Source organism: Dicentrarchus labrax, unplaced genomic scaffold (assembly GCF_905237075.1).
Source record: "Dicentrarchus labrax unplaced genomic scaffold, dlabrax2021, whole genome shotgun sequence".
In the NCBI taxonomy this organism is placed as follows: Eukaryota; Metazoa; Chordata; class Actinopteri; family Moronidae; genus Dicentrarchus; species Dicentrarchus labrax.
In genome coordinates, this window is record NW_026136720.1 from 22,465,578 (window position 1) to 22,609,756 (window position 144,179).

Consider the following 144,179-nt stretch of genomic DNA (forward strand, 5'->3'; position numbering starts at 1 on the left):
TTTACCCTGCTTATAGCCCCAGCCTGTGCACCTGGCTCATGTGGGTCTGTGCTGCAAACGCTCCACGAAACACACAGCACAGAATGTCCTAATCAAAAGCTATTGACAAACACTTTGATGTTGCACTGGTGTGAGCTTGAAAACATATTATGCCTGTGCCTTGAGAGAAGAAGTGGCCAAATAAACAGGCCGTGGTCATTGTTCTTTTGATTCGCTGCACATATTGCCGCTGCTTCTTAATAGACGGATAGTGAATGTGAGGCAGAATTAAAATACCACCAGAGGCAGATTCCCAGAGGCACAAGAGCAGGACAGATCAAAAGGGAAATGAGGAGATCCACACAAGCCATATCAGCCTGGTATCATCTGGGGTTTGCCCTCCTGTGTAGGTACGTGCACCATGGCAACCACAGCAATTGATTGGCCCATGTCTCCCGCTGCGCACAGTGCAGGTCTTGTTATGTGGGATATTGGTTTTTTACTGGGCCCTTCATAGCGTGCATTAGCTGTGGTTTCTCAGGTGCCCAGCCGTCATGTACGCTTACCTTCTATTCAGTTCGGCATGACTTTGAAGGACAGCAGATGTAAAGAAGCGAGGATGACTGTGACAAAATGCTCAAGGTCTCTGAAATGGTACTGGTACCCTGAAAGCCTGAAGGTGTCAAATTGAGTAGTTAAAAGTAGCCTCTATCGAACCTGTCAAAAAACCTCCATTAACTATGATTCTGTTTATAGATCCTGGTCTATTTTTCTCCAAAACGTTTAGAGTAGCTACATATTCATTTAATTTGGTTTGGCTTTATTTTGTATTTCTGTATATTATTAGCATAGTTGTCAGTTAAAATACACCACATGCTCCATATTAAACCCCCAGGTAGCCGTGGAAATCAGCACAATCAGTTCAATTACCGGAAGATATGCTCCTCTATGGGTTAAGAGATTTCTCTAAATCTCCTGGCTTCATGAAACCCTTACAGAAAAAACAAGATGCCTTACAGCTAAGAATTAAACTGTTCCTTTTAGTTTTGCGAACATTTTCCCAGTCAATAACAAACTAGAATACAATTAGAGTGATTCTTGTTAGTGTGTTTCAATGTAATTCTATTTCTTTTGTAAAAGCTAGTAAAAATTACATTAAACCCTAGGCAGTTTTTGTTAGGTTAACAACTCACAAAATCATACATTGTCATACATTGTTACCACATGTTGTTGGGCACCTTTTATTAAAATTCATGCAATTTCGAGTTGTTTTTGCCTGTATATTGAAAGGTTTCCAACACAGGACAAACATGTGTCTGGATAGATGAATGTCAGGATTTTAGCAATTTCAGACGATGACTTGATGTAACATTATACACCCTAGAACTTAAAACGATAAAGGCAACTACATTCAGCTTTATTGTGTTGTTGCCTGAATTTGCCTACATTTGAAAGTCTGAAATAGAAAGTGTGCCTCCTTTGCAGTTCAACCAACGATGTACAGAAAACAATCAACTCGATTTGAAAAATTTGATGAGGCATGATCTGAAGTTATAATGAGTGATTCTTTTTCACACTTGTTTATCCTCTGTGGACACGGAGATGCTATCACCGTAAAGAGTGAGTTGCCCCGAATTCGGCATCTGTGTGATTGACATCTGTGCTTTTGCTAATTTATGACACTTGAAGAAGTAGTGTAATTCTTTGATGCAAAATGGAGGTTAAACAGGTATTTACCATAGTGAGCGTCATGCATCCTTTTACATAGCTACTGGAAAATATACAGTGGCTTGAATTACAGCTGATTTATACTGCACTCCTCCAGAATGATTTTGTCTGTTGTCCTTGTCAGCCATGTTTCCAGATGTCTGAAAATGTATGACCCCTCTTGACAATGTATGACCCCTCTTGACAAATACCAGCTTTTAACAGTACAGTATTCCCTAGAACCATCCCCACGCCTTCATTAGGTATGCAGTTAAAAAAAAAAAAAAGCAGAAAGCATATGAATATTGAAATGAATAATGTATAGTTTTTGCTTTTGGCTATAGCAAGATCTGAGACAAACCGGCTTGCTCTCGCTGCAAATTTCAAGGAGCTGCAAATGTCAGTTACATTCTCCTTAAATTTAAAATGTACACCATAACTGTATATACTTTTATTTAGAAACATTTTAACAGTGAAACAAAACATGTTCAGGCAAAGACAACAGGGACAACATTTTTGATTCAGGGTCATGTAAATAGTGATGTTTTCCTCAGGGCATTGAAACCAATATTCAAGCCCTGACACCGCAGACACATATTCAATAGTTTGTGCTCTCTTGAGCTCTCTCGCACACAGCTCCGTCTCAGCAGTCAATGCACCACAAAGTTGGCATTCATTCGTTTAATCTAATTTCATTTTAAATACAATATATACAATACAACATTTGAAATGATACGTGTAAAAAAATATATGTCATCTTACAATACAGTACCATTTAGAGAACGATGGAAAGTAATACAGACACAGAAACAACATCTTAACACACTCGCTCCACTTAACAATACACAGCACATGTGGACTCCGAACCTGTTGTAAGGTAGTATCGGTAGGCTTAGTACAAACCCAGTACAATTTTATTAGCAGAAGCTGAACAATAATTCATAGATCCTGATGTACAAAAGGAGTTGTTTTATCCACTGAAAATGCTTTTGTTCATGCACTTTGTACATGCTCCACTGGAAGACCGCTCACATTTCAAATAGCTCAGGATCCACACATCATATTCACATTCATCACTTGCTTGAAGCTTTTGGGATCGGATCCTCACAGCCAATATAACTGAACAAACTCAGACAGTTACCTGCCTGCAAGTGATTCACAAACCTCTGCCCTTTTGCTCACAGAGATCTACTGATGCAGTTAGTGTTTAATTCTTGACAAATGGACAGTGAAAATGGCCATTTATTAGCTGTAAGTACTAAACAGGAGGAAATAACAGTTTTTCCTTAAGTATTAAGTGAAATGTACAGTATAACGGATCCTGTGCACACTGTTCACTCAAGGCCCTAGTAAGTATTGTGGTTTTCTAAACCTGCTGCCAATAGCAAATAATGCTGTGTGCAGCAGTTTGCTGACATCCAGTTGAGGAATTTATGCAGCTTTTGTTGTTATCCCCAAGATGTAAATCTGTCCATAAATCTGCAGCGTGCAGCTAGTTTTGGATGGCATCTTATTTCGGATAAAGACCAGACAGCAATTTCTCCTCCAGAAATATCAGCCTCACAACACGGTTGCTCTACTTGGGCATGAGGCGTATCAAAGCCATCCATTACACTTGTAAAACAGCTAACTGCCCTGCGGTGACATCATGTGTTTATAGCTCATAAGCAGGTAATACTAGGTTGAATTGGCACCATGGTGTGCGTCATAAAGAATACCACACGCGTAGCACAATGTAGATTGTGTTTCCAAGCATCATCCATTCAAACAAGATCCCCTCCAAGGGGCTGATCCATGCAGGTCATGGAATCATTCACCAAAATGAATGACTGTATTTCAAGGGAAATGCTGAAGAAAAACAATAAGCCATATTGTGAGGTGTTGGGTATTCTAATTTCATTTCAGATAGCACATGGGGGATTTGCTGAGGAAGGATTTTGAGGTGGCGGTACAAGCCAATCTGCAAAAGGTCTCGATCTGTGACACTGAACAAGACCTTGAGGGAAAACACAGAACAGGTGGCTATTGCAACAGCGGAACAAAGCTTTACAAAACTGTCACAGCATGCTTAATGACGATCTGCTTCCACCTCATGTTCCTAAAGAACATCAGTGTTATGTAAACATTTACCTCTTTATTGCATTGTTGAGTGATTTCTTGCCACCATTTCAATGTAGAAACAAATCTGTCACTGCACATTGCTCACCAACAGATCACAATTACATGAACATGGAAAATGACAAGGTTATTTCCAAAGCACGGCTCTGAATTGCTGTAAGCATCGGATGATGAGTTGACATGTGCAGCGTTAATTCTTGAAAATGTTCGCTGCTGAACAACATAAAGCAAGGTGGGGAATTCTAAAAAGGATCTTCAAAAGAAAGCCAAGCAAGTTTCCCCAAAGCAGCAGCAGCAGACTGTATGAACCGAGAGCAAAGATCACAGAGAGGCAACCATGTAGGAGCAGAAACATTGGAGTTGTGAGAGCGCAACATTGGGGAAAGAACGAATTGAGATCCTATAGCTTCAGGGGAGATGTTGTTTTGCTGGTGTAGAGAGTGAAGCAAACACAGACCAATTTACTGGGGGAAAATTGTGCTGTGGTGGGAAAAAAAGAGACCTAAGAGCAGACCTGGCCCATTCTTCACTGTGCAATCTAATCTCAGCTCCTGGAGAAGATGGGTGAAAACAAACATTGTTCTCCTGTCAGCAGCCCTGACGGAACATGCAGTAAAAGAGCTCAGCCCACTCACACACCCGCCTCGAACACAGTGAAGAAGAGGATTATACTGGGAAAGAATATTTAAAACTGAAAGAAAATAAAAGTGATATGATGAATATTCAAGGCAACAATGATCTCTGATACTTTCCTGGTGGGTTTTCAAGGAGGAAAACAATTAAGGACTAAATGGGGACATTCGCAGAGGGTCCCAGGGCTACACTTTTGCAGGCTCAATATCAGTCATGAAAGACTGCTGAAGACAAAGGAGCTTTAATTTGATGGTATTTAAAAGAAGAATCTGTTTTGAAAATGTTTTTTTGTTACACCCCCCCCATTATAAATAATTAGTGGTTCATAATATTTAGAAAAGCAACTGTGAACTGTAATAAAATTAACAAAACTAGTAATTCAATAGTTTGCTGTTCCCTAAGTTAGATTTGATAACGTTTCTGAAAGAACCTTAAAATATGTCGCCTTGGTCAGGCTGGGTGATATTATTAAAATGAATATTAAAACATTGATATATTGATGCTGATACAAAATGGCAGATGTACACAAGATCACTTTTTAAATGATAAAATCAATGTTCAGTGCAATGAAATGTATTCTGTCATTATGCTTTACACCAGACATAACTCTTTTAATGTGTAAAACAAAACCGAAAAGTCATTTTCTTAATCCTTCATTAGATTAGCTTGGAACAATTAAAGAATATGGCTGGTGTAATTCTGTGTATTTTGTTATTGTCAACAAGTCCCATGAAAAGGCCGTAACCAAAAATGTGTTAGTCCGTCTCTTAGTACTTTCTGACTTCCCCACTACCTGTTTGTAGCTGTCAGGTCCAAACCCATTCATTCCTACTGAAAATGTAAATCTTTAAAAACAGGTCACAAATATCTAGTTCGATTTTCTAGTCTTGTGTATTTCCTAAAGCAGTAGGCCAGCGTAGCTTTGAGATGTATGAGGGATTGACTCGAAAATGAACTACAGTTTATCGTAATTAAATAACCTGCCACCCAGTGGAATGGTATGGCTCGCTGATTTTAATAGGTTTTGGACAACAGTGGAGCTTTATGGCACTGAGGAATAAGATATATCAGACTTTGGCAAACATGGAAACACTTATTAGTAGGATCAATTCATTGTTGATCTTGGTCTTTTCATAGGACTTGTTATAGTAATATTATATAATAAAAAAAGTATATAATGTTATAAGCCTTATCCTGTTGTAAAACAATATCACAGAAAGTTGGTAAAACATAATACTGAATTATCACCCAACCCTATGTTAAGGATAACAACCAAAGGCTGAAATAAATAAAAGCTTATGGAACATTTCAGAAAACATGATTACTCTGAGGTCAGTTGAACAGTCCTTAAGAATGACTGGGAGGATGCTCTACTAAGGTCACAACTTGCAGGTATAAAAAACTATAGACTGATTTGGCAATCAAAATGAGTATCAATAAATACATACAAAATGAATAAATAAACCTGGAAATACACACATTAGTAAATAATGATAATAAAAACATTTGCCTCTATGACATACTAAGAGTCTTTATGTATAGTCCTCATTGACTTGGGGGTTGTGTAGTCCATAAACTTATACTTCTAATAATGAGCCATTCTTTTTGACTGGCTGTCACCACAATGCGCACACACTCAATGTTGAAGGCAATTTTGTGGTCTACATCTTGAACCTCAATGTTGCCATTTTTAAACTCTCCTAATGTGATATAAGAGGAACAGAGTTTCCCTTTTTTAGTCCCAACTAGTTTCTCTCCCACTTCCAGAGCTCCGTGGTGAAGAATGTCATTCTGACGGTCATCAGAACCAGTAGCAATCTTAATTTTACTAATTTTGGTAGATTTATTAAAGACGATGACAAAGAAGTCTCCTGTGGAAGGAGGCTTCCCCCAAAAGTATTCGTCCACGGTGCTGTAAGCCTTGGCGGCATCATAGTTCTCAAAGACATTGATGTTTGTGTAAAGGCTGGCAGGAGGGTTGTCAGGAATGTCTATGGAGTCTTCCTCAAAGTCGTCGTCCTTCAGTTTGTTCTCTGCTCCTTTGTAGGAAGAGTAGTAGCCCATGTGCTGGAACAGAGAGGGCTTGAAGCGGATCACGTCCTTCTGGGCGAGCAGACCTCTGAAGTGGATGAGGAGCCAGTCGCAGGGCATTTCCTGGTAGAACATGAGGAGGAAATGAGCCAGACGTGGCAGGTCTTTGGAGTGGTAAAGCTTCCCGATGTAGCCCAGCTTGGAAAACTCCAGCATCACCCAGTAGGAACCATCTCTGGAGGTGATCACCTTCTTCAGCGCCGTCAGAAAGTTCCTGGAGCAGCGCACGTCGTCCTCTAACATCATGTAGAAATGAGAGAGGTTTGTGCAGAAGTTGAGGAGGAAAGCGTAGTCCACGTTCTGCTTAGAGCGGAAACGGACCCGGTCCTCTGGGTCGTTGTAGTTCCTTTTTAAGCCGTCCAAAGATGGATAGTACTCCTCTGGGGCCTGGATCACCAGGAGGCGTCCCGCTATGATGTGGTGAGCAAACTTCCTGGTGATTTCCTGCACCAGGTTCTCACACCAGACCAGGTCAAAGTCTGCCAGGTGGACCACAACCACAATCTCTTTCAGTTCCTCGTAACTGGACTGATCAAAGATGGATTTGATCGTCTCCAGAAGGTAGTTTCCTCTTTTTCTTTTGACTGATGACAGTCCAATGGTGAGATACTCTGTGGACAAAAATAATTATTTCATATTATAATAATGTAAACAGAAATTCTTGAAAATGACCAACTTTAAGTATAGACATGTATTAATGGATTCAAGAAATTTCAAACTCAAAACTGATAATCTTGGGCACTTTCAAATGCATCCCTTAATCTTAATCAGTTTATCTTTCGAACATACACAACCCCTACCATGCTTTGGTCACATGATAACTGAGTGAAGTACACCCACTAATGATGACTGTTAGATGCAGTTGAAATTTCTAGAAAAAGCTTGTAAGTGGATCTTGATTTAGGATTACTTTGTCAAAACTGTATTATTTTACAAATCAGAGAACCACAAAATGTATTGGTAATATATTTTTTCCATCATTAATATTTATGATGAAACATTTATCACACTTTTATTACCAGTGATGAAGTTATATTTTTGTGCTCATTGTAGGTAAAAGCCAAAAACTTAATCTTGACAGCCTTTATGTGATAAGAGTCATGTGTAGTGTTTAATATTGAGGTCTCTGTGGAGCAGTTTCATTTTATTGTTGTGCTCTAAATCCCCATGTCAGACATTTAAAGTTTTACTTTTTATTCATGTTCACAACTATTACTTACTGTAACTACCCCATGCCCATGAATCTAGTCAATGAAATATCGTCTTTAAACAAACACTCAACTTACTTTTGCGGTTCAGCGGGGTTCCAGCGAGATAACGATACGTGACATTAATGGTTCCAGAGAAATTACTGAGGTCTCTGAAGGTGTGAACGTATCGTTCTGAGCTCGGAGCGTGGACTGATGTTACTCTAAGCTGTCTTTTATCCCCTTCCTGGAATGCAACATGAAAAACATAAAATTACTTCACATTATGAAGAACAGAGAAACAACGACATGTACAAGCTGTCACCACTACTGCAGGAAAGGACAGGAAAGCCATCAGAAAATTTTTAATTTCTACTGTGAATAATTCAAATTAGGGGGAAACCAGACTTTTGTTTTCTTAAACTCGTCTTTAACATCCTGTACAAACTTGAGACAATATATGTTTTGATGTGGCTGAGCTAGCCCTCGACGTTTGGAGACAAAAGGAATCTTAAAACCTCTCCAGGCAGTTTGCATAGCTGAGCAAATGGACTTGAGAAAGCACTAGAGAGCTGAAAATGTGAACTACTTCTTAATAATTCAAAAAACAAACACAGATAATGTACTGTGATCACCAACTTTTGAAGGCATCATGAATAAGAAATAAATCATCTGGATGATTTCAACTTGGGTCCATGTTATGAAAATTTAAACATGGTTCCTTTAAAAACAAGCAATTATAAAAGGGACAACATGGGTGGAGCGGATAAATACAAGAGTACATCTGGTTTCAAAAGCATATTTGGTCAAATTTGTTGTTCAGACATTAAGAAGGAATACAAATACTAAGCCAGTACTTAATCTAAATTTTCAAATGCTTGCTAAAAAACAATACAAATTTACTAACCACCACGTAGCCATCTTCAATGTAGAGATTCAGGAAGAGGAGGAAGGTGATGAGGAAGCCGAGGAAGGGAATAGTGGAGCGTTTCCTCAGACACCTCATCTTGTCCAGGGATTTCCACACCAGCCTCATGCTGTATGCACTCTCACTGGTATCTGCATGAGAGCAACATGAGAAATGACATTAGACCGGCTTGCTTTGAATGTCGTCAGCTCTAGGTGCTGCATGTGAATAATATGCCTTTTTATCATCAACAGATTGTGGGGGAAAGTAATTTTAGGATCATACGGCCATGTATGACGCGATTATCTGCCACTAGCATCATAATTATTCTTCAACACACTTCCAACGATGTGTGATGTGTGGATTAAAAAAAAAAAATCCTTTTCAGTGAAAGATTCTGGACCAAATCATATGACAGAAAAGCACTGCAGGACATAAAGGATATTTGAATCAAGTATGTTTCTTCACCAATAAAAATGAAAACACACACTAAAAAAGCATCCACATCCCCCACACCCTGGTATTTTTAGCTGTGCATGGATGGGTGGTGGTGCTATGGTTGATGGCCAGCATTTCAATATATTCTCATGCTGCGAGGGTCAAAAAAAGATTCTTCTGTTTGCTCTTATCAGCTAGCGTACTCCTCTTTGTTGTGAAAATGTGACTTTTTCTATTTGTAGATTATAGGCCACCATCACTAAAGGGAAAAGTCAATTCAATTTTCAATTCAGTTCACTTTATTTCAGATTTGCGGTCCATAGAAGAAAAAGATTAAAGAGATAAAAAGCAAAAGATGAGAAGAAAAAGAGACACAATGGGGCATGGCAGGAAATCCTCACATTTGAGAAGCTGGAGCCAGGTATGGAATTTTGCTTGATAAAGAACTTAAATTATCAGTCAAATAGCACGATTAATGCCAGTAAATGCTCTGTCAATCATTTTACCAATTCAGTGAAAAAAGGTAAACAAAGACTGGTGCAGCAGAAAAACGGTTCTAGCAATACTTTCCTTCCGGTTGCAGACAGAGGCTGATAAAGGGTAGGAAAATGATTTAGGAATCAAACTGGTGACCTGCCCTTCTGCTCACAAACCAGTTTTTAGATCCTTTAAAAGCTGTGATTATATTTTCAACAATACAAGAAGACTTTAGCTGTATTAGCGCTGCAAAGGATAGAGAGATGGCGGACATGAAGGCCAGATTAGATCTCACAAGATGTTTTGTTGCAGCTTTCTTGTTTACAACCATTCAATGCCTTAATCAATTAAAAGCTACTATAAATAACAAGAGAACAGGAGCAGTGTGGTGGTTGTGAGGGGTAGGTTGTGTAGAAATGGGAGCACTGGATGAACACAAAGTATCTGTCTATTGTACACCTGTACAATCTAATGCAATCTATTTCAATATCTCAAAGAAATGTAACCTTCAAGAAGCTTATAATATGACATTTTTGAAAGTCAGACAAGCTGATATAATGTTGTAAGAATGTATTGGTACAATATGCATTACAGTACCTTGCTGTAGGTGGTGTAATGTATATGAGGGGATAAAACAACAGACTGCAGTCTAGAACACAAAGACACTGAGTCGAAACACAAACTCACAAAGATGATGCGGTTCCTGTATGTTGTGTTACATTACAATGTTAAAGTGTTAATAATGTGTTGCTTCCTACTGGCTGTCAGAAGCTGAGCTCAGTCTCAAAAAGATTGGCAACTTCTCATAGCCACTGTACAACTGAGACTGACTGAGGAAGAAAAAGCCCAAACAGCAGCAGCAGCAGAAGTAACAGCCTACAGATGTATGGTGTTGGTCTTTTCTTTGCCAGCAATTAGGCATCAGCATGCGCTTTTGTTCCACTCCTGCAAAACCCCAGAGATGCCTAATAGAATACAAACTACCTCTAAGCTCAGTTCAATGGCCATACACACATCGATCACTCGCACCAGGAGTCAGCCTCACCTGGGATTTAGCTAGTCAATACCTCTTTGTGCACACTTGAAAACTGAATTTAACACATCCATCCACTGCGGCCTGTTCTGTGCAATTTTCAACACAGTGTAGTTTAATGTGGCAGGCAATTATCAGTAATTACAATATTTCGAGCTGTTTCTTTTTTGCCTACACAGTATAACAAGCCAAATAAGCATAACTAGCTACAGTAAAAAAAAAAAAAATCTGCCTTAGTTGTGAACTGGTTAATGGCTGCAATTTTATACTGACTATGCAAATTATGAATTCAAAGAACTGGTATTTAAGGAATTAACCGAACCTGTTAAGACTAACCTGTGAGTATATTCCCCACATAAAACATCCGATCTGAATCTGATGATACCAGCTAAATCAACATTTGCTGTAGTGTCTGCAACTTATCTTTCATACACTATTTATAAGCTATTGTGTTACCACATCAGGGATGCCCTGCATACCATGTACATGCATGACATACAAATCCACTTCCTCTAAGTCTGTAGCACTACTTTTAAAGCAGAATATGTTGCTTCCATTATGTGTGTGGCGTGTCTCAAGTAAATTGCAGAGTTCTGCTGTAGAAAGCTGGGCGCAGCATAATGATGAGAAGAATCAAGAAGGCCACTTTGGAGAAATCTCAGCTAATGGCATGAAAGTAGATGGGTCTTTCTGACACCACGGCTCGGGTAACTCTTGTTTCTCAGTGCCTGCCTCGTCTTCCTTTGTGGGAATTCAGCAGCGGCTCATTCTTCTTGCAGAAACATGAGCTGTCTTGAGACGTGTGACCTAAAATAAAACTAAATGGTATTCTTTGCGTGATCCAGAGAGAGATTTACAATTAAACAACTTTTTCTGCTTCGTGTTGGAGGGAAGTTGATCTCTCAAATTGGAGTTTTGGGTGCCTATCCTGATGATACAAGACAAAGCGAGGCGCCTCTCTCATTTCAATAATTCAGTGTGGGCTCAGTGCAGGAAGAGGATGAGATGCTCGTGCTGCCAAAGGCGCAGCTGGGAAACATGTTCACTTGTCCTACCCCAGATTTAAGTGTGAGTGAGATGCACGGTGGAGCACCTAAAACATCAGCGTCCCTATTTCCAGCCTACTGTATATTCCTGGAATATGCTAGGGTATGGTTTATATAGATGATATGAATTCACTGCAAGCGTTAGTTAACAAGAATGAGGCATGTGTATGTTGTTGTGGCATGGATCCAGAAGGGAACTGCAGCAGTGAAATGGACTAAGTGTATTTTAATGGGTGTGTCATCCTGGCAGTCACACACTCAGATGTCCCCAGCACCATTTCAGGACACAGCACACTTCCAGCAGGCTGAGGCTGTTAAATGTCCATTATACACTGTGTGTGTGAACTGAACCAAATAAACCACAACACTGCCTCTCTGCTCGCTTATACCCACCGCGCTGTGCACTTAACTCGTATCAACTGTCTTTCCCAAACTCCTTTTGAAAACCGTGCTCTCAGTAAGAGGTTAAATCCCATTAGATTGACATAAAGGGAGCTCGGTGGCAACAAAACTGTGACAAAAGCCGAGTGTAGTTTCCGTAAGGACCTCACAAATTCAATTAGATTTTCCTTCTTGTGGCTAAATGTTCAATTTGATCAATAATTCTCAAGCCTCGCAATGTTTTAATTCAGTATAATCTGCTATTTGTTTTACCATTTTGGCTATAACAAACAATCACACCCTGATAGGAGCCACAATTCCTTGAGGTTGTTACAATAGTTGCTCCTGTAAGAGATAAGATAGGAAATACACCCAGAAAGCCTCCAAAAATCCTCTAAGGAAACTATCACCTGGTTATATCACACCATGACTAGAGCCTTGGGGTTTGGAAATGACTCTCAGCTAGAAATCGTCTGCCCATCAATCCTTGACGTCACAGCAAGCTGAGGCTGAAAGATGAGTACACAAGGGAGTGAAAACGAGAAACAATGGAATAAGAGCTGGTTGAAAATGAAAATATTATGTGTGCCTTGCACAGTTAAAAATGAGCATAGAATTCAGGACTTGGATTATGTTATATTCTTAGGAGGTTGAATAGTCATTTGATACATCACACACCATCCTGCAACTAAAAGAGCATAATAATATTTAAGGCTGCTGCTAACAGTCTTGGCCAAGTTACTGAAAAATAGTAATTAGTTACAGTTACTTAAAATAGCCTAATTACTTTACCAGTTACTTTATATAAAAGTCATTAGTTACTAAGTAACTTTTGTGTTACTCTTAAATCTGTCTGCTTCAGTTATCTTATTATTGCCCACAGCTATATCATTTTGGTGGGACAAGACAAATGTAACAAGCCTATTTAAATTTCAGTAACTGTAGTTGCGTTAATTGTTTTTAATTACTAGTTACCACAAAAAGCTGTAACGCATATAAACAATATATAATTTTTTGTTGAATTATTTAGTTGTTCAAATGTGAGGTATTAACAGCAAGTGTCCACATCCCCAAGTGGTATCTTCAGACTGCTTGTTTTGCCTGACCAAAACCAAAGGATTTGGAATTTTAAAAAACATTGACATTGATCAAAATCCCACATTTGATTAATAAATAATTGATTGTCTAATAATCATTTCAAAACTAGATACAGTATAGTGAGAAAATAGGACCTAGTCTTTATACACGTTTTGCTACCAATATTCCATTTTTGTTCCAGGCAAACTTGGCAAGCTATTGCTGGATTCATCGTCAATGTTCTCCATGCTTCTCTGGCAGCCCATATGAGTTGACTGATCCAGAAATTGTCTTCCTTTCCCCTGCTACACCCCCTCCCTCTAATGGTGAAATCTGACAGAGGCAGACTTCAAATGGAAAACAAGGTGCTCCCCAGTGAGGAGAAGGCAATTATGGTCTGGCCTGATGTGCAACCTAATGCCAAGAATTCTATATCACAACGAAAAAACAAAACAAAACAAAACAAAAGGCCTTCCATTCCCTCTCCATTCGTAATGGCTTGATTGCTGCCGAGTGGAAGCAGTCCTCCTGCATGCCAACGACACTTTTTGTTTTAGAGTGCTGTGAACGGGGAGCGAAGAGCAGAGTAAATAGAAAAAAGGTATAGGATTGAGCAGAGCGGCACTGACATGCCCCAAACATGAGTCAAGTTCCACAGTAATTTCACATCCCATCTTCCCAAGGTTGTTCCTTTAAAGTCATTTCCACAAAAGTGAAACCACAATGTCAGGATGCCTTGGGGAACATGTGGCTTGGCTGAGGAGTAACTCCTGCACACCTGAATCTGAAAAAAATCTGAATAGATTACTTATTCAAGAAATGTTTGTGTACAGTATCAGCATAATGAATTCATTCTTTTGAATGCCAGCAGGGAACTGAGAAAGGCAGAATAATGAAGATGAGATTTGAAAATAAAATCTTCTCCTCTGGGAATCTCAGGTATACACAACACTGCGTCCCTCCATGTGTTATTCAGAAATCAAAATAACCTCTTAACAAACACTTTTCTTGCCGGCTTGAATCAACTCTCAACTTTCAATTTAGGCCACTCTGTTTTTAAAATGTGAAGCTGCGTTTTTGTAATGGGAAAATCTAGATGGGAAACTCATTGTGAATAAGAAAAAGGGAAAACATTAATAAAATGGGTAGCAGAAAGCAATTCTCCCACATTTCATCTTGTTATCTGTTTTACATTATTTCCCCTGGGTATCCTGCACCTTGCAGATATACAGCTCTGCACAAATAATCAATTAAGCCTGCAGATTTGCGGGGATTCAGCAGTTGCTTTGTGTCAGGCCTTCAGCCACTTTCAATGGATTTTCTTTCTCGATAAAAAGCCAAGAGTAACAAAGGCTTTTGTTGATAACAAAATTGTGGCGCAGGGCGGAATAATAAATCCCTTTATTATGAAATGGCTGTTTTGTTAATAATTCAAATTGGTCAAACAGTTTACCAATTACTACATTCTTACAGCCTGCCAGACAAAGGAATCTGTCATCTACAAAGACCTAGCGACCCTTGTCAGACATCCGCGCCCCTTACAGAAACACGGAAATGATCTTAATTATCCGGACGCAATGGGGATTGCGCATGGTGTGATAAATTAAAGCCTGAAAACTGTGTTACTGGGAGATCTACCATGTAATTCCACAAAACCATGTGTCTCACAACAGCTAATCATGAGGTTGATGTCATCCCCACAAAGGTAATCTTCCAAAGGGAATCATCATGTTATTTGAGGTGACACTTATTTTTACATTTTATTTTGCTATTTTTTCTTTGTGTCTGTAGCTGCCAAGTGGTTTTCTGATCATAAAATGGTCCCAGACATGGTGCGCTTTACTAATCCCAGCTGCATCAAACTCCAGAGGCCAGACAGTTGTGCCAAGGACCCAAACAGATGTACCACCTCGCGACAGCAGCAGCAGCACCGTCCCCCCATCGCCTCCCTGCGCTGGGCCTGTCAGCGCTGTCAGCAGCTTGAGCTCACTCACTCTAATGGGAGGAGGAGGTGTTGTGGAGGTGGCAGTAGAGGGGAATGTGTGTGAGTGTGCATGCTCAATGTGATGCGTTCCCCACGGACACACTGTCCAAGTGCGCCACCCTCCCCCCACCGCCACTACCAACCGCCACTGCTACCACTGCCATGGCCCTCAAGGGAGAAACAAGCAGGCCAGTGACAATGGCACTTCCAGCTGTTCTCCCATAAGAAACCAGTGTGCAAGACAAGCTTTTGGAGCATAAAAAACCCAAAATGGTCTCAGGCAGCCAGCCTGTCATTTTCTCTGATACAGAAAAACTTTCAAGCGACGCAAAACAGCCTTTTCCATTCCGGATGGTCCGATGTCCTTGCCTTTTTAAGCTCTAACAGTGAGAAGACAGTGCCTTGTTCTCGTTCCAGGATGTGTTGGAGACATCAACAAAGCTTTTAAATTCATCAGCATTAAAGCATGTTTTTTTTCCAGAGCAGTACTGGCACAGGTGGTGCAAGCTTCTGGAGTACCTTCTCATGAAATACTGAGCAAGTGCCACCTATTGATGCTGCCTTCAGAGCAATCAAGCTTCAAAACACTTAGAACAAATGGCTGTAGCCCTTTCTCTACTGCAGTACAATCATCAAGATCATCCAGCCGAGTCTGTAATTGAAATGTGATTGTAAAGAGCTTCCTCAGATCGGTCCATATTGTTCCTCCTATTTGATTTCTACTTACTTGGCTGGAGAGGAAAAGATCTCATATCATTTATAGCTCTGAATGGACTTGTGCCATCGCTGATCAGCCAATCCCCAATGCCATCAGTGATATGGAAGGGAGAGTGCATTTATCATGGAACACAAACTGGGTGCAATCAACAAGCTAAATGTGCTGATGATGTGGCAACATATAGCAGAGAAGTCCTGAGAAGCTCCTGGACTCTCTGCAGTGACGTCTCCACAGGAAAGAGGATGAGAATGCGGTTGCTACTGAAGCTTCAGTAGCCAACATACTTTCAGGGTGTTGTCTGTATGTTTACATTGAAGGTCAGAGGGAAATATGAAAACCTTTCACCGTTGCTCAGCTGCGGTAAGCATAATGAAGATGGGAGGCATGAGAAATTATTCATATGTGGCCAAGCCTCTCCAAGGCCCTTCTAAGCAGTTAGCACTTTGACCCAGATTAGCGCTTTGCCAGGGGTGCACTTGGGAGGGATGACGATGGAGGACTGTGATACTGCCTGCTTATTTCTACTAGAAAACAGACATGACATGCGTACACCCCCTCTACACATGCAGACACATGCATATGGTCTTCATTTCTTCCCAATCCCTTGTGTGAGGTTGTGGAAATGCAGCCAGTGATATAAATTATTACCTACATCTGAGACACAAGATGATTAGTATTTGAATATTGTGAAGTACTCTCTAGGGCAAAGATATTCAATTAGTTCTTTGTTATATCACATTTGGCTAATAGACTGTGTATCTCCCTGACTTCAAAATCCCTGACTGCCCTCTGTGGCTGACGTCATGTGTCATAAACATATGCTGCTGCTCCCCAGAGGCCATTTTCTACATTAAAAGCACAGACCTACGTGAATTAGCAGACAACAGCCTGTCATCATGTCTACTACATTAAAAAAAAAAAAAAGGACAGTGGCTACGGGCATGAGAGAGGATGAAAAAAAAGGGGGAAAAAAGGCCATTGAAGAAAAGGCCGGAAAGAAATCCCCTCTCCCTCTCCTTCTCTCTCTCTGTCTCCATTTGTGAGACAGGAAAAAGGAAGAGGAGACTTGGCTCTGCCTTAAAAGCACTTAAAAAGCCAAGGTCACCTCCTGGTCAAATCTGTGAAATGAGAAAATGGCTGAAGGGGCAAGAGGCCGGTAGCAGATAACATGAGAATGCACTATCTCGTCCCTACACATTTAGTGAAGGGGAGGACGGGCCACTGGCAGGCCTTTCAAAAGGCTCTGTGTTGAAATGAGGACTGGAGACACAATAAGATGGCCCAGTTTCACCCAGTATGACAGCGCATACATTGAAGTGCTCTTAGGGAATGAGCTTTTTGGTCAAGCAGAGAGTGGACAGCCAAAGAGCTGAATGTGAGCTCACACAACTGGGTTGTGCATTTAATCATAGTGCCTGAACGTAAATTTAAAGGTGCAGCCTCCATTTTAGTCAAGTTAGCGTCATTAGGAAAATGCATCCTAAAACTGAACTGACATTGTGCTAACCGAATGATATACGTAACATTATTATATAACTATCTTCCACTTAGGTGGAAATCAGAATAGTAAAAAATGTTTTATTGATGTAATCATGTGGCAATTTTTGGACGTGGTCCACTGACACAGAGTTATCTCTTGGCACTAGGTTCATAGATTTTGTTCTGTGATATATACCACCCATTTACTTCTATATAAACGATCGGCTTGCAGCTGTGACTCATACGTTATGACTCAATATGGCCATAACCTATAGGGCCTGTCACAGGACTAATATCATCTGGGGTCCCACTTGGATTTGTAATAACTGGAGATGGACAATTGTGTTTCTAAAACGTGTGACTCAGCCAGGTCCATGATGTGTAAGGTAAAATTCAACTATATATCACCTAGTAGAAGTCATCTTAAACTGGTCCCATCTCACCTGATTTTGAGTCATTTTCAGATACGTTTGGATTTTTCGGTTTATACAAACTTTTTAAAAGTCCTGTACTGGGTAGCGAATTTAAAGGATGCTGCTGTCGAAAATAATTTACAATATTCTTTATGGTTATATGGTAGCTATTGAACAATATAACAGAATTGGCACATAACGTAGATACTTTTCAAATCAGAGACAAAATCAGTTGCAATCATGCTTGAATGAAAAAGCCATTCAAATTAGAAAATGTAACATTTCAACAATATTGCACACATCTTTAATAGCTGTTAAGTGATATGGTGTTATTGTTATTGTCACAGTCAATAATTATTTGATTTTGTAATAATTTTAGAGCCAAATGATCATCAGAAAGCAAAAGAAACCAGGCTGGCTCATTACTGAGTTTAAACCTCTATATGGATCACAGTGGTGTTTAAAATTTGAATCAACAATTCCATTATCATTAAAGTTTTATACTTCAAAAGCAACCTTCGTAATCCTAGAGATCACATGTTCTTTCTTCCCAACGCGGGAAACAGAGCAACAATCAGAAATTGAGATGTATAGCACGATACCTCAGTGGAGAAGCCTGTGTATCCTGCCGGCTTCGCCCACCTTGAAAAGCGGAGTTCTTCTGGAGGCGTCTCTCAGCGGAGACATTGACTACCTATCCCAGTGCTAGACTGATGGGAGAATATCCTATATCCCTGCATCCTCGGAAGTCTCCCAAGTCTCCAGCATGAATATTTGATGAGAGATGTGTGGGACGGCCAATCACTAAAAGACATTTATCTCCAATACCCCTGACTGGGCAGCCCTGGCTGAGCTTCTCCTTTGGTAATCAAAAACAAACGTTTCATGGATGAAAAGGCCCTTTCAAGGAAATCATTGATACCACTGTAATGTATCTATGGAAGATAAGCTTGGTTACATGCTGAGAATGCATTCGGATTCAAAATCTGATACAAACATGAAGCCAATCTTTAAAAAAAAAAATCTTACCACTATACCACCACCAACAAAATGATAAAGTGCAGCCTATTTTTTGGACATCTCACCTCCCTGTGTTTGTTGTGTCTGGCCTCCCATGAGTCTCCAGGAGCACATGGTCTATATTAATTAGCCATTCTGGGACTTAAGTCTGTACTTATTCAACCTTAACGACCCTGTTTGTGCCACAGCAACATTACAGAGTGTTCAGCAAATTCCTGCGGTCAGTGCTCAGACCTTGAGTTTTCTATCATCAGCCTATTATTTTGTAACCTTGGTTATGCAAAACACTGTGGCATTTGTGATGACAGAAATGAGCTCCCAGGTCCTCATAAAACCCCTTCTCCAATTTCGCACCCTTTTAATGATACTGCAATTGAGCAATTTCTTCACTGTAGTTCAACAATTACAGTTCCTTCTCTTCTAGCTCCAATAATGAGATTGGAAAAGAACTGTGACTAATGTTAAATTTCTGCTCCAAAACACTGACTTTTGAAGGCACCTGCCATTAAATTGCTGAGTTATTGCTATCAATCAATAACTCCTGCAGATGTATTGTAACCATTTTGCGCTTTGGGGCAAGAAAATTCAGTTTAGTAGTTGCACCTTTAACCTCCATCTCTTCTTATGAAGCTTCTCAATGGCCAACCGTAAAGGACAGTGGCTGTACTGGACCCCAAGCAGGTGTCCTAAGTGATGCGAAATGTTGCTGACTCTTTGATTAGATTTATGGTTACATAATAACACAAAAGCCTTCAGTGCCTATATAACTTTTTTCTGTCACTTGTATTTGAAACTGTGGTAGCAGTTTATTACTATAATCAGATAGAAGTAAATGAGGCACCAAACCAACTGTAACACAATTACACTTTAATTAACGAGTGTTTTACTGTTCAGTGACATTTATGCTCAGAGCTAAAGACTAAGAATGTCTCCACAAAGATGACATTGGCTAATTTCCCAGGTCTGATTCCTTCTTTTTGTCCTCCAGAAAATCAATTAAAATCAGACTGAGGGCAAGCTTGTCCTACAGCCAAGAAAGGGAGTAACACTGTGCTATATATATTTTATAGTATTATACATATGTGTGTAATTACTGTTGCTAGTATGTCAACATGCCAATCTGTCCACTTTACAGATAAATGCAGACATGTTTATAATTACTATTTTTGGAAGAACAAAAAACAAAACCTCTTCTATTCTTTTTTTCTACTGAGGATAGACAGTTCATTAACCTCAGCAGGGTTAATGAACGATCTGTGTGTTACAGCTCAGTGAAATTGTGTCTCTTGTTTTTGGATATGTAGCCAAAGGGACTGTTTCTTTTAAATAGCTGTTGTCTGCAATTACTCTTTAGATGGATCTGTTGCTGTCAGTTTGAGATGCTGACAAAGGATGCCCTTTGCCTTTGAAGTACTTCATCTTGCCTCAGGTAAAAGAGTCCATAACTTGGCAAAAAGGAAAACTTTTTGTTTGGTTCCCAGCCTTGGGCATGCTTTCAACCAAGTGGGCCCCTCTGATGTTGAAATATACACATTCAGAATAGTACGTCAGAAAAGAAAAAAGAGAGAGTATCATCCCTACTCATTTCATGAGAGTGCAACTAGACCACTCTATTAAGAAAGGATGCTGCACATTTCCTCCTACCTTTTGAAATAGCAAATCAGAATCCAGTAAAAGCATGTCTGTGTGCATTATTAATGCCACTAGAGTAAACGAGGTAAAAGAGTATGTCTTGCACCCAAATCTTAACTATCAGCATGGGCAACAAAAACACACCCATCCTGTTCATAATTTTCAGTCTGAACATGTTTGAATGAGTACCATTAACTTATTACTCATTACTTATGTTTTTAGTAATGAATACTACTTAAAAAAATATGTCAGACTAATACTAATTTTTCTGAAGGCTTAAACACATTAACTACAATATGTTCACTGAAGGTGAGAGCTGTGTTTTCAGCAGGTAAATGTATTCCACAGACACAGCCATTCTCTTTCACCTCTAGAGCAGAGACTCTTGTGTTTATTATTCAGCGTAAGTCGGCACACCAGCCCCGCTCCACCTTTGGCTCACTTCCGAACAATTTTCAAGCTTCCTGTAAAATGAATATGCATTGCCTTTGCAGTGAATCCATTTGCAAGACAGAATGATAATGAAGAGAAAGTGCTTTCAAAAAACCCAATTAATCTCATGTAAAACTGCTGCTCAATGCTTCTAATGAGATGCCATTTTAATAAGCCGGTATGTTGTACAACAAAGCCATTTGGTAAACATTATTGTTTATTTGTTTGATGACATGCAGGCAATGGAACGGATTGGATTTTGTGAAAAATAAAAACACTTATAAATGTTTAATGTAAAGAAAATATGCCTTTTTAAATCTACAGTACACAGAGGTTACTGTTTTACATGCTGACGTGAGAGAATGCACACAAATGTATATTTTGTTTTCAGGGATTTATAGAAAGCTGCATTAACATTAAACAGCTTCTTATTGAAAATAACATTAAGCAGTGAGCGATCTAAAGTGTGTGCCATGAATATTACAATAACTCCATAAACTAAAGTGTGTCTCCATAGGAAGAAGCTGTTCCAAAATTGACACAAATTTAGATGGAAAATATTCATGGGAACCTCATAAACAGAATGAGTACAGGCACAACCTAATTTCTTTTTTATTGCATCATGAAATACATCTTTCAGAGGCTGCTGCCTGGACACATTGAAAGAAGAAACAGAATGTGGTGAGACCATGACCCAGGATGTGTCAAAGCTCAGTGAAAACTGTTGAGAAATGGATCAAATTTGAGGGGTAATCGGTAGCTTGTAAACAATGCTTTCAGAAGAAAACTAATCTACTTGTTATCGACTCAAAGCCTGCCGACTGCATCTTTGCCTGGTTGAATGTGTTTACTTATTCATCAAGGTGGATAGGGCCAGCTACTTTCTGAAACTCTGGGCCCCAGCAGTTATCCTTTTCCTGCTGTCGGACAAGAGGGGCAGACCTGATTAAAGATACATGGTGACCAGTGAGTTGAGCTTAAAAATCTCCAAGCTTTGCTCTGCCCACGTTAAATATTCATGACCCCTACTGTGTGTGCAGTCTTTGGCACATGGAGTTAAAGTAGCTTTTTCCACTCGTGCGGTCTGTATATATCTGTGTTTGGCAGTGTAGGTGCTGCATCCTCATCTGCCTCTCAGAAAGAAAAGGGGGGATGGGTGGGTTTAAGAGACAGGTGCCTTCATATTATCTTAGCATGAAGGTTGCTCCTCAAAAAGGTAAAGTGAGGCAAAGATCTCGTTCAGCGTTACTGGGTGGTTTAGTACCCCATTTTGTGCAGTCTGACCTGTGCTCTCTACGGATTGCTTGGTATTCAGGGCGACACTTGCAGAATGAGAGATAATAAGAGTGTACTGGGCAAACTGTGCATTGAAGTGAATAGATGGGGACCAAAAGGTTTTCTGTATTCTGAGCAATACAACCATACAAATCGGAGGAGTGTCTTTGGGTTGGTCTTAAGGTTAGCAAAATGGGTTTGTGGTCAGATCAAATCTTAGGTGGGCTTGTAAAAGCCCTGTTTCTGCTATACTGTCTTTAACACTGAGTGCCAGAAAGCTAGCATTAGGGGATTGTGTTTAATGTGAATAAGTGTCAGTTCTCTCTTACTGTAAGCATGTGAACCACCTTATTTATATTTTGCATCTTACTATCTTACTGTTATATAGTGTTGAATGTAAGAGCCTAATCTGTTTTGTTCAGAGTTAGGACCATGGGGAAAGTTATAGTCATACATACGGCGTTGCTAAATCCAGCTGCTGATGTTGAGTAAATCATTGTATTTCTACATGTTGGATACAGAATGTAAACTCTCTCTCTCTGTACTGAATGAAGAACTGTTGGCAACACTGACTGACACTGATCTTCTGAATCAGTATTTCCCAAAGTCTGTACCTACTATTGAAAAAAAAGTATTATATAGTCACATCATAAATAGTCTCGTGCATCAACTAAATCATGACCCTAGATGGGTGCTGCAAACTGAATTCATACAAATAGCCAATGACGAGATATAAACTTTTTGAATTTGTGCCACTAGGTGCCCCCTAGTGACAGAACATCCAGGGACTGCTTAGCAAAGCTCGGACATCCGAACACCAAGTCTGGTTACAAAAGCTGAAGCAGATTTTGAGTGATGAGCATCTATGTGAAATTGAACTTAAAGGCACAGGTTTAAAAACGTCTAATTTCAAAACAGTATGTAATATTGAAAAACCTATCCAGGTAAAGCTGGGGTTGGCTTATATGAATACATTTGTGTAAACCCACAGAATTCAGGGGAACATTTTCTTTGTGAGACTTATTAATGTATAAGCCAAGACCAGTGATGGGAATAACGGCGTTACTAACGGCGTTACTTTTTTCAGTAACGAGTAATCTAATTGATTACTCTTCCCATCTTAATAACGCCGTTACCGCTACTGCCAAAAAACGCGGCGCGTTACTATAATTGAAGTTGTTTTATTCATCAGACCAACTAGATCTCTGAGCCGAGAGGCAAAGACTTTTTTTAACTGTTCTTCCTTGGTTGATGGGCAGTGCACAAGACAAGCGCATAATGCTGACGATTGGCCAAGGTTGAGTAAAATTTCACGGTAAGCCTATCAGAGGTAGAGTTGGGCGGGTGTTCTAAAGCACGCATAGTCGGACACACAACCTACAACACAAGCGAGTCAGTCAACAAGAGACAGGTATGGCGAGCCCAAATGCTATGCTATTATTATTATGTTAGATTGAAAGCACCTCATATTGTTACACTGTTCTACTTTTTCGAGGAAGAAAATACTTGAAGTACAGTATATGTACCAATTGTAGACAATTGTCTGAAGTTTTTTTTTGTTTTATTTGCACTACAAAGAGTGTATATATTTGTTGTTTATTTTTGGTATAGTGCTTAACAAGCATAATTTAATTTTGCCCAGTTGTGGCCTGTTGAGGGGCAGTAAATATCAAAAGTTCCAAAACATCTATTGTGTTATTTGTATCGATCCACTATATAAACATAATATCTACATACATGGCATTTGATTGGAGGCTAGTCTCACTTTGTCAGCAACATTGAAATAGTTTAGATTTGTGTACATTGTTTCTGTTAATAATGTATTGTATTAAGTGTCCATCTCAGTATAATATTCAGATTTATCATAAATAATTGAACATGCACATGTATTTTAAGTTCCGTTAAAGAGGGGTGGAGGTGGGGTCACATTTGAGCATTTAAAAATGTACTTGAAAGTAACGCAAAAGTTACTTTCTGCAGTAACTAGTTACTTTTATAATTTGTAACTGAGTAACTAATTTAGTTACTTTTTTGAAGAAGTAACTAGTAACTGTAACTAATTACTTTTTAAAAGTAACTTGCCCAACACTGGCCAAGACATGAAGTTTGTTGTTAATGCACCACTTGGTACAACTGTAGCAACGTACCTACCAAGTTTGGGAAATTTAAGAAAGAAGCTTTTGAGTTTCAGTTTTAGTTGAGCAAAAATAGCAGCTTAATATATTTCTATTTATGTATTTATATATATTTCTATTTCTAACACACTAAAGAAATGTATGTGCCATGTCTCACATAGAAATGGGATATATATGTTTTAATACTGAGGATAGCTATTTCATTCATTTGTATTCTGTCTGATAGTCACAGAAACAGTGTTTTATTCTTGGTCCTTTGTCATCATTGTGATATATTTATATTTGGTTTTAAAAGAGTCAAAGCTTTCCAGTCCAGTTAATAAGCCATCAAAGACAGTCTAAAAATATCCAGTAAGCCTCTTCTCTCTGCTCCATTCATGACTCAAAAGGAAATATGACAAATGGCAGTCAAATCTCACTGTAACAGCTTTAAGTAGCTTCTACACTGACACTATGGATCAACCCACAGTCAAATCACTGTACTCACTTCCTTGATCCCCGGGCTCTGTGACCATTTCACTCCTTATGGTCATCGGTAGATAAACATGCATTTGTCTTTAGTGGTCTAAAGTCCATAAAATAATACAATTTTAGAAATATACAAGTTTTTTTTTTTTAAACCTGCAATGATGCTAAATGTGTTAGGCGTGTCATTGAGTGTCCTTTCACATTTTCTCCCCCTGCAGTTGTGCCGTGGTGCTCATTTTCTCACCTTGTTTTATTCTCGGCTCAGATTGGAGATGCATGGGCGATTATTGCCTTGTGTTCAGGAAGAGTGACAATGGGCATTGAGCCATGGCCTTCTCGGTCTCTAGTTTGTGTCTCACTGGCTGTGAAATACACCCCAAATGAACGGTATGAAAGACAGCACAGTTCAGTCCATTATGGATTCATTTATAACAACCCAGCCAAAAGATGCAAATAACTAGGTTTGCACACAATATCAAGACCATGAGGATATACAGTCTGGATAACAATTATACCAACAATTAAGACCAGTGTACTAAACATTGTCCTTTGCAGTTTCAACTGACCTGCCAGAGCTGAAATGAGGCTTTACTTTAGTTTTCAAAAAGCCATTTTCATTATTATGCCCCACTTATCAAACTGGGACAGAGAATCTCTCACACTGTACGGTCACCACTCCTGTGAAATCATAAAGCAGAAAATCACCATCCATCTGACATTTTTCGCTGGGGAAATAGTGGCGATAACTCCTGACTGAGTTGGCATTTGGTAGTTGGACGTTTGCGCCTCAGGGACAAGACAGGAGTTGTGGGTTGAGTGTTGAGAGGGGAGCAGAGAACAAGTTTTTTTCTCTTGTGGAGAGGATCCGCTTTATCAGTCACAGCTGCTGTGTGGCTGGCCCTGGTGGGCACAGACGTTCGGTGAAACCCCTACATTTCACTCTACACATTGCACGGCAGGGAGTCTCTCAAAATAGAAGACAATAATATGCATGGGGGGCTCTTCAAGGAGGAAATGTAACACACCATATGGGAGCCGAAGCATGCAAAATATTGAAACATTGCTTTAGACACAGTTGTCTGATGCAGCTGATAGCTTTCATTCCTGACTCTGACAGCCATAAAGCAAGGATTTCTTTGAATAAATAAATTCTGGGTCTACACGTACAGCTTTGTGAAAGGAGGGACTAGATTACTTGTCTTCCAGATGCTTCTGTTATTTCAAAAAAGAGCTCAAATTCTTCCTAACAGTATAGATGTAAACCTTACAGCTTTAAAATAAATACACTGATATTTTTCGGTTGGTTCCGTTCTTGTATGAATAGCTCATTCAATCAGTTTGACGGTACATAGTTGGTAATTTTAAGACTAAAAGATTGAAAGCTTGAAATAAATAACAACATGAACAACAGGCAGCAGGGCGACAACAGCCAATCAGTGAGTGCTACTAACTTGTTTGATGAGAAACTAAACTTGGCATGCTTGATTGTTTTACCTGGAATCAGTGGTAATTAAATAGAAATACAGTATGTCACTGTTATCTGTTCACCATAGTGACTGAGAATGAGATTCATTAGCCAATAAGCTGTGCTGTGAACAATGGTTATGTCATGATCCAGGTAATCATTAGCAGAAACAGTAGCTGTGTGATAATGTTACTTCATCACCGATCGCTTAAGTGACATGTTTTTGCCCAGTTCATTGTCTACCCCCTAGGGTTGCAAGATAAATCGGAAGGTCTAGAAGGATAGGGAGGTTAAGCAGGATAGAAAAGCATATAATCATATAATTATTTTTTAACCTTTACTCTTCTACTTACTGAATAATTTGAGCTTTTCTGGAGTGACACAGTACAACTGGTTACAATGGGTCACAAGGTTGGGAACCACTGACTTAAATCACATCACATTTACATTTTCTGTATATTTTTCTAAATAATGGATTTTTTTTTTCTTAAATTGAAAAGTTAGCAGCAACTTCTAATTTACACAGGTCTTAACTAGGCTGATACCATTTCTTTCAGTCTAACCTTTCTGCTATTAATAGTCTCACTCCAATAAATGTCATTCCACACTTAGGTAACTGAATTATTTAGTCATGTTCCCCTTGACATCTGATGTAATTCATTCTGTCTATATTGTGTGCACCCTCCCTCTTCATAAATTGCATTAGATTAATATCTGAACTTTGGGTAGGCTAAAGAAATAGACATTGATCCACTTAACCCTGTCCATGCCCCCCCCCATTACACAGCCCCCTTTCCCCCCTTAAATCTCTCCTTCCAGTAAATTATTACAGACCAAACCTTTTCTTTTTGTGATTGAGGCTTGTCTCCACAAGAGCAATTAGCCAACATTCATCAGAACCTCTGCACACAGGCTGAAAAACAAGATGAGTGTTTTCCTTGGTGATATGTAGAAATTATAGTCTTGTCAACAGAAAGGCAGACTGTTCAATTAGATGCTGGTCTCCCTCCTGAAGGCGAGCTGCACAGCAATGATCCAATCAGGAGGAGAGCTGGCTGGTTAATAGTCACGTCCAAGCTCCCTTATCTCTGGGTAATGCCGCTGAACGCCAAAGGGGCATCTCAGCAAACTCATTCCAATTGATTTAGAGCACAGAAAACCTGCCCCCTTTAGAAAAAGAAATACCAACCTGGTTGAAGTACTCTATGGCAGAGAGTTGGCTTTTATCCAGCGCACATGCTTTAATCTGCCGGCATCGCTTTGAGACACTAACTGCTGACATTTAACAAAGACAACAATGTGACCTCCGGGGTTCCATTCAGAGCATAAAAGGTCAAAAGCTGGACGTGGGCCCCCACAAGCTGGGAGAGAACTGTACCAACTGCAAATGCTATTTGTTAAATGTTGACACTAGTTAGGAAATTAGAGCCTTTGCTCTCCAACTACTACAGTGGTATAGACACAGAGGGTCCGGGAAAGCCAGAGATTAAGAGGCAATCTTCAGATAAAAGGTGATAATGTAAAAAGCTCATACATCATGAAGCATTTGCTCAGATGCCTTGTCACCCACCCGTTCTTGACTTCAAACTGTAATTATGATGCTTTTACACAAACGTGGTGACATTTACATTCTGTCTTTTTTATTAGATGTTTACGAAGAGGCCATTTTACTGCTGAAAAACAGAGCTCTAGAAACCTGAAACTGTACCCGTGGCTCTGTCAGCAATGAATAAACCATATAACGCTATCGTGATGAAGGAGTCAGCATCTCCTACTCATAGATACACATGGTCTGATGCTCTGTCTGTTGAGCCAGTGTCCCAGCATTGACTGCTGGTTGTAATTCTCTCAAGAGATTGGAGCTGACAATCTTTGGCTTGCCAGACACAAAATCCTGTTTATCTGTCAAGACGAGCGGCTGTAGCCCACCATTCTCTCCCAGCTCTGCCTGTAAGCTCTCTGGGCAGACAAACTCTTAGACAACATGAAGACAGAAAGACAGGCCTGATAGCAAAACTGGCTGTGCCATCAACGCTCCTGACACCAAGAAGTTCGGTCAGTTGTGGCTTACCCAAGACTGCAGAGACTCAAACTCAGAAGACGATTTGACTTTCATGTTCTTTTGAAAGAAGTGCTCGAGGTTAACTCAGACTTTCTTTGTCTATAATAAATTGAGGTAATCCAAACTTATCAAACTGCAGTCTAAGAAAGTTGTGGGTGTCTTCTCACTATCTTTCCAAATTGATATCACATTACCTTATCTGACATCTGGAAGGCTATATGCAGTGTTTAGAGGCGTTAAAGAATCAAAGTGTGTTGAAAGAAAGTCTTGAGACTACTTCAGAGATCAGTGTTTCTGGTGGAGTGACTTACACACAGCTTGTTCATGTAAGAAGGACTCAAGACAGAGGGATTACAGAGCATAAAACATGGCCGAAGAGGACAAATGTGTAACTCAGAGAGAGATGGCAGCTGTGGCAGGCTTGTGAGCCAAGGTGCCAGTGGAGAGTGAGAGGGGAGTGTTGATGGGCTTGCAGGGTGGAAAGGAGTGATGTGAGGCTAAGGTCAGGCAGATGGTGGCCGATAATGAGGGTGTAGCGGTGTAGGGAGGAGGGGAGTCGTGCTGTTCTCAGGCTAGGGCTCGGCAGCAAAGACTCAGCACTGACTTCAGGACCAGAGAGACTGCGAGAAAAAAGGTGTGGGAGGTAGAAGGAAGAAAGGAAGAATAGGCCCTGTGATGAGGGTGAGCCTAGTAGCTCTGTGAAACCTTTAACAAGCACACCCATCATCCCATGAAGTCTGCACTCGGATGCACCCACCAGTCCCCCAATGTGAGAAATATTTCAGCATTCACTCTCTTGAAATTCTCCAGCTCCTTTGGGTACATTCACTCCTGGAATCTATTTCCAATGCCTTGACCTTGCCTTCATTAGTGGGTTGACATTAATGCATAATTAATAAGAAACAAATGAGTCTATGCTAATAAAGCGGTTAGAAGTGTGACAAGGAGAGTGCTAATTTTTGTGGTCAGGCTGGGGGGAACATCTTCTTTCCTGCCCACATACACTATCAGATAATTTGTGGAAAATACAGCTGAACTGTGCTATCTGGAACGGTAGGGCGGTAGGAGTAAGAACAGCAGATAGGGATAACAATGAGATGAACATTAACAGGCTATAGGTGGTTGCAACATTTCCTCTACAAAAATAATCAAAATGAGTCCTCAGAAGCACAGTTTGCTATGCCACTATCATTTAATCACTGCACATCTAAAGCCCCTTAGCAAGCCAGACTAAAAATGTGAGCACGAGTAAAAAGGAAGTCACAAAATCAAATAAAGTAATGAATGAAGATGCGTCCTAATCCGACTTAGATGTCATAATTTGTGTTGGCAGAAAAATGTGTGCCTTAGCAGTTTCACATTAAAATTCAGATGGATTTCCTATTGGTGTTGACATTGGTGTTACTCTGTAAAAAAAAAAAAAAAAAAAAAAAAACATATCATGCTGATTTTGAAGAATTATGACAAACATTCTGATTAGGATTCATATTTGTGCTTTATGAAGTCCCTTCCTCCCACCCCTCTTTCTGCCTCATTTGGTCGTGATGACAGTTGACAAGCCCTGCTGATTTTTTCATTAGCAGCTCATACCGTCACCAAAGCATTGGTGGTACACAGGAAATGAGCGCTCATATCAATATTTCAGATGACATCTCACACACAATGCATCTCAAGTAGACACTGACTCTGCCACGTGGTCCCAGGGGTGAGCTATTGATCAGCCTACATTATCATTATCCATCCACAAGCCAAACTGGGGGAGGGAGGCATCAACCAAGTTTAAAACACTACAACTTTGTGACCTTATATGGAAAATCCAAGTCCCTATACTTCTAATAGATGGTGTGAGCTGCCATAGACAATCATTAGATTTGCCATTTTCATCAACTGAGACATTCATCATCTCTTCTATGATCTCAATGAAAATCATTGTATCACAACAGAAAATGCAATTATACGACTTATCTATGCAGTGCTTGATTTGGTTTTCCTTCAGGTTAGTGTAAGGGAAAGTTAACAGGATTGTTGATCTTCATTTATGACACAGCATCTGATACACAGGCATGCTCCTGGGGCTTACGAGTCAATACCAGTATCAGTTTAAAACCTTTCATTAAGGTAGGTATAACACTTCAGTGGCTACCTTATTTTCTCCTTTATCTTGGAGGCTGGAAGGAGGAAATAAAGCACAAGCGAAAGCCTCAGCTCCATACGGGATAAAATCTATTCTCTATTATTGCACTGCCGTTGCTTGAGGGCCGTCAAGCTAAAGGTAATGGCATTGCCTGTGATAAATTTATGGCTGAGCTGCTCCATGTTCCATGAGGGATATAACGGGCTGGGAATTGTCCAGATTGTTGAAGTCACAACTAAAATGACAAATGAACCTTCAGTGACAAATCAACAACGTCATTTACAATGTCATTCAAATGACTAAGGGCGCTCTAATGGCCGTCAAGGCATTATATATTTACACAATGCTGCATGAATAGAAGGGCTCTAGTGAGGTGTCTAACTTACAGAATGATTGTAAGGAACAGAATATCAGGACAGAGTAGAGATGATTTGGGTGACTCCATGCAAGTTGCCTTGGAAACCTCTCACAATAGCAACAGGATGGCACTTGACGGGCAGTGGAACAGCTGGTTCACAGACTTAACAGGTGAAAGAGGTCTTAAAGTCTTGCTACACGCTGCATGTGGACCATCTGAGGACCTTGGTCTGCATCCTGTTCATTACACCAGCTATCAACAGATTGGACAGCCTGACTTTTCCTTACTCGGCCGAATCGGTTTTTATCCATTTGTTCTCTCCTTCTCGCCAACCCGGACTGATTCGTGAGACTGTTCCATGCCAATTAATCAATACTCACGGCTGAAGCAAGTTGGCAGTGTTTCAATGGAGCTAAGCTAATAGGGCACTAAAATGGCTCCACAATTCTATCTTTTATAGGGCATAAGACCGTCTATTTAAACAGGACATGGCTCCTCCAGGACCTAAATTTTGTCATCACGTACTAAATAATAATTGGTTTACCAAAGGGTAATTGCTCAATAGATACTAGGCCATTGGAATTTAATTGTGCTGTTAAATGCCTCAGTTGTAGCCCATGCTTTTGTAATAGCTCATTTGACTTGGAATGAATGGAAAAACTGTTTGGATCCCAGATGACTACTAAAAGTTGCTAACTGTTGCAAAGAGCCTGTTCAAGTTCGACATAGTGTGTATCAGTGGTTGATTCTCTAAATAACAATTTGAGTTTCTTAAGCTGAAAACTCTCAAAGCAACTCTATCTTTCATTTATTAGCACTTTCCATGATTTTGTTTTTCTAACCCTCCAGCTTTTCGTCTAGTCATAGCATTGGTAGATATACACAAGTCAGCAAGATCAGCTGCACATGGGAGCTGTCTCTCCCTCAGCAGATAATGGGAACATTAAAATGCCAATCAGGGATTTTGTGAATACATCAACAGTATGGGTTCTACGGTAGATAGAAAATATGCTCTCTGCAATCATTTTTTTCAATCCAAAGTAATTTAGTACAACTCTATTAGAGATATATCTCTCCAATTTTTGCAAACAAGATAAAAATAAATGATCTAACTAGAAGTTCAAAGAAAGATAAAGACCCCCCGCCCCTCAGTTGTCCTCATTCATGCATCAACAGGTCACATATTGACTTTGACAGTGAAAAATATTCTCCCTCCTTTCATTATCCTTCTGTTTGTTGTTGTTAGATTAAGTGTCAGGCGTTTAACATTGAACTGTGCACACCAAAAGATAAAATGGTAAGAGAGATACAGTTACATATTTAGGAGTATTTGCCATTTGAAAAATATGTTTTCAACTGCTGGAGCAATGCCAAGGGAGCAATTCCAAGGCACATACTGTCAAGAACACAACCTAATGGAGACTTTATAAATTATGAGGACCACATCCATTCCTGCTATCAGCTCATTTCAAAGTGAAGGCTGGAAAGGCAGGGCTGTATCAAATGAACCTGGAGCAGACGTCTCATTGCTGTTTATCAAACATCCCCTGGCAGGTCTGCTGGAAAAGCAGACTATCAATTCAACAAAAACATAATTACTTTGTTCATGTACTTCCTCTGCCCTGCCTCCAAGGACATATGTGACCCAGTTATGACAACTGAGTGACAACAGACTTGTTGACCTTTTTGCTCGTACCTTCCATGCAATACCAACCTAAATATGTTTAGAAACTCCAACACATTCTTACTCCTGACTTGTCACATACAGCAGCTTTGTCAGTGGCTCTATGCTTCAGTGATGCTCTACGTACCCCTCTAGCAGCAGTTTTGCATGTGCTGGGTAATAAAGATGCTATGTCCAGTTAGACTTTAAAAATAAAGCTTTCTGAGAAATATTTCACATTTCACATTTGGACGTTGGAAAGGACAAAACACCAAGAGTACTTGGTTAGGTTTAGGCAACAAACGCACTTGGTGTAGGAAAAGATAATGGTTTGGGTTAGGGTTAGGGTTTAGGTTTAGGTTTAGGGTTAGGGTTAGTTATGCCACTTAAATTAAGAGAAATATTTTGGATATACACACTTAACACCAAATGGACTTATTGATGCCTTCAGCTTAAAATGCTTTTTAGGTTAGGGCTGTTAAATCCACAAACTGTGAATGTGACTACTGACTATTTTAGGATGTTAAATTTGGGGAAATGGACTAATAAATAAAAAGTATTAGGGTAAGAAGAAGTAGGGTAATTTCCCAATAACGTTCAATACTATCAGACTTTTATTTGCAGCACATGGAGCTCTGTCCCCTGCTGGAAAGAATGCAGGTTCCATGTTGGCTTCACTTCATGGACCTGGAAGCCCTGTCTGTAAAAGTACAACTTACACCCAGCAGAAATACAGTAATTGTGTCATCACATTGAAGCCTTCCTTCTGTCCACCTCATCAATATTAATCCAATATTTTTAGTTATGCTTTGGTCTCCATCTGCTCCTGAACTATGTGGTAGTTTAGCTGACTTTGTTTGTTTGACTTGCTTCTTTAGGTAGTTGCAAATATGCCTGGCTTCTGTTTGGTGCTGGGTAGGCTGCATATATGTGACGCGTTCCATCAAAATGAGTCGGATGTCGCAGCGGCCCGTTTGTGTAGAAACACGTTTTTACAAGAAAATACAATTTTGGGCTATTTTCAGTTTTTACATGTTTCTAATTAAATAAAGTCTCAGCTTTCATACCATGTCAAAATTAATGTAAAATACAAAGGATAAATATAGCTAACATAAATAAAACGAAACAGGTGTCAGAGTTCAAAACACCGGCTAGCGTGTTTGTGTCATCTACGTCATCTGTCAACTGTCAGTTTAGATAGACACGGCCACGGAGATTGACAGCCTAGACAAAATTAATTTTCGCGACGACGAAATTGCTCGACTTTTAAATTCAATTCCTGTAAGACAACTGGATCGACCTTATTACGGACTTTTTCACCGCACCGGCAGCTGAGAGTGAGAGTGACAGCGGCAGCTCGACCTCCGAGTCTGACTCGGATTTCGTGCTACCGACACCGGCCGGCTCCGATTGTGATGGCGAAGAAAGTGAGTGTGACGGAGGCCAGGAGGAAGATATTCCACTCGTGGCTGACCCGATGGTAGCATACAATGTCTCTGATAATAATTATGTAAAGCAGTAAAGCAGTAAAGTTTATTTATTTGAATATAAACTTTCTATAAATGTCTTTCAATTCATTTGGAATATGGCGGAATGTTGATAGCTATCTTTAGAGCCCTTTTTCTCAAAAACAAGGTTTGGTGACAGTCAACCTTTGGAAGGGCGTGTCTCATACAATTTTTGGAGTAGAAAAATAATTTTGGTATCGCCATAAAGCTGAGACTTTCCTCTTTACAGCCATGAAGAAAACTCAAAATGTGTTTCTGGGTCAAAGTGACTCAAAATGATGGAGCAAGTCACATATTTGGTTTATCTGATTTTTTGGGGTGAAAATGGTTGCCTGCCTACTAAATTACATGGTGGTTGAGAGAATTGAGGCTGAACCATACAGAACAATACATACAAAACAATGAGTTAAAGAACATTTTCTTAATCAGGCTCCTGCTTGATTTCTGACCGATACTGCCCGCTTTCAGCTCTTCAGAGTGGCAGAATAGAGTGAGAATTCCTTGAGGTTTTCTCACTACCGGACATTTCAGTAATTTTTTTCAGTGAATATAATAAATATTGATCGATGTGGTTTTACATAATTAGTAGCTTCTTAAGAAAAAGACAGAAGAGACTGATGGGTATTTCTCTTTACATTGCTGATGTATTTTGCTCTAAGTGACATGCGTCACAATTTTTATTGCTTGTGGTGTTTCAATGATAAAGCAATTTCTTCTGTGGTATCAACACAGTCTGACATACAACTGATAACAGGTGAATTTTTCATTTTGCTATATATCTTGCGTTACTCTAAAGGTTTCTCCTGAAAGAAACCCCTACCAAGCACTCAGTGAAGGCAAGACTTCTGTCTACATACCCTATAACATGTTGTCGAGCCAAAACAGCCCCCCTGAGGCCATGCACATGATTGGGGCCGGTGAAATTAGATTAACCGTCAGTTTCCCGCTGTGTTTGTTGTGAGAGATCCTGCTGCCAAACGTTTGACAAGAACGTCACACGGAAAACAGCCACCACTCCGGCAAAGCTGCCAGCCCTGGCATCTGACCCCTCACTGCGTCCGAGCAGCTACAAGTGCTTTCCATCTCCTCTGACTGCTCAACCTGTCAATCTGCCTATTCAAAGGTTTCCCCTTTCCCCAGGAAAAGCTCATTTTCCTTTCCCCTTGGCCCAGTCAGTAAGTGTCACTTCAGTTTAGATTTCACTGCCTCCCTGCAGCCTTGCACTAAAGCTCCTGTGGAGGGATTTCTGTCTGCTGTTGTGGACCTGCTGTCCAATTAAAACTGTGGGGGACAGGGGATTAAAAAACAACTTTCCACTGAATAGCTGGGCCTATGTCTCTGTCCTTCATCAACACACAGCATTAAAACTGACTTCATGTTGAGGCTTTTTAAATGTGCACTTAAACCTAACAAGCTGGAAAATATTCTGAAAATAATATTTATACAAAGCAGAAAACAAAAAAAAAGGAACAGATATGTATCCCTGATCAGTGATGTGGACAGATTTTCATAGTGTGTTGATTGGATTGATTTTTTTCCCCTCCATTTTAAATGCTCAATACGCAGATGTCCTCTGGTGAGCTGCCTGTTTACAAGAATCCTGTTAGGCCTGTAGTCTGCCAACATCATGGAGGGGTTGAATCTTAATACAGCCTGATGCTTGTCTAGCTTCCAATCTGCTACAGATTGCAGGCCTATCCGTGAGAGTAATGAGAGACTGGTTCTGCCACAGAGATTTCCTCAAAGACCTCTGGATTAAGAATTCACAAGAGCCGCTGCCTCTGCAAGAAGGCAACCCCCTTTTCTCTGCAAATCAATTCTAATTTTGCTCTCCATGTCGATATCCTGCTCATTGCTCTCTTTCATTCAGACTTAGTTGCTGTTTCCCATCATCCAGTCTTTTAGCCATGTTTCTTTGGTTAACTTGCTGACAACCTTGATGGTTATTAAGAGGTGGGATGGCATGTGACCATGTTAAGCAAGAGTATCCTTTGTACCAATCTATTCCACAAACATCCTCTCAAACTGCTAATAAGTAGGAATCTGTTTAGTCTTAGCAAGAATGCATTTTGTTAAGTTGTACATTCCCTATCTTATAGACTAGTGAAACGTTTTTGTTCTTAAAGAATGTCCCTCAAGGATTTTGTATACCTGTATCTCATATCTCACGGCATTCAGTAGGTGCATTGCATTTTTGCTCGGCCTTCGCATCAGTTGTCAGGTTACCAATGTCAGTGAGTGAGAGCACGTTATTGCAGCAGAGAAATTGCCTGAGGCAACATATTAAAAAAGGGTCACAGGCTAGCTTTCCCCAGGGCTCCCTGTCAAATTTTGGTTTTGATGTTACAAGTATGTTTCAGGTGAGGGTGAAATGTATGCTGAGAACCTTCTCACCAGAATTAGAAATTAATGTTTCATAATAATTTGTATTAGTATTTTTGGCAAAGATTAGTGAAGTACAGATTCATAGATCAAGAAATTCAATAGATTCATTGATTAGATAAAATTGTTCCAGAACAACTTCTGCATACAACAACTTCAGTCATAAAGAAAAGAGCATCTTCCAACTTTTCAAAATGAAATCATTGCAACACACTTTGCAGCGGTCTACATTTGTTTGTTACGTTTGTTCAGTGGAGATGGAAGACAGCATACACATGAAGTCAAACGTCGGAGGACAGATGTAGCAAAATGAAATAACTAGTTGCATTTAAATATAAACACACTAACCTCAAAAACTGCGAGCTTGACAGTATCAAAGAAATCCTAACTTTCAACAACTCTTAATACTATACCTTGTCCTCTGGCTACCATTTACTTCCCCAAATACAGAAATAAGTAATTGGCGTACCACATTTGTAGGATGAAAGGATGTGGGACACTTTTGGCATTGGTGACATTGGTGCAAAAAGAGCTGTCCAAAGTAGCCCTGAAAAGTGTGGATGTGCCTGCTATCAAATGGCAGAATGTAGCTATCAACTCCATAATCACAAAATTGTCCTCAACAAAGGCAGCCAATGCTTTTTTGTCATTTTCTGTAGGTTATGAGTAGCCGAGTAGAAAATTGCCTGGCACGGGCTCACAGTTACGTGTATCTGCTTCTGTATCACCTCTACCTGATTATTTTGTTTGCTGAAGCCCATTTGTGGGCCTCTGACTCACCAGGTTTCGTAAATTTTTTTGGATGGTAGCTTTTATCACAATAGCACTAATCACTTTTACCCCCTCGTTCTACAGTTATGCAACACTAGAGACATTAAATGACAGGTGGGAAATTTCAAAATGGATGTGAATTATGATTTGGAGCAAAATAGCTGTGGGACTTTAAATTAAGCTAGTGTTGCAATGTATCCTGTATGGGAAAAAATCAAACAACCACTGACATTATGATTACGTTATATTAACTTATTAATAATATCACATCCTTGACCTTTTGTGGTTTGAAGGGCAGCTTCGAGAGAAAATAACCCTTTATAAAGCAGGTCACGTAATAACATCTTAGATAATGCTGGAAATATATCCAAAAGGGGCTTTAACACATTTTCAAACTGACCCAGGCAAAACTGACCCAGGCAAGACGAGACAGTCTGCCCCCCGCAGGTGAGTAAACCAATAACCCATGTCAAAGGATGAGATTTCCTCGACAAGAAGAACAGAACAATGTGCACACACTCAGTCCCACATGCTTTGTCTCAGGAATACCTAATGCACTGCTTTGCTGGAGAGAGGCCAGATAATAAAGCTCAGTCAGGATCAGTGAAGCCGGTCTCTACTGACTCTACCCTCATTGTTGGATGCCTTGCTCCCTGGGAGTCGCTGTACGTTATCAGTGATCATCAAAGGCACTGTCAGGAAAGTGTGGAACTGGGGCTTCCACAGGCTGTCCGAGACGCTAGACACATCCAAATGAGACAGGCTTATTAATTCTTCAAAAGCCACACTGCTTCCTTTTCCCCAAGACTCATTTTGGTACATTTAAGGATGATAAAAGCTCAGCCAGGGAGCTCTCCCGCCTCTTTCTGCTGTCTCTCTTTTTCTTTCTCACACATACATCATACATAATGCAGGCATATGCATTCAAGTTGATCTCAAGAAGATATTACTGCTTGCTTTAAAATAGCTGTCATGTCTCAAAGTCTTTTGTAGTAATGGAAATAAGGACATTTCAGGGACAAATTCAGAGTTAAAAGCACACACAGTGAAACCTGTGGTTTGCAGTGACTGCTTTCTGCATGTAGACGCTGTATCCTTTCCATGGCTGAGCCATTTTCTGCTGTCAGTGGCCAAATAGTGGAGTCAGACAGCTCTCAGTAATAAATGTGTTTGTGATATAACCATATTCCATGAGGATCAGTGCTGGAAAGGTCCCTGTGCACTCAGCAAAACCATTCCCAGAAACATAAAGTTTAAAAGAAAAAACCTTATTGTTTCCTCTGACACGGTTACTATTCAGCTACAAAGTTGACATGTGAAGGAGACAAAGTCGTTAATTCTGCAAAAATGAGGCAGCCATTTCTCCCCAAATAATGTAAGAACCGTTTCACTAAAAGAAAATGGAATCTCAGACAATGAGAGCTGTTTTAATTGGAGGGAAAAGAGGAGGACAAAGCCTTGAAATTCATTACAACTTTTTTTGCATTTTCTCTCTATTGCTGCACATTGGATTATATGTGGAACATCAAAAGCTTTAATTATCTTAATTACTCCTACATTTGCAAGCAGGGAAGCTCCTTGAAACCAAAGGAAAATGCAAGTGTTTCTGTGGCAAAACTAGTCGTTAAAATGCACATAATTTGAATGTTATATGAGAACCTTAATTGGTGAATTCATGGTTATCAAGGGGCCTCCTTCATTACAATTCAAGAGGCTCCTTCGTGGTGGCCATATTTTCACATAATGAATGTGATTCTTTTCCTCCCTCAGTGTAATAAATAATTGCACAGACCTGCTGATCGCCCCCACCCCACCTACACACTCCCCAAACTAATATGGCAAGTTTTTTGTTTACGACTGACAACATGAATATGAAAGAACTCATTTCTGTTCACTTGTGACATTGAAAGTGGGTATATGCTATTTAACCCATCATGCATTCACTTGAAATCCACACTAATAATTCCATATTATTTTTGATTATAGCAATACTTCAACTTTACTAATTGGAATGTCTATTTTTTTCCATTTCCATTAACAATTTGTCCCAAAAAGTCCTATAACATTTAAAAATAAAGCAGAATTGAAGAGGGGACTAAACTAGTACACTAGTACAGGAGTATCCTTCCTTAGCATTCCACAAAATAAGAAACTGAATTAAGTTTGAAAAGAATCACTCTTTTCCGTACAGGCACTGTGCAGGTATTTGGAACAGACTTGGCTTGCCCACCAGTTAGCTCATACCATTTTCATTTGGAATAAAACAAAGGGAAACAGTGACTGATTTTTTTCATTTTTGTTTTGAAGAGTACACTCATGACCCCTGTCTTGCTGATAATAAGACTGTAAAGCTACAAAAACTAGAATATGAAAAGCATTTGAAAATGGCTAGTGTCTAGAGCCTGAAATTATTTAAAGAATAACTTAAGACCAGCAAAGCAGCCAGCATCTTTAATGGGTATGGTTGTGTGTGGTGTGCCCTTTTAACCAAATCCAACATTTTATATCAGAGCAGTAAAGTAAGATATTAAAACACTGGAGGTTAGCAAAAACAAGATTTTCTGTTGGTTGTGTCAGATGATATTGGATGTTTTCAATAGTATAAAGGAGAACCTTGATAGATTCCACTTCTTTCCAGGATTTGTTCAGTGCAGAGAGGGCTGGTCACAACCAGTTGTGTTATTTGTGACATGAAGACATTGCATAATCACTGGATTTTAGAGTATTTTAGAGAACAGAATGCACTTTGCCCCTACAGACTAAGGCATAACTTGCTCAGACTTGGTGAATTTGGGCATTAGTCTGATTATCTTAATAGCAATACGGCTGTAATCCACAGCTAAGGGAGTAAGTTGACCAAAATGTTTTGGTGTGTCTGTTTACATAAAGAGGTGCTGCAGTTCAATCACTACATCATGTTCTTAATATGTGTAGTAGCAAATTCATGCAAATAACCCAAAGAAAGTCAACAAATTCATTGTGCTAAAAATACAGCTGGATATTTTGCATAAGTAGCCAATGCTAAGAGGTCTATGAACAAGGGACAGCCTTAGCGGGTGCCATGCCCTCTTGTCTCAGGAGTGCATGGATAATGTGGTGGGGCTCACCCTGAGGTGCAGGAGATCGCACTACAGGGCCAGCTGACACTTGTGCAGGTCGACTCTTTCGGGCACAAAGCCCACTTGGCTTGTTCAGCAGAGCTAAGCCAGCAGCGACTGCCAGGGGGTTAGAGGTTAGCGTAAGCCGCTCTGGGCCACCACAGCCCACTGACTCTGAACAGCAGGGTCGGCTGTGGGGCTGCAGGACCCCTCTGCTAGGTAAATCACTCGAACAAAAACACATCCACAACTCAAACATGACAAGGAGAGAATAAAACAAAAAGGAAAAGGGTTTCATGAGGATTATGGTTGCCTCCAGCATGGAAAACGGTGGCATTTTATCTAGTCAACACAGCTTAAACATACAAGTACATTTTCAAAAGCCAAATATGGTTGAGTTCTGAATGTGGAAAATGCTGTGGTTTGTCTATCTTTCTGTTTTCTATTCTTCAAGAAGTAATTATTATCATTTTTATGGCAAGACTGTGTGAGCTGTCCATTATTATACACATTTGCAGACACTTAATCAACTGACATCCTATGACTACTGTGGCAGAAACACTGCCAGTATGCATGCCATTTTCATATTTACGCAGTGACTGGAAGAATACATTATAAAATCTAGACCAAACACATGTTTGCCGACATTTTAATGAAGCCCCAGTCGTCAAGAGAGACAGTGCAACTATACCGATACATCTCTTTAGCCCCGAGCATGCTAACAGCAGTGTCAATTTCTTGACTGAGTCCCTCAAGGCTGCTGGCACAGAAGATACTTCAGTTTGAGGAGTGGGGGGGTTAGAGGGTGGAGGGCTCCTCCCTCAACGCCGCCTCTCTGCATGAAAAGATAATTGTCTCCTCCTTACCCAGAGAGATGGGTGTATTTCTATGACCTATACTAGGTACTCTTCCCCTCTCTTGCACAGTCTGCGATGTCACAGTGGTTTGCCATAATTACTTTTGCTGATAGAGGTGAGGGAGGACATTTGCATCAGATGAGGTTCCCAGTGGTTGGGTCTCCCCGCTCGCCATATGTAGCTTTTAATGTCACCGTAATCTCTAAAGGTTAGCGTTGGCAGCACCACTGTATATCTCTACAACTAGCTGAATCAGTGGTTTGGAAATAGGTTTGACATTGAGTTCGAGTAAACGCGAGAACACACACACAGTCACAAAAACATGCACGCACACACAAACATAAAGAAAACACCTTGGAAGAGAGATGTTGTGAGTCTTCACTCAATTGCACTTTTTCTGGTTATACTTGTAACAAGATTGGCAAGGTCAGGTTGTGATTTCTTAACCTCTCTTTAGAAACTTTTTGGGCTGTAGAGATAAACATATACAGTACAGTAAGTACTCCTTACACCTTTTTTTGTCAGAGGGGTTTTTTACCTATTAGTATCTGCTGCCTACTGCTGTAATTTGCCTAAAGATTTTTGTAACCCTGCATATATTTGTTCCCAACAACTCTAAACCTGGCTTATAATTTTTCCATTTATATGCATATTGCAAATATATACAAGAAAACAAAACATTTTTACTTAAAAGGTCCAGTGTGTGACATTCAGGAGGATCTAGTGGCAGAAATGGAATATAATATTCATAGGTAAATTTTCATTTGTGTATAATCAACTAAAAATAAGGGTCATTGTGTTTTTGTTACCTTAGAACGAGCCGTTTTATCTACAGACACCGTGGGTCCGTTGCAATCTGCAACTTTACCGCAAGATGCCACTAAATAACTGGTCCTTTATAATTGATACAATAAGATTTGTAAACTCTGAAGGAAAAGTAATCCCAACTGGATTATGTTTTCTAGTAACATAATGAGGAAATGTTGTTAATTAATGTACCTGGCAAGTCCAAAAATAGTGACACTGAATGTATCAGTAAAATGTTCATTGACATCATAATTTGTTTGTTTTCTGCCAAAATATCTGATTTTGCAATACACTTCCACTTGTAGTGACTACAGCATTTCTAGGTTAGGGAAAGATCGTAGTTTTGGTTTAATACAAGAAAAATCCACAGTCACTTGACACACAACATGTTTATTAAAATGTAACCTAAACCACCATCTTTCCTTAACCGAAGTGCTTTTGTTGCCTACCCCAACCACAGACATGACTCAGGATGTGAACTCTGGACTGTGGAATATTTTACCTGAAAAAGCTACATCCTAGTAGTTTAAATTAAGAATTAGATGTGACCTGTTTTCTGTGACTCTATTGTCCATCTATACCAGTGGCCCCATTACCAGGGTACAAGCTAACATCTGCATATATATCAGTATGCGCAAGAGAATATGTCAGTGCTGTTATTTTAATGTGTTTGTAATGACTAGGTTCACCTGTAGAGTCACCCATGTCTCATCACGCATGCTTCACGTTGCATAAAGGAAGGTTTATGCACTCTTACACATTGTCACTGTCTGTACTACCCTCTCATGTATTTAATAGAAATATTTAAAATCAAGACTCTATTACTGCACCAGAGAAGAAGACAAAGGACACTTTTTTTTTTTAAGGTGCAGCTCAACCATTGTGAACCACTTTCATAAGGTTAACCAAAAAAGTACATGGAGTAAGACAGGCACGATCATGGACAGACTTAAAAGACTCTCACCAGCATTCTATTGTAGATTTGAGTAAAGGCCTAGAACAAGTGAGTACATATTTAATATATAGCCTGATAATTAAATATAATAGTAAATGTAGACACTAGGGATGCACCGATCCACATTTTTTCACTTCCGATCCGATCCCGATACCTGAATTTGGATATCGGGCGATACCGATACTATTCCGATACCAGAGCTCTGTTTTCTTTAATATTATTATTATCATTATTGTTAATTTTATATGTGATAATATGAATAAACTCCTCAACAGGCAAGTATGATGTGTACGTATGTATGCATGTATGTCCCAAAAGGCAACTTGAGGTAAGTATAAGGTCAGAAAAGGAAGTCAGAAAAACAGGAAATCCTTTTAACAGGAAAAATCCCATTCTGAAAACAAATATGCAACTGTAAGGGTTTCAAATTGATTGTCATGTCAATATTTATTAAATTCCCCAAATGTCAAATATTTGAGTCTTGAAATATAAGAAAAGTGCAATAAGTGTAAACATCTTACAGACACACTATCAATAAAACAGTGTGCATCTGAACAGCACAAATCAAGTACACTGGCTCTTGTAGTATCAATAGATCAAGGTTTTAAAATGTCAATTATCTGAAATATAAGAAAAGTGCAATAACTGTAAACATCTAACACACACTCACTCGCACGCGCGCACGCATGCGCACGCACGCACGCACGCACACACACACACACACACACACACACACACACACACACACACACACACACACACTCGGTAATGCCTTTAGCTTTCCTGTTGTCTGCCTGGAGTTTACTTTGTTTTTGGAATGACTCCAGAAGTGATTCCTGACAGCTCGCCTAAAAAATCCTCGTGCTGTTTCGTGTGGTGCTTTTTTAAGTGTTTGATTGCGTTCATAGTGTTGTACGACGCGAGGGCGCTTCCGTGTCTCTGAATTACGGCTTTGCAAACATTGCATTTTGCTGTCTTGCTCTGTGGTGTTTCCAGTGTAAAGTATTTCCACACAGCGGACATGTTGACTAGCCACAATGCTGCTCAATGCTATCCTGCTAGCTGGCTGCAAACTGCGGAATGGATTTCCTGAGCGGGGGCGTGTCTCATAACTCTGTGTCTCATTGAGCCGCGCCTCCGTTCAGGAAATCCATTCCACAGTTTGCAGCCAACTAGCAGACTGGCTGGTAGGAATCACCTGTGGAGTTATTTCAGCAGACAACGTTAAAGCGCAGACATGGCTCATGGATATCGGAAATCTGCGCAGGTTGGATCGGGAAATTCCGATATGTGAATTACACTGGTATCGGTCCCAATACCGATACGGGATCAGATTGGCCCCATCCCTAGTAGACACATAATTGTGCTGATTTGCCCAATTTCACAATGACACATTAACAGCTGCACAAGTGCACAGTGAACCAACATATTCAAACATCATGATTGCATCAGAAGTGGAAAAAGAGAAACTACTTACAAACCTCTGAAGGCTGCAATTTAGACACGTCTTTGGACTGACTAAACAGTTGTACACTGATGCTGCAGAGGTGTACAGTCAAGAAAACCTGCATCTCTGTCTTTGTGCCATCATTTTCATTCCTCCCAATCTCCCACTCTGAGAGAACGATTCTGCCTTCCATAGTCTCTAAATCCCACACCTCCCGGAGCATACGCGTCTGTTCATCACACTTTCTCCATTCTCTTCTTGTTTTTTTGTTTCTGGGATTCTGGTGACATTTTCAAAGTGCCAGATCCTTGCCTTGAGACATTGTGCATGTGCCCACACCTCTCCGCCCCCAAAAATACACACACATACACACACATTCACAGAAAGCAGATACACACACTCCTCGCCTGGAGCCAGGCCCCTCTGTGCTCGTCTACCTCAGAGAAGCTGGAGCTTGGCATAGAGAGGAGGCTCTGGTGGATTCTGTGCTCCGCCTGCCAATGCTACTCTTTTGATCTGCAGCCAGCTGATGACAGATCTACATTAAGCTCATAGTCTTCTCTCTTTCGCTCTGCTTCTCCTCTTCTACTGCCTGACACTGGGGCAAAATGTTACTGTAAGTCCACGAGCATTGGTGGGAATCGACATCCCGTGGGGTCGACACTGTGAGTCTCCTCTCACACCAAAATGAGAGAAATATAGAATGCTGAGTGGGTTTCCAGCTTGCAGAAAAATACCATGTGGGTGTAAGCCAAAGATAGTGCCATAGAAACAATCCAGGGGAAGGATTTACACATCTCTGATGTGTACCTCCAAGTTTTGAAGGAAAAATCCACCTTTTAATATGCTCACATTTGGAGATATTGTTAGATTTTTATGTTATTTAGTGATGTAGAGTTAATTATTTTTGTTGTACCCACTTGCCTTAAGCTTTTTCTCTTGTAGTTGAGAAAAAGTGAGGCAAAAAGTAAAACTGTTCTCTAGTTGTTCAGAGTTTCAGACACTCAACAAGGGACTATGAGGCTGCAGTTGATGCAAAAATTTATGTTTCTACATTGTAGCTGTGATGGATTTCTCTCAGAATGTGGGTGATAAATCTTTTCAGAATCCCTTATCTTCTGGTTCGAAGCGACTGACACCCAGAACCAAATGCTTATGGTTAATGGGAAATTTCCAGGCACAATAAAACACATTATTACAGTGTTTTAGAGTAGATTTTCTTTGAACTGAAAAAAGAAATCCTAAGATTTGGAGGCAATTTTGGTGTGCTGTGATTAGGTCCATAGACAAAGCTGCCAATGGTATTCCAGGCATCCCCCTGGTACAGTTCATTCAAAATTAATTAGAAAATGAAAAGCATTACAGACATAAAGAGATACTGATGAGTCTTCCTGTTCTGTGACTAAATTTTTGACAGAAAAAGAACATGAGACTTGCCAATTCAAGATTCATAAAAAGCTAAGAGGTAACATAATTTCAGATTATGGAAAAACACTGTACTTATCATTCAGAAATCCTCACACAGTATACAAAATCTAAAGTATAGAAATTCAGATTCAGCTTCTGTTCAGGCTGCTTTCTAGTGAGTATCTGGTGTTTAAAACTTCAACAGAAACCACCGTTTACTATCTCAGTCATCATCAGCCGACTAGTTTATGCCGTTGCTTGCAAAGTAGACATGCAGAAGCTGTACTCAACCACACCAGTGTTTTGTATTTTGATGCATACAGCCAACTGATAAGTGCCTGTGAAAAATATCACACTATAACAGAAAGTGAGAGCAATCACATAGGATGCATGGCTAACAGCTGCTGATGAACAAGGAGTGACGGGCGGTGATGGAGCCTCAGCATTAGAAAAACACAGCCAGCTGTTATTTCTAAGGGGGATCATCTGCTTATTACTGCGCTATCCAGCAGGAATAGCTCGCCATTGCATTATTTAGCATGGCAGGTGGCTTTAAGCAAGGTGTGACTTTATGCGGATAGGTGAAAACACTGTATTTTCCGTTTTTTCGCCAGTGATGTTTTCAATAATTTTTTTCCCCAAATGCTGTGATAGTGTATAATTTTAAAGAGGAGGGGGAAACAGTGGGTAGCATTTGGTTGGCGCTCGCTATATTTGTTTTGTTTATCATTACAGTGCTGTCCTTTGATTCAGCTGGGCAATGCTTTTGTGTGGGCTGTAAATTGGCAATCAGCCTGTCACATTACCATTCAAATAGTCACTGTAGAGCTCCTGTGAGGAGGTCATGGCCTGTCTCAGAGGAGGAGAGAACGCTATTATGTTACACCCTTAAAGATCATTTACTGCATATTTGTGGGCTGTGGAAAATATAATAGTGAACACAGACACACACCACGTGATTTTAGCTCTATCTGTATGTTTGATCCATTTCAATGCGGCACGGATGTAGATACTTACTGAAGCTTTCTTTTGCAACAACACCTCAGTCACCTCAAACACTGGAGCAAAGGAGGAGAGAGTGCATCAGAGTGCATAAGACGCAGTGAAAATGACACAGAACAAATGTAAGAGTAAACATAAGAGTCAGGGTGTATGTGGGCCTAAGGAGGGAGAGCGAATGATGGCAGCCTCACACCCTGTGAATATGTGCCTCATACCAAACACACATAACTCAGCCTCTGCATTCAGTGGCTGCACGGTTGTCAGAAACTGGCATATATTATCACCGCATCTATCGTAAAATATCGTGCAAATGTCACCTCAGATGAATGCACACCTTTCTTTCGAGCCTTCTATGATTGTAGTGCTTCACAATTCAACAGTCATGCTTATTTAGGCAAATGTCAAAGTAAAGTGTGGGAAATGACTAATTTGACACCCATCAACTGCTTCCACTGATAGGGTTTACTTTGGCTTTCAGACTCATTGTGTGTATTAAGAAGTGAATTGTTTAATGGAACTAATTTGGGTTTTTTAAATCAAAAATCTTCATATTAATTTTAAAGATGTGGCTCTCAGCTCATCTTCAGTCTATTTCCATGCCTGCAGAAATTGTTTGCACTCCTACTCTCAGTTTCAGGGATGTGGTATCTGTGTTTTCACTGCCTTTTTTGTGACAAGCATGTGTTAATTTTCTGGTGTCATACCTGCACTGTATGCAATGTTCTTTCAAACCCATCTCCTCTTGGCTTCTCTGATTTGAAATCTTAGCACACAGCCTTGCTCTGAGCCATGCTGTCCTGTAGAAGAAACAGCTGTTTGCATGAATCTTTAATGTACGCCCACATTGGCATGCCATTGAAGCAGATGAGAATGTGGAGGATCACCTCGATCCCCGATTTAAGCTGTTTCAAGTCCCAGTTGTTTCAGAATGTCAAACGTCTCATTCACTGGAGTGCACCACTTAAAAATGTTATAGGTTGGAAAAACAAAAACAGCTACAGCAGTGTAGCCAGGTTGCGATGCAGAGTTCCTTCATAAGAATAGATGTATGGGTGAATCGAAAACTAGCTACCAATAAAATATGATCATATCATCACAATATTCCATTAAAAGACAATACAAGATAATTTGGAATAATTGCCAAAAGTGATTTATTTTGTTGCCTCCAGAGCTGCAAAAGTGGCATTGTCTATTACTTCTTCCTTTTACCAACAAGTAAACACTGAAATATGATTTATAATTACATTGACAGAAGGCCATATACAGCTACAGAGCAATCCTCTAATATTGAGGTGATGAATTGACTTCATCTGTGAGCTAACCAATAATCAGAGAGGCTGGCTGAGCAAGTGAAATGCTACAGCATATTGAGAAAGAGTCAGAGAAACACACACGCACACACACGCTGTTGTTGTTTTGTCAGTGTGTTTTGCAGTCTTAATTTAGAAGGAAATTTAGAGGCCCCTCTGGGTTTTGCGTCTCACCTAAAGAGTAAGTATTTTCTTTTCTTCTCACCTTGTTCCAGCACTTTTATATTTGTCTGCAAAACACACTTCGGTGAAATAAGCTAAAAAGTAAACACAATAAGCTGGATATTCTGCCCCGCACAGAAGAGCAATGCGGCTGTCAATATGGCTGCGGGTTTACAATTGTTGTGCTTGGCAACTGCTGTCTGTATCACACAAGTGTGAAAAGCAATAACACCACCAAAGTGCAACTGTTGGCGGTCAATATTTTCTCTCCCTGATAAACCCTCTGGGCAGGAGCGTTCCTTCGTCTAGCCAACACAAACACAGCTTTGCAGTTTCAATCTGTCACAGTGTGTGAATATCGAGCCAGTAAGAAAAATAAATAAATAAATAAATATATATATATATATATATAAACCCTTGTCTTGCCACTCTGCATTCTCAGTTTCACAGAGGAATCATCCAAATATGAACTTTAAGGATTGCCTGAGACACTCCTCCTCGGTGTCAACAACTCCCTGCTAAAAGCAAATTAGTCTTCATGCACCGCGACTTTGATTCTGTTTACCTTTCCTAATGTCACTTCTCTGCAGGAGACCGTTTTATAGAAAAGCTATCTGAAGCAGCTACTGTGAACTAGACACAAAAGTATAATCTGGCACCAAACACATTACTCTAATGCGAAAACAAAAAGAGAGAGAAAAAGATTACCTTGTACAAGTCAGATGTGTTTGTGGGAGAAAGTCTGCAGGTTGACCTGGAGGGGATACATGAACACGTCTGCCTCAGCTGTATCTGGGAAACAAAGAGACCCAACATGCCATGGTTACTTTACTGCTCTGAGGCTTGTGAGACCGCATGTCTGGAACTGTGAGTGATCCACAAAGCTCATATTCATGCAGATATAAGAGTGCGTGGGAAACATGAGATTTACAAAGTTTGCACACGTACTAAGTTATAGCACCCAAACTCATACACACCCACACATTCACACAAACACACAATCAACAAGCCTCCAATTCCCAAAGCAGCTGTAGACTCAGCAGACTCTGCTACCCAGTGGCTTACTTTTGAAGATGAATCTCCAGAGCCCCCTACGGAAAAACAGCACTTTGCCAGGGATGTCCAGGAACGTTAACTGTCGCCGTCTCTCTCCATGTTGAGACACTGACGGCTGTGATGGGAAGCGTGGCGCTCCCACACTGAGGCAGGGTAATTGGCTAGAGATGATGGGCCATAAACATACATCACAAGGGCGGCGAAGCGCCAAGCAGACAGCTAACTAAGGCTCTATTTCTACAGTGTGGCTCTTGTTTGTCGTACGCATGTGGCCACGTACACACACACACACACACACACACACACTGCTCATTGTCTTCCCTTCCCTTGATATTCACGCTCTTTGAACACTGGTCCACCATTATTACAATAAAAAGAGAAAAACCCCGACACTCCCTTTATTCAATCTATCACCATAAAACCACAACGGCACACGCTCTATATTGTGCGCGGACCTTTTCAACATTTCCTTGGCATCATGACCGTAACCCAGAGGATGTTCTTTCCTGCCATTATCATCCACTGATATATAATAGGCACTACCCATTTAAAATGCATCATCACCATAACAGATAGGATGCCCTCTCTCTCACCATTACTACCACCACACAGTGGTGGATAATAGGCTATCCGTTCCTGCAGTGCTATCGCCATGGTGCAGACTTTCCTTCCATTACCATAACACTTCTGTCATAATAAGCAGGGAGAGCCTTCCAGTCATGACCACAGCTCTCAGAGAGGAGGTCAGTCATGTCAGACTGTTTGCTCACACACTGGTAATTGGGAGAAATAAGGCTGGGCAAGGAAATAGCACTGGAGCTTTCCTTTCTTCTCAGTGGTTTGCCGTGCAAGGCAGCTTTTTGCTATGATCCAGTAGTGCTGCTGAGCCTTTTGACGTGTTTAAAAAGGCAAGGAAATAATAAGAGATATGGGAAGGAGTGCCAGCTAATTTGGCTCGCACAATTGCAGCTGTTTGCACCATCTCATGATGTTGTATCATAATGGATATTTCCTCAGATACAGCATGCCCTATTCTGCATTCTCTAATACTGTGAGATGGGATGAGGATTTCATCAATAAAATCCACTTCATTCATCTAATCCTCTTTTTCTGGATTTTCCAGATTTAGTTTGACAGGTCTCCCATGACCGCTTTATTTTTTTTTTTCACAGAGACAAGTGCCAACCTAAAGACCCCTTCACTCTCTCAGCAGACTGGAACTTCAAGGGGAAGAGTAAAACCGATGGCAGGGAGCGGGAGGGACAAGGGGGGTCCAGGCAATGCGCTCATTATTCAGTAAGACACTCGAGGCCACAGGAAATAGCACACTTCATTTTTCTTGTCAAACTCCGGCTGGCTTAATGGCGTGTTCACAGCAAGTGGTGAGACAAAGGGATGGCGTGGCCGGGCCGAGACGTGGAAGGAGTGCCGATCAAGATGGAGGCCGTCATCACAGTGGCAGCTACCCTACATTCTTCTCAAAAGTAGACCACCTGAGTTGCTAAAGCTGCTGAATGTGCTATAGCAGCTAATAAATATGTCTCATCTTTCAGAGAGCAAGTATAGTAGGGCTGCTTTCAAAGAGGAAAATGAAATATGGTCTCAATTATATTCTAACTGTAGAGAGGCGCAGATGTTCCTATTGTTCCTCCCATTCCACATCCTCCTAAACCTTCCCTCATTATTGCCTTCATTACCAGAGCCATCGATATGGCAGGTGGCCACCAGAAAACATGGATGTATCCACAACTCATCATCCAAACACCAATTAATCATCCGCCCAGCAATTACACACCTTGCTCCATACCTTCCATTGATTGTGAACACAGTTCAGCTTTTTCTATTTCATTTGTGCACCAGAAGCTCCTGTGACTGAGGTTATAGCAAGCAGCAGGCCATGCAAAGCAATCTCCTCCTGCTCTATATATTCGCTGGACTGGAACTGTGTTTTGATCAGAGAGATGATGGGGCAGGTGTTTTGGTACAGCTACATGTCAGCGAGAAGCCTCATTCCATTGCATTCCAATCTCCAGGCATGGCAGCGGGCTGTGGTGTCAGACAGCCTCTTTTGTTCGACTCCTAATTGGGGTAATTTATTGTCCTAACAGGCAGAGCAGCTGTGGCTTTATAGCGTAGCACCAATTAAATCCAGATGCTGGAATGAAAAGATGGGGCTGAACGTGACTTGGGGACCAATCACTAATATTAACTCAGATCTCTGTGAGATGAATATGACAAGCTGTGATGAGAGATTCTTCTCAATGCATCGCTATGCCACTGATACAGAAAATATGCGATTTTGATGAGGATTCATGAAAACAGTTGCAACCAGATCTCAGACTGACGTTATGTATAATCTCTAATAATGGATGCAATTATCTGCCAGATTAAACAATGGAACACAAATCTGTGGGGACACTTGATAACGTGGTGGAAGAAGTGACTGCAATGCAATTCGCAATTAAGCTACTGGACTCTTGTTCTAGTTTCAATGCTGTTAAAGAAGTTTTCCCCCACAAAATGGCCCTGACAAGAGGATCAGGTGAATATGAGCGGAAGATCTGGGGAATATGGGGAGCAACTGAAAGAAATCAGGCCGCTGTGAAGATTTCTCCAGGGCAGGGCTAACCCCGCCATACTGTGCTTGGCCCGTCTGCCTCTTCAGTCCAGGCTCTTTAGACGAAGAGCCCCGGGGACAGACACAAATGTGAGTAACACAGAGGATGGAGGCAGCATGAGGTCACCACCTCGGAGCTGCAGCTCACAGAGAATCCGTAGATGCACAGCGACTCCTTTGGCTTAAAATTCAAAGGGAGAAGAGACAAACTAATAGGACAGTCCTGGCGAGGCTCTGCTTTTTTTTTTTTTGTTCATTTGTCTTCTCTGTGCAGTTTTAATGAAGTGTTTATCCACTCTGCCACTATTAACTCTGAATGCAAGGTGTAGATGTAATGTACACAGCCCACAACAAGTTCAGCATCCTAATATCTTATATATTGTTGTAATCTTTTCCCACACGGTGACATGCTGCTCTAAATCTACTGTAAAATTGCATTTTAATTCAGTAAGTGCTGTTGATGTGTAGTAACCGAAGAGATAGCAGGGAATACTAAACACATTTGCTGCTGTTTTAAGGCAGAAACGAGTAGAATGCACTATATATGTATTAAAAATCTTAACCCTAAGCCTAAAAACAGACCGAGCTAAAATAACCTTAAATATATTTACTTGAGTGAGGGTGAAGGACAAAATCACATTTTGTTTACTTGTTATTGTACTTAACTCCTATAAAAAAAAAAAATTGTTAACCTGTTACACTAACAGAACCCGCAAAAACAAATTTGGAACACCTTATATCTCAGTTTGATGATGAATCAATTTGTAATTTAAGACATAATGCTCATGTTTGTGCATGAATTTACAGCAAGAAACCTTCAGCTTGTTGAAATATTAAGCATAGGTTACAAAGTAAACCAGCATTGTGTGACAGACTTATAAAATACTGTTTATGAAACGGTTTTTCAAGCTTTTTACTACATACTGTAGATGTAAAATGGCTTTTTTTCATAATAATAAAACTTACACTATTACACTATTGACATAGTATATATAGTGTAAAAATGTTATAGTCTTATGTGCATATATACATATACAGTATGTGCATGCTGTACACCTTTTTGTGCAGCTTCCATTAATGAATTATTATTATTGGCCTTTTTGTTCACGGGGCTTTTGTTACACTTGCAGTGGCATGTTGAGTGTGGCTGTGTCGGCTCTCTACCACTGTTATAGAGTGGAGAGGCAGAAAGCAGAAGGGAATTGAGGATAGCTGCACCGTGCATGAAAGCTTCGCAAGTAAACAGCTGTCTGACAGCTGACGTAAATCAAAAGATTGGGTCAGGTCAATAAAGCTCGATATAGCTGATACTGATCAGTTAGAAATACCTCCATACCGATCAGTGAGATCAGTTTGGGGACATTCGTAGTTGGAGCCATTCATGTAATATAAAGATGGCAGATAATTCATATTTTGTATTGTTTCCTTTATTTATGCTAAACAGCCTACCTTTCACTAGAAGATATTCAATTCGGACATACAGCCAACACAAAGAATGACACTTTTGATTTCAGCTACCGAATCGAGTTTGACATTTTTTCTGTTTTTCTACAACTATCCTATTAATGAAAAGTGGCTCGACTAAGACTTGACTATTAGGGAGCAGCCCTATATAATATATTACCTTTAGCTAGTCCTTTAACACAGAATCTATGCTATATATTGAAGAGGTAAAGAACTGTTGTGTGATGAGAGTTTAATACAACAGCAACATCTGAACCCATTGACTACAGTCTGACGACAATGTAGCATTGGCAATGGCCAGTGTTTTAAGGTTTCCGGTGTTGCCAGCGGATATCCAGATAATGAATATCTGGGCCAAGACTTCCTCTTCCATGTGCACGTCATTGTCTACAGTCCAATTATCGACTTGAGATGCAAGAATGGAGTTGGAGTTGAGAGAAGACATCTACAGCCAGACTGTTAAAAAGTTAAATCATCGTGAGACGATAACTGTTGTGTTCCAAGATTGCATTTTGGCCAATGCGTTCCGCCTCTTTTGGTTTCCACATGGAATGCTTACCTGCATGCAACCACGTCAATACTACTCAGACTACAAATGGAAAAGCGAAAACCACAATGCTTCCGATATCAAAATCTTGTTTATTGCCTTTAGATTCTGCATTCATACAGAGATATCTGTTTATGGAGATGAACATGATAGCAGCAGGATCGTTCACTCACGCACGAGTGAATTCACTCTCTGCATGGAGCTCGTCTGAATCATATTACTTTCCACATTGTACAGCTGACTTCAAACCCTGAAAACAACATAAAATACTTGTTTGGTGTAGCTTTGACAACAGTGACTCTGCTCCGTCTTTGCTGTAACCTCTCTTTCCCACCTCTCACTCTCTCAGAAGGAGTTGAACTCTGAGAGCAAAGAGCCGTAAGCAGTCCAATTGGAGGGCTGGAAACCTCTGTGCTTCATGAGGATAAAGAGCTCTGACCCAATTAGCTGTCTTTGTTAAATAAAACTCCACTGGCCCTCATTTAAACCGCCACATACCCCCCACTCCTGCTTGTGTTTTTACAGTAAAGTGATAATAGATTTAATTAGCTGAGGACCTTGCTTCAGGGAGACTCCTAAATCCACATTGATATTTCTGCAGAGTTTGGAGATAGAGGCCTCAGCTCTGTGATGACTTATGAGGGAGACTGCAGAAAAATATAATGAAAAGATGATTTGCAACTTTTACCCGCTCCTGTTTATTTTTTCCCCTGAGGCTAATCATTCTGTTGCAGGATGATGCTGAGAATTATGCAGAGAGCAAGGAGCTGATCAATGCTGTCTCACTGCTAAAACCTTGGATGTAAACAGGCCTGCTGTCAAGATAGCAGCTTGTCTGGTTTTGACATGCAAGGATGTTCTACTACTAAGCTGCTGAAATTTATAAACTGTCTGCTTTTTTTTTTTTTTTAAATTGGACGACATAATAAGAATGAAGTGAAGTTGGCCCACCACACCTTTTCTCCAACAGTGCTGACAAGAATCCTGATGGGGTTAGGCAAATATAGTTAGGAAGTTAGGAACTAAAACACATGGTAAAAGTTATAGAAGGTTGGTTTACAGTGAATAAAACTGCCAATGTCCCATACACCAAAGATAATTGTCCAATATTGATGTAATTCCTTGGGATGGGCTGATATTGCTGCATGTGAAGTAATTACTGGATGTATCTTGAATTTCTAGGCCTTTTTTGATCCTTTTCTTGTCTCCAGGGATAGAGAGGGTGCACATTTAGATGACAGGAAGTTATGTGAAAGTATTTCCAGTGCAAAACTGTCGTGTGTTAAGGAAGGGTCACAAAATTCTTTTTAGAGTCACCATTGTCACCGTGTTTCCCGCAGAATGACAGTGGAACTGGGGTGGGTTATATTTTTATTTGAATATAGCACCTTTTCAATATCTGTTTCTCATTCACTAATGCAAGGACAGCAGTATGTTTTATAAAGTCACCCAAAAACACAACTCGTTTTTTAAGACTGTTTCACCCACAATTCTGTTTTCACAACAGCAGATGAGCCACATGTGGAGGAGTCTTGTTGTTATTGACGTAGCCGTTTGGAATGATCAAAAGTAACGTAGTATCGAATGACATTGGTAGCAAACCGGCTGTGTTCACTGTTGGCTGTTACCTGGTCTGTGCTTGTAAAATATACACCATGTCTGTGTCTTCAACGTGATACCAGATAACGTCTTTCTCTGTGTTTTTATGTGTCTCTGCAGCAGAGCCATGTCATTGGATATTAGACTGTATGGGTGGGGGACAGCAGGTACACTAGTTAATCGAATGCTGATGTTTTTTTTAATAACTTTTGTACTTTCAAAACTATCTAATGTATAATTAATGGTGAACGAATCCTTTTAAACACACTTGCAAAACATACTTTTGACAACCCTGATTGCTCTTAAATTATCTTAAACATGAAATCCTGCTGGGTACATTTAGTTCTCTGAGGGATGTCGTGCAGCATATTGGGAAATGTGGGAAGTCACGTACAGCACCCAAGGTTGAATTTTCCATTAATTCCAAGTTTAGACTAAGAGTGTTATAACAGGGTGAGAAGGATCTTAAAGAGAATACTGTAAAGCGCCAGTTTTAGCATGAAAGCCTTCAACGGAATGGTAATGAAAGCTATGAAATTAAAGCTTTTCAGCTAACATGTTCCAGTGGAGGTGCAGTTTTTTTTTTTTTTTTCTTTTTTTAACATCCCATTTTCATATGGTATGACAATGTAAAAGCCTTGTGCTGCGGGTTTCTTTTCATCATGACTGTACTGAGCAAACAGTACGGTGCTGAACGGTAGACTCGGGGAGCTGTGAGGTAACGCGCTGGAGCCAGAGAGGAAATGAAAATAAGGGTGGAGAGTATGGAGGTGTCAGAGTGGCTTGTCAAACTCCCTGCACGTTCTATGAATATTTCACTACAGACACACAGCAGCTTCTCGGCTGCAACCCTGGAGAGAGACAAAGAAACAGAGGCAAATAGATAGATAGATAGATAGATAGATAGATAGATAGATAGATAGATAGATAGATAGATAGATATACCTCCTCTAGCCCTCCCACTCCCTTCACCCAACATCGATATATGTTCACAACACACTGCTTTCAAACACACAACACACCCACTCATGTAAATTGCATGCACATTATACATGCACACATTAAGAAAATGTGATGCAAACACCGTGCACCAGATAAGGAAACTGCTGCTTTGGTGCAAGGGTAAGAAATTGGTTAAGCAAATCAAACAAGACTGCGACTCTACAGCCACGGCGACTCTGTGAGGCTGTACTTAAGCACACTTACGGTCAAGTGGTGCCTCGGTTTGTCCGAGAATGTCCCAGTTTCAAAATGTTCTGACAAAAAAAAATTTCACGGTTTTCACCACAATTAAAATAATATTTATGATATCATACTTGTTCTGTCCCTAACCCAATATAAAAACATAAACACTGCACTACACATCTGAATTCACTGATTTGTCTTTATGTGTATCAACCAATCAATCAAATTTCAGGGCAATCCATGCAATAGTTATTGAGAAATTTCACTAAAAACCAAAAATGACAGCCTCATGGTGGGGCAAGAGGAAAGGGTTGTCAAGTGAGTAGGCTTCATCCTTTTGGGCATCATCAATGTCTGTACAAAATTTCATGACAATCCATTCTATAGTTGAGATATTTCAGTCTAGACCAAAGCGGTGAACTGACAGACCAACAGACCGGCATGGCTATCCCTCAAACCACGCCACTATTCATCAGCTATTCTTAAAGTTTTTTCTGGACAGCTTTGCAGATGCTTGCCAAAAAACGTTTGGTTACCTGCCAATGCTGCCGTTAGAGCAGACAAAGTTATCAATCACTGAAAAAAACTACCACATCTGATTAGGAGCTGCCGTTCATTTCCTTTTCAGCAAAGACAATGCATACAGGTCCAAGCCACAACCTGTCTCTGCTCAGTGAAACTCTCAACTACTGAGATATGCACACTCCAGTAATCCGATAGCTCCACCTCTCAGCGGAGCAGCAAACACAAAGGAATTACTGTACTTATTCAAATTGTAATCTTTTCCAGCATATTTTGGAGGGGAAATACACACAAAAGCAGCTTTAACTTATTTTTATTTTTTTCTTTGAATAGAATGTCTTGATTACAAAAACATTTTTGAAGTCAACAAACACTGAAACAAGAAAAATGCTTTTTTCTTTTTCTTTGTGAATGTGATCCTCAAGGATCGCCACAGTATGACTATTAATTTATAGCCTTAGACAGAGCTCCTATAATTCAGTTTTACCCTTGGGGAACTTTACTCATTTCATGTTAAAGATATATATAATGGACATCCCTTTATTTTTCAGAAGCTGTGTTATGCAGCTGCACCTTCTCTTTGCCTCCAACGCTACTGTATATATATATATATATATATATATATATATATATATACACAACACATACTGGAGCTATAAAAAGAGCAAGCCAACACCCTGCAGTCCGCTGTCCGAGGCATGTGTTACAATACATAGATGGTTACATTTTGGCAGATTCAGTGTTGTTCAATGTTAAGTGCTATGTTATGATTTAAAGATTGCCATGTTGTATGGATCAATACGTTCACATCAGATTAGCGGAGGTTTACAGGGGCAGAAGGGGGAGGAGCACCACTAAAGCGGTAAATCTGACCAGAAGCACTTACTTCCACTGCGTATCCTATGGGCCATTATTGGTGGGTGTGCTCACACATCAAAGTGGCAGGGGTCTTCCAGGCTAAAAAGGAATAAGAAACAAAGGACCATTAAATCACAGTGAGAGACCCTGCTTGGAGCAACACACATGTGAACACTGCAGTATAAGGACTGAGAGTTTAGGACCCAAAGAGAAAGATAGACAGAGGAAGAGAGGGAGAGAAAGGGAGCACGACATTGATTTTCCCCTTCTGAAGTGCCAGTTCATCATTCTGTGAGACACACTCTATCGATCCCCCGCCTTTAGTTTGTTTGTAATTTTGGGGGCTCAAAACCGTTCACAAAGATAGATCCTCTTATATGCCACTTGCCTCTGAGATGAAGAATGGAGGGATCAAAGGATGTGTGGAGATGACCTCATTTTGCTAGGTGCTCCTCACTCAGTTGGTTTTTGTGGCCCTGTTTAAAGAGGGAGCTTTAGGATGGGCGCCTGTGGGGGGCGTCCAGTCAACCGGCCGTTTATTATAATAATACAAAGCCCCAGTCTTGCCATAAGTGATCCTTTCTGCTATTATCATACATTAGTACTGCAAAACATTATTTTATGGGTGTTACGTGTTAAGTGCCTCTGCATTAGTAGATTTTAAGGCTACAGAAGGTGAGATATTCACAGAAAAACCCTGATTTTATCACTTTAAATCCATAACTGTGGCTCCACTGGAGGAGAGTTTCCCATCCCTCTTACAGTAAATAATCTCACCAATGTTATCCTTCTCTTTTTTTCTCTTCCATGTCCTCTGATATAAAGTGAACACAGACTGATTGGTAGGGCTGCACGATATGGTCAAAACATCATATTGCAGTTATTTGGACAGATATTGCAATTGCGATATTCACAAATAGAGTGAAAATGTCACAAATTTAAATTTCACTGAAAACTATTAAAATCATGATATGACATTTTTGGAGATCTGTACCATTATTTCAATCTCTTTTTTGTATCTCTGTATTTGTATCTCTGCTGCACTACAGTACTTTATTATTACGCTATTTTGTCACATATTTTACCTTCATCAAAAAATTGCAGCTTCCATGGTTTGCATATTGCACTTGTGCACAGCTGTATTGTGAATTCAGAATTCAGTAATAATAATTGTGCAGCCCTACTGGATGGATTAGTCAACATGGGCATGCTGTGTGCAGTTTACTAACATCACATTACATAACTTCTGGACTTAGAAGTTCATCCTTCAAGCAATTACCTCCAGCTGCTATTTGGAGCCAGACGCACTGTGCTATGTTGCCAAGCACAGCTTTAACTCAAAACTTCAAATGCCCCTTAAACAACTCTTTACTGGATCATTTATTGTTACTTTTCAAGGCTGGAAAACAGTAAAATTTCGTGCTAATAATTTTCTGTGTGGTGCAGCAATATCTCAACAAATGGAGCTTTTGTTAAAGATACAACAATGAAATCTTCCTCTAACAACCTAAACCTTTAGTCAACAGAACATTTTGTTTGTTGGTTTTTCAGTCTGGGTTTCATTTCACTCATTCCTTGACCTGTTAGTCATGATTTTTAGCAACGTCACTGTGTTCCCATATCTGAATGAGGAAGTTGGTATATGCCAAATAGAAAGACAACCAAAAAATAAGACCCTGACTTTAAAACAAATTAAGAGATTGTAAAGAGTTTAAAAAATTGGTAAATAGGACCTTGAGAGATTCTACATGTTTTGGTGGGAAAAATAGTTCTCTCCTAGAGCAAGCAAAAGGGTTTTCACTGCCAACATTATGTTGGTATGAGCAGATTCATCACAGCCCGTTTCCACTGTGACCTTCATAGCTTCCAGGAAAATTCTCAACCTGAGAGACAACCACCCACATACGGTTGTACCTTAACATCTTATCTGCATTTTATCATACCCCGCTATCCCTCATATTCAGAAAGCTATCACCTCAGAATACCTCACAGGTATCAAGAGAATAGATGAAGGTCATCATACTATGGCATGCAATACATGAAATACTTCAGGAAAACAACCTTTGACCAGGGTTACTCAACCTTCTTCAACGAACACACAAAAACAAACACATACGCAGAAACTCCCACTCACACTCACAAAAAAAGTGTTCCAAAGCAAACTATTATTCTCCAATCTTAAGGTTTTGGGGGATTTTTGTAATCAATTTCTAATCACCATGCCAACACATTTCCCGCTCTTACCCACTTTCATCAGGCTGAAATTATTCACGAAAAATAAAATACATCAATCATCAGATAACCACCCACTGTCCTGCTCCTTGAGATATAGCTGAAAATCTGGGGTTATTCATAGCCACAGAATAAGAAAACAGAAATGGTCTTAAAGAGTGTAAAAGGGTACATTAGCAAAAACTTAAGTATGAAAATGATTTCTTTCATCAAAGGGACAGAACTGAACCTTACTGAAGTAATACTATCATGAAAAGTTCAAGCCTACAAATAGTTTATTCTTCAGTCTATTCAATAATAAAGAACCTTATCTGAAATGTATAACTTTGTTCAGTTGGGTCAGGATTTTTGAAGCAGCCACAATGTTAAAAGAACGTTTTCTTTTCAGAAAGAAATAATCAGTATCAGAATCAGTAGTTTTAAGCATTTTGTGGTGATTGACTACCACAAAATATTCACAATCTATACACAAACACTACAGCATCTGATTTCATCCTGATTTGCACAAATTCAACCAGAGATGGGTAACTAATCAATCATGGTGCATAGTGATTGGTTGCAACATAAGCTTGCAAATTCTTGGGATTTAGTGGCAGATGTTTGAGAGCTACTGTTTAAACAGAAGAAAGCAAATCCATCTGGTGGTTTCTATTGTGCAATATTTCCATTCACTGTTCTGGGTTTGTTATCTAGATGCAGCATGTAGGTTAAGACTGGGTCAACATATCCACAAACTATAAGCTGCAATGTAAAAGCGGTTGTCTCTTTCATCGCCCCAGTCTCTCTCTACAGAAGCATGTAGTGGCAAAAATTCAATGCAAATGGGCTCATCAGAAAATTAAAATAATACCCATAAAAGGATTATCTGTCAAACACAGAGGATAAGTGCCAATTGCACAGAGCCCTGAGATGCCATGTGGATATTGAGGGGAATGGTTATGTCAGTTTCACTGTAATGAACCTCCATCCTCACAGTTAACAACAGTGAATTGACTGACAGCGGCAGCACTCTGGATGGAGGTCATCTATGTGAACTGAGTGCTGCATCCTCCAGATGCTCTTGCCATATTTGCTGCCTACAGGCAGTCTATGGGGTACTTCTTCATTTCCTTACTCCCCAGGTTTTTAAAATGTCATTTATGTCTAATGGCCATGCTCATTAGCTGCATCTGAAAAACACACTCTGGTCATTACCAGCTACATTTGCAGTCAGGCTTCATGCCGAATTCTCTTGTTTGAGTCATCCGTCACAGCCCCATTCCTTGGCAGTTGGAACCACAAATGACGCAAAAAGCAAATCTTCTAATTATCTGCAACTATCTTTATCTGCTTACATTTCTGGTGAATGTGTTTTGACAAGACAGCTTTATCAGTGTAGCGAGAAACCCAATCTGAAACAACATCCATCATGTTGAGGTTGCCAAGGCCACTTGGGGGACTACACAGGCAGTAGCGCGCTACTTCACCTTGGTACGATCCTCTTTTGTATGAGCAAAGTGGGAGAAGGCAGGGTTGTGCATGACTGGGACTGTGATGGAGACAATAGCCCTCAATTCTCTTTCATTATTTACTTACCAGATATGGACAAATGTTACAATAAGACGTTGGTATGCTGGAAGAAAATGTCTAAAGAAATCCCTTCAGTGTCAAGAAGATCAAAACTTCATTCAAGAACCAAGAGATTCACTTTTGTCGCTGTCAGATCTACTTGGAACAGACGCACAGCTTGCCATTTCTAGCCTAACACTGCAAAATAAATAACTGCTTTGGAATCACAGCGCCACACTTTTTCTTTCAGATTCTGCATATTTCTTTAGTGGAGTGTTGTGTGGGTGTGCAACTGCCTGTCCAAGTTAGAAATAGAGAGAGAGGGAGAGTCTGGGGGAGGGGGGTTAGGGTCTTTGGCTATCCTTTGTCAACTGCTCAGTGCCATTTAATGGCCTGTAAACCCCTTTGCTGGAGAAAGAACAGGCAATTAGCATACTGAGTGGATTACAAGATTGCTCTGACTCCTGGATTAATGTGTGCACTTAATCTTCTCTTTGCTAAGCGATTCTTGGATATACAGCTATTCAGGGGGAACAAATTTCCCCACCTTCCAAAACACAGCATGAAAAGTGGTTTCTTCCACGATGGCATCAAAACTGAAGTACAGTTACTTTATTTATTGGTAGGCTGAATTGCCAAAGGTCAACGTGTTTAAGAAACTGGTCATTTTTGATTGCCCTTTTCTCAAATTTACAAGCCCAAAGCATTACAAGCATGTATACAGTATTACACCAACATTGGTGTCCACAGACCATGTTTTTACCTTAAGCAGTGATTGAGACTGAGAAGATCTCTGCACAGGTGGCTGTTTTGGTGGGGATGTGATGTTTAAGGTACCAGTTAGACAATGAAATACAATCAAGGAAGTCCAAGTGGAATAATAGGTTAATGCACTAAGCTAATCAGGCGCTAAAACACAGCACATTCTTTTTTGTTTTTTTCATCCCAATTTTATCTTACATTGTGACAATAAAGAGGCAAACAGCGGGAATACTGGCTAATGCTTTACTGGATGAGTTCACATTGATCTTTTTATCAAATAAAACATAAATTGTCAGGGAGAATTAGTATAATTTCCATTTCTCAGAGCATGTGATAATGTCCAATGATTGTGGCTATTGTTTAGGTTCTAATCTACATAATTAATCATGAGACTCACCCTGCATAAGCTTGCCAAAAATACCCCTGTGGTTCTTTTACAGGTATGACCTTAAAGCAAAATCAAGCCCCAACCCAGAAACTATGCCACACACCATGCCATCTCCTTGATTGCTATTCTCTGACTATCTGTATTATATATATAATAAACTTGGGGCTGCACTTCATATCTCCACAAACTCGGGCTTCAACTGCTATCGCTGCCATCGTTCCTGAATCACTATACCTATTCGCTGGCTTTGATATGATCTTTAATCCACGGCTCCCCACCTCACCCCCGAATCTCTCACCCAGAGTGTCAGCACAGAAATGAAAAGAGCTGATAACTTTGCACAACTATTGCTCAGTGCCAAGGCATGGTGTCTTAAAAAGGCAACCTCAGCTTCATATGGCCCACACTCAGGGACACATATAGACACAAAGTTGTGCACACTGTGGCACATAAAATGGTGTCAATACCAGATATTCATTTACATAAGATATAACTGGAAAAACTTCTTAACACTTCCAAATACTTAATAATATGTTGCAGGTGCTGCCCATATGCCAATGAGCCATCATGTTGTAAACAATTTTAAAAAAAAAGCTTAGGACAGCTTGTTTCCCTCACAGAATGTATGTGAAATCAGGGGATCAAGAGCAATAACAGAATGCATCGTTCTCTTCCCCTAAATATCAACACAGATTACCATCTTCGCAGCAATTCTCTGCCTCCATCCTTCGCAGATAAAAGGCTTTCAGGATGCACTCCTTCAAAAAACTAAAGTGCTGATTCACTGCATTGTGTCAAAAGGGAACAGATGGTTGAGGCATACCTTTTGCTGTCCATTGAGATGAGTGCTCACTGTTCCAAAAGCTAGAACGGCATGCTTAAGCTACGCTGGACCTTTGCTCCTATATCAAGCTTCACTCCTGAGTCATTTTTGGTAGCTAAAAGCTGGTGAAACAGAGTGAGTGTGGAACGAGAAAGAGAAAGAATGCCTGGATCCCTCAACACATTAAGAATGCGTTTTCTCCTTAAAAATCAATAATGTCCCATTGCCTTGAAGATCACCAGGAATGCCATCACTTTCAATTTGTTCATTCATTCCTCTCAATGAACATACTGTGGTGATCCACTATTTTTCATCCTATCTCCTGGGAGGTTCTTTTAACTTGTTAAGATCTCTTCTCTGCTCCTTTAACAATGGCATTTGTCTGTGCATAGTGAGAGCCCTCCAGACCAGGGAGTTTGTCTGTGCTCTATTGCATCACAAGCAATGAGCTGAGACATGTTTATTTTTTCCTCATAAGGCCATGATTTAATGTGCTGGACTGCATGATTATTTCCTACACATACTGAGCCTTGCTTTATGAACTGAGATGAGGAATCCTTTCAATCCACCCACTGCCTTCCAACTTCCCCAAAAACTGCTCGCTTACCTCTAAGGTGCCCTGTGACTCAGCAGGGTTCACAATAGCACCTATTGCACAGCAGACCTACTATGTCTATTCACTCCCCTTAATTATCAACATTAGCCATAGACTATGGGAGCATAGAGGCTCTCAGACAGCTGCCACCAGTCCCTGGTCTCTCTTCAAAGAGTGAATGGAAACATGAAACATAGTCAGACATCACAGACAGCAACAAGCCCCCAGCTGTGGGGTAAGCAGTCGAAAAAATTACAGATTGCAGAAGTAACCTTAGGGAATAAATGGTTGTTGCCAGATGTAGTTTTCAAGAATTGGCTGTGATAATACTTCCATCTTGGAGTCCCTGTCAAATACAGCTGACTGCTGTTCTTTCGCCTGAGTCATCTCACTAAATTAGTGAGATTCTTCTGTTAGTCCTAGCACTTGAGGACCTATATTTTTTTGATGACCAACACATCTGTTTGTGACTTTACAGAACTTTCCAGAAATTAAATTTTTCCCCCAGTGCATGTTAAGGTGTATAGGAGAAGGCATGTGTGATGGTGTATCAGTGAGTCAAGAAGCATGTAAGAGTTTGCGTGCACACACGAATCTCTTCTGCTGAGCGTAACAATAAAACATAGCTCAATATGAAGCCCTCACTCAGCAACTTTACTGCTGGCGCCGCGAACAAAGGGGTCAGAGCTTACAGTAATTTTTGTTCTCTCCACATCAATATATGATGCTTCACTGGGGGCAATGAGAACCTGTCCAGAGTTATAAAAGGGAACTGTTTGTACGAGGCGAGCAAACACACTCTCACTGCACATCAGACACCTTTCGACCCTCCAACAATGTAGGGCGTGAAACAGCGAGGCCTTTCCAACTCAATTCTGTATTCCCTCACAAAACCACTGAAGTCAGCTCTGGTTTATTACAGCTAATGTACCATCTGCTTCCCAGGGCGACTCCTCATTAAATATGGAGGAGATAAATAACATATCTCACGTCTGCAGCACTGAACCTAAATGTGACCGGTGGTGGTAGGGGGAGAGGGAGGCAGGTCTGACAGCTTCTTCTTTATATGAGACTGTGCCTGAGCAACATGGTGCAAATGCCAGTAGAAGTTCTTTAAAAGATTGCTGCTCCAGGCAGTCTTGACAGACATTTTGCATCTAAAGACATCCCAAGGAACTTGTCACATTTATGTTCCAAACTAAGATTCAATCAATTAGGAAATAAGTTTCACTTGAAGCTACAAATCAATACTGGCTTCTTAATTCCATCCAGCTTTACTTTAAAATGTTTTTTATGAAATCAAAGGTCTACAATAATGAGATCTTGCAAAATAATGTCAAGCCTTATCAACAGATCTGCATTAATGGATGGAGGAAAGGGGGAGAGAGAGAGAGAAGAGACGACATGCACCAAAGGGCCACAGGTTCGAATCGAACCTGGGCCACTGTGGTAAGGACGCGCTTTACCTGGTGAGCTACCGGACAACCCATGGATGCTTGTTTTTAAACAAAAGAGCAAAGATGAGGTGGAGATTTGGTTTATGTAGCAGTTCATCATAAAATGGTCCATATAGTCCCCAAGAATTATTGAAGATTACTAGTTCTGGGAGTGTGAGGTAACATACTTGGCACCTTTATAAACTTTCCAGTAATGCAAAGTAATCTCTTTTGTTTATCTATTTCCCCAGACAATTAAATTCTCCATTACAGTCACCGTGTATTACAAGGACATATGCGTGGGTGTGTAGATGTATGAGTACGAAAGCAAAGTAAATAGCTACTCCCTTGATGCTGCTTAATTTTAGCAAGCGACTCAGGATGGGGCGCTTTAAATAAGAACCTATTCACCATCCATGAACACATATACTGTTTATTGTAAGGTAAGCAAGTGAGACTGCTTTTTTTTGACATAATTAAATTCTTCAAATACTGTTTGAAATAAAACCCTGTAAAAATATACACTGGATGTACACTCCAGTGGTCTGGTTCTTCTGAAAGACAGTAAATATTCTTTAAGTTCAGTCCCTCAGCACAAGCGCTGTGGAACTGAGGAATGGGTCTTTCTTCTTATTTTGAGGGGTGAGCAGGTGCTACTGACTTTATTTGTAGCTGCAACTCTGTTTGTCCAACCAGCACAATGATTCATTTTTTATAACTGGACACATTTAGGGCTGAATTTACATTAAATCATATACAATTCCTGCAATTATTAATTTTATTGTTTAATTTTACTACTGTTTGGCCATTGTGGATATAATTCTATTACATAAGACAAGTGATGCGACATGGCTTGTTTTCTCATAGTAGCATAAAAGCAAAAGCAGCAGAGTTTTATGGTCAACCTGAATGGTTTTCGTATCTATTTAAGATCAACTCGCACAAATCTCAGGAGGTTGTTGAGGGCATGATTTTAGATACAACTCAATACTACAACATCTATGCAACATATAATAAGTGTTGAGAAGCAGCACTCTTCAGTTGAGTAAAACAAGATTGACCATATCTATGAATTTAGTCTTTATATTTAATTCTCAAAACACTCTCAAAATGGAGTTTCATAACTAAGTTCGGGAACAAAGACCACGCCCCGAACTCTCCTCATTTCCGCTCAAAACATACTTAAGCACACCTTTTCCGTTCATTCCCTCCTTGACTCGTATTCTACATTGACCCGAGTCAGAAACAATACGAAAACGAAACTAAACGTTAATTACCTGAAATCATGGATAACGAACTTATCCTTAACCCGTCAGACAGCGAACTATTTGACGAAATCTCCGAGTCCTCTCCTTCATCCACGATCCCTCCTCGTCAGCCATCCCGGCCCCGCTCAACCATCCACGCCGTCAGGCGCTCTCAGCCTCCCTCCAACGACGGCTCCAACATCATCGGGCCGTCGCCCCACAGCCGCTCCAGGGGGAGACCTCGCGTCCGGCGCCTGACCGACACTCCTCCCTCCAGCCGCTCCGGGCGGCGCCGCGCGACATGGCCTCACCTCGCCACCTCGCCAACCGTCCTCGGCACCAAACATATCCGAGTGGACGGTTGTCCGCCTGAAGCGCGCCCTCATCCAGCGAAAAATAACCTTCCACCGCACCGACAACAAGGCGAAACTTTTCCAACTCCTCACGGACTCCGAGCAGAGAACCATCCCACTGCCCAGTACTCCACCGCCACTTCCGGGTACCCAGCGCGCGCGCCCGCGGCAGCGCCGATTACGTCATGACGCCCCCCACAGCCCAGCCTCCTCATCAGCCCTCCCAGAGGGCCAGGTTGTATCGAACCCAGCACCTGCCTTTTCGCTCCTCATACATCTTCTCCCTCACCCCACACTTCTCAAACAACCCGAGCACATGCATCCCTCCATCCCAGCATCCCTTCCTCCTTCTTTCCTTATCGCCATGTCCCACCTTCCTTGGCTACCTCCGCCCCTCCTATTCCTCCTCCAACCGCCTCAGCCGCACAGAGTGTGCCTATAACAACGGCACACAGCAATACCATCAGCCACCTTCCTCCTGTCTCTTCTTTCCCCCCACCCCTACCCTCCCCATAATCCATATGTAGCCGGTGTTCCTTTTCCCTACTTAACGCATCTGTTTTCTCCACAGCTCCCCCATAGCCGGACCCTGGGCTTTTCCACCTATCCCAATACACATAGCAACTTCACTCTAGCCACTGCTTTGCCTCCAGCACGTCCAGTCGCATCCTCCCGTCCATCGCCGGTGTCACCCACTCTCAGACAACAGATCCTCGCCGGTAACTATGTCGATCTTGCACACCTAATACATCCGTCCACCCTCAACCCCCATATACCCAGAGAACTGCAAACCGCACTCGGTCCAATCGAGCTCAAGCAACCCCTGTCCACCCGCTCCAAAGAACTCACCGCCATAGAATTCACCCTCGCATTTTCACTGTACCGCGACATAATATGTTCAGCCTTCCCCGACCGCAGGGCAGAGCTGGACGACTACATGTCTCGATCCTCGACCTGGCCTTGCGGTTCGGCAGCAACGGTTTTTACACTTATCATATTCTGTTCGCTTCCCAAGCTGCCGGTCGCTCCAACAGTTTAATCAGGGAACTTACTGGGGCACCATGGACACAGAACTTTACTGCCGCGTCTTTTCAGCCCGCTCCTCGCTAACTGCGACCTGTGCGGCGCCCCATCACCCCCGCCACTACTTGTACCCTCATCGCTCTCGCCCCGCACCTCAGCTTACCATAATCACAACCCTGCCGGTTTCCGCAGCATACCATCAACAGCCCCCCTCCATCCATCACCCCTAAACCAGCCATCATCCAACCCACTGCCCTCGGTCCTCCCCAAAGGCGTTGACAAGAGAGGCAGACCAATCCTCTACCAGGGGCGGAAGGATGGTCTGTAACAATTTCAACGACCTGGGTTGCAAAGCCTCTAGCTGCCGCTTCCTACATACCTGCTCTTTTGCGGCGGAGCCCACGCAAGATCCACCTGTCCGCATAACCCCACCAAGCACAACTTATGTAGTATCTCAACACACCAGTTAACATCAACGCCCTCACCACTGCCTTAAACAATCACCCAGATCGTCAGTTCGTTCACTACCTCATTCAAGGATTCACACACGGTTTTCACCCAGGTCTACACGTCATGCCAGATTCATCTTACACATGCCAAAACTTGCAGTCAGCCACCCCCAGCCTGACATAGTCGACAAACTATTGGACAAAGAAATCAAAGACTCATTCGTGATCGGTCCGTTTCCCAATCCGCCATTCCCCACATTCAGGATCAGTCCCATCGGCATCGCCACCAGGGAAATATTCAGGGAAACAGAGAATGATCATAGACCTCTCACCCCCACAGCTCCCCAGTCCCAAGCATCAATAGCTTAATTCCTAGCCCAGATTTTTCCATGCACTACGCAACGATTGACCACGCTATCTCCTCATTAGTGTAGCCGGTCAAGGAGCCTGGTTGGCCAAGCAGACATCCCAGTGCTTTTAAAGTCCTTCCCATCCACCCAGACTACTGGCTTCTTCGGCATTCAGTGGAAGGGCGCATACTACTGCCGTGCGCCTGACCTTCGGGTGCAGAAGCAGTCAGAAAATATTCGACTCACTATCCGAAGCACTCTGTTGGATCCTGCTTAACAAGCACAAACTCCCATACGTCATCCATCTCTTAGACGACTTCCTACAGTCCGCCATCCTCGTCTCCCCGTCACACGGTCTACACACCTTGATCTCCACTTTCAATGAACTCGGAGTCCCCCTCTCCCCGAGAAACGGAGGGCCCCAGCACATCCCTGGAATTTCTAGGCATTACCCTCGATTCCGTTTCACCCAAGCATCCTTGCCCACTGAAAAAGTACACCGGTTTCCCTACTCATTTCAATTTCCTCCTGGCCTCCTCATGCACTAAGCGTCAACTTTCTCGTTGCTCGGTCACCCAACTACGCCATCCGCATCATCCCCCAAGGCCGTCCTTCCTGTCACACCTGCTTTCCATAGCATCCTCCGTCCCATCTCTCCACAACAACGTCACACTGGACGAAGCATGTAAACGGAGCTAAAATTGTGGCACCAGTTCCTCTCGTCATGGAACGGCATTTCTTTCTTCTACGCACACACATCACCTCACCACAAGATATCCAGCTTTTCACAGATGCAGCTCCTTCCGTCGGCTGCGGCTACTTCAGCGGCAAGTGGTTTTCAGCCAAATGGCCGCCCGAATTCTCATCTCTCTCCTCTTCCTCCACAATTCACGAAATGTACCCCGTTATTTCGCAGCTATTCTTTGGGGCCACAAATGGTCAAAGAAAATCATCACCATCCACTCCGACAACAGCGCCGTCGTCAACATCATAAACAGGGACGTTCACAATGCCTAGACATAATGCAGTTTGTAGGAAGCTCACCTTAGTTTCGCCCAACACCATTTCTCATCCGAGCCTCTCCATCCCCGGCCATAAAATATGATCGCTGACGCACTCTCTCGCTCTCGTTCCAGAAATTCAGGCAACTGGCACCAGCCTCCGACACTCTCCCGACTCCAGTCCCACTGTTTTCAGCCACGGTCTACAACTGAATCCCCAGACGCAAAACCTCGTCACCATTGCCAAAATGCCATCCTGAACAGCGTCGCTCCCCGCACACTGTCATCATACATGACCGGATGGAACTGCTTTAAAACCTTCCACGCCACCAACAGTCTTCCGTTCCCTTCTCTCGACGTTATGGCTCTCCTGCTTCATCTGTTTGCCCATTCCATCCTTAAAATGAAATCTTCCACCATTCAAGCCTACATTAGCGGTATAAACTTTCTCATCAACTTTCCTCCGGGCACCATGCCAAGCCACTTCTCATTCCCCATCACCATGCTAATCAAGGTCTCCGCAAACAGAACGCATCCCTCGCCAAACGCTTGCCCTTAACCGGATCTACTCACTCGCTGCATCAGAACCCTACGTGAAGGCTACTCACCCCGTCGTCGATAAGGTCCTGGAATCCATGTTCCTTCTAGTTTTTCGGTTTTCTGCGCTGCCCGAATTCCAGCTTCTACCCTTAAATATGATCCTTCTACCACGCTTCCATGTCTGCATTTCCTTTCATTCCAACGACACCCTAATTTACCACCTTAAACGCAGCAAGACCAACCAGTCCGGTCTACCCCAACCTATCTACCTCTTCCGCCTAGACTCATATTTGAGTCCCTTCGAACCCATACTAGCATCACCAACTCCAGATTAGCCAGCAGAGCTTCCCCCAGGACCCTCTGTTCATCACCGAGACCGGTAAATCGCTCACGGCACTGGTTCCACCGGCACTTCCGTCTAATCTTGTCCAAATCAGGAATATCCCCAGAATCGTTCTCCGGTCATTCATTCCGCATCGGCGCCGCCTCCTCCGCCTCCAAGCAGGGAATCCCAGACAACATCATCAAACCCTCGGCCGATGGTCCTCCCCGCATATCTTACGTACATCCGCAACGACCTAAACGACATCAAAACGCTCATGCGCACCTGTCCCACTGAAGTTCCTTTGGGGCTCTTGAAGAGTCAAAGAGACGGCTCCCCACTCAGCGTCTCAGCACCCTCTCCGTTCCATCCGACCAGTTCCCGAACTTCCCCATCAATCTACCTAACCAGTCTTTCCTCCCTTTCTATCAACCCTCACTCGCCTTCCCATACCCCTCTCCTCATCCCTCGACCCCTTCCCCTCATCCTCGACCCTTACCCTTCATCCCTTCTCCCTTCTACCCGTTAACCATTTTCTCCCCAGCATTCCACATTCATTCATAAACGTGTAATAAACTGTCTTAATCCATACAGCTATTGGGTGGTCTTTGTTAGTGAAGTGCTTAAATGCAGACTACAGTACATGTTGCCCAACTGGATTCTGCATGTGTTAAAGTAAAAAGCCTCTTCTACACATGCTCCACAATTGTACTTTCCAGTACATATTGCAGCAGTCAGTTGATTTTAGTGTTATTCAGATGACCTTTTGTTCAGGCTGTGGGGACCGGTCCCTAAATGATAACTGAGAGCAGTTTGGTGCATTACCCTCTTGGCCAATCAGGCCTTTCTTTAGGGCTTAAGAGAGGTGGGGAATTGTACACCTTGGGGCACTGTGATCTCAGTGGTGGAAAGAGTATTGAAAATCTGTACTCAAGTAGAAGTAATGTTACATTACTGAAATATTACTCAGTGACAAGAAAACCTACTGGTGTTAAAACAAATATGTAAATACAACTATTTTTCTGAAAGCTGGAAAAAAAATAGTACCCAAGTACCCAAAATGACTCAATTACAGTAACACAAGTAGTTGTAATTCGTTACTTCCACCCCTGTCTGATCCCTTCTTAACTTGCAGCAGATCTCATGGTAGCAGATAATATCAGCCAGAAACTCTGGTCTTTAGACTCTTTTGAAACTTCTTTCCTGCCTTGCTTTCCCTAGCCTAGTTTAAATAAAATAAATAAAAATCACTTTTCAACTAGGTTACCAGCATCAGGCAAGATCTTGAGTCTATTTTAGCAAGAATTTGTGTTTGCCTAATGCCTGTAGGTGTTACTTTTTATTTTATTTTCATTGAAACCTCCTTTATACACATTTCCGTATTATTGAAGAACAATTTGTTTATTATTAAGCTGGATTTTTTTCATTACATAGGTGTTCAAAAGATTGGTTTTCTGAGAGTTTTCTTTTTTTCTATTTTTTTGGGGAACAGCTTCTTTCCAATCAGCTGAAATCAAGGATGTAAGTACCGCCAACACATTTTCACATGAAAACACTGATCATGTAATCTACATGTAGATCTGTGTTGTAATTTGCATCCAAAGACACTGGAAGGGGGACTTTGAGACCAGAATCATTTCTAAATAATGCTGAAGTGCTTTTGAGCAAAGCAATTAAAATAAAGCTGCCCCAAACTAGCGGTGACTGCTCGTGCCCCTCTCTGCCCTGAAGGCTGAAAAAGAAATGATTTCTCTGCAAACCTTCCCAGCTAAATAAAGACTAAAAGGGGAGAAAATTGCCTACTAGAATGCAAAGGACAATTGCCATGCCTCAGCATAAAATGGATAGGGAGTCCTCACTGCACTGAAACACTTGTCAGTCTACGAAAGTACACTGTGCTGAGTTTTTAACCAAATTCAGTACAGTATGTGCTCAACAGTATAGTATAAAATCTGATTAATCAGTGCTGAAGCCACTTGTGGCCTTGTACATTTTTTACCAGAGATTTTACTTCATAAAAAGCCAAGAAGCAAAAACAGCTCATGCACAATTAGGGCTATTAAGGAACATTTCACTTTAAATCTCACGCTACTGCACACTTTAGCATGTCTAGAAAGAGGTTCAGTATCCCTTTAGCTTTCATGGTCAAACTCTCATGTTTTCACACAGAAATTACATGTCACAACATACCCAAGACATTAGTTAATTCTGCTAAGCAGCTGTCCAAATGTTTCTTCTCTGCACTTTTCTCACAGGCGTTCACTCTCTGCGATGCGAAAGAGAATACTGTGAGTTGAAAAGAGCCCCCTGGAGTTTTTTTTCTTCCCTCCACCAGTGGACACACTGGAAAGCTCTTTGCAGATGGACACATGCTGTGCAGCCTCCTCGTGAAAACACCATAGGCTACATTTGGGAAGGCACAGTGTACAGGCAGGAGGCTTTACTGAAAGCTCAAACAGCAAAGGCTGCTGAAGTCAGCTTCTGGCACGATGAGACAGAGCTGACAACTCATTATACATGGGGCTTTCACTGCCCATGCCTTGCCACTATCTCTCCACATCTTCCTTTGTCTTTGCACTTTTATTTTTCCAGAGTTCCAGCATGCTATTTGCAAATATAATTCCCAGGAGCAACGTAATGAGTTTCATGAACACTTAAATAAATCAAATTTATATTTAAAAAAAAAAAGCCTGGTCCTTTTAACAAAAAGACCCAATTTTTTGATGTGCCACCATAGAGTTCTGTTGATTTATGATCTAAGGAGTCATGTGTTACCATCCTCCAGCTTTGTGACTTTCAAACGCACTATGCAACCGTGACGACCCTTTGGCCCAACAATAGCTCCAGAGCTGGTGACCCTAATTACGGTGTTGGCTTTGCTGCCAAACCATCTCATTGGAAACTAACCACAGCTTTGGCGACCCCAGCATATGAGCTGTTCCCAACGGAAAGCAATTTAATGCTTGGCTGCTCAAAGAACAAAATATATGCAGCACAAGAAATCCCTTAGATAAATTAGAGAGGGCAAGCAGACTCTGTAAGAGCCTTATCTGAGGCCTGATGAGCCACCTGTCACCTTTAGAGGTGACATGAAACCTCACCAAGGCAGGAAGCAGTTGAATTCTGTCACCAAGCAGCAGGTACAGAGTTTCCTGTGGTGGGAGACTGCTGGGAGAAGAGCCATGCACTTCCATTGAATAGCAGGGCTACTGGCAAAGAGACCACCCAAGCTGAGAACTGTACAGTAAAGTTCCAACATACCCAACCTCACCAATTTAGGATTGTTCATCTTTTGACACCTTTTTTTTTACCAAATAGCCACAGGAAGTACAGCACTTCACAGAGTAGCAACATAACAGAATCCTGTCTGCAAAGAAACAACACACTCTCCTGAGTGTGATTATTTGATTATATTGCTGCAAGGGAAGACGGCACACACACACACACACACACACACACACACACACACACACACACACACACACACACAGACCAATGACTGACATGGGCACTGGTCTGGGAACTGGTTTGGTCAAAACATATTTTGCTTAATGTGCAATTAATAGCTGTAGGCTGTGTTTGTGTAGTTTTGATGTGAGTGTTAAATATCTTGAGGCTATAACTTAACCTGTGTAAATTTATTCCAATCCAGTAGTAGTATTGACTGGTAGAAGGGAAAAAAACATTTGTTAAACTAAAATTTTTCTGAGGTTTACAGCTCTGCAGCCTGTACTACAAGTTCACAGTTGTAGTTATAAATGGACTCGCATGATTTTGTGATCTCGCAAATCCATCTTTCCAGGCTTCAATCTATGCATTTGTAGCCAAACTATTTAATCAATTACTGTTGTAGGATGATAAGTCAGTACTTCCAGTGAGAATCTATAGCGTCTCATAAAACGCCCTCAGATATAATAAGGGGTTTTTCTGGTTTCTGGCAGGTCTTGCCCTCCAGAGACCCTCTCATGATCTGTGCACTACTGCTCCACGGAATCTTCTCATTGATGTATTATTAGGGCTTAAGTCTTAATACATGACCGGTGATGTAATTTTCCAGGAGAACTGATCAGTCAGTAGGCGGTGCTTGTAGAAATCTCTTTTGTCAAACATAAGCTGATCTGGAGCTGGTTAGCCATGGCAATGTACCCCCGTAGGAAGTGAACCACTGTCATCAAAACCCAGAATTAATCCTGAATTTACCTCGCTATTCCCAAATCCTGCTTCATAGCACAGGCTTCTGGTCTGTATCTTTATTTCTTTTGAGTAGGTAATTTGAGTACATTTTCATGTTTTTCTTGCACTAATCACTTAGAAAAAAATACTATTTTGAAATTTAAGATGGTCATCCTTGCTAACAGAGTGGGGAGTATGCACTGCATGTTATGTTAAGGCTCCCTTTGAAATAACCAGGAATGACACCAGAGCAACCAAAACTCACAATTCTAAAAAACAGCTTCCTGGAAAAGACCCTGCAGCACAAAAGACATTATGTCTATATTGCTTCTAGCAGCCTTTTTAAGTTATGCTGCCCGAGTGCTGAAATTGACAAAGTTAATGCATGTTCTTCCCCAGTAATTAGTATAGAAGTGGTAACAGAAAAATGTCCTTTGAAGTACACTATGCAAGGGTGGTTGAGGAACAACTCAGTCTGGGTTGAGAGGTGCTTGGCTTGAGCTAAGACCATGATGACCTTTAGAATAAAACAATGTCCTAGGGAGTCAAACCCATTAAGCACAGTAACTGTACTAGAGTGAGCCCTGCACTGAGAATCCATCTCCTTAGATTAGCTGACAGCAAACAGTCCATAGACTGGAGCTTGATGCCTGTGATGCCTTGAAGCAGCCTGGACATTGTAATCCCATTTGCCCTCCAAAGAATGGAGTTGCGCCTCCTTGGACCTCTTTTTAAACTCAAAATATAAGGAACACACACCTACCCACCATCCAGGGTGGTGCAGAGACACCAGGAAGGAAGGAAAGGAAATGGGAAAAGACAAGACTGAACCAACAATTACATAGCAAAAGCGTTTTTTCTTTTATGCTTTGAACCAAGTCTGACACTTTCTTTTCATATTTGATTTGCAGTTACAGGCATTTTTCAGTCATAACTAAAATCAGTCCCATTAAAACATCAGCAGCATATTTTTTTCCAAATTATGACATGAATTATTTGGAGAAACATTTTTCCTTGTTTGTATACATCTGTGACTTTGCTGCTGCATGGTTTCATGACAACTAAGAGACCTGGGGAAGTGGGAATGCAGTAGCTCTTCTCCATGCGGTTGCACCAGCAACTGCTACCTGTATGTAACACAGGGGCCACTCCAATTGGCTACCAGTTGCACCGCATTTTTCAACCAGTAGAATACCAGCTTCTGTCCTCTTAATCTATTTAGATTTTACATTACTGACCTGGGTTATATAAAGTAAACCAATGTTGGGTCTATAGTGTCAAAGTAATGATAAAAATGCCATGTTACGTCCTGTTTTGCTACTGACTGGAATCATTACTTGTTTTAAGCTTCTTTAACAAATAACCAAAACTATCCTGTAAAGTAAATTAAATAAATTAAACTAGACCAAAAACAGGGTCCAGCTTTCTAAATGATGACTATAGTATGTTTTCTGTTTGAACAGATTGCATTTGGAAGCAAAATAATGTGAAACAAAACAAATTCATATTTGTATATAACTAAATTGTTTTCATAATTATGTTGCAGTGACAATGTAATACCTGCCTTGATTCTGATCAATGTTTTTTGAAATCCTACATTTTGTGTAAAGTGAGGTTGAGGTGGATGGCGGGTGTACAAAGTACAAGACTGTCATGTCACAGTTCACACTCCTGCAACAAAAGCACTTTGATTAAGGATAATCAGAGATAACGATTTTGGTAAATGTTAATAAAAAATCTATATGTCTCAAGTCACTGCTGCCTTTAATAATGCTGTAGTCACTGAGTGTAAAGCATTGCAAGTTTGCCTATTTTAGCATGCAGAGGGATGACCCTGATCCACAGCTACATCAGTATCAACATTTCTGCAACTTGCAAGGTACATTAATTAACAACATTACTTTTCCCTCAAAACGTATTTGTTGGTGCAAATTAGTTGTATACAAGCGTAATTTCTAGGAGACAGGGCTGGGGAAAACCACATGAATTCACTGGAACACAGCAAAATGCCTCCTCCCTGCCCCAAAGTAATCACACAGACAGCAGCTCTAGTATTTTACTTTGATGGTACCACTGTGTCTGTAAATGATACCAAGCAATACCCTGTGCCTCTGTTTGTTGTTGAGCAGTCGTGGCCCAGGTTTGTCTCTAAGTGCTGAGTATATTTACCCTCTATCCAGTGCTATGCTTTGTTGCACTCTGTGAAACAAGGTAGAATTCAATTACATGGTGGCCAAGGCCCTGACAAGAGCTCACTCTTGTTTCAATCACCCCACAGGTGGATATGGGGATGAGAAGTGGCGCTCCAGTCACCACACTGTGGACCACCGAGGGCAATGAGGCGTGAAGAGGAACTCAGAAGGTGCTGGTCTGTGGCACTGATAGACATGCCAGAGCAGAAGTTCTGCTCATCAAATAAGAGTGTCACTCTAGGTCAGTTAAGAGAACTTTATTTTGAAACTCCAGAGTCTGGGTAAGAACATAGTTGAAGGCAAACGAAATAAATTATGTGGTGGAAATCTGCATGTTTTTGGTTTCTGTCCACTCAATATGATGTTAAAATGGTCCGCTGCACAAAATGGAGGCAAAATAACATCTGTTTCAGGGCCTCCTTTCCAATGTTTACTTTTTTTCCATTATATTGCCTTTTTCTTTTTTTTTTAAATTCTACAGTCTGTGCAGCGCTTTTGGGAACTGTGAGTCACAAGATGTGTACACTGCAGCTATCACACTGATGGCCCTCTCCAAGGACCCTGCCCGTGCCCAGTGCAGATGAACAGACTCCAGTAAAACAAACACCATCAATCATCATGATTGTCACACTTTTCATTGAGTTCATAATTTCCCTGTGAAAATGGCTGTGGATCCATAGCTGCAGAGTCAATTTAAGGCAGTAATCAACCATGCTGTGAGTCCACATTGATAATTAATGGGAGATGATGGCAGTAGGAGGGTATCACGGGATCAGTGTAAACCTTGTTAGTGAAGCCTTGTGTATTTCACCTTATTCCTCTCAATAACATGATATGTTTGTCTGTATTCCTCAGGGCTGTACTGTCTTCAGTGATTGAATGCTGCCTTGTCCTAGAGGAGGCCAGATCATTTAACTGCTATTCTCCTCAGTTCCCTATGGGAATTCTTTTTTTGTGTGTGTCCTGTCTGCCTCATTGTGTATACAGCCCATAAATGATATTTATGGGTAAAGTCTACAGAGGGGTGTTGTGATGATAACACAAACATACCACAAGCTGCAGAGTGACAGTGAGAAATATGGCAGGGAATTAAGTCAAGATTGCAGTGTTAAGAGGGTTGTGTTTACATGGGACAAAGAAAAGGTTTATTTGTTGTATAAAAGCAGCATTAAGGGGCTTTATTTTTGTCTTAAATAATTTATTTCTGTCCAATGTTTCAGTTTAAGTGTCAGTTTATCCATCAGGTTATACAAATAACTGAACACAAGTTAAAGCTGTTTTATTTGTGGTGCACAAGATTATAAAAGGGCTTTGCCATACTGTGGTGATGTATGAGATGTTTTTTATTGTTCAGTTTGTGCTGTTGGTGGAGAGTATTTTTGCTCAACTAGTACATTTCAGTAAGTTATATTACAGTTGGTGTGCATGGGTGTCTATAGATGGTAAATGGTAAATAGACTGCACTTATATAATGTCCTTCTAGTCTTCCAACCACTCAAAGCGTGTTACACTGTCACACTCACCCATTCACACACATTCATACAATGATGGCAGAGGCTGCAATGCAAGGTGCCAACTGCTTGTCACAAACAGAAACTCATTCACACACTGATGCGCAGTATCAGGAGCAATTTGGGGTTGAGTGTCTTGCTCAAGAACACTTTCGACATGTATTAGGAGGAGCCGGGGATTGAACCGCCAACTTTCTGATTAGTGGACGATGCTCCTCTGCCTCCTGAGCCACAGCCAATCAGAATTTAGATTAGTGCTGTTATTCTGTTTTCTTTGGAAGAGTTATACCAATCAAGTTCACCTTGTGGTTACTGGTAAACAGATGGTAGGCTTCAGTTACTGTAAGTAAGGCTGAGCAGGTAAATAAATCTATAAGTAGTAGAGGAGCAGACTGCAGCTTGCTGTGCGGCCGTGGGCTTTAGTTGTAGATTTATTTTTGTGTTGTTCTTCCTTATTTTCAATATAAAGTTTTTCTTTCTTCCCGGGTTCATGTTTTCCTATTTCATTTTTTGTTAATAAACACCACCGTCTTTTTGCCTGGGCTCCTGCCCACAGTGCTGCCTTTTTCAACGTGCCCTCTAAGTTTTCCAGTGCCAACCAACATCTGCTGCCCTTTAGAGTTGCAGCACTACACAGATAATCCAAATGACTTCAAGTGGCAATTGGTGGAATAAACATGAAAAAGCATTCATATATCATTGAGAGACAACAAGTAAAATCTGAACAAACTAACAAAAACTAAATTAGTAAGCATGTATAAACACCTAGTGTTGAAACAGTCAGTTTATTTGGGGTTTATTTGGGATTGATTTAACAACTTATGATTGATTAGTAGTCATTAAGTAATTTTTCAAGGAAAAACACCAACCTCTTCTTCAGTTTTATGTTGTTGGTTTTGAAAATGTGATAAAAATGTAGGAACTTGTGATTAGTATTTTTCACCATTTTCTGGTATTTTTGCTTGTTGAAACCATGTAGATGGAGAAAGTTGTTTCTGATTTGACAAGTCTGGCTTGATTTGTTAATAAAAGCTAGATTTTCCCAACCTTTGATATTATTCCAGGCTACACGCAACATTCAAGGTATAAGAGACCACAACATATATGACATGAATACATTACAATGCAGGGACTGCTATAATTTATGTTAACTCATGACATTGACTTTCAGAGTTACAATATTGTGCCTATAGGGCAGCAGTGACTTATGTAGCTTTTGCAGTGTGTTATGTGGCCAAATACACACATTTCTCTCTCCTTGAAAAACTGGAAAGATAATTTCAAGTTCATCCGGCCTGAGCAGAAGTGTATTTCTAGTATTTTTTATGACTCATATTTTCCTTTGGGCTAGTTTCTACCAGTATTTGAGAACATGAGCAACTCTAACTAAGCCCAGTTAAAGACTGTATTATGTGATGTCATCATATAGCATTAGCATATAGCAGCATTCCATTGACTATGCTTTTGAGACTGAGCATTTGTTTGAGCTTTGAACCCCAAATAAGTTTTTTTTTTTCTGTTTTCTTTTGCAAAAGGATTTAAACACAAAAATATCTTGGGTGCTATCAGGTGGTAATCTACACACATACACAATCCACAAGCAGAGGCTTGCAGGCTAAGTATCAATTCATGCTATTTTACCATAGAAAAGCCATCCAAATGTGGCACACTGAACTGAGGTCGAACTGAAATCACCAGTGGTATGCTCAGTAATGCTGCAAGCGCTTTGTGCGTCAGTGCTGCCATTTTAGTTTTTCAGAGTGATTGCCATATTTAAAGTCACCTCTTTTAAAATCTTTTTCATTCACATAGAGCTCTCTCAGGGACCCGCATTCATTTTTACAAGAAACCATACTGGCGTAGGTCATTGGAAAACCCTTTGGCTTCTGATAATTCAATGGAAAATGCATTTTCATTTTTTGTTTTAGCACAGAAACACACTCAAACCATAAAGCTGTTTCCTTTTATATTATAGACACACACCTCTGTATGCTGCCTATCCTTTTCCTCTTCTTTCTATTCATCTGTCGGTGCTTGGCTCTGGTCACTGCATATCAGGTCTGGGCACAGGCTAATCGTGCGTCCCACAGGCTCAGTAGGACTCCAGCAATCTGAGGGCAGCACATTACCCCAGACATACTCTAGTGTGGCACAGCAGCCTGAATGCCATGTCCACAGAGAGAGAGAGAGAGAGGGGGTGGGGGGAGGGAAACCACTGGCGTTTGGCCCATCATCTGCTTTCAGCAGGTTTTTGGCTTTGTGAAATCATTTTGTACCACTAATGATGTCCTTTCGCAAGCAATGATCCATCCGAGATCTTCTGAATAGCCATAGGGAGCATATATACGTTTGAGGTCATGCATGACCTGGTTGCTGTCTATAATAAGTCTTTAATTTCCATTTGGAGCTGTGGTAAATATTCCAGCAAGAGATTCATAGGTAAACCTTATAGTTCAGACATGACTTTGCTCTAAAAACACAAATGTGTAGAAACAGGACTGCATTAAAGTTTGATGAACTAGGTCATGAAATATGAAAGCGTTGATAAAGTGGATGTTAATAGGTTGCCTATGGCTGGACCAAGCCTGTAAGTGAGGTGAACCTCCCTCCGTGTGTGTGTGTGTGTGTGTGTGTGTGTGTGTGTGTGTGTGTGTGTGTGTGTGTAAAATGCTGAAGCTGCTCATGATGGAAAAAAAACTGGATTTTTACAATTTGCACAGAATACAACAGATGTGTTAGTAAAAATGGATAGTCATTATCCACTTACCTATCAAAGTGGTTTTCTCTTTAATTAAAGAGTTTTATATTCAGTAAAGTGATTGTAAAGCAAATTCACATTCCCTTGCTAAACAAGGATGCCAAAGTCCCAAATGCAAATATACACAATTCTAATGGTTCAGTACTACTTTTTTATCAATAATGTTTACTAAATGGAATGGAATTTATGGAAGTAGGTCCTTTCATTCATCTGCCATAAATTATACTTCACATTATGTATGAAGTGTCCTTGGTCTTTACCTTGAACTCTCAGAACTGTTTTCACTCTGAATCTCCTATTTGTGTCGGGGACATTTTTCTTAAAAATCTTAGCTAGACTAAAAAGAAAGCTGGGACATCTGGGTGAGTTTGAGTGTGAGCTGACATTAGGACGGCTTTGTATCCATATCCGAATGATTCCAACTGATGAAATGATTTGTTTGTATTAAAAGAGATAATTTATCAAACAAAAATGTCAAACAATTACTTGTTTACTGGTTCCAGTGTGTTTTTATGTCACATTATTTTTAATGGAATACCTTTGGACTTTAGACTGTGGTTTGACTAACACAAGCAATCTGAAGACATCCTGTCTAAAATGAATCAGTGAATCACTAATTAAAATAATAGTTAGCTGAAGCCCCAGTTCTAACTGTTCCAAACAGTTTCGGCCATATCACAGAACTGCTGTCCAGTCATTTTGACAAGAGTGCATGAAGATAACTGGATTAGCACACTACCCTCAATGTAAATTCATTGCCATGAAATACTACCCATCCACCCATCAAAATTTCTCTGCCACTTATTTTGTGCAGGGATACTGGGGGCTGTAGCCTACCCTATCCTAGCATGCACTGTAGCAGGTCACACCCTGGGCAGGTTGGCAGCCAATTACATGACTAACACAGACCGACAGACAACACATTCATACCAATTTACCGTCACTGCACTCAGATGAGGGAGATCATGTAACCCCTCAAAGAAAGAAACCAGCCAGCCAGCTGGTTTAAAACAAGGAGTTTCAAAGTGTAACCACTGCACTGCTGTGCTGCCCCAGCACCAACCTTTTTTTTTTACGGTACTTATTATTCAGTCAATACTCTTATGCTTACTTGGACAGGAATTAAAATGTAGTAGTATTAGAGTTGGTGTGACTTCAAAATGAAGGCATTGTTCAGTGTAATATTCAAATCCACTTTGAGCGCAGAGATTGTGAGAGATGAATAACATGTTTCTGTTGCTCTTTTGAGAGTGACAAGAGAAAGGCGGAACTTGAAAAGAGGTTGGGAGTGCTAATGAGCCTTATTTTAAGAACACAACACAGCCATGAATATTTAACAGCTTGTCTTCTTGATGAAGCACCAAAATAAAAAGTCTGATGAATTCACCATTCTGAGTGAAAAATGGCCTGTGTAAGGCTGCTGCTGCCAATATGCTTCTGTACAATATTATTGTATAATAGTTATTCATGCAATAAAACAAAACCTCTACATTTTTGTCATATTGCAAGAGTGATTTTGAATTGGGCCTATATTGAATATAATCCTGATTGCCGCAGTAACTCATACATTTGGAAAACAATTTTCACTGGGACACAAAGCCAATAAACCCCCCACACAAAACCATGCCTTTAAAACTGTTATGTGCTTTAAATAAGTCTACCATCAACTTGATTACCATCTTCATTTCTCCATCATAGCAAATGGCACTTCATTATTTAGCTATGATGAAGCAATGATGGATACGCAAATAAACTTTCTCCACACGTCTATAGAGGACAAGTTTCAAGGTAGTCTGGAAGAGATCCTGCAAGGTGCTAAGTCCCATGGACTCACTTTGTTGCTAGGCAACAGCAAGGGCACCAGTCCTTTTTCAGGAAAACAACTTCACTGTCCAAAATAAATAAAGATAGAAGGAACACACCGTGAACCTCTTGAGCGGGGTTAAGTCGCTGGGAATAACACTCAGCAAACATCAAGTAGTGCGGCTGCAAAGGCCATAGAGTTGTTTATGTTTGGTAATTAGATTCTTTACTCTCAAAATGCAAAGAAACGTACAGCATATCTACGATTTTCATAAGGTTTAAAGAGTGAGACTACGCTAATTTGAATATTATTTTCTAAACTAATTAGGTCATATTTTTAGCTTGTGTGAACACTCAAAAAATGGAAAATGTATGTAAATGCTGCATGCGGCTTTGTCCTTAATGATCATAAAGAAAATGTGAGCAAACACCCTTAGAACAGATCAAAAGGCTACATGGATACTAACAACAGTAACTAGGACTCCTTATCAAAGAAGGATGGCTTTATCTCATTAAAGCAGGAGAGAAAGGGGGGAAAAAAACACTTGTTCCAAAGGGAAATGAAACAGTTTTGCCTGTATTTGCTTTGCTATTTAGCTAGAACAGCTCAAATTAATTACTCTCATCTTCCTCACACTATTCATTATTCTAGCTGTAAACACATTAGTCAAATGAAATGTCTGTGAGCACACCTGGCTTTCTTATCTTTCGTGATGTAGACGACAGGGTGGTTCAGCTTTCCAACGTGCTGCAAGCAGAGTATTAAAGAAAGCCAGTGCCATTTATGGGATATGGTACCTGCCGCTTCTTCTACCGATAGCTGCCTCCCAGGAAGCCTTAATGTATGAGATTTGTCAGTGTCAATTTCCCAGCTAATCTCTCTGGTCCACCTCGCTGCTGCCTCTGCCGCCCATTCATTCTGATGCTCTGTCTCTACCTGCTCACACTATCCCACGTAGGGTACAAAGGCAACGGGAAGCCGAGGAATAGGACATACATATGTGGTAGCTGATGCTGCAGTGTGACCCTGGATGTGCAGCCAACAGACTTGATACACATCCAAGGGAAACTGTGCTGGCTTCATACAAACCTATTTTCCGGTCAACAATGGCTCACAGTTTTCACTGACGACACATTCTAAAATAAAATATAACAGACTCCCGTTGATCCGCCGATTGTACTTAGAAATTACTATGATTTAACATACTAAATATTTTAACTGAGAAATATCCAGAAGTTGTTTCATGCTAGAGATTCTTCCTGTTCACTTTGCAGAAAAGCTCAGAAAATGCCTCTGTTATTAGAGAGTAAACAAATATATGTGGAGAAAATGCAAATGAACAGCTCATTATACATTTCCTGTCAAATAGTAAATGTTTATGTTAGTGTTTCCATTGCATAAAAAAAAGTTAACTTTTTTACTTTATCTTTTTACTAATCTTTTGTTCATTGGTGGGAAGCTGGTGAGGGATCACATCATTGCACCAATGACTTACTTAAATTTCTAATTATGCTTATTTCATTAATTAATTCATACATTTAAATACTGTTTTCAATTAAACCTTCGTCACAAAATGTCACCACAGGCAAAAGGGATGGAGCAATCAATATAACTACATAGTGTATTTCTGCAGTTTCATTTTCAGTGTTTGGGTGCAACCTTATTTGATGCCGATGTACTTTCTAGCAGAGTAGAGTTAAAAGAGATCAGAAGTAGCTCATTTACAGTTCCAATTTGTTTATGAAATGCAGTAGTTTTTGGGGTTTTATTTCCCGTTGGAATATGTTCATGTTATTTCAAAAACATTGTACATTTGGTTGATAAGGACCAAACCATTCCTACTTATAATAATGTGACATATAATGTGGCATAATAAATGCAAATAGAAGGCATACATGAGTGACACTGCAACAAGTTAATGCAGAGTGCTTTTTCCAAACTGCAGCTTGTCGCAAACACTCTCAAAGAGAGCTCAGAGTGCATCTTAACCAGGTTCAGCCACAGTGACATTCAACACTGAGACTCAAACACAAAGGACGGATAAACTGCTCATCAATATAGAAAAAAGCTTTTTGTTACAAATGTATTACTCTGGGTTCTGAATAGCTAACACATTATTTTAACAGTGTCAAAAAAACAGAATTACTCAAGAAAAGGGGAAGTATATGTTACAGCACCAGACTAGTATTTGGCAGGCAGAGAGGTTTGCCTTAAGTTCTGCAGTGGGCAAAATGCAAATTTGGGCTACATTAAGAAAGCCCATGTTCTTTGCTCATTACTGTTGGACGCTGGCACACTCCAAGGCCTCCTGGCCAATAACATTACAACATCACTTAATTAAAATAATTCTGCAAAAAACTAAATGAAGAACTTGACTTACATTAGCTTCAGACTTCAGAGAATGACATTCAAACCTTACCAATGAGAAATGAAAAATTGGAACATCCACAGCACTGCAGGTGTTCGAGTATGACTGTAGTCATTTCCAGACTGTAACTATTTTTCTAGTCTTTTGCATTTTTTTAGTGTTGATCACACACTCTCTTGTTTGGTTTGCTTCATGTTGTTTTCTGTCCTATCAGAGGACTTGCTTTTGCTGCTTATTATCATGTCAGAAAATATGCGTTTAATTTTTGGGAACTTATTTTTAAATGTATTGACGCATTTCCACCAAAATAAGCTGCCCCAAACATTTTCTCCCAGCACTTCCATGGTATGTTAATGACATTTTTGTGAATATGTTAATAGTTTGTTAGCAAAATAGTAATGCTAGATGTAATGATTTGTCTTATTCTGTAATGTGTGCAGTTTTCACTCCCTGGTTTAAAAAAATAAAAATAATATATTTTGTGGAATCAGGAGTACTGTGAAGTACGAATTCTTGTACAATTTTTCTTATGTAACCCTTTGCACCAGGACAGTGTACGAGAAGGCGTGCATGAGGCTGATGAATTAATCTCTCAATAGCAAACAAAATATAGGTGTAGTTGGGGAAAGAAAGTTTATTCTTGAGTGTCCTTCTCAGGTTATCAAATACCAACACTTTGGGTTATGGTTAATGGGAAACAAGTGGCTTGGAACACCCAACACAACTGGTGGCATTTGTGCTCCCACATCAAACACTGAAACTATGGGTTGCAAATGCACCAGTAATTGACAACCTAGGAATGAGACTCAGCAGTCAACTATCTATCTATCTATCTATCTATCTATTATCTATCTATCTATCTAACATTTTTTTAAAGGAGGCTTATTCACTGTCTAGTTGAGTTAAATGTTAAAGACTGGAAAAAGGGGGAAACGGCTAACCTGCCTCTGTACAACATCCTTCAATCTCGTTGTCACAGTGAGGTTTGCAGGCAAATAGCGACTGGAAGTTACTACTTCCAACCAAGAAATAGTCTGGTGAGGCATTACCCACCCATAAAAACAAATTGTTGTTTTTGTACAGATTAAACAAATTATATATAATGTCTTAATTAGTGAGATTTAAAGGTGATGGTAGGTGGGTTGTGATAACTTTGGGCAGAGCCAGGCTAGCTGTTACCTCCTGTTTTCCATGTTTTATGCTAATCTACGCTACCAGTTGGTGGCAGTAGTTTCATATTTAGGGCACAACCATGAGAGTACTATCATTCTTCTCATCTAACTTGACACAAAAGCGAGAGAATTCCCCAAAATGTTGAACCTATCCTTTAACATTAAGATTTGTGGTGCTAAACAAAGCATCTCCAGTTTGGCTGCCAACAGTAAAAAGCTGTATTTGTACTGCACCAGTGACAAGACAGGGCTGAGAAAGTGTGTGTTGTATTCTTTCTTTCTCACCTTGACATTAATAATTTATCTGGCTGCATTCCATTAGGATCCGTAGGAACTTGGGCTTCATATGTCCAGGCTCACTGCAGTGTGTCAGCTACAAAATACAAAGAAGACAAAGACAAAGAAGTTACTCAACATGACAAAAGGAACTGAATTCTTAAAAAACGAGTGATTTTAGGAATGACTGTTGTCATTTAAAATATCTTCATGTGTTTTGGATTAATTGCTCAGTAAACTGGATGATATGGAAAATTACTGTGTGGGTCCAGACTTTACAGTGACAGCCATTTTTTGTCATGATGAAATTCTGACACTGTGGTACGTTCTAACAAAATTCGATGAAAATTGAAATTAAAAACTCCCAAGATGAGCAATCACTTTTTGTGCATGAGCTTTGTCTGATGTGATGAACAGTAGAACATATGGGGCCATTATTGTTATAAAACTATACACAAATTTGAGTGGAGAGTTGTGTAACTGTATCTCAATCTGTGTGCGTAATCAGACTTGTACATGTGTAAAACATTACAAATCTGTATTAAGAAATGTATTGGGATTTGTAAATTTGTAGACAAATCTGTAAATGCATACATTGTATTTCTCAATTCTTTTTGCATGCAACATTTCTGGGTAGTGCTTGTGGCGGCAGTTGTGTCGATGCAAGGCAGAATAAAATTTAAACTTGATTTCTTGCTGTATATTCATGTTTTTGCAGCATTTGTTAACAAGTTACAAACTTGTATATCAAGTGGCACTAACAAGCTAGCTAACTGGACCATTTAAAGATATAATATGTGGTGTGGCTTGTTCTCAATGGAGTAATGTGTGCTTCATGTGAGCTCCCACTAAGCTTCTATTTTAATTAAGATTTATATAGTGCCATCTTGTACAACTGTAAACCATTTTCTAAGATAATCTAAAGGTGAAATAGGTTTGCTGAAGTGTACAGATAGCTACAAATTTGCATCTAACACAAGGCCCAGCACCTCCTCGGACCAGGTGAAAAGACCCAACCCCCACAGGACTCTAGAGACATGGATACGTCAGGTCTGAAGTCAGAGATCCTCTCACAGAAAGCTGACATTCAGCTGTGATAAAGTAGGAATTGAAAAATGCTCTTGCAGAAGATTTTGACTTCCTCAAGAGTGAACTGCAAGCTGTGAAAAACTAAATTATAAACAACACTGCAGCGCTCAACTCAGAGATCTGCCACGTCAAGGTTAACCTTAGAGAGGTTGAAGTGGGGCTATCAACGTGGTTGGACAGAATGGCAACTGCAAAACACTGCACCAGTTGAAGAGAGAAATGGCAGTACTAAAAGATAAGTGCAAGGACATGGAGGGAAAAATGAGGAGATGCAACATAAGAATCATCTGTTTCCTAAACACCTAGGTCCAGCTCCACAACCTCGGTCTCTAAGCTGCTAACTGTGGTGCTACAGCTGGACAATGAGCCGCTGATTGACCGTCTGCACTGGAGCATGGGTCCAAAAAGGCCAGGCAGAAAATCTTGTTGATAAACTACACTACTACCCAGGCTGTGTTGAGATACTGCGCTGTGCACGCACTCTGGGACCATTTTGTTTTAATGGAGAACCAGTCACAATCTTTCACGACTGCGCTGCAAGTGTGGCCAAGGCCCGGGCTGCATTCACTGATGTGAGGAAGCTTCTTCGTGACTGACAGGGCGTCTGGTACAGAATATTGTTTCCTGCTCACCTTTGAGTAATGAAGAGGGAAGGACATGGAATTTACTGATCTGGACAAGGCTATGGCCTATGTGAATTAAGATGATTATTCCGCCTTCGGAGGTCCGTGAGTGACTGACAATGTTGACCAGCTAAGATTACTCTCTTATAGGATGGCTCCCCATTTCAAGGTATATTTTGATTGGTTAGCATTAGTCAAACATTAGTGATGTACTATTTTAGTTTCGAAATATTGCTGCTGATTATGTGGGTCAGTAAGGCAACATTTTACTTCATGACTATTATTAACCCATTTATTCATTTTGATTACTTAAAAGGTAGACTAATGGAACAGGTCAGCTGTTATTTTTGTCATTCCAATGCAGGCTCTGTTGGAGCATTATAAGTTAAATTCATTAATAGGAGGAAATTATTAGCTTTAAAGTTTGGCTTCTCAAGAGAATTAATAATTATCCCTCCTTAAAAAATTTCTCTCTCACTTTATAGAATATTACATTCAATAATTTATTAAGCCACACTATTTTATTTATTTCTCTCTCTATAGGGGAGGCTTGGCGGGAGCCCGGGCGACTAGCTTTATAGTTCCCCACCACAAGTACTACATGTGTGGATTTCTTTATGAGGGATGTCATAATCACCTTATTCTTGTAGGTGAATGGGAGTGGGGAATTACAAAACCTTTCTACTTGCTAGACCAATTCTTTTTAATGATATTAGAGGGTATGATGGTTGCCCAGTTAACTTTGTGAGTTGGAATGTTGTACTTAAAACTGCTTAATACAGACATTGCATTCCTACAGGAGACTCATATTTGTCCCTTTTGATAATTCCTGGCATAGCAGGGGATGGGCAGGCCAGGTATATCAATCTAATTTCCACTCTAAGGCTAGAGCCATTATGATTAGTAAAAATATTCCATTTACACTTTCAAATGTACAAGCTGATTCTGCTGGGCGATATGTCATTGTGTTTGGAAAATTATACACGCTTCCATGTATCTTAGACTGTATTTATGCCCTGAACTGGGATGATCTTACATTTTTCACCAATCTTTCTTCTCGTTTACCAATATGACAACACATTGTTTTCATGTGGCAGTGACACAAATTGTCCACTCTCCTCCCTTCTAGACTGTTGTGTTTTTAAGAGGGCACCCCTGTCCAAATCCACACATTTTATTCAGCTCTTCCTAAAACATGGTGTAGCAGATGTATGGCGGTTTCGTATCCCACCTCCAGAGCATACTCTTTTTTCTTGACAAAAGAATCTTGCATCTTACAACTGAATGTGACAAAGGGGCCATAGTCATCTTGGTTATGACTATGAAAATGCATATTCCTAATACTCAAGCCACATATCGCCAGTGGCAGTTAAATCCTTTGCTTCTTTCAGAAGAAAGTGCACCAAATTCATATAATCTGAAACAGTTTCTCGGCATCAATCAGAATTTCATCATCTGCTGTATGGGAGTCATTAACCATTATATCTAAGGGGCCAGGTCATTTCATATTGTGCCAATAAAAATGGCTAATACTGAACAGATTGACAGAAGTTAACAGATGAGATACTAGAGTAAAATACGCTATATAGCCACTCTCCCTTTCTGGATACAATAAAAAAACATTGGTCATTACAGACCGAGTCTGACCTCTTGTCTACTCGACAGGCTGAATACCTCATCTCCAAATCAAGACATTACCACTATGAGCAGGGGAAAAAGGTTGGATGTTAGCTTGGGCACCAGCTGCGCCAAAGACCTGTTCAATCCATTACTGCAATTAATGATGACCAAGATCAAAAATGTACTGATAATGGCAAAATCAATTCTTGTTCAGTAACTAACCCTAGAAGTTTTCTTTAATTCCCTAAATATCCCTTCTGTAGAAACATAACTGGCTGTTGCGTTGGAGAAGGATCTTTCGGTCAGGGAGATTAGAGCCATGCAAAGCGGTAAATCTCCAGGGCCAGACGGTTTTCCAACTGAATTGTTAAAAATATTTTCGGAACAACTTTACCCCTTGTTACTGTCGGTATTCAAAGAGTCTTTTTCCACAAAATCCTTACCTCCAACCATGAATCAAGCAGTTATCTCTTTGTTACACAAAAAATATTAAAACCCTCTCAATTGCAGTTCATACCGCCCTGTTTCACTTTTGAATACAGATGCCAAAATTCTTGCCAAGGTCCTGGCATGTCGCCTTGAGAGGATTATCTCCTCTATTATTTCACCTGATCAAACAGACTTTATTAAAAATTCTTATTTCTTTTAACATTAGCAGCTTACTAAGTATCCTTTATAGTCCCTCTCCATCCGATCCCGGGGAAACCAAGGAGATACTTTTATTCAGCATTGAAAAAGCCTTTGATCGGGTGGAGTGGGACTTTTTCAAGATGTTACAAAAATAATTCAAAAATTAAATTCGACCCCAAATTTATATGTTGGATTAAAAGCCTATATACTCTCCCAATCTCTTCTCTTTATGCAGATGATATGTTACTGCTATATCAGACACTCTCAAGTCTTCCTGAATTACTGAATTTGCATACAAAGTTTGGAAGAGTATCTGTCTATAAAATCAACCTTGGGAAAAGGGAACTTCTGACGGGTCATATCTTTGGTCATCCCTTTGAATTCAAAAAGATGTAGATATATAGGTATGTGGGTTACACAATATCACAAAGATCTCTATAAGGCTAACTATCAGCCTCTATTATTCATTCAATCTTAAACAAGATATTGAAGAATGAATATGATTAAGATGAATGTGCTCCCTAAATTTATTTATTTATGTCTTCCTAAATTTTCTTTTCCCACTTTAATAGGTGAAACAGATTAATTCAGTAATAATCTGGAACCAGTTTAAGTGGTCTTTAACCTTACTGGCCTGCTGCATGCTACATGCTGCACCAGTGAGAAGAAATCATATGTTTGCTTTTAAGGCTTGGTCAACAAATGGAAAGAGCACAGTGTCTGATCTCTACATTGATAATACTTTTACCTCATCTGAACAGTTATGACAGAAATTTTATATGAAAACAAGCTCCTAATGGCCTTTTTCTCTCGGTTGGCCAGAAGGCTTATTCAATTCAAATGGAGAGATTCTCTCCCTATACGATCAGAGGGTCCACCAAAAAATTCTATGCCAAGTGGTAACCATTTAAATCCTTTATTGATAGTATGGCAGCTACCAGCGTAACTTTGTAATGTATGTATGTATATATGTATTTATTTATATTCTTTTTTTATTTTTATCCTGTTTACTCTTAATTTATTTATTATGTATTGGTTACTATGGTTAACTCCTTTTCTATGTATATGTGAATTCATTTGTATGAACGTAGGTATATAGCAGTGTTAATTTCGAAAAATATGACGAAAAATGTTCGTCAACGACCTTTTTTCCATGACTAAGACGAGACGTTGACGAGCTAAAAATATATCTTTGATAATAAAAACTACGCCGAAATGTAGGTTTTGTTTTCGTTGACGAGACGAGACAGGACTAAAACGTTAGTGGTGTGCTATTGGACATTCAAAATGCATGATATTTTCCCCCAATTGTGCATCTAGTCTGTCAAAATGCATCCCTGTCATTGGTTGAATTGGTTGAGGGATGTGCGCAGCTTGAACCCCAGGCAGGTGCTGCTGATGTCCCAATTTCAGAAAGACGGCGAGTTAATGACGACAACCACATGATGGCAAGTTCAGCACAAAAAAGGTTGGAAACAAAGATTAGATATATGGACACACTTTAGTTATAACTCAGCAGAAAGGAATGCAATGCACTGTACTAACGGGAGCTGGAGAGACGCCCTGTGACTTAAGAGTTAGGTGGGAAGAACACAACCAACTTCAAGAGACACTTGAAGGCGCAACACCCTGCCATTTATGACAAGGTAAGTTAGCTAACTGTAATGTTAAATGATAAGTCTTGATACTAACTACCGTTAAGTCAATGTCACTGGGCATTTGCTATGTCAACTGGCAAATACCTGTATTAGCCTAATTTAATTAGTTTAAAAAGAGAAAACATTTTGACTAAAAGTAATGACTAAAAGTTGACTAAAATGTAAGGACTTTTGGTCGACTAAAACTACGAAGGAAAACAATGACTAAAATGTGACTAAAACTAATAAGCATTTTCGTCTAAAGTCTAAGACTAAATCTAAAATAGCCGCCAAAATTAACACTGGTATATAGATACATCTTTGTATGGATGTCTAGCTGTGCACATTTTACTCATGTCTTCTTTCTAGTTCCTGGAGGGCCCAGGGGTTTGTGGGGTGATCTGACAAAAAATCTTTTAACGCTATACATTGACTAATATTTAGCTGGTGAAAAATTGTATAGCATTTTACATCCACTTGAGACATCAAGTAAATAGACGCTGCATTTTTCCCCATTTCTCACGGCTGGGTGACAAGGTTTGCTCTGATTTTTTTGCTCTGATTGTTTCTTCCATAACGCAACACATCAAGGGGAGTCTTGTTCCTGTCTACTCTGTGCACAAGGCCAGGCATCCCCTGCATTTAAGGGCCTCCTTCATCATTTGATACCCACAGTGTGGCACTGTCAATTTTATGTCTTCCACCATGGCATGCAACACTTCTTCTCATTTGACTATACAGTGAAGTCACTGACATGTTGTCTTCTGTTTTCTGTCTTCTGCGGACAGTATGTCTCGACACTCCAAACAAGCTTGCAATGATTGTGTTAGATAAGAGACTTCAAGAAGATTCTGTTGGTACTCTGGGCTAAAATAAAATTTTGGATGCCCCGTATGACTTGCACCTTTTATGACCCGAAGATCTGATTACAAATCTTGGACATGCTCCCTTTCATCCCTGATCAACATACACAGTTCAGATAGTGTGTCCATGATAAACACTAGAATGTCAGTGGTACCTGAAATTGCAAACAGAAAACCAGGTACACACAAATTCCATGCGGTCCAAGTCCAATGGACTGTGGTCTAAAATATGGAGCAGCTAAGAATGTAGCCTCTCAAGGATGCTGCTGCATAGCAGGACCTGTCAAAAAGAAATTATCTGGCATTAGTTTAAGAGTGCACTTCACTTCTTTTTATATTCCAGCTTTATGAAATCGAACTTTGATAGACCCGGAACCTACTCAGGCATGTTACGCTGTCGACATAATGAGAGCCCATTGTTAGGTCAGGACACTTGATAATCCATAAAATAATTTACAATTGTACAAGGTAACACAGACACATGCAATACTACCCACAATAATGTTATTTAGGAAACACATGAACAGTCGAAATCATGAACAGTGCTTACTTAACTTTATTACAGCTAAACAGTACTTAAATTAAAAGGTATCATACTAAGAAGATTTTACTTTGAAATAAATGTAAAGCCCAAAAACAAGGATTAAGAGATTAAATCAAACAACAACCACAAATTTAGCAACAAAGACCTCAATGTCTGGCAACGGGAAACAATCCTATACAATCTGGTAGAAACACATATACTGCTGGCACATCATGCCTTCTTCCTCTTAAAAGAAAGAGGGAAGCAAGCTAAAGAGTCCTGTGCATTCACTCGAGTAGTTTGATGAGCTCCTTTAGCTAGTTGTTTTCTGTTGCTTCAGTAATGATATTACTTATTGTGCATGTTAACTTTTTTAACATTTTCATACCATTATCAGTAAAAAAAAAGAAAGGCAAACGTTAATGTTACTTACCCATGGGTTGTTTGAAGATTCTAATGGCTGGCTGTCAATGACAGCAGCCATCATAACCCAGGTGAAACTACAGATCCACCTTTATGTTACGTGCCCATATTTTTAGCTTATCTCTAGCCAAATTATGATCTGTTTATGAAATTCATTATGCACCCTCGCATGACTTTTGTAAGACTGCAAAGCATGCCGTAAACTCTGTCGCACACAGTTACTGGTGATAGAATTTTAAACTTGCCGATTTTACGTTTCATGTCAAAGTGCACTGTGGTAGCTGTAGTTACAACCACTACACAGCCCAGCGCCATTGGCCCAGCCCTGTCACCCTTAAATCACTGGGTGCTACTGCCTACTGGTGGTAGGAAGGCTGCATTTACTGATTTGTCTACAACAATACACCTTAAATTTACAAATCTAATTACACACACACAGATTCTGAATACATAACTGCAGATTCCCGTACGTTCACAAATTGGATTAAGCCCACACATGGGCGATAGAGTTGTGAAATACAGTGCACAACTCTACACTTATATTTGTTAGTGCTGTCAAACGATTAAAATATTTAATCGCGATTAATCGCATTAATGTCATAGTTAACTCGCAATTAATCACACATTTTTATCTATTCTAAATGTCCCTTGATTTTTTTTTGTCCCATTATCTCATTTTAATGCTCTTATCAACATGGAAAAGTGGATCGGCTTTGACAAGGGGGCGGAGAATTCGCATCAGCTGTGTGCTTGGCCATGAAGTGGTATTTCAGACTGGACGTGCTGCGATGATAGCTCAGTTCACAACGACAAAACACACACACAGATCACTTTGGTCTTGTCAATGGGACCATTTGGCAACTTTTTAAAAGTAAACTTTCCATTCAGAATATTATTGGCATCCATTTCGGCGTCTCGCACTCGCCATCCACTCAAAACATAACGTCTACTACTCTTAAACAAGTGTGTGTGGCGTGCCTGTTGTTTTGTTTCCGGTCTAGCTAGATCCGGTGTGGTGTTGTAGTTTTTCTAACGTTACTAGTTAAAACTACAAAGTTAAACAAACGTTAATCTCTCTATAAAAAAACTGACGCCGTTCAAATGGGTTTGCGTTAACGCCGTTAATAACGCGTTTAACTGACAGCACTAATATTTGTAAATAGTTTTGTTACAATATTGGCCCCATAGAAACACAGTATGGCACTGAAAATTTGCATGATTTTGTAATATTTTTATGAACACTGATACTGGAAAAATGATCTTGTTAATATTGTTATAGATTTTAAATGTTACTTTGCATGTAAATATGACATGACTGAAATCCAGGTTAATATTTGTAGGATCCTAAAGGTTAAAGACTGTTGAGTAAATTCATGTGTTCGAGTGTTTGAATGTCAGAATTTATGCTTTATAATAAAATTTGACACCATGTATGAATTTGATTGTTGAATGCTGCAATAATGTGAGCCTTTGATGGTCACTTTTATTATCCTAATATCCCTATATGGGTTATTAAAGCCCAGTGCTGTGTATAATATCTGACCTGCCAATCTAAATCCCTCAGCTGAGGGCACATTATGATTAAAGTAACTTCAATTCATCAGCTACTCATCACGAATATGCAGTACAGTAATGTCCCTTTAGAAAAGCATGGCTGTATTGTGTCCAAAAATAACTCAAATATTCTAAGAAAAGTGACCTCCCTAAGCAGTATTTTATGCCATAATGTTGAAATCTTACTTTGTATGGCACATTGATTTATTTCCCACCAAGCATAAGGCCATCAATTCACTGCATATAACATTACGGCTCGTTCAAGGCTGTCTGGGGAAAAATTATCATGCTCGATGATGTCGATGAGTTAAACCCATAGAACAGATGCACGCCTGATGTTGAATTTAAAGCACAATGAAACATTTCACTTCAAAGCACAGCACACTCTCCCGAGACAAACTGCTAATGGTACAGAGCAGCGTTCTGCAGAATTCTGGAAATCCTCTATAATTCAGAGGAATCAATCAAACAAGGATTTTAATTACATATTGTCCGAACTGTGCTGATGGACATTATGTGTGACTGAAAAATCTCCTACATTAAAAAGTAAAATATAACAATTAAATATCAGTTGTCCTGTGGAAAAAGAAACTCCATTATTTTATGTTTGACATGCTTGACATTTTCATTATAGCTGAAGGATTAAATTGAAATCTCTAGTTTAAGGAAACCTCCACCATAATTCTAACAAATGTATCAAGCTACACTGAATCAACTCAAAAATGTAAATGTGAATTTTCTGCCTTCCAAAGCCAGAATGAAAGCCCAAAAGGGTTGCACTGGGACAATCCAAATACGCTGTTGACTGTACCTTAGAAATAATAAAATTTCAAGTGCCTATGTTATGCCATTAAGTTTTTCCTTGTTTACTCTTCATTGTCGAGATGGTCATAAAAATGCTTTGTGTTATATATTATCATATAATAATGCCACTAAACTGCTGTGAGAATAAATTTAATGGGAAAAACAACAGTTTTCCAGTAAAGTCCCAAGCACTGTCCAAACTAATGTAATAATAAGACTGGACTGCAGTAATAAACAAAACACAGGCCTAATAGCTGACCCTGGAGACTTGATTATGCCGTTTGTGTAACCCATTATAGCAATGCTGGCAGTAAAAGCCATCAGAGCAACAAAACTTTCTGCATAATGACTCTTGGTGATTGTGAACCACATGTAAGCCAAATGTGTGAAAAGCCACAAACTGCAGACAAAACACTCAACTGCAATCCTTTCAGCTTTGAAAACCAAAAGTGTGTCACTGGGTGTAGCCTACTTTATGTTAGCTAAACTAGCTGAATATTTTCATCCCATTCACAGCCATGGATTTGAGAAGATCCACGCCTACCACTGTGCCTGTTTGGGAGTAAGAAGGGATGTTTTCTTGCTGCCCTGTATGAGAGGAGGGTCTGGCTGGAGCACTTTGAGATAGGAGATGCAGCTTTTTTATCATTTGGATGCATTTCGGTCAATGTCAAATGTGTGTGTCCTTGCATTTATTTAGACCTAAGTGTTTTTAGTCAGATTATCAGGAAAGTGACGAGAATTCACAATTTTCGATCAATTTTTTTATTTTTTGCAAAATTTCTCTTGGGGTTTCACTTTCATGACTACTTTACCCCATCTGCTATAAGCCTTGTGCCCTCTTGGATATTTGTTCTAGCTCAGACTCCGTATAAGTCATTATCACACAGTTTATAGAATAACATTTAGCTCAGAAAAGGACACTTTTGTCTTTTCAAGCTGTGGTGTTTTTCACTTCTCATAATAAAAAGCAAATGTCTGTAAAGATGTTAGATTAAAACCTCAAGACATTTCTCCTGTAACAATGTTGTGTGTATGACAATTCCATACATAGCTGACACACTGTAAACCTGCCAGGTATTAGCATAATAAAGGGAGAAACATTAACGCAGCATGCTTCACACTCATTCTTAATTCCTGTTCACCCTAAAATGGGAGAAAATATTATCAGTGTTGTCGTAAACACAAGTACAAATCCCTGCTGTTACGGCAGTCATACTGAGAGACTTCTGATGTTTCAGTCATTTCCATTCCACTGCCAGCATTTGCATTTGTTTGATTTCCAGCAGCAGTATGCAATGTCTCTTTGTGCAACAATACAGACACAAATAAATTAAGATGCATCCTTTCTAGCAAAGATTATTTATCTCCCTACTCAAGCTGTCTGAACTTCGAAAACACAGCTTCAAGTTATTCATTGTTATTCCCATACCCGTCGCCCACTGCCTTGACAGTAAAGACTACAATCTGATGTACGCCTATGCATGTTTTGGCAAAATATCAGTCTTATACAACAGCTAATAAAGAATTTGTTTAGCCTACTTTGGTGTGCAGATGCGAAATGAATCATTGTAATGTAATGCATGCCTATAGCTATAACCCCACTGCTAATCCTTCTGCAGAAAATCAATTTTTCACATTGGCTTCGGCTGCCCTTAGGAAGACAAATCACAAAACTAGTCAAACCAGCGATCAGAATCAAACAGACTGGAATCAGACAGATCAGAGTGTAATGCCTCATGTACAATCAGTAACAAGTCGCTGCCAGAATGAGAGCATGCCATTTCATTCTCATCAGCCTCTTAAAAAGACAAACATGATATAATTAGGATGATTAAGATGAGCAGAGACTAAAGGCCAACAGTGTTAACATAGCTGGGGATAATAAAAGGATTAGGGGTGATTCACTTACAGAAGCTAATGGCATTTTAAAATAGAAAACAGGAATTCATTATAAAATGTGATTGACAGCTGAATGTCTTTGAGTTTAACAGCACAGAAAATAAACCAGTGATGGATAAATTTACTCAACAACAGGTCCTCCTTGTCCTGGAGAAGTGTCACACAGTGAGGTGAGAAAGAAAAAAAAGGAGCACCTTTAGGAAAAGAGAGAGCAGATCTGCAGCTAGCAGATGAGCACTGACCCAATCTGACCCACTTCTCCCTGATTTATGGTTTATGGTCCCTCAGCAGACACAGCTTTGTTCTGGGGGGTCATAAATCTCCTGCACCTCAGAGCCGATCAGCTGACCCTCCAATCCTGGCAAGCGACCCTTTGCACAGTCCCGTCCGCCGGCTGCAGTCGAGCTCTCAACACAAAGCAGAAATCACCCGAGCCACAAGCGCAGGCAGTTAATCACCGTGAGCAGACAATAGTATGAAATAGAGCCAAGCTGGCCAGGCAGGCGAGTCATCGCCATCGCTAAAGCACTCAAACGGGACAGCCGAGGTTTACCTGTTTGGTAACCTCTGCTTCGAGCGTGGGGAGTGTTTTCCTAAAAAGTAAAATGAAGTTCTTACTGTTTGAAATAAGCCGGTAGTTGTACGAGTAAGGTAGACTGAGTTGTAAGGATGTAAAGACACCTCACTGAAAATAGAATGCAAACATGACACAATGACACAGTTTTGTATTTCTCCCTCCAGCCATGCCGAAAGGGCTGAATGCTGGACTAATTATGAGACACATTAATTTGTGTGATCAACAGAAAAGAGACTGGTGAGAAGTTGGATCATCTAACAGGCAAACATTGCACACTGCAGCCCGGCTCAGCAGGTGAACTGCTGCAGCATGGAAAGCACTGTGTGTCTGAAATTTGTTATTTTTTCTGGATCAGACATGGTGACATGTCTCCCCAGTCAATGGCAAGACAACACAATAAGAGAGAAAGATGGAAGAGGGAAAACAGAAGACGGCACCCAAAGCAGACAAGGGGAGGATTTTAATTTGAAAGGGATGAGAGGAACGGCGTGAGAGATGGATGCAGCCAGAGAAGAGTCAGATATTCCTCCACTAAGACATCAGCCTGAAAAGAAACGCGTAAGGAGCAGCATGCGGAGAGTACAGATCTAACCGCTTAAAAGTGGATGTGGAAAGCGTTGCATCTCGCAGCACCCTCATAAAAATAAATCAGCACACTCACCTGCCTAAAAGCATGCGAGCGCATCTCGGCGCTCAGTCCTTTTACCGTGCATGTATGGTGAGGGAGCTCTGCTGATGCTCTGCGCACACCACCAGTCTAAATGATCTCCATGACTCATGCGGGAGCAGATAATTGGCTCTCTGAAAAGTGGGATAAACACTGATTGTAAAGGCAGTGAGTAGCCTGGTGATTTTTTTTTTTTTTGGACTTCCCACTCCTGCGCATGGATGTTCTCTCTCTCTCTCTCTCTCTCTCTCTCTCTCTCTCTCCCCCCCCCCCCTCTCGCTTTCTCGTTCGTTCGCCGACCCGTTCTCATGAGCCCCCCCTCCGCCTAGCAATCCCACCACACCTCCGCTGTTATCCCCCAAGGCACAACGCTCCTCGCCGAGGTGCCAATAACAGTTTCCGCAAACCCACTTTCTCATTGGTTCTTTCCACCTAGCTCTCCTCACTTTCCACTTTTACTGTCTTAAAAGAACAATGTATTCACACACCCCTCAACCCTGGCCCCCTCCTACAGCTCACAAAGTGTATTGTGATGAGAAGTGTTGGGCAAAACTAATTACAGTTTAGGGTTGGAGCAGCGGGACAGACTTCAATAATTCATGAGCTCAATTTAAGGGGTGACGGCAGATGTGTACCTGAAGAAACAAAGCTCGCAGAAGCAGCAGAATTAGATTTTCTTGGAGACACCCTGCTGACGTTGTGTATGTGTGTGTATCTGGGGAGAGAGGTGGCCAAAATAACAGGATATTAAGTAATCTCTGACATTTATTGATCTCTCTCAGCGACCGAGGAAATGCAACATCAACAGGTCTCTGTTACAGCTCGAGGTACGTGGCCTTTAACTGGCACAAACAGGAAAGGCATATTTTTACAAAAGAAATGAGCAAGCTAGCTAAATAGAGCAGAGATCTGGCCAAAAGCTCTCGTGTCAAGGTAATGTATCATCATGAAAATACTTTAATAATAGTAATGCTTGTGTTTTGGCTTGAGAATGAGCACAGTGAGTTCTGAAAGCTCAAAATTTAAAACAAATTCCAAATAAATATTGTACTTTTGTACAAATCCTAAACACAATTGACAGTTTTTACACTAAAATAATTATTTCCTACAGAAATCCACATGTAACCATCTGGGAGAACCTATTAAGTTAGAACTGACTTTGTAGTCTCACTGAATAGTGATATGGCATATGGTGCTGGAGCCAATGCTAGTGTCATTTTCCCCACATCAAACCCACCGTCAAAAATGCTTTGAGTCTCCCCACAGGCATGCAGTAATATTTATAATGGATGAGACAAAACAAGTGATTTAACAAATTCAAACTGCTGCAAGTGTGAAGGATTCAAATTTTACATTGTCTCATAGAGCAAGACATATTATGATTTCAGCTACATTTTGCAAGAGAATGTTGGGAATTATGGGCAGGTGTTTGGTTAATGTATAAGTCATATTAGCATTTTTTTTTTTTTTTTGCAGCTTGTATATTGTTAATAATTAACAAGAACAATATTGTACACTCCAAATGCAAGTGGCTATGATTTGTAATCTGTTTCTAAAACATATAAGCATGCAAAACATTAACAATTTAAGTGAGGTTAAGTAACTTTTGAATTAGGAATTAGGACATCTTTCCTTGTTGAATTTATAAGCACTAAAGTACTGTATGCTCATTCTCCACTGTTTTATATTCAAGTATTTAATTTGAATGAATATTAACCTGAAACCATTGCCTTTCTCTCTGTTGCTGTGAATAATTGTGATGTTCATTGTGATGTTTAATATCTAGGAATCAAGGAAATGTACTTATCATTAGACAACAAAATTAATGTTTGTAGTCCATTCATGGTACACACATAGAAAAAGATAATCAAAATCATAGAGTAACATAAAATAAATCAATAAATGCAGTTATTCATGTACATATGTACATACACTTTGGTATCTTTTGAATTTGCTATATAAACGCTGTGTGTTTATGTCTGTGTAAAGGTTTTCACAAAAGTATCAAATGAATACATTTAGGCCAACTTATGAAAATAGACTGTTTTCTGAGCTCCAGACATTCAGTGAATCAACTCCTCCAACAGTAATCTCCAGATCTGTGTATACTGTCTGAGCACCTGTGTTGCCTGAAATTCCAGTGATAAATTAGTGATGACAATGAACACCTTCAGTCGCAGGTGCATCAACTGTGCTATTTGAATTTTTCTTCCCAAGGCGCCTTGTACAAATGCTGACTTTTGGAGTTTGCACTTTTGTCAATCAGTGAGCAGAATTTAACGGCTCACTGAGAACTGTTAACTGTGGGAATGTAGCGGAGTAAATATCAGCTCAGACAGCCTCATATTCAGCCGTTTATTGGTAATCTTGGTGATTCCGTCAGGGGAAACAATTGGAAGCAATTATTCATGAAGGTTTCATTGTTTACTGGAGACTGTTAGAGTTTGATCTACTGCTTCGTAGAGTGCTCTGCTGTTCTACATTTACCACCTGCACGTTCTGGTGGGGTTTGTATACAAATCATGTGATCTGATTATGAAAAGAGTAAATCCACAATAAAGGAAACCTTTCTGGACAATCAATACTGTCAACGTTCTGCATAAGTCTGATCTGGTAAAGTTTGTTAAAATCACGACTTTTTTCCCCCACACAGAATATTTAGAAAGTAAAACTCCTTTATGGAAAATAATGAAATAAATCAAGCAAGCAGGCAGTCTCAGTCGCCTTCAGGTCCACATCTGTAATGTCAACCTTGGCACACCTCCTCTTGCTGATCAAAGCTGCTTCATGCCTTCGTCAACAGCTGGCGTGAACGTAAAAAAAAAAAAGAAAAGGGAATGGCAATATGGCATGGTTATACAACCCATTTCAACCAGAACTCCACCCCATTCTCCAAACAAACACAGCTTGCCTTTGGTCTTTATTTCACTGTCATTGATGCATATTTCATGAGGGAATTCACTGTCTTCCTTTGATTCTTTGGCACTTTGGTGCTGCTGTCGTGCAATCCATTAGCTCCCATTATCATCTCTACAGTCCTAATTACAGACAACAAGAAGACTCTTACAACCCTAATGTACGATATATAACAGCTTAGACCTCCTCCTATATGGAAATTTAACAGGTATGATAAAAAGTACGACTATGAGGGGAGCAAACCATTTATTGTTTAGTCTATAAAATGTCAGAAGATAGTGAAAAATGCCTGTCAAAATTTCCAAAAGCCAAATGCAATGCTATGAAAAATATAGTTTAAAAGCTTATTGTCAACTGCTTTCATAAAGACTATTTCTGTGGTATAACATTCATGAAATGAAAACTGTCACTGTCACATCTCCATTGTATTGATCTAAGAGACGGACTTCTCAAAACCTCAGCACGTAAAATTCGAACTGTCTATATGGGTAGTGGTATCTAGCATGACAGAGACAATTTTGTGATTAATTAATGTATTCCATATAGAGCTGTCCCCTAATGGTTGAGTAAACTGTTAGTTGACGCACTTTTAATTAGTCGGAAATTCTCAGAGAAACAAAAACACCATCAAACGGGAGCTGCACCTTGTCACTGGGACGAAAGTATCAGGGGATTGTTGCAACACAGATCTTTTCTCTTGTAACACGGCACTGCTGCATGTGTTAACTGTACCAGGAATAGATATGGGAGCTGCTGCCACTAGCTTGCAGTTCTGTTACCTGACTGTACAGGGACTGCAAGCTCGGGGGAGGTTTGTTTACACCACCAGCATCGGAGCTTTGGACTGCCGGGAGGAGTGTGGGGCCAGAATGAGCACCATAGCCAGAGTGGGGCGAGCGGCCAATGGAGCCATTCTCATCAGCCTTCTAGTGGCCACGGCCGCATCGGACACAGCCTCTGAGGGACAGGAGAGATGTGAAGTGGGAGAGGAGCGAGCTTGTAGCGAGCTTGTAAGTAATGTTATACATCATTAATCATTTCAATTTCAAAAGTTATTTATTCCATGTTTTCAACAAGGGGACTTGTGTGATGTTATACCTTGTTAATACATTTAATTGAATTTAATTAATTATGTCTATGTAAGCCTTTTATGTATGCATTTAACAGACGGCTGTTAAAAAGTATGTATTGAATTGAAATAATATCATAACCGTTTGACAACCAGTCGACCATTGGCTTGAATAAACAACTACTAATCCACTAAGAAAAATCTTCAGTCAAGGACAGCCCTTATTCCTCACAAATACATAAAACCATAAGAACACAAGTATGTCTTTATGTGTGTGAGTACAACTCTTCTCGGCTACTAATGGGCAGATAACACATTAAGCTAAAGGAGCAGCAGAGGGAGAGACACTGAGGGGAAATGACCAGAGAGATGGAAGATGAAGCAGGCAAAGCACACTTCAGTGAGTGTAAGATCATTCCAGTTCAAAACACAAGGAGACTTAATGTTGCTATATGGAAAACTTTTTTCCCTAAGTGTTCTTAAATGAACCCTTTTAGAGCTCAGTGGTGTCACAGTTCTGTCTCTAAATGCAAGGTTTGTGGTTGAGCGTGGAGGAACAAAATGAGGCTACTTAAGTGTACATTTTGACTGCTTTTATCCATTTAAATACATTTATCCAAGCCCTGTTCTTATGCATAGTTTTTAGAGGTGTTGAAATTAATCAAATAATCAATGCATGCAGACATGGACGATGCTGCATCGATGCAGTGGCCGACCATAATCGATTATCACGCAATGATGTCGCTCGTTAATTTTCCAGCCGCGGCTTAAACATTCAAATGGAAAATAACATGCTCCCGTTTCATCTAGACCTATGATAGACTCTAGTCTCATCCGGGTCTCATTTACCTGACGTCATTCGTCAAGATTCGCATGCGGCTCTTTCGTTCATATCGAATTTTGTGTTGTGTATAGCCCCTTTCACACTGCCCAAATGTAAACTCGTTAACACCCGACATTAATCGGCTTCACCTCCGATCGGCATTGATGTTAACGTCACACCCGCCATGACGCCATGACGGAGGCAACGAAGGCTTGACTCCTCCGTCGGTAACTGCTGTTCCCTCACCAGCTGTACCAAAGAGACCTCTCGCTTGTAGCTAGCTCGCTTAGCCTTGCTAGACCAGGGCCGCGACGGTGAGAGCACCGAATCCTAACCACTACACCACCAGGGAGGGAGGATGTTTGTATATTATATTAGTGATAGTGAGATGGTAAGGAGTGTGAATCTGACGCCATTAAAGTCGGTATTGGTGAAAGATGACAACAGGCATGGCATGGCACTGTTATAGGGACTATGTGTGAAAAGTGGGGATGTGGCTCTTTGCAGTAACACAGTAAAATATTTGGCTCTTAGTCTCTGACTGGTTGTTATGTTTTGCACATTCAGGAAGCGCCATGTGCTCAGTGCTGTAGTTTTATGTATCCAATGTATTTAGAATTAGAGCACTGAAGAATGTTTAAAAAGCTATGAAAAAGCTATGAAGTGTGTGTGTGTGTGTGTGTGTGTGTGTGTGTGTGTGTGTGTGTGTGTGTGTGTGCTGTCTGCTGTGTTCAGACTGTTAAATAAAAAAGATTGTTTATATCTTACTACAAGGCAATCCGCAGTTTTTGTGGCCACTGTAATTTCTCCTACATGTTTGCAATGGGAGGGTGAGGTGAGTTTACTGCAGTCCCACAGGTTGAGAATTGACTCGTAGTGGTGGTTGACGGTATCTTTCTTTGTTTTTCATGGTGACTCTTACATCACGGTATTACAAAAATAAAAGGGATACTGTACTCAGAACAAGATTCTACTTCTCAGTCTATTGGCAATGGAAGGGAACGTGTTTAAGGAAAGGAAAGATCATTTAAATTTTTATTTCCTCCAAATGGGAATGAAAATGAGGTATAGGCCTGAGGTATGTGTTATGGGAGGAGTCGCCTACCTCCATCCTCTCCCCAGATACTACATTGAAATGCAGCTCATACATTTACTTTGAATAGGTTAGTAAATTTGGCTGATAACAATGTTTTTTACTTAGGCTACTTACTTATACTTATTTGTATTTTCGAGTGCAGGTCACTTATCGTATGTTACATTGTTCTATTGCAATGTCAATAAAAACATGTACAAGTGAAAGACAATCAGGGAGAAACAGAGATTATTTGAGATAAATATTTTGGGTGTTGTTGGATTATTCCTAGAATGTGCTTCACCTTTGCTAGCCCAGCTAAGCTAATTCAAGACCTGCTAGAACTGCTAGAAAGCCACACACAAATTTTAGCTTTTCATCATGAAAAGGCACTATTTAGTCAGTTTGCTCCCCATTTTCATCCATTTGATGTTTTCTCTTTATTTGAATACATAATTTAAAACCACAAAGATGATTATTCTATAAATGTATTTTCATAATGTTCATACGGTCTTACAATCCTTAGAAAAATAACATATTAATTCTTAGCTGCATTCATAAAATGCTACAGATTCACAGTCTGACTACACATTTAATTATTGACAGGCATAAAGGTGATACAAACAGCCAAGGCAAAACCACCATAAATAATACATTTCAATGCAGAATGAACTATTGAATGAGTCACTGTACAAATACAATTTCCTGACAGCTGGAAACTAAACTACCATAACACAGGAGATTCAAACACTCTCGGAGCTTTAAGTACAAAGAATTTTCCATAAAGAGTGTTTTGAATGTGGTTTTGTAAAGGAAGTCGAAATAAGGGAGCTGAATAAACCACTTGGGGTAAGGAAAAAGGTAAATCATAAATCATGAGAGGAAGTGGAGTGGATTGAAATAACCAACAGCTACAGTTTTATTTGTTCTGTTGTCATATTTTTTATTTTAATGGCCAAAAGGGCTCTGAAATTAAAGCTAGGCTAAGCATTTTTTGTTCTATTTGTTGAAATTCTCTTTAGAGCAATCAATAAATCAAATGCTATTATTAAAAAAAGAAAGAAAGAAAACAATTCAGTGTCTGATGCTGATGCAGGCTTGTTATAAGACTACCTACATACCTTCCCACCTGTGCATGTTCTGCCTGTGCGCTCACAGTGTGTGGGGTAGACAGAAATATTTCTAACGCTAACAAGCTAGTAGTATAAGAATGGCCAAGAAATATAAACATGCATACTACTACTGTTTTTTAATACAATTTAACAAAAAGTTTCTCAAAGTTCTCAAATGTTAAATGTCTACACACAAGCAGCCATACAAGAACTTTGCCCGACTATAATAAATAATTAAAAACTAAGTAAACAAGATTAGAAATTCAATTTGAGTACTTGGCAGTAATTTAAAGTTGCTGCAGAACAGTGTTTGAATTGTTTTGAAGTTGATTATAGTTATAGGTTACTTACAATAATGTACTTTTAAATTGCAAATGGCCTAGTTTAAGTGAAAATGGAGGTATTATTGGAACAAAATTGACCTAGAGCAGAGTCTGCAGAATTTTCAAAGAAATCGTTTTTCCTACAGATTTAATGAACAAACGTTGAGTGTCTGTTGAATTCTCAGGTTGAATTCTTCAGTAAAAAAAAAAAAAAAAAAAAAAGTTCCCGTTATAAAAGTAACAGCACAAACAAACTTCTACAACAGATGCTGGCATTCAAGGTGAACTTGATTAAAACACGCTGGGTGCCTGACTATAACTGGTTCTGTCTTCCTGAAGTCAAAGCAAAACATTATGTTGAGCATATGGAACTGAATATTATACCCAGAGCCTGAGACGCCTCCTCTCCCTTCTCTTAATAAACATGATATTCAAGCTTAGTATCACGGTGCTCACTGAACCAGCTAAGGACTTGACGGCAACATCAATGCATCTCATAGTTTATGAATATACAGTCTGGATTCCTGCCTGGAGTGTTTCAACTGCTTCCTCTCATAAACTTGGCATCGGTGCTGAGCATGTTGTAAGCACAAGGCATTCTTTCACTCATTCAGCCAGGCAGGAAGTCAGTCAGTAAATCAGTCATTCAGATGAAGATTTCTCCTCACACGGCTGAACATGGACCAGAGGTCAGATCCACTATCACTGGAGCTGCCCTCATTCTCCGACGCTTACGTCTCACATCCTGCGTGTCACAGAAAAGCTCAGTGGCTGCCCGATAGATTCTAGCCGCCCGGGCCTTCATGACCTGCACCACCTCAGATAACCAACACGGTAAGACACTGGGGGGAAGAGTACGGTCAAGAGGCAGGCCGACAATTATTTGTGGCATTTGTCTAACCTTTCACGGCGAAATCAAGTGAGTGGCTGCCTGGATTACCTGAGTGGATGCTGTTGCAATCATTCTAAGCAGCTAAAGGTTCAGTGCATCTTACTCTGCAAGAAATGTCATTCTCTTTAAAACGGAATTCCAATTGAGTCATAATTGAAAAAAAGAAATGTATAAACAACTGAAAAGAATCTGCTCAAAGGGATATATTGCTTCAGCATTTTAAAGTGCAGTTCCCTTGATTATATTGCGTATACCTGAGAAACTGATTCTAGAAAACTCTTTTAACAAGTTGAAATGGAGGAAGAGTGAAGTTGTAAAACCCTGCTGACAAACGTTGCAAGATACATACGATTTTTAGAAAGAATTACAAGCATAAATGTCTTCCTAGGAAGGACATTTTCATCATGTCTACATAAAATGTCTGTGTTAACTGTGGCAAGGCAACAGAAAAAAACCTGCCTATAATTCCATTTTCAAAGTTGGAAGGATTAGAGCTTTTTAGGTTTACGTTCCGCCTGAGCACACAGGGTCAATGGAAGCCTCTCCCCCCCTTTTGTGAAAAATGACTTTATTTAAATTTTTGTACAGTATGAAAGAACGCGAAAAGTCTAGTAATTTTTAAGCCGGGAAAGATTAAGTACACAGGCCCTTTTCCAGCACCAGCCTGGCTCCTGCATCATACCAACATTCACAGCTGGGATCCGGCCAGTATTACCACAGCTTAACAGCACAGCATAACCCATTCTGTCCAAAGAGTGCAAATACTGCAACTGGATTCGTGTCTCAGGTGCGGCTCCTTTCTCTGTCCTTATGCACCTGATCTTGCACCCGTGTCACGTCTCTGAAGCGTGGAATATGTGAATGTTTGTAAATGCCTATAATATTTTATCCTAGATTCGATGTGTTAAAGACAGCTAATTGTGGTTTCAGTGTACTATAATTTTTTGTTTTGTTATTACAGGACAAGGCAGTAACTTCACAACAATGTAGAAATATGTGAAAGCCAAAAGAAAATATATATTTTTTATATTGTCAATATCTTTCTCAATATAAAAATGAACCAGCAGGTAAATATGCTCAGCCACTGCTGCTGAAAACTGGGGTTGAATGACCACTAATGGGCAATCCAGCTTGTGTTCCAATAAACACGGCTGGCTGTGTCACGTGACGGAGCGTGTCTCGATCATATCTCAAAGAGACCGAAGCCCCCCCTTGAAGCCATGTTAATGCCAGTTTGGTGGGATTAAAAACATACAGCTTGTCACTTTATTAACATCAATGTTTGAGCTATTGATAGAAAGAAGTCTCTTGTTTGCCTTTGTGTCGATGTCAAAACTGACTCCTTTCATTAATTTTAGTTTTACAAATAAATCCAAATATTAATGCCAATTTAGCAAGTTATTAACCTCACAAATAGCTATATATTTATATTTTTCCTCCAAGAATATATCCATATCCATATGTTGTTGTTCTTTCCTGGAAACAGTTATTTTGCTGAATACTGCACTTGAATGGACCGTTATACAGACAGATACTACACATACGCTTAACAAGAAATTTTCTTCTCCACAAAACTATTTAAGGCAAAAACAGAAGATCGGGGGCAGCCAGGTGCAGTACCCTTTGTAGAGAGTATGAATAAATGTGTTTCTTAATGACTTTTTGTGGTGTGGGTTCAACGTGTTAATGTGCAGGAGCAGTCTCATTCAAGGTCTCGCTGCAAAATACATCACTCAACTATCAACACAACAGTGAGTTTTCCACAGTCCACAGATAGTTTCACTGCTGACTCCCCTTTTCAATCTGTCAGTTAAAATGAATTCATTCCAATTAATAGTGGTTTCACAGAGTGCTCTGGTAACAAGCTGAGGCTCACAGTGGGAGACTTGCCCCTCGGTGACCCCTAATGAGCCAGCAGCCTCCTGCCAGAGGAAGCCCGAGCCGCTGCACTTGTAATGAGCTGCTGTTTTGCTACAGGCCTTTCAGATGAGCCATGGAGCTGTCATTCGCACCACAGTACATGCACGGCTCCGGCAGATGATGCAATTCTTTGGCGACTTTAAGGACAATGCACGCCTTTGGTGATGCGTTACTGTTAAAATTTTAATTCAGCATTCATAAAGAAACATCATTTCAGGTATTCTTGTCATATTTTTTTTCACAGTGTGGATATCACAGTTTCGGAAAGAGGTAGCATCTCTTTCGACTCTGTGCTTAAACTGTAACGTGCTTCTGTTTGTTTGTAGTTGCTGTTCAGATGCGGTGCTCTTGTCTAAAGTTGCAAGTGATATTCAGAGACTAGAAACAGACAGTGACTGAGGATAGGCGCCAGAGGCAACTTATGTTATTTTTGTTTTGTTTGATACACATGCTGTTTTTGTTTACCATGAAATTGCAACTAATGAATATTTTCATTACTGGTTAACCTATCTTTTTTTTTTTTTTTTTTTTTGCAATTAAACATTTATTCATTTAGTCTATAACAGCACAGAAAAACAGGAAGGAGTTCACTAATATGGACTGACAGCCCTGGGTGAGGTATTCCAAATTGCTTGTTTTGTGCAACCAATAGTCCAAAACCCAAATGTATTTAACTTATATTGACAAAAGCTGCAAATCCTCCCATTTGTACAACATGTGTGCAGTGTTTTTTAATTAATTTAAAATGTTGATGTAATTTTCTATCACTTGTTATTCCATATTAACATTATGTCATATTGTTTTGCCTATGTGGCTACAAGAACTAATAATGTTATATTACTTAATTTGTAGTTGTGACCTCATTTGTCACATGTATCTAATTGGCTGTAATCCATAAGGCAAAGGTTTTATTTCCATTGGCAAAGCACCTTGCTGTTTTAGTTTCCACAGTGGATCTAATGTGCTCAACAGACATAGTTAGAGATCTGGACTCTTCCCTCTGACTCTGCCTATTGTTGCCGGTTGGACACAAATTGGATGCATGCTCTCTGAGTGTGACTTGCTGCATTTCTGATGTTATCAGACACACAGCCACACTCACGCCGTGACGCCTGTGCAGGGAGGGAGGCTGTAATGTGCAGAAAGTTATGACTTGGGCTTCATCTCGGTGACACACTGTGCAGAGCTTGATAAGAACCAGAACGAGCGTGCTGGTATAGTTATCAGTCTAAACACGTGGCCTCACCTGAGAGTCCTTCAACTCGCTGCCAACCAGCCAACATCACAGAACCTCACCTCGGCACTCACCTCCACGTCAGTAGACACGGCGGCGGTGTGGAGGGGGGGGATCCAAACGTAGGTGTTAGCGGGGGATTGATGAAGAAGTGGACCGCTTTCTCTTTCTCTTCTGTTGCTCTCTCTTGTCTCCCGGCGGTGAGATTGGCTCGGACACCAGCTCCGACGCGCTTCGCGATCCCGAACGACACAGCCGAGGCGGGCGGGCACCGCTGGAAATTTCTGCAGCGGCTGATGCACTTCCGCGCGATTTGTTTCCCCTCTCTCTCTCTCTCTCTCTCTCTCTCTCCCTCTCTCTCTCTCTCTCTCTCGCGTTTCGATGTATTCTCTGTCTTCAGCTGTCATAAAAGACAAACTTTGATAATTTCATAGGGCATTTCTAGGCTGTCGAAATTGCTGCCACATCCCTAAGGTACCGTGACTGTAGATGTTGCGCTCCGGTCTTCTCTCTCCTCTGCTCCTCCCGGCAGCAGGCGGACGGGAGGGCGGTGCGACTGGATGCGTGCGCTCCAGCGGTGCATGCGTGGCACGAACGGTCAGATCCCTGGATTCACCTGTCATCACAAGACAAAGTGCATCCTATTTAAAATACAATCGAAGATGAAACCGCCTCAGAGGCTGTCACCCCCAGAGCCAGGGGTGCTGATAAGATTTTAGGTGCTCAAAGAGGGGGTGCACATTCTTCCAAAGCCACAGGGGGGGTGCCCACCCCCCCGGGAGGAGATTAAGAGAAAAAAGAGTTACTCTAGAAGCCCTGTAGATGTTTCAGGATGCTCTGGGTTTGGGGGAAGTTACTGATAAATTCTATAAAGTTGGAGAATCGCTGCCCAAACTTTTATGACAAAAAATCAATCCAGACCTAATAGAGGTCTGGAGGACTTAATAGAGGTTTCATCCCAAGGAGCCTTCCGAAGGCTTTTGTTGCCTTTCTGTACTGTCTAAGGGAGGGAGGGAGATAACGGGAGGGTGAAATTGAACCAACCTTCATTTTGACAGGGACCTCTTAGAAACCTCTCCAAGACCCTGGACCTAAGATTAGGAAGCCCCATCCACAACCACTTTTCTTTTTTGGTTCTTATTTCTGTTCTGAGAAATAATTTTGTTTTTTCTTAAGGAAACTGCTTATAAATAAAAGGCAAAATGAAAAACAAATAAAGTTATACAAAACCAGTGGTGGAAGGTAATTATGTGGCCTATGTTTAGGTTTTCTGTTCAGTGCCACTTTATACCAGGCCAGTATTGTGCATTTATATTTGTCATTTATTTTATTTCCATAGTTGTGTGTAGCCTACTTTACAGATAGACTGTAGATACAAAATTTAATGTTTTGTTGTAAATTCACTCCACCTCAACCAGCTACTGCACAGCATTAAAATGCTGCGGACATATTAAAGCTAGGGGAAGTAATGTTGGAGAAACAAGCAAGAGGCAGCAAGATTTTGAAAGTATCGAACCAACAACAATCCCATCCCTCCCTTCAGGTCTTCTTCCAAAGCCACTGCTCCCCCCAGCACACAGGAACAGACAGAGAGTGTTAAAGAGAGGAACACAGCTATCTCATGTCTCATTCATATATAGTTCTACATACTACATAGTGCAGGAAAATAACAACTCCCCCTCCCAAAAAAAAACAACCCAGATAATTACCAGTCCCTCAGTTCTCGCCATTGTTAAAAAGCCACACCGATGTTGACTCTGGTCTGACCTGTCGCTTTATCCAAACTTTTTGTTAGTAGCCTTTTCTGCTACTGTGTTTTCTTTTCTTGCTTTGAGTACCAGTACAAACAGTTGTAGGTGAAGGTGGCAGCATCAAAAGCCAATCAAAAGGTTGTAGGTTCAATCCCCGGTCCCCCCACTGCATGTTGAAGTATCCTTGAGTAAGATACTGAACCCCGATTTGCTCCTGATGCTGTGTCAACGATCTGTGAAAGTGTGTGTGAAAGAGCGAATGTGGCATGTAGTGTAAAAGCGCTTTGAGTGGTCGGAAGACTAGTACAGTCCATTTACATTTTGGCTGGTCTTCTGCTATTCTTGTGCAACTGTAGCTCGGTAGCTGTAGCAGTACCTGTCTGGCCGGCTTGAGGAAGACTGCAATGAGTGCACGGGCAGAGGTAGGCAGGCAGGTAGGTAGACACCCAATCATTTCATGTGGACCGAGCTTGTTACAGGCCTGTGACTGCTACAGATACAGTATTTTTTTCTCTTTTTTATTTTTAGACCATTTGGTTTATTGCTCTCGGGATGTAAAGAGAGTTTCAACCAATAAACATCCTTCTGAAATACATTACCTACCCTAGCGTTAATGCATTATTAATAATGATCCATTAAGGAATAGAATGCTCAAGGGCCATTCTGTATAGTACTTTTGTTTTTCATGTAAGCACATTTTGCTGCTCATGTTTTGATATTTTTGCATTCATTTTTGATGAGGCAGTAGAAAGACAGACAGCAAAACTGTGTAAAAGTTGTATGATAATTATCTGTGGGTTTGTCACTACGAGTAACATTACACAGTCATCCAGTGTTCATATCTATATTGATTAGTGCAACTTTAAGTAAAAATGGACTTTCACTTTCTTTTATTGTGGTATTTTTTACTTTTGCTTGAGTAAAGATTCTGATACATTCTTACACAAAACCCTGTTGATTACCTCGTACGAGGATTTCGCTTTGTGAATTCAACATTTACAGGTTTAAAGGCTCCAAAATATATGTAGGAAAATTCTTAAAGTCTGACTTGTATAACTACAAAATTAATCCAACATAAAATGTACTTTGATATTGTAAGCATGAAAACCAAGACACTAATCAGTGAGGAAAGATGCAGTGTGAAAAATGTCAGTGTCTGTGTCTAATCACAAGTATCCATGGTGGGCCTATTAAGTCAAGCTTATTAAAAAAATTCAGTGAAAATGACATTGCACCAATGAGCGCAGTCACACAGAGAGAATACTGTGGATACCAGCTCATGCTCCAGTTGAGGTCATATTTGGGCTAAGCTGTTTATATGCATATTCATATCCTAATCACAAATACCCCAGCATACATAATTAAGCTGAATACTTTGGATATTATTATGGAAAGAGAACTCAGTGTGACCACAAAAAAAACCCCAACATTAAATAGGATACCCTGGGTAATATGAGCCTACCCCAGCACATAATCACGATGGGAGCTTATACCAGATGGGAATTGGTGTTTTCATGCCCCAAATGGAAATAATATATCCTGAATAATATTGGGATGAACTGTGCACAGAACTGCCTACATTATAACATGTAGCAGTGTGTCATTGTTAAAGAGAACATTTATTGTAGGTATTGACGAAACACAAAGCAAGCCAGGCATTGTTGCTCACTGTTGTCCATTAAATTTAGTTCCATAAATCATATCAGGGCTGCCAGTGGTAGAGAAATTTAGTTTGATGACAGTACAGGCCTGAATATTTCAGCTTCAGGAGAAAGTTCATATATTCGTAATTCGTGCTCATTCCCAGTAGACATCTGGTGGAGGATGGGGTACTTTTCCTCAAGAACTGCACTTCAGTACAGTTTAGAGGTTGTGAGTAGACCTATTTTTATTTTATTAATTCATTATTTTACTCCACCATATATCAAACAGAGATGGTGCACTTTTATATGCTTCTGATGTAGTTGCTACTTACTTTGTAGAGTAGGGTTTAAGCTAGGCTAAGATAAAATTGACTTAAAATGAAAGTGTCACAGCAGCAAAGATGAAGCACAAAACAGAAGAAGTACAGAGAAGAGAAGTAAACTTAAAGCATCTATGGAATAGAAATCATGGAATGTAAATTAAGCTACTTTTCACACTATAAAAAGTGTACTGTTAGCATGTAAAAATGTGTGTTTTTTCATTTAAAAATACATTTGGTTTTGTTTTACTACAGAAGTTTACTGGGAAATTGTTTCTGGTTGGCTGGTGGGGTTCATTCAAATTGCATAACAGGACTCATCAATCACAGTTCTGATCAATGGTTTATAAGCACCATTGCATTCAGCTTGTAAGTGTAGGTAACCATAGCAACAGTAATAGGTGAATCTAACTGTTGGTTAAACTGACCAAATACATTTCAAAAGACCAGTGTGCAGGATTTTTTTGTATCTAGCGGTGAGTTTGCAGATAGCAACCAACTGAACAGTGCTCCAATAAACCCTTCCTTTCAAACTGTGTAGGAGAAACTACAATCTGGACTCATTGTTTGGTTTCTGCATTCTGGGATAATGTAAAAACATGTTGGTGCAACATGTTGACCTCTGTAGAAGAGGACCCGCTCCCTCAGAGGGCTCATTCATAAGGTAATGATAACACTAACAATTCAAATTTTCAGGTGATTATACACTAGATCCTAAATGTTACACACTGGACTGGAATTGTTTTGTTTTCATTACTTTAGAATGAGCTGTTTTTATCTACAGAGGAAGCGGGTCTTCTTCCATGGAGTCCGCCATGTTGAACCGCCACGCTGAACAGACAAACCAAATACTAGCTGTAGATAGGGCCTTTTCATGTTTTTGGCGAGTTTTGCGGGCACCATAGTTTCTACTACACAATTGGAAGGCTGAATTGTATTCACATGGTTGCAGTTTGCAACTTCACTGCACAATGCCAGTGAATCCTACACACCGGTATGATATAATGTTATATTTCCATCCTTACTACAGACAGCACTGACTGCACTCTACTGTCTCATCTTCGAATGATGTTCAATTCTAAGCATCTTTTAGGAGAATGTTAACTAAAAGAAAGAAACTCAGATGAGTATCAACATCATTGAATAAGATGTTCTCTTATCAGAACAATAAGAGAACAATGTTCAGAGAGACTTTAGTTAGAAAATGACTTGAAACTATGAAAGAAATGAAAAATGAAACATTTCCTAGGACATCTCATCTCGCTTATCACTCAAGTTAGGCAAATTATGAAGGCACGCCAATTATTACTTTCAATGGAGTGCCATAAAGTATTTGAGTATTTTTCTGCCATTGATTTTAAATCTGACTTGCATGTAGGAAAAAAATGGTGTCCATGTTCAGAGAAATAAAAGTGTTTGAAGTCCAGCTGTACACTAAACCTCTGGAGAGCCAAAAGTTTCTCCTTCCCTGAGGTGTATAAAACCTGCTCTCTCTGCTTAGTATTGTGCTGGAATTATCTCAGGTCAGAAGAGAGCTCAGGGGCTGGAGAGGGCTTAGGATAAGTCAGAGTGACAATTAGTGGAATGACACATCTTGACACGTCAGACCTCCAAACAGCAACTGATGAATCATAGGAGGAGGTCCAGAAATAGCCACCCCAGCCCCAGCAACAGAACAGTCCGACGCCTGTGTCAGCTCTGTTTTTGCATCCTAACCAGTATCCGTACTCTCAGAACAATGAACAATTATGGGCTGTATGTATGCATTTGTGATCCTGTATAGCTCTGAAGGAATGTGCAGAATTGGAGAAATTGACTACTGTATGTGCTCACAGTGCTGTTAGGTAGTTTATTAGTGCAGGCCCTTTGTGGCACCCGAGGCCAGATCATAACAAAACAAAATAAAACAAAAAGAAGAAACTGTATTTTCTGTATAATCACCAGCAGGTGGAGTTGGGGGGAACTTTAATACTTTGATATTATGTCATCTATCTCTATCTCATCAAAATTAATATAACCCTAAATTAAATTTTGATGCATCCCAAAAAACAATTTAGTCTAAATGACATTGGATATATATTCCATGACAATTGTAAAATGCAGCAGTTTGTAATTTCGCTCACATTAAAGCCTACAGGGAAATGGTATTTGTTATATTACATGAACACTTCCTGAAACCGAGTATTTGTTCATTTGGAAAAAATAGTAATTTCCTTAAGTTTATCCTAAGTCTCATACGAGTTTGCATTTATTGCATTTCATTTTATTTATCTTTTATGTTACTCGATTTTAATTGATTATCTTTGTAGCATAAAAGAAACAAAAAAAAAATCATTCCGTTATACATCCTTGTGTTATATAATGATGAATACATTTCCTTGATGTTATAAGACTGATGTGCTGAATTTGCTCAGTATATTTGTAAGCAAAACAAAATCAAATATATAGTTTTGAAATATGTGACCATTTTTATGTACGCCCCTTTAAGAAGCTCTCCCGGTACTCTTGAAAATAGCATAATAAGTATGCCATACTAATATTAACGTGAAGAATGGGGTCATAAATGTTAAGAAATCTCTTAAGCCGTGGTTTTCAAGATGGCTGTTGGGACTAATCCAAGGAGTCATCTGAGGGGATGTGAGATGATAAAAGAAAAAAATATATATTTACAATTATGCTTATTTTTATTTAATCAGAGTTATTATTTCTTATTCTAGATCATTATTTCAATTGAGTGATTGCAATCTCCTTTTAGCACATTTATTATATACGGTGATGTTGTTGATGATGGATGCCGCTGGGACTGTACTGTTTTTTAGGGTTAGTGTTATTCCATCTACTGTGTTCCACATTTATTATGTAAGGGGCTGCTGTAAAGGGACAGCAACAGGTTTGTGTGAATGCATAAAATACAAGGCAGATCCCCTGGGTGACCGTCATACTGTGAGCGTGCCACTGTGTTGACTTGTGGAAGTAAACAACGATGGATGATTAGATGTATTTTAAGATTCTTTTTGTATTTCTTCTTTATTCAGATGAGTGTGCTGTTATCGAACCATCTTTAAGATCCAAAGGCAACAGGTCTCTACATTCATCAAAGTCTTGAAATCAAAGCAATGAATTACAGGGGCTAAAGGTTAAACTATAAAAACAAGACTTTTTAACATTTCTTCGGATTTTATTCTACACTATTTTTCTTTTTTCTCTCTGTATCACTAATTTACAAAATGTATGTTTGTATTTAACTTCCCATTGTGGTTGCACTATCCATTTCATCAAGCCAGGGGCACTGTAAGTTGTAACAATTATAAATTAATCCATTATTTCCCACATGTCTATGAGTAGATTGTGAGTAACATTATTTTTCTAATGTATTTTTTCTAGGTCTGTGCCTTTTGGGGGGCTAATTTTACCTTTATTTAACTTTATTAATATTAATAACTAAAATAAAATTAATAACTTTATTTCCTTGCAGGGAACAAAAAATAAGATATGATAATTGGATGGGTGGTGGGTCTAGATAGAGAGGTATATTACATACATACATACATACAGAGCTGCCCTACATATCACACACACTATTACACACACACATAATCAGTAACATACTTACTATGTAGGAAGTGCTGACACAAACTGGCCTCATCCAGCATCATTTCATCATCCTTAGACCTCCTTAGAGACACGTGCAGGATATTGATCACAGCTTTTCTGATGGATCTCCGTCGGCCTCTGAACATTTATAGAGATGAACATTTGAAGACTTTCACCTCCACGCTTGAGCAATCTATTGATACATTGTTTGCCAGAAGATGTGTTAGGGATGTGCGCCATCTCAAGCAAGCAGCTCTGCGCCTGGTTGAAACATAACACCACCTTGCTAGACTTTTGCCTCAAAGAGGCTGCTTGCAAAGTTTTGTCCAATCAGCATCTTGTTTGCACCTGGCAAATAGAGATAGAATACCAATTGTGCATTTCCCAGAGGAGTGGCTAGTGTTTTAAAACCTGAGCCACAGTAACATGATGCTTGTTGAATAAATGCTGAGGATGTTCTTTTATGTTACTGAAACAGAGACAGAAATACTTATTCAACTCAGAAGCATGACTGTATGTGATGAGTATACATCATTCATGTATTTTTTGTCTTACCCACACCAAAACCATGCTACAACTGCATGGCTTTAAGTGTAATTATATATGTATAAAACACATCTGTCTCTCTCTTCAAAACAAGGATAAATACTAATATATATTTAAAAAAAGGAAATACGTTTTGTTTGTTTTTGGCTTGTCATTTCTGGGAGTGCAAAGACAATCCTAACATGATGGAAATGTACAGCTAATCAAATTAAAACATTGAAAAGAGGATGGGACAGTGCTGTAGCTCACAACTGTCACAGCTTCATTTGTTGAGAAACTAATCACAAATGTCGTTGTGTGAATGCTAATGCTGTTTAAAACAACAATTCAATCTCACTTAATTAAACAAATGTAGGCTGTGTTACTCAGTCGGCAGAACATTTTCTGTCCAAGATGCCGAGGAATTACCTTTTTTCAAATTCTGTCTAATTGGCACAAACAAGGATCGAACAATGAGACACATAGTGAATTACTTGTAAGCACAAAACAGTGATCACATTACAGAGCAACTCTATGGACACCGTGACAGTATGTAAAGACATCTGCAAGTAAAACAGGCTCCATCATACTGTACGTATTCAGTAACCTAACTGGTACAGCACAAATTACATAAATGAAGTTTGTGTCTGTTTTATACTTTCTTTTGAACCAGCTCCCATGCAATAGTTTGAATTCATGACTTTGGTCTTTGTACAAAACATGTAAGGTTTCTGGTCATCTTTCAGCCCAGGCAGTAAATGGGGCAACTCCCTCTTGTAGTACAGCACTAAATTGATTTCCTGGACTCCGTCATTATTGGACTACAGAGAAGGAAATGGGCCCTACCGGTAATTAAAAAGTGATTTTTTTTTTTACAGGAATCTTCTGCCTCATTAAAATCTCACAGGGCAGGTAAGAGGGGGTATTATCTGCTGAAAGACAGCCAGGACGTTCACACCATCCCACTGAAATGCTGAACAGAAATTTAAGCTTTTACAATAGAGGAAGCAAGTCCCTTTTCTCACAGTATCATTTATGCAATGAATGATATCTAGTAATTGGTGCGAACATCTTGGTTCACATTGTGTTTTCCGCAGGAAGCGAGAGCAGCAGAGCTCCCTGTTGAATTTTTTTCCCAAGCTTTCTGCAGGCAGGATGTAAAGAAATCTTGTGAAGAGGTTAAGCCATTGTTAATTCCACAATGCTTAATCATTCTCCTGAAATAACAAGGAAACAGCCGTCCTGGAACAGTCGCCAATGGAAAGATTAACTGGATTAGCACCAGATGATGCGGCCGAGCAGTGATTGCTGTGGGTCTGAATCATGTCAATGTGGAAACTCTGTTTAGATCTGTGTTTGTTAAAAATGCAAATCTCTCCTTATGTTAGAGAACGGATGTAAGCATTGTCAGTCACAGCAAGACAAGGGAATTTTATGTCTATTAAAGAAGCCAATTTTTGTGACTATTTTTGGACAGATTTGATGCACAAAGCGTATACTTTGCATGGATACCACGCCTGAGGAAGACGCTTTCTACTTTTTTCTTTCAGCTCAGTTCCCAACCTTGATAGAGGAAAGGGAGTCAAAATAATAGATTCTGTGGGGATATGGCTGGATTTTTGTTGAAGCATGCTGTGAATCTTTGGAAGCCACTGTGGGCTTGTTATGGTGGCTCCTTATGAATAAGTGTGGAGGTCTTGCAGCCTCACTACCCTCTCTTTCACGTCTGTCAGTCTAGTCATCTCCATATAGAAGAACATAAAGCGACCATACCCCAGGGTGTCCATGAATAGGGATGTTTATAACAGCGTGGGACGATTTGTCACTCCTTAGCGCAACCTGTGTCCTGCAGAAGCCAAATAATGATTTTAACTGCCCGTCTAAAAGATTGATCTCCCTAATCCTCCCCCCACCTTTCTTCCTACTGAAAGGTGCAGACTAATTTACGACAGGGCTGACGATGGGCATGCTATGCCTGTGAATGAATGATCTGGCCTCTAGCAAAAAGAGGTAATTTCCTCTTAATGTAGTGCCGTAAACATTTATCATCACGCTGAGCTGACAGCACATCGACACAGCGAGGACGCTGCAAGTGCTCGCTTTAATCTCTGGAGATTTTTACCTCTGATTAGTGATGCGGCCTACAATCACCACCCACCATGCTTGGTTAATTTTACCACCACCCGCAGCAGTAACTGTTGGTTTGGGAGCTGCTATAAATAAATATAAATCCTTAGGCAGTGCAAGGGGACAACTTCAGATAAGCATCAGTTACTACCACAAGGGTATAGAGGAAATATTGAAGTTTGGTGTTTGATACAATGACAGAAGGAAAGACACAATCAGAAACCAAAGAATTGAATGAGGCTTGAAGCGAGGCTATCAAATTACATGATGTAATTATGTTGACAACCCGGCTCGTGATGACACTTTGGGATGTGTAGTATTCCAGCGATTTGGGAAGGCTAGGACTGTTCATTAAGCCTGGGGATAAATAATGTAGATTCACATTAACTTGCTCATGCTGAGAGAGAGGCATTTGCACATTAATATATAATGTGCTGAAACAAAGAAAACGCTTGAAACAATTGTGTACAGGCTGAGTGAGTAAGCAAGTTACTTTTTAAGTAACTCCAAACTCTACATAAAGGATAACATAACAGTAATCACTCCGCTATTACTCTAACTTTATTAGGCGTCAATAATTGCTTCACTAATGTTTCACATCTTCTGTTTGTTTCATATCGTACTTTCCACCCACATACCTTGTCAATTACTGTAAGAGTTTACATTACATGGCAAGTTACTGTGTGCCACTTCCCACATATGTACCAAAACAGAGTGTTTACAGTTGTTTTGTTAGGGGTATAAAGATTTACAGATACAAGTCGGAGTAGATTTATTTTTTTATAGATGTCACTACACGGTACGCAAACTCTTGGATCGATCTGAATGAACAATGAACCGGACGATGGTCCGATTCTAAAGTTATAAATTGGTCCACTGAACCTAAATGTCTACATTAACAAATATTAAGAACTTTATCAGATTGCTGCATATTGCATTAAATCGTATCACACTGAATCGCACCAAATTTTTCTATATTAAAATGCATCGTTTCTGAATCACATCATAGCCCATGAACCAATATGTATTGGATCCAAGCCCCAAGGAAGTGTTCCAGTCTTTAAACCCAATTTGACATAGTTTCCAAATCTTGTATTTACAGCAATGCTGTCAGTCATGTGCTGCACACTGAGAGAGAAGCGTCTGTAAAACAGTGGATACATTTTTTCCAGCGTTACAACACCCGCAGAATGATTTGTTTCAGAATTTGATCCATTCAGGCTGATAACATTTTAGGTCTAGATGATTCGCAAGATTAAATTATTTATCCCCATTCAAGTTAATGGAGGGCTAAACCAGAAGTTGGCTGGCTCGGCTAGCAGAAGTGGCTAGATGTCACCAGTCCGTATTCATCCCGGTTATTTCTTTACAGCAGGAAGTGGCTTTTTTGGCTTCATGCATCACTGAGCAACGTTTGTAGGAATGAACGGAGCGCTGCTTCCAACACTGTGTCCAGTTCTCTTTATATATCCATGATTGGATTGTCTTAGAAGTGAGAGATGCAAACCAGTTTATGCATGAGTACTAACTTAAATTTAACAGAGACATAGCAGTATTTACCTGAGGCAAATGTCAGCAAAACCTTTTCTTGATCGCCTATGTTTTTTGTTTCTCCACAATTTCGTGTCACATTCCTGCTTGAATATGTGAAGCTATGAAGTTTTTGGTTTACTGATGTGATATTCAAAAGTGCAGCTAAACTTGGTTCAGTCCATTGCTGCCTCCCGTGGGTTAAAAACAACAACATTTGGTCTTTGCAAAGAAAAGATGTACGCGTTTATTTGCATACAGAGCGAGGAAGTAAGATCCTATCACAAGTGGTCACTCGAGACGCATGTGGAGACGCATTCTAATGTGAGGTGTGATCAGATCACCTAGGACACATGTTAATACAGGTCTAAAAAGGGCCAGAGACACAGGAAATAGAAGAGAAAGAGACTAGAAGTTGTTGATTTATGCTCTAAGCAGCTGAAAGGTTTATTTGTAGACCAGCTACCATTGCTACCCATTGCTAAAACTCCTATAACTACTAATAAACCATTGCTCTATATGTCTTTACCATGCATGTTGTGCGTTGTTGTGTGTTGTTTTTCTTAAATCTGTATTAATTCAACAAGGTGACAGACACACAGACCTTACATACACTGATCAGCCATAACATTATGACCACTGTGAAGTGAGTAACACTATCTAGTTATCATAGCACCTGTCAGTGGGTGGGATGTATCAGGCAGCAAGTGAACATTTTATCCTCAAGTTGATGTGTTCGAAGCAGGAAAAATGGGCAGCCTGAGAATTTGAGCGACTTTGACGGGCCACATTGTGATGGCTAGACGACTGGATCAGAGGGTCATCTCCAGAACTGCAGCTCTCGTGGGGTGTTCTCGGTCTGCAGAGGTCAGTACCTATCAAAAGTGGCCCAAGGAAGGTGTTCATAAGGTTTAAAAGGCAACTTAATTAAAAGAAAAAAAAAGATTCACAGTTAACGGTATTTGTGTTTACAGAGTATTATTTGCATGTTTAAATATGAACATCTGTATCTTTAAAACTGTCTCAATAATCTGCTGGATCCACTCACACATCCGCTCCCTCACATTTACGTCAGTCTTCAAATCCTCGTAGCGTTTGATTGGTTAGTTCAGTCAAATGTGAGTGAGAACAAGGAAGTGTTGTTCTTGTGAAGCTGATTTGTGGAGTAAAGTAAAGTGCTGCTTAAGAAAGGTATCTGTCTCCATCCTGCTTCATCTCACATTACCGTTGATTTGGACTCATGTTTCTGTCCTTCCGATGAATAGAAATCCAATGTTCACTCTTCTTTTCTCTCCACCAACTTCTGAGAAAAGTATCTGGCCCTTTTGCTGCTTAATTTCATTAACTGCTGCTGGGGTTGATTAGAGCCCTGAGATAAAACCATGTATTTAATGTGCCAGAAATGCCAAACAATGAGCTAATAGGCTAAAAAGCTGAAGAGTTGGTGATAATTCTTGCAGAGTAATAATATAATATAAAACATATTAAAAATAATCCTGTGCGTGCTGAAAAATAATTTGATTCAATGTTAATGTAAAAAAAGATTGATTTTTGTGGATTTAAATTCAACAGCATTTGGTGCTCATTAGGGTTTAATGCCTATCCAAACCATTTCTCGTTTCCTGAGAAATATAATAACGGGAAAATAGATTTTTTTGAAAACAAGATTGAACAATGAGGATGCAAAGTGTGTGCTCTGTGAACGAGTCAGAAAATGTGATTGAGGTTCAACAAGCGGTTTGCTGAGACATTTTGGATATCAGCAAGGTCATTGCCTGTGATCTGTCTGTTAAGAACTTGTGGAAGTGAGCAAAGCAAATAATTTGGCGTTTTTCAAAGTTATTCTATGAAGCTGAGACAGCTGCTGCTGCGAGCAATGTTGTAAACCATCTCACCTCCTGTCTGAAACCAGTGAAGATGGCAGTTGAGTCCTCCTTGACAGAGGGACACTACTCTCATCAAAGCGGATGGGATTTTTATGTTTATGATGAATGAGTGGAATAAGCATGAGACTCCATTAGCCAGGAGATGAGAGATGGACTTCAGACCAGATTTAGCGAGCCGAGACAGAAGAACTGTATCAGCTTGATAGACTAATTTTTGAAACTCCGAATTACTTACCTTAATGAATTTTGTTTGTTTATATAATGAAGAATTTCCAAATATGACTTCATGAGGCTGTTCAGATTACAGTCAATGAACTTGGCATTTTAATAATACTTGCCGCTATAGCGCAGTTAAAGCTGCATGCATGAGTTCATAATATTTTCATTCTAATGTTGATTAACATAAATGGCGTGTTTTGCTTTAATAATCATTAATACCATAAAAAATTATACACTGAAGCTTCCAGTTTGGGATCCATAGGTCTATGAATGTTTCTCCTTTTTGCATTTAGTGTTGCTTGTGTTGCATTGTGTTTTGACTGCAGCTGAAGTTAAACCTTAAAAACAAGTGCAGGGGATAGTTATTCCCGGGATAGTGTGCTTCTGTTCCCAGGATACAACAATTTCAGGAAAAATATGAATCCCTAGTACTCATCAATGTGGTGTTTCTGAACTGCACTTCCCAGAAATCACCTGTTTGTCAAACAGAACAAATGATTTCCGCCTTGGATTTTCTGTTGATAATGCTTTGCCTGTCCATGGTGACAATGTCACCATACAACTATAAAACATTGAATAAAAAAACTAAAGGGTGTAATGAACAGATACTGAGAAACAAAACTGACTTTGATATATGAAAATGTCACACATATATATATAGTAATACATATCAGTCCAATATATTGAACCAGTAACCAATACTGAACTTATTAAAGGCTCTAGTATTGACTAGTATAGACCAGATCATAATTATAAACTGTTTACGAGTCAGTGTATTTTAAAAAGCAGTGTAATTTTAATAGCACAATATAAACAAAGAAATAAAAAGGCTGGTGTGTGAATGCTTCCACTTATAGTTCAGAGGCGTTACCTTACACATAGAGCATGTTCCCATCAGTTCCACACAGTAAGGTATACTGACTTTTAAGTCAGAAAAAAGGGCTGTTATTGGCTAAGGATCTGTATTGAGAGATATAAATAAATTGAAAAATCAGTCATTTTAATGTAAATGTGATTGTATTCTGCGTCTCTGAAAATCTTATGCAGGACACTGTAAGACCAAACGTTCATCAAGACACAGTGAGAGAGCCAAGAGGAGGCCTGCTTCCCTTGTGGTTGTTGACAGGTCTAAAGCATATTAAATCCAGTGTCACCAGAAGATCAATACCTACTGAAAGTGTTGACTCTTGTCCACTGGGGTGACACAGTGTAGGCGTGCATTTGCATTACACTGTGGTGGACTGTCTGTGCCAGTGTTAAAGTTCACTGCCTGAGATTGGGGTGGATCAATTTTTGTTCTGTCAATCACAATAAGACTCAAATGAGCAATTTTAAACCAAGTGCACTGGCTGACCTGGCGGGGAGGATGAAGTATCATCATCGTCTAAGCCTTCATTATCTTTTAGCAGGAATGCCTGATGCAGTTGATACCTGCAATTAATGTGTCTTTCTTGTAAAATCAAAACAATTTTTGCTAGTACGGACTATCTGGCTTCTGTTTCTGTAAATACAGTCTCGGTCCAGAACATCATTTTGGATTTTAAAGGACTGCCAAAATCTTGAGCATCCTGAATAATTAGAGCAAAAAAGCTCACCAAATTGTTACCAAATAAAAAGACTAAACACAACCAATGTAGCCTTGTACAGCAGCACTCTAATAGGTTTCATTAATTTATTATCCTTAACCGCTTCTTTCTCCTTAGTACAATGAGTCAGTGATGGAGGTCTTACACAGACACATAATAACAATAAAGGGTAGTAAACAAAAATAAAATTCATCTTCACATAAAATTATCCTTAACTTGACATTTAAAGGTCCAGTAGGATTTAGTGCCATTGTGGTGTTGATATAGTAGCAAACACTCGCTGTGAAACATGTGAAAAGGTGAACGCCCCATCTAGGACCAGACCAAAATGTGACGCATGCTTCATAAACTAAGCGATTTCAACCAATAATATCATGCATCATAGTTAATGGAGGAAGTATTATCTGTTTTAGCTCCTGTTAGCAGCCTCCCAGTGAACACAACCTCTGAGGCAGACCGAGGCCAGTTTGATGGAGTTTCCATATGGTATTGTTGCTAAAGGAGGCTAACTGTCGCTAATAGGAATTTTAGATGTCGTAAACTTGTGCAGGGTGGCACGAACCAAAACTGGCAATAAGAACACCTCTGTACTTTATTCCCTGTTGTCAGACTGTTCTCCGTCGGCATCAGATGCTGCATTCAGTCCCAGTCTGGACTTGCTTCCTATAAATGATGGCTTCCTATGTTTTTTTTTGCCTGTTTCAAATGGCAAGACTAAAATCCACTGATCAGATGATGTAGCAGATGAGCTTTTGAGCATTAGGCCTTAGGAACAACTCTGATGGTTGCTGAAGTACTAGTCAGAGATATTTAATGTGTAAGAGAAATACTTCTGTGCTTTATATCAGTGGTTCCAACCTTTATTCAGACGTACCACAGTTCTGTCACATGACTCAGGTTCCCTTTCACCACACAATCGGATGTTATTTAATACTATGGACTATATAAAAGTGGATAGTCCTAATTGTTAGAATATATTCAATTCTGTTGAACTTTTAGTGTTTTGTTTGTTTAACTTTTGGTCACGTAGCCTACTTATAGCACAAGCCTTTTCAACTATCCATTACTTTTGGCTATTTCAACCACTTATCAGTTTTTTGTTTTTTTATTTTATTTGAGCTATTTTGACTATTTATTCATGTTAAGATTGTGTTTAAATCCTTTTTTAATTCTTTAGCAAACGTTTATTTTTTTTACAATTTTGACCTTTTATCCATTAACTTAGTTTAGACTTCTCTGTTCGCATACTAATTAGCTAGTTTTCATGTACTCTCAGTTGTACCTCCTGGTGTTTGGGTTCATTTTTCTTTTTTTACTCCACAATCTTTTCATGTACACCCTGGCAACTGCAGAAGTACCCTTTAGGATACACATACCCCTGGTTGAGAAACACTGCTTTACACTACAAAATGTTTTCACATGCATTTTGGAAGGAGGACCTTAAGCAAGAAAATTGTAAGAAAGTACATGAAGAAATGTAGAATCTAATGTACATATTCACCACCTGTGACACAAAATACTGATCAACATTTCATTCTAAAATGAAATCTTAAACCTTTCCATTTTGGCTTGTCTTGCACTATTTGGTACCCTCATTATCCTCTTAATGTATTTGAGGATGTATGTTGGATTCATGAGACTATTAGCGCAGCTCAGCCACCAAACGGCCTGAGCGCAGCCCCTGAGGTCTGATAAGAAATAGTCATTACCCCACCACAACTACTGTATGTGTAAAACTACAGAATCTGCAATTTTCAAAAGTTTTTTCCTGTGCAACTGGCACTGCAGAATTAGGCAAGAGAAAGCAAGACAGACTGTGAAATCCAATAAATATTTATTACTTGACTTGGGAAGTGCTCAGGATGTGAAAGTACAGTTCCTTAAAGATTTGACTGCGGAGATTAGAATGATGGGGACAGGGATGAGGTTATAGTGGTAATGATGATGAAGATAACGATGATGGGATAATAATTAAGATGATAATGAAAATGAGCGTGAGGATGATGACCTTCATGCACATCTGTTTAATGTGATACATAACCTTTTCACAGAATTTTTCATTTGAAGTATATTGAATAAGCCAAATCCATAATCCAAATATACTATTAGTGCCTTATTAAATAACAAGAGTAAAGAAAACCAAATTGTAAGCAAGATCAAAGTTGAGATCAGAGTTTGATAAAAATGATTGTGGTTGGTGTGCTATTATCCTCACAATATCATTGTTTAGCATGTGTAATCATTACCATACATGTTCGTAATCTTGGTTTGATGTTTTAGCATGCTAACAATTTTTATTTATTTAAGCTATACAATTCATTCTATATATAATAAGATTGCAATCCCTCTAAGTTGTTGAGAGATTTCCCCCTCAACCAAAACTCTTAACCTGCTGTTGGCATTAGAGCAAAAGTTAGGGGATCACCAAACTCATTAGCTTGATTATCAAACTAAATTTCATTTCATTTTATTTATTTCGCCCTCACTAATGCATAGTGTATAGTACTGTATCTGTCCCACTAACATAACATACAGTCGACAGGAGCAGTTAATGTTATCTGATACCATTATAGGATATAGCCAGAGGGAACTATTTTTCTTGTTCTGGTGCCGGTAGGATGAGATCCCCATTCCTAATCCTACCAATAACCTCCAGTTGGTTGGTTGTTTTTTTTCCAGCTGGTGGAAACAGCAATCAATGACCACAACCCACAACCTATTTGAATCTCTGAATAAAAAGAAGTGAGAATCTGAAATGTGGGCTGCAATTTAGAAAACAGTCATAGTGAGAAATAAATGAAGACAGTGCCAGCAGTATGGTGTATTTAACACCTCCTCACCATTTGCACAGTTAAAGTCAAATTTAGCAAAGATGTAGAGGATGTGTAAAAATGTAAATACGCCCATCATGCATCTTGCTCCCTGTTGTCCATAAATTCTTAGCTCAAACGAGATCTGGTCATGTTTTCTTCACTTAACTGCCAGCCCTCCATTCCTGTTGGTTAGCCATGACGGTAGTGCACCGTCTGCAACAACCCATTGTAAATTAAATAAAGTAATTAACGTAATTGCCAGAAATCTATGTTGCTATTAAGTTGCCACTCTGTAAGAGTAATCATTTGCTTCTTATCCACTTAATTGATTGGCGCACTACATCACAAACACAGAGGCCTGCTCATCTTATCTCCCCATTTAACAGTTTCTGTCTCATCACTTTAAACAACAGATCATCAGAATACTGTTTCATTCAGGACAAACGCCGTCTCACAGCAAGCTTTGTCCCTCTTTTGTGTATTCATCCCACTGAGGTAGTTTTAACAATGAAGTGTGATAAAACGGCCTCGCAATCCAGCCTACCCAAAGCTATAGATAACTATGTTATTCAAATTTCATCTTATTCTGCAGAATCTCAAAGAAAAATATTTGAAACTTCTCTTCCTTGTGTCTTGTACGAAGGGCTCACTCCAACTTATCTCCGGCTGAATCTTACCTGGATCTGTCGATGGGTTCTGGTCCACTCGTGCTGCTTTCATCTACGAAGAAAAAGACTGTCTGACAATGTAAAAGCAAAAGCCCTTTGTGCTGTTGTTGTCAGCTGAAGAAATGCCAGCATCAGTGTTTTTTGCTTCTTTCCTTTTTCTCATGGAACCAGTCTCACTGTGACAACTATATGTCGGCTGACAGCTAGATTACATTTTTTGTTCCATTTTCATTGTAACGTTTTAGCTTAATCAGAGCAATGCAAGTATGCAATTCAATGGTCGAGTTGCTGAAATGGTTCATGGGCCCCTGAAGTTCCTATGGTGGAAACAGGCTAAAGGCTCCAACCATAAAAGTAAAATAATTGCAGTACTGTAGTGAACAACTTTCTGTTATTGACAATCTGACAGGCACGCCCCTTTTAAATAGTGATTGGTCAACTGTGTGGAGGTGAGAAAGTAAGTTACGTTTTAACTTCTTTCTCTATACTTCTTTCATTCTTTACCCAACTATTTCTGGCACCAAAAGAGATCCGAAAGGGTATGCGTTATCACCATAATTATACAATAATAGTGTTTCTTCCCCGTCTATGACAGTAGGCTTGTAGCCCTGCTTTTGAGTGTGGCCATTTGAAATAGCTCTAAAGCCTTTTGACATGGTCAGATGACTAGTTGTATGAACTGCTTCTTTTCCAGTGAACTCCCGCCTTAATCCTTAGGGATCCTTGTGCATTACACTTCTTAGGTGGATAAGACATTATGAGCATTTAGATACATGTTTCTCATTTATGACTCTGGGTCTCCACTGGAATTCTCAAAAGACACCCAAAATATTTCCAGTGGAGTATTCCTTTTAGCCAAAACCTGCCATGACCTGTGAGACTAAACTAGTCTTTTAAGGTTTCTCACTAGAGCTTCAGTCAGACTGACTTCTCAATTCCTTTTGACAACACCTTGTCAATGCCAGATGCCTCTGGCCTTGTTTTGTCCACCTTGATGCTCCTCATGCTGCTCTCCATCTGAAGGCGAAAAAGAAAACCTTCTTGTGAACCACATGGCCAAGCCCCAAGGTTGATGAATCCCATCTCTATAGATTTAAAAATCAATGTGTTTCTGTCAGGTTGTACAGTTTTGGTGTTTCTCTGCTCTGCAAGCGTGAAAGCACCCCTATGCTTAGGCAACTTGGCTCCCTAACGCTGTCCAATCACAGTCCAGCCGAGAGGAACCAGAGCAAAGTGGATGTCAGCATGCTTCTGCGATGATGGATGGGCCCCACTAGAGAGATGATGGATGACCAGGGTGGCCATGTTTGTTTCATATCATGCCAAACTGGTTACTATGGCAATACGGCTACTCCACTGACCTCTGGTTGACCTGTGTCAAAAAGAGAAGACAGCCATGACTTTGGCTGCCTGCCCGATGACAAATACCTCCAGGTAGTCAGGAAATAAACGCTCATGTTTGACTGAGTAAAGATTTTTGTGAAATGTAATACTTTTCTTGGGATTCTGAAGCTACACCCACTTGTAATTGATTGTGGACTAATGTTTGTTTTCTTCTTCTCAGCACAAAATTCCAATAACTTGTGCTAATTAAACACAGAGGAAGCAATTAAAAAGTCCCACTATCTGCATTGGGCAGGCTGTGTGGCTCACAAAGACGTGCGATAAATACGGAGGGAGTGACTTTTATTTAAATTTCAAAGACTTTTTGAGGGCCCTGTCACAATAACATTGAATTCCTAAAACAATCATGAGAAATTATCACTGAAGACATTTAACAATGCAACAGTGTTTTTAGAGAGTTTAATTTTTTCTATGTTATGTAGTTAGTATTTTTAAATGTCCTAACACCATTAATTTCCTTTTATTTTATACTTAACAGCTTACATTTTCATCTCAAGAAAGTGTTTCATCTCACAAAACACAAAAAGGCGCAGTTGAACCTCAGCCAGCTCCTAAAATCAGCCTGGAGATGCTGTGGTTTTCATTCCAACTTAGTGTTTCTGCAGAGGAAATGGTCTGTTTATGTCCTTTTGTCCTGTAAACACAATTTGTGATAATTGTCCTTTCAGTCCCTAAAATAACAGAGGACTCACTGGTTTCTTAACTTACTGATGTGACACCAGCCAATGATGTGCACATATGCTCCTTGAACAGGTCTTTTATTTTAAGAAATTGTAACTTCTAATACATTCTTGGTGATTTAATATAGAACTTTGAAATGGTGCAGGCATATGTAAAATTTACAGACATAGCCATGTATCTATTAAAAAGACCTTTTAACATTTTATTAACATCATAGAAACACTTTTTCTTTAATCTATTTTTTTCTCGTTCCTCTTCAGTTTTTAACTCACGTCGCTGCTGCAGTAATGACCCATTTTCAACATTTTCATTTAAACGACCCCGGGGACCAATGAATGAAGATGAACTTCGTCTCATGTTAGAGAGACTTATAAAGAAGACAAGTGTATTTAATCACCTCTTTACACACTTGAGGAGTTTTGTTAGCTTCAACAGCTGTGCCAAAGTTACAAAATGACGTGAGAGGATGCCCGAAGCAGAAGGAACCAGATGATGCACCATGAAACAAATAAGACTTTTCGCTTTCAATTTAGCAACGTGTTTTTGTTTCATTGGAAACGTTCCTATTGGTGCCCCAGCCTCAGATGGCTTCTGTATTTCTTAATTTTATTGCTTTCTTTAACCTGCTTGGAGCACAAGATTGATGGTGTTTACTGCATCTGGAAGATTTATACATTAGGAAAGTTGGCATAACTGAAAAGTATAATAAAGCTGTATTTGCTTAAGACAAGTATCACTGTGTAATTAATGAATTACCCCCCAATCTCTATGTTTTGTTGAACACATTTGCACAAGATAATGAAATTTACTGCCCTGAAAACATTTGTTTGTTAGGCTACTTCCTGTTTTTCCAAAGTAAAACTTGAAAGTTTGAAGTCTTCCCTCTATTAGCTTCCACTACCCCCGGTCGCCCGCTGTATCTTATGCCTGGAGTATAATATGAAAGTGTATGCTAAGTAGAAGAATGGAAACTTTACTGAGAGTGTTAGTGTGTGTAGTAGGAAGTAATAATGAATAGTATAGAAAAGCAATGCATACCGTGGGTTGTAGTGAAGTGCTGATCACTGGAAATAGTCTTGAAAGTAGGAAAGAAAGGGCCTATGAAGCCAGAGTGTGTGACACTTTTTCCCGACTTGGAATTAATAATGAAACCTTTACTTGAATTGTAGCCAGAAAATATTTTAGAAAGACTAAAACAATACTGAAAAAATGAAACACTGCAAAAACTGGAAATTATTTCATGTGTCCCAGGTAATTACGTGGCTTAACTTTTCATTTAAGCAGCACATTTTCTGGTAAAGTCCTCTGTAGCAGATGCCCTTCATTCATTAGAGGTGTTAAGAATTATCTGCATTTACTATAAGACATCCAGCTGCTTTTCATGTTGCTGTTCATTTTGCAGCAGAGCGGCTCCACTGTTTCCACCGTGAACTCCGCTGTGTCGTCAACACAAAGACATTGCCCTCCAGCAATGTGAGCAGGGCGCAACCTTGAAATACAAATAAGAAATCTTCAAACCCTGACTCCCACTGAGTCCAGGTTATACAGACATTGTGTGTGTTTGTGTGTAATTGCTTAGTACCCTTTGAGAACCTCCTTTAGTTTTCAACCTTTAAAGTGAAGTGAAATCAGTTTGGACAGAATAAGGATGAAGTCTGTTAAGATTACGGAAGAGTTAGTTGAGGAATATTTCCCCATAAAATGAAAATTCTGTTTCCCTTCCACATCAGTCTAATTCTCCTATTGTTTGTAAGACCGAAAACACATATTGAGTTAAATGCTATATTTAAAGCTCAGCCTTTACCATAGGTGCAGCTGAATGGACCACAAGCCTTTGGAAAATATCCAAATGTGAAGAAATGTAAAAGGCCAGTGAAAAATTGGTTAAAAATAATTCTGTAAAAGCTGTCTGCATATGGGTGATGGTAGTTCTTGTCAGATAACATCTTTGTAGCCTGGAAGCTGACACTGGACAATCCAGAACCAGGTCAAGACTCATTTAGAATCACTGCTCGGATAAAATATGTAGTCTTGGTTTAAAGAGTTAAAAAAAAAACAGTCTCTTTTACAGTTTGCCAACAAGAGATATTTGAGAATCAAAGGACTTAAGAAGTAATTTATGAACCAGGAGGCCAGTTGGTTCCTGAAGCTGTTTATTAAAATACAGCAGATTTACAGAAAACAACATGTTGTTTTTTTTCATAAATCCACTGTATTATTATTGTTATTACCCATTTTCTTTTGGGTAATATGTTTGTCCTATTTTTACTTTCTTTCTTTGTGTGGCAAGAAGGGGGCTACAACCGCATTTCATTTAGCAGTTCTGAGTTGTATAATTTAGCTGAACTTCAAACCTTGAAATTGCCCAGGTTTGACAGTACTGACTTGGAGCTCATATTGTACAACCCAGACAAAACATTGAAATTCTAGTAGAAAAACAATGGCAACAATGGCTGAGCCATTATTTCCCAGATACCCAACATCTATGACCTTGGTATGTTTGGTGTCTCATAAAAATGACAACACAAGTTTTTATCAGAATAACAAAAAGAAAATAAGGTTGCACGGGTAGAACAAGGGTTAAATTTAGGAATGTAGTGAAGGGTAACATGAAAGGTTTGTGTTTCGGGAGTAAATGTAGTCAGGAAGGGTCCTCACATGTCTACTGATGCAAATAAGTGTCCATGTTCATTTGTGTTAAGAGCAGGGTGGTGTTGTCCAATGACAAGATAAATGCTGACTACCTTGACAGGCTCTCTGAAAGTAAGCTGAGCTGCTGCTGCTCTGAGCAGACTCACACTGCTGCATCATTATTCATCCCCAGGACTGTGTTCAGATGAAGCTGTGTATCTAATGACGGGCTCTCAAGACATCGCATCATCTACAAGAACGACGGGACTGTAAATGAGTGTGCATCCGTGTGCCTGTGTTCGTATTCTGTATTCATGGTGGTGAAAGATAAATGAGGAGAGTGTGTTGGGGTCTGAGGGCTTCCTTGGGTGTTTGAGATACTGTGTGTGTCTGGGTGTGTGTCCATGTGTGTATAGGTACATGCATGTGCACTTCAGGAATGGATCATCAGGAGGAAAGAAAACGTGATGAGTGATCTGACAGTGTAAAGACCTTTTGAGAAAATGTTTGTATTTTTGCACTCATAGCTCTCACATGGACTGACCACGGGTGTGCCTGTGCTATGGCAGTCCAGGAATTCCAGTTCTTTCTATTATTATCCTCGAGAAACTTTTCCTTTTCTTACCCTAACATTCCACCGGAAATGGCATGTTCCGACCCTGCTGTGGCCGCCGGAGCTGAACATGCCTGTTCAAGGCAATGTTCTAAATTCCACCTGCTGTGCCGAATCCCAGAACTCTGCACTCTGAGTCTATTGTTGATGAAAGCTGTGACCGACTCGTGTCAGGCATACACAGAGGAGATCACTGGCAGGAAGTCAGACACCGAAATGGCATAGAGAATCCGGACAATTTTCAAAATAAACATATACAGCGTGCCTGCCTCCGGATTGAACTTCACGCTAGAGCAACATTGTGGCAACAGATCAGAAGTCAGTCAGTTAGTCAGAGGCAGGTTAGAGGAGATTTGTACACACTGTTTTGTATCTTTTTAATATATAATAATAATTAATATATATTAATATTCATCAATTGTTGTCATAAAGCATTGAGATAAAGGGAACATAACCCTCTTAACTCATGCTGAAACATTGCTTGCACAGATGTGTCTTTGCCTTAATTTGCACCAGCCACAGAAGAACCGTCTGTTCGCGTCCACTCTAACGTATGCAACTGTGCTGCCTCTAAAATTAGCTTCAGTCTGAACACACCTTTAACAATAAATTCAATGCAAGTATGATTGGTAGTATTAGTAGTAACACATTTTCAGTGTTTTGGTTCTGTCCTCCTGCACATTTGATATAAAACTCTGAAGTGCTGACATTCAGAGTAAGGATGTTTGAGGGTGTTCACATTCATAGAACAAAGTAGAACCCTTAGCCTTTTTTATAGATAGTTCTCCAATTTTAGGACAATGGACCTCATGCAGGAAGCAAAATATGTACACGTTTTCTCCTATTTTTGTTTGTATCCACCATTTGCTCTTGTTTTGTCAATAGGCCTACCCATTGATTTCTGGAATTTACAAATATTTTCTTGTTTTTGCTCGTCTCCTAAATTTGAACATTGTTTTTAGATTTGTGCCTTACTCGGGAGCCTCAATTTGAACACAACAGACAACGGTGTTGCCTCCACACCTGCAAGTACTGTGCATCCCTCTGCTGACACAGCATTTCCAGCATCACACGTTTGCCATTGTTGGGTTTTTGATTACCCTGTAAATTCACTACTGATGTTCTGGAAAATCACATTTAGTTTAAGTCTATTTAACAGTCTGTCGATTTCACTACTTCTGCATTTCTTCTACTTCTAGATATACATCTTAAATATCAATATCTATCTTTTAATAGTAGCATCTACCATCTTTCATCATTTTAGCCAAATGCCAGAGTATTTGCAAACTGCAAAACACCTGCCCTTATGTAGTGTTCAGGGGACAGTACCTATGCCAATAGCAAACAATAGGCAACATGATACAGCTCCAATTTATGATCCAGTGGGATTAATCATTCAGCATACCTGGCCAGGAGCAGATATAGTGGTTAAAACATAAAATACATTTAAGAGAATGTTACTGCATGAGGCCCAATGTACAGTAGCAGAACAGTCATGCTAAACAAGGTAACCAAGGAGCTCCAAAGTTCTTGACTGACCTCTTGTCAGTCACCCGGCTTTCTCTGTTCATCTCTTCAGCCTCCTGCCTTTCCCAGTCACCTGATATCCATACCCACCTGCACACTTGCCCCTCATTCCCACATTAGGCCACACCTGCCCCTCAATAACCCCAGTGTGCACTGTATATATATAAACCGGTCTCTCGCCTGTTGCCATTTGCCAGGTCATTTGTTTTGCCTAATATAGCCCTTCTGGCCTTGTTCTGGTCTGTCTACTTACTCCACTTTTGGACTTACTCTGATTTGTTTTTTTAACACTGACTGAGATATATCTTAACCCGAACTGTTCTGCCAGAGCACCAAACTCACCAGAAACATTACAAATAATGTGTTTTTACCTGCTAATAAGGACGCCAAGCAAGTGGTGTAGATGAAAGAGCATCAAGTTATCCAGTTACTTGTATAGAAAAGGCTGTAATTCATGCACTGTTCATCTGACATGAATATAAACAACCTTGAATTAAACCCGACTCAGGGTGTGGGTGTGATGATGGGCCCATCATACATGGTCACAGCTGTGGTGGGGGACTTGTAAAGATTTGGGAGTCGTTTAATTGACACCAACTGGGTCTATTATTACACGTCGATCAAGGGTGTTGATGCCAACAGAGCTAACAGTAACACGGTAGCAGATCGGGTGTCTGATTCATCAATTTTCCAGCTTGAAACTTGATATTTGAAATACTTAACACTCTTTGCTGTACAAATTCAGGCAAGTCTGTGTTGGAGATTAATTTCGTGTTTGAATGAACATGCTGTGCAAGGTGGATGAGAGTGATCACAAAATACTGTCTGGCCCAAGTGTCCTCCTTCTCCTCCTCAATACCTCTTTGTTATCGTTACATCACTGTTCCAGCAGCTGCTTGAAACTGATACCTGTGACAAAAGTGCTCCAGTCTGCAGTTTTGAAAAGATTTGCAGTTTGTGAGGAATAAACCTTGGTGAAATTCTGCCCACTGCAACCATGTGTAAATCAGCTGGACATTACAAATGTTTGTCCATTGATGAATGGAAAGAAGGCACTGGAGCATGTTGATACTGTTGTTAGGTCAATACAATTAGGATAAAGGGGAATTGTCCCAACAGCTCACTGGTGAATTATGTGGCTATACTAATCATTTCAGGAATGCAGTGACCTCACTGTCTTTGTAGGGAAAATACATCCGTGCTCCCTCTTTTAGCACCAACTATTCTGACATATAGAAGAAAAATCCAGTGAGAACATCACAGTCAATACATTTTCCATCCACAATAATGTTATCTCAAGTACCTTCATATTAGGCTATATTTGTTAATTTCCAATTGAGATATCAACGTGAATATTCTACATGTAGGGGCTTTAAATCAATTTGATGAACCGGATATAGTTAACTCAGTAAACATAGTTTCTATCCAGTCTCTTACTCAGCAGCTGAGTCAGCCAACTTGGTGCCATTTTTAGCTCTCCCCTGAGCTCTACTGACAGGCCCAAAAAATAAGCTGGTTGGGGCAGTCGGTGCTCTGACAAAGGCCAGTTCTGTGGGTTGTGTGCTGAAAGCAGTAGGGTGGAAAGGGTTTGGTCTGGCTAGGCTTGGCTTGGCTTGATCTATCTGCTGATTTGAACCGAGGTAAGATGGCAGAAAAAAATGCCAACACCTGACACATCGGTTAACGTAGCTCACGGCTGGGCTCTGCTCCAGAGCTGTCAAGGCCAGTAATGTCAGAGGGTGCTCCCCCCGCCCTCATGTGCGCACATAGCATCATAGCAACATGTCCCTCATTAAACATCAAACGATGGAGGAAAAAGCTGTGTTAAAACACAAGACTTAAAAAATTTACATCACTGTTCATATAGCATTGTTACAGTATATGTATGTTCATGGTAAAACTGTAAAAACTTGATTAGTAAAAAAAGATTTGTTCTGTACAAATCATCATCTGCACCCTTTGTAATGGCATCTCATCTCCCTAAAACATCAGGCTTGGTGGGTGTGTATTACATGATGACAGATGATTTTGAGAGTTGATTCAGTTTCTAATCTTTTGTATCCTGGGAGGTTATCTTGCATACACAGCAGCCTAATTCAATAAAAACAAATAAATGAAAATGTGAAACACAAATTAACAAATGAGAAAAAAAACCCAACTTTACTTTTGCATTCACACAAAGTTACTAGATTTTTTAGATGAGCAGTTAAGTGCTCAAAAAGACTTCAGCTTAAAAACAAATGTGTGTCACTTGTTTTATGTTTAATATTTGAAAAAGTTAGATGTCAAATGTGGGCGGTTTTTACTAATATGTGACATTTTTACCTGGTAAGTCTTCATATAGTATAGGTACTACATCTACATATATTTAGGCAAGAAACAAAACAGAGTACCTGACCTCTGTATCTTTGATTGATGCTACAGCCACATATTATAATGGTTCTAAATGTTTGTGCTTTTATTTCAAAGGTTAGACCTGTAAATAAGAGGTAATTTTACATTTCACATTTTATGAGCAGCCTATAATTAAAACCTTTTAGTTCCCATTCAGTAACAGCAAAAGGGAAAAGGTTGCCGGCCGACCAGAACACTGCAGTGTGACTCAGTTATTTGTAATGTCTGCAGTGTTGACAGGCCTACACATCCTCATACCCAATTGACTGAATAGGTCCATTCCTATTCGAGTGCCAAAACAAGTACAATGAGAACAATCATGAACATTCGCAAAATGACATAATTATGGTCATATGGAGAGTACCAGAAACCCATGGTTTGGGTTAAATAAGTACATTATTCACGCTATGTACGTAAGTTAAAATAGGTACGTTGACTGTTGGTATTACACGGGATACAAACAGCGGTCTCCTGGGTGAAAGTCCTGTGTGTCTGTTTAACCCATCCATTCCCCCTGACCTCAACCCAGCGCAGACTTTATGTCGCTCTTCATGCTATGACACTTCTTCGCTGCTGTCATAATTACTACTATGGCTAATGGCTACGGCCACTAGAGGTCACCGCCTCACATTAAACGTGAATATGGATCATAAACTGCTTCCACAAACGACCTATACAAATCTGTTCTGGTAAGGACGGACAGGACAGGCACTCTAAAAATCTCAGCTCACCTCAAGCTACGAAGCAATCTCTCTCAACCCATTGACCTCTAACCCTTTCCTCCAAATCTGCTCATCCTTCACAACTCCTTTCACTGAACCCTGTGTGTGTGTGTGTGTGTGTGTGTGTGTGTGTGTGTGTGTGTGTGTGTGTGTGTGTGTGTGTGTGTGTGAGAAACACAAGTGCAAGAAGGAAAATGTACCTGTATATGTATACATTGTATTTTACAGTATGTTTATGTGCTACATGCATATGTGAGTTATGTGTGTGTGTGTGTGTGTGGGAATGTGTGTCTGCAGTGTTTTGAGCCGAGATGACTTTGTCAATTTGTCCTCCTACCATTTTTCTCGAGGGTGAGTCTTTTGTCTGAAAACTGGAGAGTGTACTGCACATACTAATGAATCTGTCACATAACAAACACACTTTATGGCCACCTGTAAGATTTCTACAATGGAGGATAAATAAACTGGTTGTGTGTTCTTCAATATAATCTTAGTGTATAATAGGAATCTTAAGGCAATTAAATAAGGTCAATGTAGGTAAAATATCATAGAGTATATACAGAGAGAGCTTAAAAAAAAGTTGTAGGTTATGCTAACCATCTATTCAGTTCCTATCACATCACTGCCTCTATTAGCACATTCAATTCACAGAACAACTCTGTTTTGTGTTTTATTAAATTTTCATTTTCACAAATCGTCTACAAGGACAGTAGTTTGTTTTTACAAATTACCGCTTGTCAAACTTTTTGTTAAAAACATGTTATGCTGTCAGCTTTGTAAAATGTACTGTAATTATTCAGTTAAATAAAAATGTTGTTTGGAAGTAGCACTATGAAGTTGAGTATGTAAAGGGGGTGGAAGACTGTGTAGGAGTGTTGTTGAGGGACTAAATGGAGTTTTAGATTAACAATATTTCTTGAGGCAGTTCTGCTTAAGACAAACAATTCCACTGGTCAAATGATAAAGGTTAGTGCCAACTTTGAATTAGAAATAGAGATCTAAAAGGCAATGCATTTTGCTCTTGGCGCATTTGTGGCCATGGCCATGACCGTGACATTTATGACGCTGAAAGCCAGCAGGCCAATTAGCTTATAGTTGCAGGCTTTTGTTAGAAGTTTAATGAGAGGCCAGGGGCGGACTGGCAACAAAAAGAAGCCCAGGAGTTTGACAAACGTTTGACATCAAATTTGAACTGACACATTTGTCGATCAACAAATGATTACTTAAAGGTCCGGTGTGTAGGATTTAGTGGCATCTTGTGAAGTAATTGCAGATCCTCCGAAATGTTACATACTGGACCTTTAAGGTTAGTATTGGATGGAGTAGGAAGGAACAGGAACCAGCACAGACAGAGGAAGTAAACTAGAGCACAGTATTAATATTATCAGGTTTAATTAGTTCATTCAAGTTATTTATTGTTGCATTACAAGAAATAGGATGAATGACATTCATCCTATTTCTTTACATTCATTTTCATAATTCACTACGTGTGAATTATTTTACACATTAGCCTGTCAGAAACAATAGAAAATAACAGAATGGAGCGAAGCCTGCGAGCTAGTTCAGGCAATCAACTCGAGCTGCGATGATTACACACATGACATGCCTTATTCCATAATCACTAACCAAGCGCTCCCTTCCAATCTGGCGGTCTATTTAAACTGCACAATTTCCCAGGTCTCCCTCTGCTCTGTCAATGCCGCTGTTGCCCTGCATCCGTATTACTGCTGCTGCTGCTCTGTAAGCTATTGCTGCCTGCTGCGTCGTAAGCCCCACCACCACCCCAGCATCCACCTGTAGGCGCCGACTGGGTGTTAAGGTATCTGCACATCACTCCCCAATTTCTCATGTAAAGATATCTGCGGGGAGTGATGAGGTCGGAGCCTAGACCCCAAAATGTAAATATGCTATACTGCTTAATAAACATTCCACGTGAGTTGGCTGACTGAACTGTGTTTTTTTAAAGGACCATGTTTTTTTTTGTGACATCTAGTGGTGTAGTTGCAGAATCCACTCGCATCTCCCTCCCTTTCCAAGCGTGTGGTTTCCAAACTATGGTGGCCGCTAAATCGGCAAAAGATAAAAAGGCCAATGTTTGGTTTGTCTGTTCTGGGCTACTGTAGAAACAAGGCGGTTTAGGATAAGGACCCTTCGTAGAAGCAGACCCACTCTACCTGTAAATAAAAATGAGATTAGAAAAGAGTCTTATTTTCAGGTGATTATACACTAATGAAAACATAGGTCTGAATATTGTATTCCATTTCTGCCAATAGAGCATCCTAAATGTTACACACTGTACCTTTTTAAATTGTTGTAGTCTTTATAAAAGCATTTAGATCCAGTTTCTGCTTTTCTGTATTTTAGTAGATGCCTCTCTCTTATCTCATCTTATCTTATATTTGCAGTGTGATGCAATGCTAATGACACATCATGAAATAATGTAATGTATTATTAATGTAACTTAATAATACAACCTTTGGCTGACTGAAATAACTTTGTGAAATGTGTACATTATTTTTTCTCCTCCATATGTGTAAACTAAAATAGAAAATATTAGAAATATAATGCAGTGCAGTAAAACACCACTGCAAAGAAGAAGTCCAAGTCAAAATGTACCATAATACTGACAAAACACAACAATATCTTAACATTTAAAATAAAATATTGCTCAATGCAGGGCTATTCTATTGTCCTGCATTACATTGTACAGGTGTTTCTATTATTATAGGTCACTCAGTTTGTATTTAACCTCTTTGCTTGGCAGCCTTTTGTAATGTAAAGATCTTCACCCCTGGACCCACACGCCGACTTGGAATTCAATTCTGCTAAAAACAAATTCTAATAATGTTCTTTCCCTTGTTCTCTGTCTCTCTCACAGCTTCAGTACTATCTCTAAAAGAGATGAAGGAGAAGAAGAAAAAGGCAAAAACAAAAGAAGGAACAGCTTCATACACAACATTCAGCGACATAACATCCCTAGGTCCTTGTTGGGTAACACACTGCAGGGAAGCCAGATAAACCTCCATTACTTTAGACCAGAACTCTGAGTGTAAGGGAACATCAGCAAAATGCACTTCCCTCTTTCCAATCAGTCCTCTTGCGAGTGAATGACAAAGCGGTGCAGATGGGCAGCTGCAACCCCGAAGCAGAAATTGTTTCAAGCTCAGTTAACAGTTGGCTCAATGAGCAATATAACAGGTTCAAATGGAAGGAGCAGGAACGTGGGGGGAGTTTGGGGGTTGGCGGCTGGCAACTGGGACAGTGAAGATGCGTGCAGTGTAAAAACAGAAGCTCGGGGGGTTTGTGGTTCTGGTGTCAGATGCTAAGACATACGCAGACATGATGGGTGCTGAAAAGGGGGCAGCTTGTGAGCACATCTGATCCTTGGCAAGGCTGTGTCAGATCGAGGAGGGAGGTTAGGCCCTTGATAGGCAGCTGATAAGAAGGAAGTAATGTGTGTGAATTACAGTTTCTTCAAATCTGTATTGGTTTATCATCCTGTCTGTCTTAAGCTTTATTTATTAATTTAAAAGTATGCTGACCATGCATGCTCTTTCCCAGAGATGCCCTACTTCATATTCATACTCTTCCACACATCCAAACCTGGGAGTCAAAGATTTAACGTGAACTGACAGTTTACATGGTCATTTCAAAGCAGAGCAAGTTCCAAGCCCTTAGATTCCATGAACCCAATTTAAATCAAACCTATGCTGACAGTGCAAAACAAGGTTTTAATAAATTGTTTGCAATTACTAAAAGTTAACACTCACTTTCAACAGCAGCATAAAAACAAACAAACAAGGGAGGATGTCATCCATGGTGGATCTGACCTGAGTAATGCTCGCCAAGAGAAGTTAAAGTTACCTGAGTGACAGCCTGGGAGAGCAGGGCCCTGGAATTTGTTGAGTATACAGTGATGTAAAGCCAGAGAGATGCCTGTGTAAATGTCATCACCCGTGAGTAAGGTGCATGTAGACACTGGAGTACAAGCAAGAAACTGGCAAGCAGTCCACTGACATGTACTGAAGGGGGGCTAAAATGAAATACATGAATAAATAACTCGAACATCTTGTATCTACAAAA

The 144,179-nt window shown here is 40.0% G+C and overlaps 1 protein-coding gene across 11 annotated transcripts; it reads right to left on the reverse strand.

Moving 5' to 3' along the window:
• Nucleotides 1–2,122: 2,122 nt before the first annotated feature.
• Nucleotides 2,123–112,023, reverse strand: LOC127353402 (alpha-1,3-mannosyl-glycoprotein 4-beta-N-acetylglucosaminyltransferase C-like). 11 transcript variants are annotated; one of them, XM_051382603.1, is made up of 7 exons: nucleotides 100,096–100,248; nucleotides 87,199–87,286; nucleotides 57,895–57,965; nucleotides 48,727–48,810; nucleotides 8,623–8,774; nucleotides 7,815–7,962; nucleotides 2,123–7,139 (listed from the first exon to the last, which is right to left on the reverse strand). In XM_051382603.1, exons 5-7 carry the CDS (start codon nucleotides 8,749–8,751, stop codon nucleotides 5,983–5,985), a joined length of 1,434 nt encoding a protein of 477 aa, XP_051238563.1. In that variant the 5' UTR covers nucleotides 8,752–8,774; nucleotides 48,727–48,810; nucleotides 57,895–57,965; nucleotides 87,199–87,286; nucleotides 100,096–100,248; the 3' UTR covers nucleotides 2,123–5,982. The 11 variants fall into 11 exon arrangements, with proteins under 11 accessions (XP_051238563.1, XP_051238555.1, XP_051238556.1 ...); XM_051382595.1 differs by lacking the exons at nucleotides 48,727–48,810; nucleotides 100,096–100,248 and adding an exon at nucleotides 111,537–112,023; XM_051382596.1 differs by lacking the exons at nucleotides 48,727–48,810; nucleotides 100,096–100,248 and adding an exon at nucleotides 111,525–112,023.
• Between the last annotated feature and the right edge of the window lie 32,156 nt (nucleotides 112,024–144,179).

Bases quoted from the DNA above. Each gene is read 5' to 3' on its own strand.
- LOC127353402 (XM_051382598.1), bottom strand. From the start codon at position 57,919: ATGGCCCATAGGATACGCAGTGGAA. The intron at 8,775-57,894 runs GTAAGTGCTTCT...GCTCTCATGCAG, and splicing joins CCATAGGATACGCAGTGGAA to ATACCAGTGAGAGTGCATAC. The intron at 7,140-7,814 runs GTAAGTTGAGTG...TTTTGTCCACAG, and splicing joins AACCCCGCTGAACCGCAAAA to AGTATCTCACCATTGGACTG.